The following is a 144,179-nucleotide window of genomic DNA, read 5'->3' on the forward strand; positions in this document are numbered from 1 at the left end:
AACATAATAAATGGCACATGTTTCATTTAAATAGAAAAGCAAAATTCTGAGCTTATACAAAGGAGGGATGTTCCTTTAGACCAACCGTCCCTCATAGAAATTCCCTCATGGGAATGTAAATCTCTCTTTGTTAAATTGGAGTACTACTTCAATGATGACTGGTAAGCAGGAAGTGGCAGGGCCTAATCTCAGTAAACAGCAATGTTGAAGGTGGCTGTGTTGATCAAGCAAGAAAGGGAAAGTTAGATAAATTATGTAGCTTTGAATTGAAGGCCTAGAGTGTCACGTTTGGAGCAAAAAAGACTTCCTAAACATTGCCTATACTGTGAATGTAGAGAATAAATACAACATCTATACATTATGTTAGCAGAATTCCATAAAATAACAGAAAAATGTTTTTTTAAAAGATATGTCTGCGGTCTCTCCTGCTTATGACATCACCCGTAGCTTGATATGCTAATTAACTAATTTTTTAATGGGAAATCTTTCATTTTTTTAAAGGAAGAGGACACACAGAAGCCAGCCAATCCAAGGTAAAAGAAGTCAGAGTGAATAAGAGAGTGGCCAGTAGGATGAAATGGCCAATAGGGTGAAACGCAAACTGGAGACATATTTAATGACCAATAGGGTGACAAGACAGATGGGAGACAGAGCTATTGGCCAATAGGGAGAAGGAGAACATAGTAATTGAGTGCTACTTTTCTACTTTAGTGTGTGGACTGTAGTGTGTGAACTTTATCATTAGAAAACAATGAACAATATTGCTTTCAGGGCCGGCCCCACAATGGAGCCGAGTGGGGCAACTGCTCCAGGCAGCACATTTGAAGGGGCCGCCCCAAGCCCTTTTTTTTGAAAGCGGAGGAGAGAGACAGGGGCGCCGAGTGGTTTTCGCTTACCAAGTTGTCAGTACCCGCTCGGCGCCCCTCTCTCTCTCCTCTGTGAGCCCTCTAGCTCGGTCTCGGTGCCGGCTTGTAATGCTGAGCGCCGGAAGATGACGTCATTTCTGGCGCTCAGCATTACAAGCCAGCACCGAGACAGAGCAGGGAGGGGGTAGGGTAGATAATAGGGAGGGAGAGTAAGGGTAGATAATAGGGAGGGAGGGAGAGGAAGGGTAGATAATGGGGGGGCAGGGAGGGAGGGAAAGGAAGGGTAGATAATAGGGGGGGGCATTTTAAACTTCGCCCCAGGCGGCATTTTGTCTTGGGCTGGCCCTCATTGCTTTATATTTAATTGCATGACATATGAATAAAATGTATTTACTTTTCAATCATTTAAACAATATACACACCATATGTGGGGAAGAGTGGATAATATTTTATTGAGTAATCCTCTACATCTGAAGAACCATCGCAAGAGGAGCTGAGCTCTACCTTATCTAGGAAGGACATGTACTCTTTGAGAATTTGTAAATAGATAAGGACGCACTACTACATTTATACTCTCACTACATACAATATTACTGTCATACTGCTGAGTGCTGCTTTCTTGCAGTCCTCTTACTCTGCCACTTCTGAGAGTGGGGCATATTCGCATACATAGTATAAAACTTTGGGTTACACATTGTACACTCATCGCTCTGCAGCATTCCTTGTACATTCCAAATGTCCCTTCTTTTTCTGATGTTCATTTTTAGGAGCCCAAAATGTTTTGGAGAATGGACAGTGTTCTGCAAAAATCACAATAATGTACACATAAAAATATGCACATATGTACACAGTATTTATAAAATAGATCAGGTAACTGACATTTCTCCTATACATCTTAAACAGTTGCATAAAAAACATCAACAAATCACACTCACAAAAAACAATGACAGCAAATGTTGACCATTTAATCATATCTCTAACCACTCTACTACTTTAAAAACAAGTATACCTTTTTCTGCCATTTGAAATGTTGGGAGTTATGCATTTTCCCAGACATTTGAAACATTTCAAATTAGGTATTAAAATTGGAAAAACATGCAGAAAAACCACATACAGTTGTTAGTCTAGATAGTCATTTGCTTGAATGATCAGAGTGCCATTAAATGTTATTTAACAACGATTTTCATCTAGAGACTTTCCTGATCCTTTCAATTGCATATGCTAATCTATTATTTCCTTGTAACTACTGTATTGTGGACAATGATTAAAGGCATAATTATAATACTTGGCCAGGGAGAATTATGCTGTTTAGGCAGATCTTTAAAAATAGAGAAGATTGCAATTGAACATAAACAATGACTAAGCTATAGATTGTTCTGTAGAGTAAAACATAATATAGAGTGTACAAGGATAATATATATTTTTTTTTTAGCTGTAGTTTTGCAGGCACAATACCAAGTCTCCTTCCCACATCTCCTATGGTGTACTGAGTACAATAGTCTTCTAACTCAGGACCTACAATTTTGTGTTATGTATGATATCCACTGAAGTACCATTATCCCCATTTTTCAAGTAATTGCTCATTGTATCAGTCTTTTAGTTTACAATGGACATGACCTCCTCATAAGCCTTCTTTCAGAGCTTAACTGAGCTAAACTATTTAAAAATGTCACATGCCTCAGCCACGTGCCAGGGTTACTTCTACATTGAAGAAAATACATTAATTACTGAAGAAAATACATTAATGACTGAAAAATGTTATACACAGTGAGGTCTGGTAATGTCTTCTAGAACTACACATGCATTGCTGATTAGTCTGTATTGTTGTATGCTTCTTTAGACCTTAATTAGTCTTTCCTTCCCAGAGTAGGTCTTAGTACCAGATGTAACAGACAGCTGCCTTGACCGCCTGAATCAGAGAGGCCATGGCAATGTCTGAATGGGCTTCTAGACATCTCACTCATGCAGAAGTTGCAGTGTCCCTTCCTTCTCTTTAAAACACGTTACCTCTCAACCCAGCAAGTAGCTTGACCTCACATCTTGAAGACACGAGAAGTGGTGTGTGATGACAGTGGAAGCAGAGAAATGAGCCTGTGAGGTTTGGAGCTAGTGAAAGATTATTTTACTCTCTAGCCTCTATGAACTTTTAACATAGCATACACCAGCAGTTTTTGTTTCCTTTTTAGTATAATACAATACTGTTCATTTGTACAAGACCCTGGCTCTCCTCTCTTTTTGTCTGCTGGCTTATTTGCAATTAGGTTTTTACGGTTTGTAAAACGGCATGTATATGTGCATGCACTCATTTGCTGCTCCAAATTTTGGTAACAAGCCCCACTACAATTATGGTTATTTATTTTCTAGTCAGTTAACCCCTTCCTACCAACAAGACAGAATAGGAAAGGCAAAAAATGGGCTCTGTGCTTCTCCGAAGTATCAATTTTACTCTAATGCCCCTTCCCAGTGTTCAAGGGATAGGGGGCATGGATGGGCTCTATGCCCCGAAGGTATTTTATTAATTACCCCCTCATTTCAATGGACACAGGATCAGGCATGGGGGAGGTACATGATGGGCTCCATATATCCCATAGGATTGTTTAATCCATTTTAACCACCATTCTTCTAAGTATGGGATAGGGTTAAGAAGGGTATAGGAGGGCTTAACTCATCCCCAGGATATTATTTAATTTCCATCCACTCCACTAAATGACAGGGTAGGGAAAGGGGCAACAGTACGTTTATTTAACATCTGTAAACAGGAGGGAGAGCATTAGCATTTTTAACTCACATTCCCCTGAGGATGCACGGTAAAATTTGTTTTGTAACTAAGCGGGTTATTTAATCTGCGAGTTGTGACTGAAGTGTATGCAAGTTGAGTGTTAAATTATCTGAGTAGCAAATGTATGCTGAGATGTACACAACATTAACTTTTGATTGCTTTTTAAAAATGTAAAGATTGTAACTTAACAATAGAAGAAAACAGAAAATAAAATGATTGTGATGGGAACGACCTGTACCCCGACTTTGTACACCTGCCAGATGATTCTTCCTTCTCCCCATGGCCACCGGGAACATAAAACTTCAATCGTCAGGCAGGACTAGCATCATAGACAGCAGGAAACATAGCTCTTTGGGACCCTCGGCGGCACTGTAGTATAGAGAAGCATAGCAATACAGTGCTTTACCACCCTGACAAGAGCAGCATGGAGGCTTACCCTAATAACAAGACAGGACTCGTATTGAGGTAAAACAGGAATTGACTTTATTGAGCAAACAATCACCACCAGCCTCCAAGAGCCTTTCAATAAGCTGGCAGTGAGTTACGACCATATGTAAAACACAATATGCAGATCATATGCAAATTAGTTATAACAGAAAACCAAACCAACAATCCTGCCATCAGAACCAATAATATTGATCAGACAGGCAGGGGGAAACTGGGAACATAAATCCAAGCAAAGGAGCCAGATATTGCACTGTAATTAGTGTCCACTGTCGCCGGATGGAAGTATATAATGCAAACCGGGGGTCCACCGTCTATAGTGGGAAGTACAGCCTCCAGGCGTCCCCAAGTCCCAAGTCACGGAGGCTCCCATGACAATGATATTTTAAGCTTTCACAAAAGGTAAGCCACTTAAAGATGAAATACAAACTATGAACAATATGTTTTATCTTTTTTTCTTTCCAAAAATGATCATATATTCAAAATGAGTGTTGACTGCAGAGCATTAGACATGAAGTTATTACCAAAAAATAAGATGACTCATTTTGAAAGATTTCTATTAGCTTCACATAAATTACCTGAAGGATCCCTCACAGTATGTTAATTATTTGAAGGCAGACAGTAAAATGTATGTGTTGCACATACTACTACTATTAACATGAATAATGGAAAATATTTTTTTTTCTGCAAAATTATTCACCTAATCTCTCCTATAGCTGTTTTTTAATGGACTAAAAAGCATTTCATTCTAGCATTAAATTTACTTAAATCAATATTTCTGACCTTAAGAAAATTCCACTGCGGGTGAGTATAAACCATTATACGATGTAGGATCAATATTCCACTCAATTCGCATAGCATGACAATTTGGATGGTGCCTTCATTATGGGCTGAATCATTGCTAAATTTATGTAGACTTTAGAAGGGTCACTGCCAAAGCAGACTGTCAATAAATTTCAACTCATGTGTTACTGTGGACCTGGCAGCACGGCCTTTCTGGAAATGGGCAGATGCCTGAAAAACTAAACAATGCTTGTTTGATTAAAATACAAGCATCGGTGAGATCTTATTTATGAGGGCTTGTACATTTCTTTTTTTAATTTAATTTTCATTATTTTCCAAACATAATAACTATTCAACGGAAGTTCTCTATGCCAATTTAAAACATAGTATGTATGATTTTTAGTGTATACAGTTGTAAGAAAAAGTATGTGAACCCTTTTAAATCAGCAGGATTTTTGAATATATTGGTTATTAAATTTGGTCTTCAGCTAAATCACAACAAAAGACAAACTCAGCTTGCTTCAACTAATAACACTTCTATGTTTTCATGCCCTTATTGAACATTCACAGTCCAAGGTGGAATAATATGTGAACCCTTGGACCCTTGACCCTCTTTTGGTGGCAAAAAACTCAACCAAACATTTCCTATAGTACATGTATAATGTCAGAAGGAATTTTTAGAGGTATTTAATTTCAGCAATATCCCTGGGAATGACCTACCTTAAATTTGGAAAATCACCCTACTTGTGATTTTAACAAAGAATTGGTTAACTTACTTGATGTAGGCCTCGTAGAAGGTTTTTTTTTATTATGCCCTGATTATGATGTTTTAGTGGTTGAATATCCAAAGATACCAGCTTTTTGCTACAAAGTTTACATAACCCACCTGTAAGACCCATTATATCTTCATATACTGATCAATTCCTCCAACTGCTGGTTAAACAACTGAATATATCTATATATCTTATATAGAGGTACTATGCATATTTTATCTATAGTTTCAATTCTAGTATGAGGTTACCATTTAGTAACACTGGATGTTAAATCCTTATATATTGTAACTGATGAGCCTTCTGATCAGCGTTTTAACCTCCATGTGTAATCTGTTGCCCAGAAAGAGCTAATTTTTTCCCAAGGCAGTACACTGGTTTAACTTCTTAGTCATATCCCTGAATGGCTTCAGAACCCCCACCACCTGCCCCGTTAATGCCCATTTCCATCTATCCAATTGGCTGGACACCCCAATGTGCTGCTCAAAGGACATAGATGGGGGAGGTAGACCTGCCTTCTTATGTTCCTCCCTCACCTGCTGGCTTGCCTTCACGCTGCAGTGGAAGTGGCCAGCAACTGCTTTTACCATGTTTGCTGCACCATCAGTCACCACCACTCCCATTTTCTACTGCTTTTCATGCCTGTGATCCAATCCACTGCGCAAGCAACATCCTATAATATACCAAAAAGTGAGCTGGTGTGTGCTGCTCATGCATAACCTCAGCATGGTAACTCCATCAATCACAGAGAAGAAGGTACCAACAACGATAAGTTAACCAAGTAGTTGTGTCAGTGTATTTGACTGCTGCTTTGACATGCCCCTTGAATAGAAAGCCTCAAAGTGTTCTAAGGTAGGTTGTTGTAGTGGATGTTCCTGTCCCACCTTTCTCTGGGAACCAGTCACACTCTTAAAGAAGGCTGAGGTCTCATACGCTTTTTGCTCTGGCTGCTGCTGGCGGCTGTTTGCCCATGAAGCGCGTGTACGTGGTACGTACGTAGGTGTTGGTTCATACTTGAATTGGTGAGATGTCCTAACACCTTACCCCAGCTCACTTTTTTACGACACAACTTGCACCTTGCTGTGTGTCCATCTTCCACACTCCCAAAATGATCCGAGACTTTACTAGAGTCTTGCCAACCAGGCGAGGCAACAGAGATACTAGTGTTTTTTTTCATGATAGTGATGGTGGTGGTAGTCCTGCAAGTGCATTTGGAGAACTTGTGGCATAATTACACTGCCGCTGATGGAAGAGAAATTACTGCAAGGTCTCGCTTGACTTGTCCTCCTCTGGCTCATAATCTAAATCCAGGTCATCATCGTCATCAACAACATTGTTGGTACAAAGCGGAGTAAGACCCACAAAGTTAGTGTGCTTTTACAGGACAGGGCGGCTCTGACCAATACCTGCAATCTCATGTCATTGATTATACTCCAGGTTAGCAATCAGCACCAATTAGGCTTTGGAAAAGTCATTAGCCTAGGGATTCACATTCAATTTAGATCCTGCACCTTGAACATTGCTAGGTTCCTAAATCATTTGGTGCAAGTGTCAGTTAAACCGGTATACCATAGAATACCAGATGCAAGTCCTGACACTGCCGGAAACAACACTGAAAATAAAAAGGGTCTATCCAGACCCTCCTAAGACCTCTGATGAGGTTTTGTTGACAATTCATAATAAATGACATACTCTACAAAAATGGTAAAAGGAGAAAGCCCTATCTGTCCTTGAAAAAACAATATTAATTTTTGTGGGTATACTAAACATTAAAAAGAATGATGGTTCAACCAAAATAAGCTAAAATGGCAAACAAAAAAGCTCCAGTCACTTAGGGCCCTAAAACCTTTAGTCACAAAGTGGTTAATGACCAAAATATACAGAAATCCAGTTAATTCCAAAGGGTTCATGCCATCTACCTTCTCCTGCAACTGTAGATAAAGCAAACTTAGAGAACATTTAATCTTGGCCAAATTAATTGAGAATGGTTCAGTGACTTTACATCACAAACAAGAGAGCAGGTGCTACGTTCAGTTTCAAGATTTAGCCTCAAAGGTTCAGTGCTAGCAAGCAAGAAATACAATCTGTCGTTTCTTCCACATGTGGCCCAAATGAGCAGACTGACTACCAGGCTCTTCCTCAGGCCCACTTTCTGTTATTCGCTCTTTAATATAATGTGACTGGTACGGTTACTAACCATACTCTGTTATTTTGATTGAATATCACACATTGATGTTTGTTGACAATTTTATTGATAAAACACTCTCATAAACATTGATTGTTAAAAAAAAAGAACTTAAATGTAAAATTAATCTTTGATAAGGAAGGGTTGTGTGAAACCTAATATAATTGTATATATTACATTGTGAGGTAGCTGAGTGGCAGTCGCGATTGAAATCAGTGCTGCAAAACCTTAGATGTTAAATTTCACAGCTCAATGAGAAAAATGCTATGATATCTAATTTATGTTATATTCTGAAAGCATTTTCCTTTTCCCTATATTCTAGATGAAATTTGCATATAGGATATAAAATGAGGTTACTAATGTTCACAATATGCATAACTGTAACTCTGGGTCACCTTGACAAGGCCTATGCCATATTAAAGCTGCATTAACAATACCCGATAATTCAAACATTAAAATTTCTTATGTCCAATTGAAATTTATCTTACATTTTAAAATTGTGTTAACAAGACATAGAAATGTTATGGAAAACATTATCATCATGGATATTAATTTAGCTAGTCTAGTCAGTGTCTCTTCCATTGTCATTAAATATTTTGCCAAGAAGAGACTGTCATCATGAATGAGAATTTATCAAGATAAATCATACTCATAATTAATACTGTAATTTGGTAGTTACATTCAAAGTAATGGACTCCCCTATTTAATATCCCATTAAGTCCACCTTTTCTCATCTGCTAAGAACTGACACACAGATTTTCTTCAATTACTAAGTGACAATTCTCCTGAGGAAGCCATAGAAAATTGGCGAAACGCGTAGAGAAGGACACTAGACTTGAAGACCTTGCTTTTTTACCGGATGGTCATTGGACTTTTTAAAGATTTGAAACTTTGATGCACAGCCTTTTATGTTGTGCCACTACCAACTGTAAGTGCATCCTGATTTCTTAAAGCATTTTATCCAAAGATACTACACCATTGTAGTCTACTTTTTTGCAGATTTTAAGAAGCCATTAAACAGAAATTTTATCTGAATTCTCTGATGGGTCCGATTCACCAAGTTTGTTTGTGGGTGAATTTGGTTTTAACCTATTGCACTATTATTGTTTTTTATTTTTTTCCTTATGTACATGCGCTCCAATGGTTTGGTGAAGAACTGACTCACAGCTGTTATCTGCCCTTGGCAAGTTTTGCTTTAGTTGGATTTATTTTTCAACCATTTACCGTGTTTCTTTATGGCTACTTTCCTGGTTACTTTGCTTGTATTCAACTGTATGCATATTCAACTCATAATGGGTTTACTTAAAAAAATATGATTAAAAACGTCCGCTTCGGGGCGCTCTTAATGATAATGGAAAAAAGGAAAAAATATATAATGGTGTAGCTAGTAATGACACTTGTGATTTCTCAAGTAGTGGTAAGTATTGCACTCTGATATTCAGGCTTTTCTCAGTATCTTTACTTCTAAAGTGGTAGATGAAGAGAGAAACAAAGAGATGATTGCGCAGTATCTTGCCCAAGTATATAAGGATAGTGTTAAATTGCACTTACCAGATGTTGAGCACATTCACATATGTGCTATAAGGCCATATATCTGTGTTATTCCGCAATCACGATTGGTCCTGTTTGGAGTGATGATCTTCAGATATTCTCAAGTGCTTAAATTGCTGCTGTGCTGTAGTTTTAAGTCTAACCCCAGTTCTCAATCTGTGTGTATATTATATGGAACAGAAAAGGGAGGGGGGAGGTGCTAGGTGTTTCTGAGGTGCATTTAGTGCAAATAAACAGATAATACTAGTATATCCCTTTGGGATATATGGAGTGTGGTATAAAAGTAACTAATTGGTAAATCACATGAATAAATTTATTAGGGCCAAACTGCCCATCAAAAACTATTATTAGGGAATATGTATAAAAATTATTTAAAAGTAGAACGGTCCCAGAGAAGAAAAAAGTCTCTATGTATATGAATAAAAAAATAAATAAAGTCCAGAAAATAAATAATAATAAGTCTCTTCCGACCATAAAAAGAGGATAAATGCCTCAACCTAAACACGTTTCCCCCAGATCAGCAAGTCTGTAGTGGCTACATCAGGAGGTATCAAACATGAGTCCCTTCGTTATCCATCTTTTATTTGGTTTTCGTGAGTGACTTCCGCGTAGGTCACTGGTTCCAGCCTACCGCTTGTGTTATGACGTTTTCTTATGTATGTACGTCTCCTCTTAGATGCCAGGTAGTGTATCTTGTTACTCCCATAGCTTACATGACAAAAGTTGTGAACTAGGGAGAGATGTATAACATATAATGTTTCTGCATATTTAAATAAATCTTTACATGCATCATTTTTTAGGAATGGGGGGGGAGTATAATGGGGATAGTGTTTATATAGAGCCCCATACCGGAACTGACTCACAGCTGTTATCTACCCTTGGCAAAATTGGCCTGCTTGTTATTTAATGATGCCTGTTTAGGGACAATGGATGGCAAAAAAACAAGCCACTAGGAGCATACAGAAAATGCATTATCAGACCAACCTAGTGGTATGCTATGTATTAACAACTTTAAAATGATATATTATCACAGTTTCTTCAGATCAATACAACCTAAGTCCACAATCACCAAGCCACTAGAATAAAAGGCTCAGGTGAAGGTAAGGCTAGGATGACAATGTGATTTGTGTGATAGCATAAGTGTGTGTGAGTGTGTGTTAGCATGATTACACATGTGTAAGTGTGTGTGTGTGTGTGTGTGTTGTATTAGCATGAGTGTGTGTTAGCATGATTATATATATGTGTAAACGTGTGTGTATCTGTATAAATCTGTGTTATAGTGTATGTGTTAGTGTTAGATTGAGTATGTGATCTACTTAAAATACTGTTTTGGGAACAAATGGGAAAAAAAAGAAAGTTTAATGCTTGGCATTCATAATAGATGATATATATAGTTTCTAAAGAAAAAAAAAAAACAAAATATAATTTGTGTGGGTAAACTAAATGAGAGAGGAGGAAAATCTGATTGAGAACAAAACAGCAAAAGTGTAAAATTATTGTAAAAATAGAAAAAAAACAACCTTAGCCCTTAAGGGGCTAAAATACATTGTCAGAATGTTCAATGAACAGTGTGACCTTTCATCTCCATGCTTCTGTGTCTTTATTTTAGTATAGTTTCATGACCAGATTAACATTACACATATTGTAAATGATATTCAGCAATGTTTTTGTCTCCTTATTTTTTTTTCTAAACAGTCATCTGGTGAGAGGTGCCAAAGGTACAAACTTTTCATAGGTAATAGGATCTGACTCTAAGGTGTTGCTTTTATGTGTCTTTCGGTAAACAAAGGTAATTGTAGCCTAAAAGCATTTTCTTACTCATGCCTTAAGAACACTTTTTGGAAAAATATAGGAAAGGAACAGGTCTCATTCTTTTGAGATAATTTCAAACAATGTTCCCATATCCATCAAATCACACTTGATAGCGCCTGAAATTTAAGTAAACAGGAACATGTTATGTATGCTTAATGAACATATAGACATCTGGTTCATGAAAACTTGACTACAAGTTACTGCAGATCATATAGTTGGCACAGGACTGGCAGGGATAGATAGCTCTAACACCGCAAACATTATTGACTACTGGTAACAAGGCAGCATTTATACCCTAACTCGAATCTTTCTGTGCTCCTTTTTTGTTAACTTTCAGGGCAAACATGTACTGAACAGCATCCCTCATTTTAGCATCTCTATGTTACTAGAATATTTGCCTAAGGTCGGCCAATGGCCATAGTATACCTAGATGGGATTGAAGCCATGGAGGAATATGTGTCAGGATTTTGGATGCCCAGCAGTAGTTCATTTGCTTTCTGTTTAAGACTTTTTGTTTATGAAACTCACCACTGCTGATGCAGAATCGTGTAACCTTAGCGTTGGGAACGAGGCTTTATTGCATTTAGTGAGTACATTTGAGATAGCAAGGGTGGGAATTGGAGACCAATACTTTTTATTATTATTATAATTGTTTTATATAGCACCGCTATATATTCCACACCACTGTACAATGGATAACTAGGACAAGTAATATATCACAATTTAACTACAGAGCTTACAATCTAGAGGGAGTTAGGATATATTACACAAGAGATAAAAGTGCAACTATTATAGAGGGACCAGCCACACTAGTATAAACATTTCAGGAGCGGTACTAGAAAAGGTAAGCTAAAGAATATGTAAGTTCCTAGGTGTCCTTAAAGAAGTGTGTCTTGAGTGATTTTTTTGGACTGAATCAGGGGGAAAGGTGAATAAGCCAGGGTGGGCATTCCAGAAGATAGAGGCAGCCTTTGATAAATCTTGCAAGCATGCATGGGAACTAGAAATCAGAGGAGATGACAAACAGAGATCACTGGATGAGCGATGAAACTGGTTAGGAGTGTATGTAGAGATGTTTTGAATACCTTGGTGCTGTTGTACTCAGAACTTTAACTACATTCTCTAGTATGCTAACCACATACACTTTAGCAGATATCCTCTTTTCGCTGAAGACTTTATCACATAAAAACACCACAGGCTATTTTAAGATGCATAGGCAAGATCAGTGGCTACTCTTTCGTCACATGAAACTAAGTGTCCACATCAAAAATGTTGAATGAGGGAAATCTTTACACGATTAAAGAATTATTTCTGGGAAAGGTTCAACAATACTAAGAATGATGTTTCTAATGGTGTACTTAGTTACAAAGGTGTGAAATTCAGCAGTGTAACTGGAAAGGAACCTTTAGATAAGGAAAACTACATTTAAAGCCAGTTATTAAAGCATGTTTAGCATTAGCAATTGTTTGTTGTGGTAATACCCAAGCTTGGGGAGTATGGAAAGTTAATATTGTTTTTCTACACTGTCAGTTGTGACCCAGTCGAGTAGCTTGGTCTGACACTAAGATTGTTTTCAGAATCATTTGGTGGGTCACTACAGAATTTTCCAGTACAAATTTACAATTCACACGTTGCTGACAAGCAAATGTAAAGTTAGCCCTGTAGTATGTGTGATGTATAAACACATATAAGGGAATCAGGTAAAAAGATATACAGGTATCTTTTATAGGTAAAGCCCAGGGGAGCTCTCAGCCAAAATACACCGCTGTGGTCAAGCCATGTGAAATGTACTGCATATGTGTCCTGGAAAAAATGACAGATGAGCATACCTGGGAACTTCTTGGCTCCGGCTACCTGGAGCCCCCCTTGCGGGATTGCGAGCAGGAAGTCCCGCTGACATCTGCAGGCAGTCCTGCTGATGACCCGAGAAGTATAGCTTCTCTCTGGGTCTCGGGTGAAATCCCAGGTATACAGGTCACTTAATGTGAAAGTTGAATTAATTATGCCTTGTCTGTGTACTTACCGCTTGTATTTCATCTTAAATATTGTACAATAGTTATTATGAGTGTATTTATATTTTGAAATCTGTAAAAAAAAAACCTACTAAACCATTAAATATAAAAAAAACACAACATTGTGTGGTGTATTCCAGACATATGGCTGACCTCATGAGCTCATAATGCTTAGATTATGCCAGCTGCAAAATGTCCTAGAATCCCAATTACACTTTTTTTAAAGACACACAATTATTTTAATGAGTACTTTTCAAAACTAGGACCTATTTCAGCTGCAAGACGCAAACACAGTTTACTTAACCTATAACAAATTGTTATACCATTTATTTCAACTATTTTCTGCATGAATTTAAGATGGTCACACTTTTAAGTTTTTCTATGCAACAATGGTTGCAACACACAATATACCCCATTATCACAACCCAAAGTCCAGTAAAGTGTGTATTACATAAATATGAACAATAAACCTCCTAGACTGATTCCTAGTAATTTTTGTAGACTGAATCCCCATAGTCAGTAACGTACCTAGTGGGAGGCAGGGGGGGCAGTCTGCCCCGGGTGCTACATATCAGGTCGGTGCCAGCAGGCCGGCATTGGGTGTGCATCTTTTCAAGCAGGTTAATACAGACCTCAGATCCTGCTCCTTAACGATGCGCACCGGCAACTGATGCTGTATGTAGGAATTTGATGCCATATGGCGCTGAGCACTGAAGCTACGCCACCTCCTGCGTAATTCTGTACCAGAAAGCGTTCCCACAGACAAAGAAGACAGAATTGGAAGAGCCTGGAAGAAGAACAAAGAGGAAGAGTTGGAGGTGGAGGAAAAAGAGCTGCAGCAGGAAAAGATACAGTGACAGAGGACATTGAGAGAGAGTGTGAGTCTGAGTTATTCTGTACCATTGTCAATGTCTGGTTCAGTGTATAGTGATGGAAGTTACTCTAGAGTGCCAGATTTGATGAAGTGAACATGTGCGAGGGCCGACCATTTTGCCTGACATTTTCTGAACCATTAAAATTAAATGCAAATTAACTATTTTATGCAAAGTTTATTGAAAACGGCATACCACATCTATCCCTTTCTCACTATCTCCCCTCCCTACCCCCCTTCTCACAATCTCCCCTCTCCCTCCCTACCCCCCTTCTCACAATCTCCCCTCTCCCTCCCTGCCCCCCTTCTCACAATCTCCCCTCTCCCTCCCTACCCCCTTCTCACAATCTCCCCTCTTCCTCCCTACCCCTCCTTCTCACAATCTCCCCTCTTCCTCCCTACCCCCCTTCTCACAATTTCCCCTCTCCCTCCCTACCCTTCTCACGATCTACCCTCTCCCTCCCTACCCCCCTTCTCACAATCTGCCACTGCCTACAATTTCTTCATCAGATGCCCTTGTGGCTGTGTGTGCCGGCGCAGGGAGAAGGAAAGCCCAAATCTAGCGACGTCCGAGATCGCAAGATTTGGGCTTTCCTTCTCCCTGCGCCGGCACACACAGCCACATGGGCATCTGATGAAGAAATTGTGTAGGGGAGGGCAGGGGCGTACCTAGAGTATTTGGCACCCGGGGCGGATCCTGTATGTGCCACCCCCCCACACACACACTTTAAAACTACCTGGCCGAAACTGAATATGACCCCCCCCACACCCCATAAAAAAATCTAACACTTTTATTTAAAGTAAGTAACACACCAAAATAGGACAAAACAGTTAAATAATATATATATATATATATATATATATATATATATATATTTGTTAACAGCAATCACATTCCTATCATGCCCAGGCATACCCAGATTCCAGGAGGCACTCGCAGACTTGGCATGATAGGAGTATGATTGCCCTATCTACCCCTTCTCGCTCCCTTCTGCCCTATCTACCCCTTCTCACTCCCTTCTCCCTATCTACCCCTCCTAACTATCTACCCTCTCCCTCTTTGAAGTTCGCTTACCTTTCAGGAGTCCTGCGGTGGGGGTGCAAGGCCTCTGTCTCCCAGCTCTGCCACTGTATGGAACAGTATAGAGTGATGGGAGTTATGATGTACTTTAGAGCATAATTATATAATGAAAAATACATTGGAAATGGTACAGCATAACACCCATCACTCTCACACACTTACCAATCCACACGCATACCAATCCACACGCATACCAATCCACACACGCATACCAATCCACACACACATACCAATCCACACACACATACCAATCCACACACACACCAATCCACACACACACACCAATCCACACACACATACCAATCCACACACACATACCAATCCACACACACATACCAATCCACACACACATACCAATCCACACACACACCAATCCACACACATACACCAATCCACACACATACACCAATCCACACACATACACCAATCCACACACATACCAATCCACTCTCACTGTATGCTTTCCTACCTTTCCTCTTTTCTCGTTACAGCTCCTTTTCCTGCTCTTCTCTCCTCTTCTTCTTCAGTTCTTCTGTCTTCTTCCGAGGGCACGGGGTTCAGAGGGCACGGACAGCGGTGGGCGCGGCTTCAGTTGTTGCCGCGCGGATCGCAAGGGAGCGGTATCGGAGGTCTTTAACAGACCTCCGGCTCCCTTGAGTGATTTTAAGCCGGGTTCAAGGGAGATCCTTGAACCGGCTTAAAATCACTCAAGGGAGCCGGTGGTCTGTTAAAGACCTCCGATACCGCTCCCTTGCGTGCCTGCTCCTCCAGCGGCGGACATTACTGTCCGTCTCTGGAGGGGTGCCGGCAAGTTGGCACCCCTCTGATGAGCGGCACCCGGTGCGGACCGCCCCCCGCTCGGTACGCTACTGAGGGGTGTGTGCCGGCGCAGGGAGAAGGAAAGCCCAAATCTCGCGCTTTCCTTCTCCCTGCGCCGGCTGATGACGCCAAGTCCCGTGGCTCACTTGGGGGCCGTATCAGTCCGGAACGCGGGCCGCAATTGGCCCGCGGGCCGGACTTTGGACATGCCTGCTCTAGAGCATAACTCCCATCCCTATATGCAGAGCCAGACATTACAATAATTTATTTAGTGCTAGCTGATTACATAGTGCTGTTACAACTAGTCAGTAAAATTAAAAATGTAAAATTCACATAATAACAAACCGACAAAAAAGGAGAAGGGGGCCCTGCTCTTGCAAGCTTACAATCTAGTTGGTGGTGGTACAGCATCACTATATAGGGAGTCAGACATTGATGGTGGTACAGCATAACTCCTGGTACAGCATCACTATATACTGAGTCTGACCTTGACAGTGGTACAGCATAACTCCTATCGCTATATATTGAGCCAGACATTGACAGTGAGTGATTGTTGTCTGTCTTAGTATCCAAAAGCTCACATCTGCCCAAGTCAACTATAAACTCTATTATTGTGAAGTAGAAGCATCTCAGCCACTACAGAGTTACAACGTGCCTGTGAAAGCAACATCAGCATAAGCACTGTGCTTTAAGAGCTTCATGAAATGGGTTTACATGGCCGAGTAGCTGCATGCAAGCTGAAAATCCCTATGCGCAATGCTAAGCTTTGGCTGCAGTGGTGTGAGCAGTGCAAACCCATTCTCTGGGGTGATAAATCACACTTTACAACTATTCTGGAAGTCTCACGAATGAACCTGGATTTGGTGGATGTGAGGATAACACTACCTACCAGAGTGCATGGTGCCTACTATAAAGTTTGGTGAAGGAGAAATACTTTTCTAAGACTACTTTTCATGCTTTGGCTGTGGCGTCTTAGTTTCAGTGAAAGGCAATATTTATGCAAGATACAAAGACATTTGTGGACAATTGTATGCTTCCAACTTTGTGGCATCAGTTTGGGAAAGACCCTTTCCTATTCCAGCCTGACTCTGCTTCTGTGCACAAAGCAAGGTCTATAAAACTTGAGTGACCTGCAGAGAGCTCTGACCTTAACCCCACTGAAAACTTTTGAAAATAACTGGAAAGCCCAATGTGAGCCAGGCCTTCTTGCCCAACATCTGTGCTTGACCTCAAAAATGCTCTTTTGGCTGAATGGGCACAAATTCCAACAGCCAACCCAGGAGTGTGGAGGCTTTTATAGCTGCAGAAAAGAGGCAACTCTGTATTAATGCCTATGGTTTCAGAATGAGATTTCAAACAAGCTCAAATGGGTGTAATGGTCAGTTGTCCACATACTGTAACCCTTTCATGTGTCTTTTTTAATGGATTAATTTTTTTTAATAAACAGACATATAGGTACAATAGCCACAGTCTGTATTGGTAGTTAAGCACTAAAATTAAACAACATATTTATCAGACAGTGCTTGGGTAAAAGGAGGTGTGCTAGTTGCATCTGGGTATGCTGATGAGTCAAATCAATATATTCTCAGCTGAGTTTACCTAGTACTTGCAGTAAAAGTACTAACCTCTGTGATTGTTGGAACCATATTACTCAAATTATTAATTAGTGCTTGTTGGACTGGTGAGTGTGTTCCATGGAATAAATATTTATTGCATATTTAACAGCCAACAGATCGATTGGAAAGCATTGTAACAAATTTAATTGCTACATTTCAATATAATATTTCCTCATTCCAGCCTCTCTACCTTTTCCTCTTTTGATCACATAAATGTCTCTCTACCTTCCCTGCATCCCAAGGAAGGACTCTGGGTAGCTGGAGCCTGGATGTTCTCAAGGATGTACATACCATGCATCAATTATCTTACTCATAGGCAAAACTTTTAAATTGAAACCAGTTTTGCTATAGAGAAATTTAAAGCTGGCAGCATGCTGTACAATTTCTCCAGCTGCTTAGTCACAGTGGCTTTAACACCACTAGTCACTGGTTCATCTTTGTGATAATCAACACCATCGATCCCTATTGTTCTCCTAATTATGTTCAAATGCAAAAGCAAGTCTTGACTATTTTATTAATTTTGTGTGCTCCCCATGTACTCAAGTAAAACATGCACTTTCTGTACTGTTCTATATTAAAATTTTCATTCTCCGTGTATACTTTTTGCGTGTGTATGATTTGAAAAATACAATGTTTGATTGTTAGGTGTAGTAGTGAATGTACTCATTTATATCAGGATACACCAAATGACATCAGAACGCCATGTGCAATATCTAGTATAGTGAGTTGCAAGTATAGTATGGTGTTTTTTGGCAGGTTTCGACAAACCTGGGCCCCAGGTAACATGGCAACAAGAAATCACTTCCTGGCGCCTAGGAGGTATACCCAGTACTGATGTGCCAGGGGCCCCCATTTATTGACCCTGAGTGATCCTGAGAGGCAGTGGTAGTTTGTGTACACTGCAGGCATATTTGATGACGTTTAAGGTAGAGGGGGAGTCTATGTACTGTAGTGTAAGAGTCTGTGAGTATGTATATGTATAATGCTGGAGTTAGCGTGTGTGTGTTATAGTGTCAGAGTGTGTGTGTGTATACTGAGAGTGTGTATATAGTGCCAAAGTCAGTGTGTATATGTGAATGTGGGTTTATAAGTATATTGCCAGAGTCAATTTATATATGGGGGCGTGTGTATATATGTATAGTGCTAAAGTTAGTGTGTGCTGTATGGTCAGAGTGTATGTGTGTATGTATATGTATAATGCTAGAGTTAGTGTGTGTGTACTGTAGTGTCAGAGTGTGTGTGTCTATAATAAGAGTGTGTATGTAGTGCCAGAGTCAGTGTGTATATGTAAATGTGTGTATATATGTATAGTGCCAGAGTTGGCTTTGCATATGGCTGTTCAAAGTATGGGATCACTTAGATGTTTTAACAGAAAACAAGGAAATGTCTAGCTATGCTAACATAATTCCTAAATAGTTTTCTAATGATTAATGATGAGCCTTTTAAACGTAAACATGGATTAGCTAACACAATGTCACATTGGAACACAGGATTGATGGTTGCTGATAAAGGGCTTCTGTACACCTATGAAGATATTCCATTAAAAACCAGTTGTTTCAAGCTACAATAGTCATTAAAAACAGTTACAATATCTACACTGCATTTCTGATCCATTGATGTTATTTTAATGGAGAAAAAGTTGTTTATTTGAAAAACAAGGACATTTCTAAGTGATTTTTGAAAGTTATTGTATGTATAGTGCTAGAGTCAGTGTGTGTTTGTATAGTGTAAGAACAAGTGTGTATATGTGTATACAGTATGTACAGTGATAGGACCAATGTACTTATAAACCTAAAAAAAGAAAGAAAAAGAAGCTAAATTATATGGCTATACTATATTATTACAAGAACAATCATCCAATACTGTAAACTTGACTAATGTAAAACCACCATCTGAAAATATACTTTCTTTTTGCCAAATCTCCCAATGTGGATTTATTTGTTCATTTAATCACAGATACCATAAGAAATATCAATCCAACTTCTATTAGGATTCCATTCAATTTGACAATAGCCAGAAACACAGACTCTAAGAACTAAGAACCAATAAATCCATGTGCATCAGAGAATCTGACAAAGGTGGTAATTGTCTTTTTACATAAGCATCAATATGAAAATATGTGTGGAAAATCTGACAATTTGGGTTACAGAATTCTAAATAAAGATCACACAAAGGAATACCTTAAATCCTTAAGGGACCTTTTGATTCAACATCACGAAAATTTGTTTTTGAGTTTGGAGGAGTTCCATTATATTCTTCCTAATAATCCAACCATTTCCACTTTTTATTGTATACCTAAAATTCATAAAAAAACAGATAAACCAGCCGGGCGATCAATAGTGCCTGGAAATAATAATCTTACCCAAAATAGACATATTGTTAAGACCTTTTGTGGAACCACTGCCTTTGCCATCCATCTGTTCCTTTGCCAGCCTTGATTTTGAATTCATTACACAGTGCAAAATATTTTTTTAATAAATCAAAATTATTTACTGCATAACACATTCAGTTTAATCTTTCTTTACTTGAATTTGTCCTTACTCGCATTTTTTCTATTCAAAGGACAACCATATGAGCAAACTAAGGGCACAGCTGTGGGCAACGGCTGTGTACCTAGTTACGCTAATTTATATTTAGGCTGGTGGGAGGCTATCATCCCTCCCTCTATACTTACTGAATTTAAAGCTGGATGAGAAATACATATGTTTTGTTTTGCTGTGTTTATATAGACAGATTTGAAATATTAGTCTCACAGCGGAACATAAATAATATTAATCTTAAATTGACATCTGTATTTCAGGAGGAAAATATGTTTTATTTAGACTTTACAAAAAAACCTGGGCCACATAATATGGTAATTATTTCTTAGTACTATATACCTACATCAACAAATGAAAAGCTTCAAAAAACTAACAAATCCCCAGGTCCAGACGGCTTTTCGTCTGATTTTTATAAATGATTACTGCTGCATATAAAATCCCATCTTCCTAGTTTATATAATGAGATAATCACGGGGGACACACCGCTGGGATCAATTACACAATCCAGGACAATCCAGATATTAAAACCTAATAAAGACTCAACTTCTATAAAGTCCTATAAGCCTAGAACTTTCATTAATCAAAATATCACAATTCACCAAATATAATAGCACAATATTTTATAGGAAAGATCCCTACACTGGCCCAGCGGTGGGTAAGATCTATGCAGAACTCATAGGGAGTCATTTCACCTAGCATAATCGTGTAGGACTGCCCTGATTAGGCTTATTAACGTCAACAGACTGTTCTACCCATTGCAAATCCTGCCTATTTCTCATGCAAGCTGATATCAAAAATAATAAAAAGGGGCCCCGATAAGGCACACTCCATTAAAACTTTATATGCTATACTTAGGAATCAAGTGGATACTGATCTGCTGCCTATGTGGATGGCTTCAAGGTCTAAACACATACAGGGCATTGATCAATGGAACTTTTACCGGTGGCCACGTATAGGGATATGCACCCTAGTTGGACAATTTCATCTAGGCATTAGAGAAAATGGTGCTCCACCATTGGATACACGTAGAGCCGCCAACCATTCCGTTATTCCAAACTAAACTCTGCTTTGTTTTCCAAATTGACTCGTTGCATTAAAAAAAATGGTTTAAATATGGCAACCAATATATTAACACCCTAGACCTGCGACTTTGGCAACAAATTAAGTAAACTTTTGAACGCACCTCATGTGATTGCCCCTAAACTCATCACACAGGATGTCCTGATTATAATACCATAACTTGCTACTCTTTGCTTAATGAAGGACATTTTTTATATATAGCTCTTGACAATGACAGCGATGTTGACCTTTATCCCTTCAGACAAATGAAATCGTTATTGTTTTCAGGCATGGAGAAAGTGGTAATAGAAACACCCTGTTTTTGTTTTAAGTTGACAGGCTACTAGGGACTCTGTGCTAGAAACTGTACGTTCACACCTTATACTAGCTGATGATCAGGAAGGAAAACAAGAAGACGGGCGATAGCAATCTGTATCAGGGAAAAATCTTTATAAATAAAAGGTGAATTCTTGAATGTATCTCGTATTGAGATGCTTGGGATTGTCTTTCTTTTCCAGAAATGTGACTCATCACCAGTGGGATGTCTGTTTAAATGTATTTTATAAATTAATTTAATATAAAACAACAAATTAAAAAAAAACATTTTAGTAACAGAGTTTACATTACGTATTTTACACTCTCTAGTTTCTTCTTAATAAACATGATTGAATTTGATGTACATGAATATTCATGACCATAAATAGCCTCCCGTTTCCCCTGATGAAGGCACGCCCAGTGGCAAAATGTATGTCGGTAGGGAAGTGATTAGCAAGCACAGACCTCCTCCGTAATACAGCCTAGTTTAGCTGACATTTACCTCATTCCCATTGGCGCAAAGGAATTAAGATTGAAGCAGTTTATTTTCAAGTTGCTGAGATGGCTACCGTTTCAACAGGGTGCTCCATTCCCATTAGGCTCAAGATCAGACGTAGCGGTAGCATCTTGATCCTTCCACTAACAAAGAGGATGTGAGCAATGATAAGTTAAAATTAATTAACAGTGAACACATCATCATACTTGGAAAATCACATATGGTATTATAATGGAAAACAATTTGTACTTCCAGGTAGAAGTATTTCCAGGCAGAAGTAGTGAAGAAAAATCATCTTAATCACTTTCACTATCATCATCACTTTTCACTATTTTTAAATCAATTATGTCAATAGTTTGGGTATACCTGAGAGCAGGTATTTATATGTGGAGTCTGTAACATCTATCATTCAAAATGAAGATAGACCCCTGGTGAGTGGCATGTCTAGAATGGGTTAATGAAGTTATTTGGCTGGTGTTCTTTACACTTTTTTTTTAAGAAAGGGACATTGGTGGTAATGAAATGTAAAACATGGCATTACATATTGCCAATAATGACATAAATGCGCCTTTCAAGAATGCTCATTTTTTTTACCAAACACGTAGCCCAATTACGTAAAACAGACGTGATTTTAGAGAATAAAGGGAGGTAGCTGTTTTGATTTAACCTTTGGAGGTCAGAGGATTGGTTAATCCTTAAGTATTTAATGGCATTAGGCATTAAAGGAAGCTTTTTTTGCCGGAATGTGTGCCATGCTCAAGGAAACATTTAAAATTGAGATTAATCTAAATTATGGGGGAAGCCTTTTCTAGAGCCATTCATCACTGTTCAGGGGATTTATAATCCTTACACAAGCAGTTGGGTTGAACGTTAGGCGCTGTAATCCGCTTTAATGTGTTCAGATCACATTGCACTTAAAGGGACACTCCAGTGACCCGTAAAGCCTCTCCAATGAAGAAAGCAAATTTATGTACTTTGTAAGTATCTTATTATGCAACCTCAGAGAACAGGACCAGTCAAGACTGCCAAATGCCTTCTCTGCATTGGTGTAAAGGAGAATAGTTTGCATGTGGAGAAAAGGTGTAAATTGCTGAGCCATCTAGGAACAATCCTCGTTTACAATGTATAAGTATGAGCAGGACATTTTGGATGTATAATGCAAGGATTTTAGCAAATTTGTGTTAAGTAAAGACATTTTCCTGCAGTTATACCTTTATATATCTTTGTCATTTGCTGGGAAATTAAAGGGTATCCAGATACAACAACAAAAAAATATGTTATATGTACACAGAATAAACGTTACTTTAAAAGGCAGGAAATATACACATCAATACACTTTTACAATGGATGTGGTGGACAATAGTCCATAAATAGCAGGTGAAATCATACTGGGAAGATAATGGTTTGCTAGATGAATGTAATAGAACTATAGGGAAACAATGTAAGCTTCATGTTCCATATGTAATTATAGGAGAAGAAAGAACCAAAAGTATCTTTTAATATGTATTATAATCTATCTGCTCATAGAATGAATCTGCCTAGTGGCATGAAACAGAATAGAAGTATCAGGGTGATATGGAAAGACACATACCATTTGCAGGCTGGTACTGTAAGTGATGAAAATTATCAATAAAAATATGAGTGGTGGAATTAGTTCTAGGAATAACAAAAATAAGTAATGAAGAGAAATATAATATAAGTGGTAATGATCAAGTAGACAAGGTTAGATTCATCATTTGCACTTACAGTCCAATATACTGTATTTAAGAATGGCCCAAGAGTTGAAAAAGGGCCTTAATAATATTATTTTATTATATTACCCAATTTTGTTACTTCTTCCTCCCATTTAAGAAAACGCACCAGCAAATTTGTGATAATTTGCTTATCACTTCCAGGTTGTATCTAGAAAATGTATTACCGTATTTTACTTTCAAAAGTTTAAACTTTATACAGTCAGACTTCCACCTAAATTGATGTGCCCAAGTGTATGTAAAGAGCATAATTAAAATTAAAATAGTAACATTTATGCAACAATGTATGCAATAAATTCTGGGCCAAAAAAAGGAAAAATCACAATGGAAAATGTGAAAGTTGTATGAAAAGCAAATCCATAAAAATGGATCTCAATCAAAAACACATAAAAGTTTAATGAAATAAAATGATGTACTTCCCCGCTCCAAGAGTTAAAGGTCCGTACAAGTGACTCTATTGGTCGCCGGCCACGAGCTCCTCTGGCAGAGGAGCTCCCTGCAGGTGACCAATAGATTTGCTCGTACAGACCTTTAACTCCTAACAGTGAAACTCCGCCTGGGGAGACCATTGTACAGACTTTTACAACCAATGGTGTCCCCGCTCCAGGAGATAAATCACTTGTACGGACCTTTAACTCCTGGAGCGGGGAGACCAATGGGTTCCCCAGGCGGAGTTTCGCCATTAGAAGTTAAAGGTCCATAAGAGCGACTCTATTGGTCGCTGGCAGGCGAACAATAGAATAGCTCGCACGGACCTTTAACTCCTCGTGCAAACCTACGGTTTTCCGCTCCCGTTAACCCCTGCAATGCTGTGTAGATAAGGTAGGCCAGTTGGAGAAGGGACCAGGGAGATGAGTAAACAAAGCCGAACACGAAGATTCTTCGTGTTGTGTGTCTTCGTGTACGTTTTGCCACCGCCATGTTCGTTTCTTCAGTATTCAGGCTGAACAATGAAAACGCACCCTTCTTGTTCGTTTTCATGTTTGCCCGAATACGAATGCAAACAAGGTTATAATTGTTCAAGTTTTTTATATTTGCCTACCCAGAATCCCTTGTGTTCAAGGAAGCTGTAAGTTATTGGTTGCATCAATAATGCCTGACCAATCAGCATACACCTAGTGTAATAAATACTCTCTTTCAATGCTGCTCCTGCAGATAAGTACACATTTGTATATGGATATCTCTCAGTATTATTGTTGTGGCTATATTAATTTTTATTTTTTATATCTGTCATTTACATTTCTCCTCTGTGGGCTTTCTTTGTCTACTTTGCTTTGGCTGCCTCTGTTTTACCCCTTTTTCATACTCTTTGGTAGCCATTTTGAGCTGTTATTTATCTCTCTATCCACAGTGATTAGAGTGCATGGGGATTACATCCCCATACACAATGTACGCCGCTCATCTTCTTCCCTTCCCTTCTTCACAATCAACACTTTAACGAAGGAGGGAATAGCAAACCCCCTTCTCTGGCACTTGCCATAGCAACCGACACTTTTCCACTGATATGCCTTCTGGCTGGAAAATAAAATCCTCTTTCTTCTATGGACGCCACATTTAACCCTAAAGCATCCCATCACCAGGACTCCATCATTATGGAGGATGTCCAGATAGACTCTCCTCTCGGCATAGGGAAACTCTCTGAGCCTCATATTCAGACCCTCCTGGATACGTCCATGACTGCTGTCTTTGACTTACTCCTCATGTCAATTATTCAGGCACTGTCCCAAGCTAAAACCCCCTCTTCTTTGAATACAGAGAACACCCTACCTCTGCCAATAGAGCCAAGGGTGGGAAGTGCACCTGTAAGACTAAACACTGTAAGCCTGAGCCCTCAAGTGATGATGACTATGTTAGTTGGACTCTCATATGTCTCATTCTGACCTAGTGTAGATTTAGAGAGCAAGACATCTATGTCTCACCATAAAGGGGACTCCTTTTCGATTTACAGGGTCAACCCCTCTTTGACCCAGGTCACATTAAACACTCCAGATCATTCCCCCACAAGAGATCAAGTTTTGGTAAACTGAGACCTCTCTCAGTTTACCAGGCAAAAAGCTGATGACTGTCTCATCGCCAGCTTGCAAGAATCGTAGGCCTTCTTAGAACTCCTCACAGGTTTGTTCGCCCTTAAAAGCCTCTTGCGTTTTACCGAAGAAGGACAACATATCAGCGTTATAGTACATCAATCACCTTGGTGGTACCAAGTCCAAACTGCTAGCAGATCTTGCCAAAGACCTGGCATTTCTGCTTGCATCACGGAATCACAGGCCCTCCCCACAGATACTTTTTTACGTCCGGTTGAACTGCCATGTCCCAACCTTCTTCAATTGGCGACTGGACCTAGAAGCAGCGGCAGTAGATATCTTTCCACAGAAATGGACACCTGGCGGGGAGGACGCGTTTCCGACTTTTGCTATAATTGACAAGATTTTGATAACCCCATTCGGCTCAACATAACCTTGGTATCTGACTCTGCTGGTGGTGTGGTTAGTGTTGGGTATTCCTGAGTCAGAATTGGTCTTTTGAAATCAGCTCTCACAGGGAGTGGGCTTCAGGGACCCGGAAAGGTTACAGATCTGCCTTGGGTTGGGTTGGGTTGGCTGGTGCTTGGAATGGAATCTTGATACTGCTTCAACCACTATTGAACTTTATCGGTCTGCTATATCGGCAATCCCTGCCTTGGTGGAACAGGTGCCTGTAGGTCAACACCTTCTCACACGTTGACTTATGCAGGGTATCCGGTTGCAGCAATACCCTAGACCTCGATACTCTTATTCTTGGGACGTGGCTGTCATGCTCTCATTCCTCCAGGACTTGCCAGACAATGACGAACTTTCTCTTAGACCTTTATCAGTCAAATTCACTATGTTATTATGTTTGATTTCAGTCAAGCGAGTCTTCGATGTCTAGACCTTGACGGTCACTGGAAAATCTTCCTCCCCTGAAGCAGCGTGCTTTACAATTGCACCAAACTGATACCAGGGATCCCTTATCCATGCTTCCCTCTCAATTCCAAATTTCGTGTGCTACAATGTCTCAAGAACAATGAAACATGAACGGCAGGGCTGAGATCTAAAAATCATACACACCTCTTAGTCTCCTTTAGGAAACCTCATCTGTTTCCTCAACAACTTTGGCCGATGGATTTGTTGGTTCACGCAACTTGTTAGCAGTTTTCAGGGCCCACTCTTCCAGAGGAGCTATGGCAACTATGGGGTTCCTAGCAGGAGGCCACCTTTCCAACAAATCCACCTTTAAAACCTTATTTTTCTGTTCATCGCCTCACATCGCTTTGACTGTGCTTTAGATACCCTTTTCACCGATAAGTGGTGTCACAGGCTAGAAAAATTTCACAATTAATGTCTCTAATTATAATTCATTGTCATTTTAAATGTTAAGATAAGAATTTTTACAATGCTGGTTTATTTCTTAAATCCCATTATGGAAATATATATTATCAAAAGACCCTAAACAAGTTCTACAATATTTTACAACACACCTTTCGAATTGCATTAAGTATAATCAAATCTGTTATATCCAATAATGTAATATAGTCCCAGATGAATGATGGGGATAAGTTATTGTAAAACAAGCAAAATAAATGTATCACAGTGTAAACAAGGTTGGGGGTGTCGGGCACCTACCCTGACGCTGCAGCGAGTCTCCTGGGGTGCCCGTCGTGGGGAGCAGGGAGGCATGGCGGAATGGAGGCGCTGATGTCGCAGAGGGGGGTGGGGCCTTCCTCCAGGCAGTCTTTTGACCTCCTGCTTACAGCAGGGTGGAGGGTGTGCTTAGAGGAGGGGGTTTACATTTTTTGAGCCTATGATCATGTCTTACCATTGTTTGCCATACTTCAGCCCCCTTTCTTGCCTAAGGGAGGGCCGAAATCTGAACCTCAACTAAACAGAACCTGTCTTGCAAAGTGAAGTAGGCTAAAAGATCAAAAAAGCAGCACATGCCACAATTTAAAGAAATTCAAGAACAGATGAGAAACAAAGTCATTGACATTTATCAATGGCACAAAGCCATTTTTTTAGAGCCTGGGACTCCAGCAAACTAGGATGAGAGCCATTATCTACAAATGGAGAAAACAGTGGTGGTTGGCCAACCAAAATTCCTCTAAGAGCACATTGACAACTTATATAAGAAGTCACAAAAGAAACCAGCCTAACATGCAAAGAACTACAGGCCTTGTTTGCCTCAATTAAGACAGCGTTAATGATTCCAGAATAAGAAAGGACTGTGCAAAAATGGAATCCATGGGAGAGTTTCAAGGTGAAAACCACTGTTGACTGGTGAACACCAAGGCTTGTTTCAAATTTGCTATAAAACATCTTGATGACCCCAAGACATTTGGGATAATTTTCTGTGGACTGGTGAGTCAAAAGTGTAAGTTTTTGGAAGACAAGGTCTTGTTACATCTGGTGTAAAGCTAACACAACATTCCACAATAAGAATATCATACCACAGTCAAACACAGTGGTGGTAGTGTGATGGTCGGGCTGCTTTGCTGCTTCAGAACTGGGCAACTTGCTATAATTGATGGAAACATGAATTCTGCTCTCTATCATCGGTTTGTGATGTATAGCTCATGGGAAGTTCGGCTTTACAGCAGGACAATGATCCAAAGCACACAAGAAAGTCTACATCTGAATAGCACAAAATAAAGGTATTGAAGTAACCTAGTCAAAGTCCTGTCTTGAATCTGATATAGATGCTGTGGCCACACCTTAAAAAATGAGGCTGAATTAAAAAAAATTCTCCCAAGAAGAGCTGCATTGTGTGTCATTGTCTTTGTTGACATGAAATTAGCTTGGTGATCTGAGAGATTTAAGTGCGACAAATACACAAAAGTAGATGAAATTGAGAAGGGGCAAATACAAATACACAATTATACAAAAAATGGCATCTGAAGAAAAGTCTGATATAGGTGTTCCATGGCACCAAGCTCAATGTCTTCATGAAACCATTGATCACTGGTTCAGCATATTGTCTCATTTGTTGCTTTAATATTAATATGTGGTAAGCTTGGATAAAAAATCAATTAAATAAAATTATTAATAAATTTACCACTAGAAATCTACAAAACAATTAATTTCCCATTCACACATAACACGTTGTGGGGCCCTATTGCCCATTTTAAATATACCCTCTTGTGTTGTAGGGTTAAGTTACCACCTCTTGTCCTTGATTTTCAATGTTCTATTCCTATACATTTTGACTTTTAATAAACAATTAAATTAATAATTAATTTGGCGTTCATAATAGACTTATTTAATGTATATATTTTGTATTACATAAACTACATTTAATTGACTGGTATAATAATTTGGTTTATAAATTTATTCATCTTAATTTATTTATGTAATTGATTTAATAAACTAATCTATTAAATGATTCATATAAAGGATATTATTCCAGTATATTTCTCTAATATCTACATTATATAATTATGTCATCTACTTAGTTGTCATTTGCTATAGCATGTTGTCCATATACAGTAACATTGTTGATTACTAATATAATGCCGTCTGAACTTGGAAAGAGTCTAATAATTGTTTTTATTATATATAGAAACTATTTGTGTCTTAATTGTGCCAGCAATTGGTTTAGCGTCCAACTACCACACCTTTGTCTGATTCTTTTGATAATTTATATGGTTATTGGATACTATCAGAATTGGTTGAAGAGGTTTTGATTGGTCTATTATGGTTTTAAAATGATGGTAGAGGCTGTGGGTGATTGTCTATGATTAGGGCGTTCAGGCACAGTGCATGAGACCTTTACCTCCATTTATGCTGTATTTTATGGATTTTTACGAAGACCAGCAAAGATTGTATTTTTACACTTAACAGGACTCTGAATATTTTCGACATGACGGTCAAGTGAATGCTCCATTCTTTCTGCTTGCTTTTTATGTTATATTCAAGTCCTATGGATGCAATCTGGGTGCTGGGCAAGTCCTGTGGGTGCAATCTAGGTAATGGGCAATTTCTATGTGTGCAATCTAGGTGCCAGGGCTGGTCTTTGAGATGTGTAACCTGTGATTGATGCAATCAGTTAAGGATTTCCTTAGTCTATACCTTCAATTTTTAATGTATACCTTCAAAGCTGAGTTTACATGTAATCTTCAGTTGATTCACACCAGCAAGGCCGGGGTTGTGTCTCATTCAGTTGAGCTATACCTGCAATGCTATAAATGTGTTCCATTTATCCATTTCCATTTATTTACTCTGCAGGGTTTTTATGTGTTATTTGGTTGATCTGTACCTGCAAACCTGTGTTTCCACATGCCGTTTATTTGATCTATACCTGAATTACATGAGGGAGAAAAAGAGATGTGTAGCACAATGAAGGAGGGGATGAAGGGACTCTGGGGGTCCATCAGAGAGAGGTTGTGTCAAAGTTCTCTTGAAACAATTTCAGGTTTACATTTGCACAAGCATTCGGTGCACACATGTTATTGTAAGTGGTAGGTGGCAGGGGAACTGATTATTTGGTAGGCTTCTTGGAAGAAGTGGACCTTAAGAGCAGTGGCGGAACTACCGGGGTCGCAGGGGTCGCGACTGCGACCGGGCCCTGGAGTGTTGGGAGCAGTGTTGGGAGCGTGAGGCGTTTGTCTCGGGTGCTCGGGATGACGTCATATGCCGGCGCTCAGCAGTGAAGCGCTGGCACCCGAGACAAACCCCTCACACTCCCAACACAGGAGTTGACGGTAAGTGACCTACAAAGGGGGGGTAGGGAGGGAGAGGGTAGATCATGAGAAGGGGGGGTAGGGAGGGAGAGGGTAGATCGTGTGAGAAGGGGGGGTAGGGAGGGAGAGGGTAGATCGTGAGAAGGGGGGGTAGGGAGGGAGAGGGTAGATCGTGAGAAGGGGGAGGGAGAGGGTAGATCGTGAGAAGGGGGTGGGAGAGGGTAGATCGTGAGAAAGGGGGGGGGTAGGGAGGGAGAGGGTAGATCATGAGAAAGGGGGGATAGGGAGGGAGAGGGTAGATCGTGAGAAGGGGGGGTAGGGAGGGAGAGGGTAGATCGTGAGAAGGGGGTAGGGAGGGAGAGGGGAGATAGTGAGAAAGGGATAGATGGGTTGGGGGTGGGGGGCCCTTAACAGATTCTCGCACTGGGGCCCTGAGGTTTCTAGTTACGCCCCTGTTTAAGAGATTAACAGAAGAGGGGAGAGTCTGACAAGCTAGGGTAAAGCCAGGCGCGGGATTGGGCAATTGACCCCCAGGCCAGTCCAAAATTGCTTACAAAGGTCTGGTCCGACTTGGAATGTGAGTTATGGATATGGGGAGGGCATTCAAGATCATAGGGAATTAAGAGGTTGAGTTTAGAGCAGATAACAGTAGGTGTTAAAATATTAAATTGAATACTATAGTGGACAGACAGCCTGTGAAGAGAATGATAGAGGGAAGAGGCGTAGTAGATTAATGTGTTAAAAAGTTAAGCCTGGCAACAACATATTTGATTTACTTGAAGCAAGAGTGGTATGTCGAGAACAAGCTAATTTGGATATAATACAGTCAGGAAAGGAGATGATAAGTGTATGAACAAGTGCTTTCTTTAAAGGTTTAAATTAAATTAGCCTGGTAAACATAAAATGAGAGATTAGGGATGGATGGTAGGTTAGAGTAGAGTCCAGAAGGGTTTACGATGGCATGCTTGAAAAGATTGGAAAGGGTCCAGTGGAGAGACTGAATCTGTTAGTTTGGGTTTGTACAAGAGTGGATGAGAGTGGCCGGGTATGATTATTTATTTATTAAGTTTAACCAGGAAGAATATGTTGCGATTTCTCTGTATGTATGTCCTGGGGAAAGATGAGAGTTGGGAAGAATATAAACTTCCTCTGAAGTAACTAGAGAGAACTGGGTTAGGGTAAAGGTGGCGGGAAAGATGTGGGTATGTGAAAAACAAGAGTCACTGTAAGGGTGAGTGAAGAATGCAAAGATTTAATAGTTAATTGTGCAATACAAAAAAAATGTTACTCAAAGGCACTGCAGTGGGTGCTATTGGACAAATCTGTCCCCTTAAACAAATAAACTAAAAATACAAAAATGAGCCAACAGCACTGGCAAGGGCCTCCAAAGCATTGCTGGTGCCATCGTGCAGCCCGTGGAGGTTGCTTCTGCACCGGAACCTGTTATCTTACACCGGCATTCACAAATGCTCCATTATCTGACCCAGGATTATGGTATGAATGTTTGGGGGTATAGAAGTGTTAAGAAGGATTGTGATTTATCTGATGATTTACAAATATTTATTTTCTACAAGTATTGAAGAAGGATTTCTGTGAGGCTGAGGTGTAGATCCTTCTGATTTTCCTATATATCCTATATTATTTCCTACATTAAGAGGCTGATATATTTATATTTTTGGGCACATTTTATGCGTTTCTTTTGTTGCTAGATACCTTGCAACTGTTACTATAGTTACTATACCATCACTGACAGTGTAGTGCATAGGAGGATCTACTCTATCCTACTTTTTTATTTCTTTTGCTGTTTTCTTTGTGTCTGGGTATTTTGTATTTATATATGGAGATAGATGTAGAATGAACTCTCTTGGTGTTTATATAATGGATCTATTATTATACTATACTTGCATTTCACTAAAAAAGACGACTATGACTGTGCTGTTGACCGCATACGTTTTTTGATATAAACTGTCGATTTTTGTCTTTTATAGCTTAGTAAAGAACTCAAGTAAACGTGCCAGCAGTAGGCTCGTAGCCACATAGTATGGGAATGTTCCATTGGATAGAAAATCATATTGAGGAAAGAATAATGTGACAGAATAACGACGTCATTCTCCCAGCCCGAGGCTTTGACGTTCAGCACAAAAACTTTGCTAGAACAGAGCACAACACCAATAGACATTAAGGATCAGGTGACCGTAACACGCCGTCCACTCGCGCATGCGCATTGCCTAGCTTCGCATGCCCGTGATGTGTTTTTTTTTCTTCCTGTAGACAGGAACCCTGGAGCATGCGCACTGTCCCGGCAGGAACTCACGCTTGGTCCCCTTAGTGCTACGCACCCCCGAACCCGTGAATAGGTTGTGACACCGGCTTCCATGTCCCCGGCTGCGAGCTCGGGTTCTCCAGTGTGGTTCGGCCGGTGATGGTGAGAAACCGAGTGCAGCGGCTGCTGACTGCAATCAATAGGAAGACGATGAAGCTGCTTATTGCACTCGCTCTGATCGCCTATGTAGCCTGTGAGTGCCAACTTGCCCATTCATTCCCTTTAGCGAGGTTTCTGGCGTGTGGTGTTGGGTTTGGGGCGGGTGTCTGTGTGGTGCCTGTCGCTACAAGACTGGTAGTTTGTTGCTATCGCAGTACCACACGCTGTGCTTCCTGCTAACCATAGCTTGGTTGCTGTTTATGTCTCCATCGCCACATCCTAGCATGGCACACTCCTTGGTACTTATAAGCAGCACAGTCACCGCCGCCCTTTACGGCGATGTGGTGTGCTTTTGCCATGTTGTTACCACAGGTGCCATACATAATGTGCATAAACTAAGAGCCGGGAGCACAGCGGGTTAAATTATATATTGGGACCCTTCATTAATCTGTAATAACGGGCAGCATTGCGTTGCAGTGCATGGCAGCAAGGCCTGCATTGTTGGTAGGTGCCATGAAGGCATCACGTAAGTGTGTAAGCAGTTTCCAAGTCATGCGTAGGGAGCTGAGACTGTGCCTGGATTTACGCACAGAAGGAGTGTATCCCTTTAACTGTATAGGGCCCGCGCGCTCTCCTGCTCTACGCAAACTTATGACGTGCTGGAGCGGTGCACAAAGCATCCCTTTTCTTCACAGAGCCCGCAAGCATAACCTCCCCGTGTAACCTGAGTTTAAAGCACTGCTCTTGTTCAAACTGTAGGACTCTATAGAAACCTTACATTAACTTCCAACATGTTTAGTGCAAAACAGGGACATGTTATTGGAACTTTTTTTTTTTTTTACTTAAAAAAAAAAAACTCTGCTGTCATTACTCCCCCCCTCTCTCTCCTCTCTCTCTCCTCTCTACCCTCTCTTTTCCAAATATTTAAAATTGTGGGAACAGAGCATGTCTTGTGAAGGACAGTAAACACAGGCTGCTAGATGCAGTAATACTGATAGTGTGATCTCATTTTTTTGTGTGTGTTTGATGCGTAATCTACCAGATATGCTGTATACATAGGTGAAAAACATGTATAGGGAACCAGTCATTCTGAAACGAATTGTGATACCCTCCAGGACCTGAGTGGTCCTTTCTACAGATATAGTAAGAGCGTTTGTTACTTGGACATTCCTCTTACTCAATGGATCCAATCAATACTTTAATGGCTATTTAGCAGCTGGGAATACACGTGAAGGAACATCTCCGATCGTGATTGTAACTATATAGCTTTGCCCAAGATTAGTGATACTGTGATTAAACCATATGGGTAAAGTCATTTAACTTTTATATCAGGGGATCGGTTTGGAAAGTTGATAGATCCTTGAGTAGCCACCTCTCATCTTTTCATTTGCAGGCATTAAAAGATAAATTGTCTATCTTTTTATGTTTCCTTAATTAAGGACGGTAGATTGTCAGTTCCTGTTGAACATAATATCCTATAGCAAGATCCCTACTAGCTAATAATAATAATTAAAAAAAAAAAAAAAGTTTACTGTTTTTGTTTGGATCCATAAAACAAGCTTGCACGCCTATAAAGTATATATTAAATGTAATGCAGTAAAAAAAAGCGTGGTACATACTATCAAAATCAAGACATGATAATCAAGGCATGGATGTGCAATACGCTAGAGACCCACGTGCTTTGTGATAAAATCCTTTTATGAGGGGAATTTGTAGTCCAGCTTTATTTTACTGATATTGACTAGTATAGTTTGTGGGTTCTGAAGTGGCATGTAAACATTTGTGACAATAATAAATGAAACCCAGCTATGCTCTGTAGCGATAAAAAAAAAAAATCCTTATAAAGCCTTGGAAATGCTGACATACTATCTAGTTTTCCCCTATTTAAATTTCAGACACATCAGGGGATGTTACAATGCTCTTGGTAATAGAAGTGTATTTGTTGCTAATAAACCCAAAGTTGGAGCTGCGTTAATGTGTCACTTTTCCATTTCGGCTATCACAATCTTCTCTAAATGAAACATCAGACTCCTCAGAATGACTTGGACTGTCTGCTTTCTAAACCGGAGTGGACTACTTATATCTAGAATATGTGTTTCTCTTGTCCTTAGCTTATGTTAAGAAATTAAGCATCATTGTTGCCTGGCAACAGACACGTGAAACACGAAGCTGTGGGTTTGTGACTTTACCTTGTTTCTGTCTCCTTACTTTGTTAAAGGGAGGGTCTTCACATTCAGTCTTCAGAATCAGATAAAAACCTATTAAATTATTTTAATTTTTTTGCCATTAGTGACTTTGGCTGCGATAGTTGTCTAACGTTATCAAATTTGTTGGGTCGCTGCAAAAACAAAGGCTTAAAAAAACAATTCAATCTTCAATTGCTTGGATGAAATTATTTGTAAACCTGATTCCCCCCCCCCCAAAAAAAAATGTCGAAACTAAATGTTTCCAGTGGGAACTGGTTTGGAAATACTGCCCACTGTTTAGAGTAAGCAAACATTAATAGCGGTGGACGCTGAATCTGTATAGTGTGTGTAGTGTCCATAAAACCACAGGCGTGATGGATACCAGCCATATGATTGGTTTGTTATTTGGTAAAAATCTTTTGAACGTTTTGCTATCGTGTCCTCCATTTCCTGGTTAAAACAACTTAAAAAAATAGTTTGAAAACTTTTAGGAAGCTATTTCTGCCTCATGATTCTAGGAAATAATCTTTTGACAGGGTGCATCTGCGCCTATAGAAAGGTTTGTTATTGAGTTCTATTTGCATCATATTGGCTTTATAAGGAACTGTAAATTGTCGCACCTTCTCATGATGTTTGTACCATGCTTACTATGAGAAATGTTCTTTACGCGTAACTGAAATCACGGCGGTCATTCAAATTGAGTATATTTTCTATTAATAATTTAATAAAATGTGAAGTAATGTTATATTGAAAGATGTATGTTTCAAAAATATATATACAAGCAGGCAAAACTTAATCAGTCCCTTGACATCTGAACCATGTTTAACAAAGCAGTCTATTGCATTTATTTTAAAAATAAACGAAACCAAAAGAAAAATGCAACTATTTATGAACTTATACAAATGAAAAAATACACTTTCTTAACCCCATCAGAAGGTAATATTTTTGTAGAGTTCTCCCTTTAATGAGACATGATACTATTTTATCTCTTACTCTTAAATGCTCCAAACATAATATATGTCTTTAGCTTGTGCTTTAATGTATTTTCTTTTTTTCTTCTCAGCTGTTTGGGGGAACTTTGTTAATATGAGGTAAGCATTTTTTGATGTATATTACCAGTTTATCCGTATCTAGTAAAATGTTTTGAGTACATTAGCACGCTTCAAAAACACAAACACAAACACAAACACACACACACACACACACACACACACACACATATTAGTGTGTGTGAATTGCTATAAACATATGTAATAGTTGCTCCTGGGGTTTTCACTGGACAGTCATGTCCCATGTTTTGGAGTTGCTAAGACATATACAGTGTTGTGAAAAGGCATATGCCTCTTCCTGATTTCTTCTAATTGTACATATTTGTAACATTTTAATGTTTCAGATCATCCAACTAATTTTAATATACGTAAAACAGAGGAAACACAAAATGCAGTTTTTAAATGATCGTTTCATTGATTGAAGGTAAAGAGTTTATATCACTCATGTGAATGAGTGTGAACTATACCTAATAACTGGCTATGATTGTTTTACATTGCTGCGTAGGGATTTTGGCCCATTCTTCTTGGCAGAATTGTTTTAATTCAGCCACATTGGAGGACTTCAGAAAACTGCCTTTTTAAGATCATTCTATTGGATTCATAACAGTGCTTTGATTAGGCCACCTTAAAACCTTCATTATGTTTCTGTTAAGTCATTCGAAGATGGACTTCTTTGTGTGCTTTGGATCAGTCTTGCTGCATAACCTGGCCGCCCTTGAGCTTTAGGTTGCGAACCGATGGCCGGACATTCTCCTTCAGGATTTTCTGGTAGAGAGCAGCATTCATGGTTGCATGAATTATGGCAAGTTGCCCAGGTCCTGAAGCAGCAAGACAGCCCCAGAACATCACACTACCTCCAGCGTGTTTCACTGTTGGTATGATCTTATTGTGGAATGCTGTTAGTTTTTATGCCAGGTGTAAAAAGAGCCATGTCTTCCAAAAAGTCCACTTTTTACTTATCAGTTCACAGAATATTATCCCTTAAAGTCTTGGGGGGTCATCAAGATGTTTTTTGACTTGTTTCAGTGGTCTTCGCCTTGCAACACTCCCTTGGATGCTATTTTTGCACAGTCTCTTTCTTATTATGTTTTCATGAACACTGACCTTAACTGAGGCAAGTGAGGCCTGCTGTTCTTTACCATTTGGAGGAATTTTGGTAGGCCGGACACTTCTGGAAAGGTTTATCGCTTTTCCAGGTTTTCTTCGTTTGTAGATAATGGCTCTCGATATGATTTGCCGTCCCAGAGCCTTAGAAATGGGTAATATTAAAATAAATTTGGTTGGCAACATTTAAGTGTATATGCAAAAATAGAAGAAATCGGGAAGTGGGAAATACTTTTTCACAGCACTGTATACATTGGATCTGTATAATAATGCATCCTACCTATAATGTTGTACATCTGACATGTAGTGGAAATTTGCTTTTACTTACATTACTTTTCCAGATCAAGGCTCACTCAGCATATTAGTAGCAATCTTATTTCGTAATTTCTTTTTCTAATTTATACTGACCTGTAGAGATTATGCATATCTTTATATTATATGGATATCTTTTATATGTCTACAGAAATGTGAGGTCTGGCCATTTAATAGTATGTTAAAAATTAAAAAATTAGGGTCTCTAAAAGAAATTCAGGTTTTTATTAATAAGTTTAATAAGGATGACATCTATACTATACTCAAAAAAATTATAAAAACAAAACACTAAATCCACATATTTTAAAATACTCTGGATAGTTTCAACATATGGCACGTAATTCAATAATTCTGCTTCTTGTTCATAATGTAGGGGCATCACCTTACAATTAGCTACTTTCTATTCCTAGATGATGTACATGCACAGTTAATCCTCGCTTACATGGCTACAAATTCTTGTACACTATGAATATGACACATACAGCTGTATCAGAATTGCTGAACATTTACAGTTGGGAGCATGTAAGAAGTAGTTCATTAAAATCATTCAAATGCTTTGTAATACCAAAATAAGAGAAACATATTTCTTTGTAATTATGAGAGCTGGGCAAAGAAAATTAATCTCATCTCCAAAAATTGACTGCAAGTGTCTTACTTGTTACCGCATTTAAATCAGCTAACATAAGTCACGAGACTTTTTGTGTTGTGATGTCAGTGGAAAGAGACTGGCGGTTTGTGCTCATCATCACTTCTGCAGGAGTTAACTTGAAAGCTGGCAAAATCGTTTTTTTTGTGATTTTCAGTATTATGCCCAGCTCCAGTAAAGATACCACTGCATATGCATGGGTGCAAATTCACTATACTATACATTATACAGAGCTAAGCAAGCTCTTCTGTAGCAAGAACTCACTGGAATTGACTCTTGGTTCCTATAATAAGACCGACTTGGGTAACTATGTGAGTAGCGCAGTATGTCATTGCATTTTGAAACACCAAATTAACTGCAAAACACTCGCTTACCTTCAAAGTAAAATACACTGTTCAATATAATTACCTTATTTGCTCGACTATAATATGACCCTGATTATAAGACGACCCCCCCAAAATCTGAATATTAACTTATGAAAAAAAGAGCCTGAATACAAGATGACCCTATAGGAAAAAAGTTTTACCAGTAAATGTTAATTCATGTAAACTATGTGAACTATTGTTTGTTAATAAAAGCTATGATTGAGAAAAATATTTTGTTTTTATTTCCTTTTTTCAACCTGCCCCCCTCAGTTATGCACATCTGCCCCCTGACTTACCACTCTGCCCCAGAAATGCCTTATACCCCCTTTATGCCACTGTGCCCCATGAAATGCCTTTTAACCCTCTAAATGCTACTGTGCCCCATGATAAGCCTTTTAACCCCCTATATGCCAACTGTGCCCCATGATATGCCTTTTGACCCCCTATGTGCCACTCTGCCTCCAGAATTGCCTTATACCCCTATATGCCACTCTGGCATTTAGGGGGTTAGAGGGCATATTATGGGGCAGGGTGGCATATAGGGAGGTATAAGGCATTTCAGGAGGCAGAGTGGTGTATAGAGGGTTAAAAGGCATTTCTGGAGGCAGAGTGGCATTAAGGGGGTTAAAAGGCATTTCACAGAGCACTCTGCCTCCAGAAATGCCTTAACAGTTGCTCAGGAGTGATCTGATTATCATCAGCCCACTTGCTAAACTCACAGCATTTGACCTGGAAGCACCCTGGACTTTCAGGTCAGTGCTATTTTTTTATTATTTTTTTTTTATTATTTTTTTTTTTCTCTTTCAATGCTGATGTTCCATTGGAGCACAGCATTGCCTGATATTTAGTCCCCATAAGCTTGTGGGGACAAATGTTAACCCCTGCAATGCCACAAATGTGTCATACACAATTGTGGCATTGAAGGGGTCAACGCTGCACTGTCGCTCTCATGGAGCGATCGGGCAGCAGGGGAGGGTTGGGGCTGGTCTCCACACTCGTGGAGACCGAAGAACCCTCTCCCCCTGTCCCTGAAGCTGCCTCTGGCAGCTGGGACGCAATTGCTGGTCTATAGACCAGCCATTGCAGGGGGGAGTCTCTGATGACTGCTGTAGGCTTCCATGGTTACAGGAATCATCAAAGGGCTTGTGGGGGCTCGTTTTTGCTTTTGCTGGCCTGCCTGGGCTTCCAGGCAGACCACCAGCAGCAGAGCCCCTTACAAAATGGGAATTAACCCCTAAATGCCACGATCGCCGCATTGAAGGGGTTAAGGCTGCACTGTCGCTCTCATGAAGCGATCAGGCAGCTGGGGGGTGTTGTGTCAGGTCCCCACACTTGTGTGGGGACCCAATCAACACTCAACCCCCATCCCTGAAGCTGCCTGTGGCAGCTGAAGACGCGATTGCTGGTTTTCCTGCAACCGCGTTTTCAGCCTACAGGATCACTCCGTGGGAGTGATCTTAGGCTCGGGGGCGGGCTCGGAGTGGCTGTGCTGGTCTGCTCAGACTCCTGCAATTTTTTGTGCATGTAACAGGCTGACAAACACCCAGGCACCAGGGATTTGTCGAGCCCTGCTCTACACGATTTGCGTACACAACTTCCCCGGTGCTTAGTCCGGGCAGCTTGTAGAGCTGTCCGCTGCAGCGGAAGTTGTCTACGCGAATCGCGTAGAGCTCTACTCGCTGCCCGGACTAAGCACCGGGGACTCAGAAGCGCCGGTAAGTTGGGGGAACGGGGGGAGACAGGAGGATCCAGGTCCCCTGCATCGCTGCGGGGGATCTGGATCTTAGTCTCATAGTCAGACCTATTTGAGGCCTGATTTTAAGACGAGGGGTATTTTTCAGAACATTTGCTCTGAAAAAAACCTTGTCTTATAATCGAGCAAATACGGTACTAGTGTCACGCCATAGAGGCGATTTTTTTACTAACATTTTGCCCTTATGTCCTTAAGCCGATTTGTCTTGCATTATACTGCAATTAGTCCTTTAGGTTTTAAGTATATACCATGCATTGTTGCAAATGGCAGGTTAAGTAAGGTTGTAATATATTTGTCTCAACCCATATTTAGTCTGGGACAATTTTTATGTTAGTTTTTCTTGAACTGCAGCTGAATAGTCAGTCAAGGTGAAAAGTCTTAAGTCACGCACTGAGTTGCTTGGTATCCTCAAGTAAAACCATTTATACCCTAGTTTATTTCCTTTTAGTGAATAAACCCCAATGAGTTGGAACCACAATTCAACAAAAGCCTTCCTGACGACTCTCCCTTTAATAAGTAAAACCTTTTCAACACATTGATGTAAATCCCTAAGCAAAATCTGTGATTACAGATCAGAAACTGGTGCACCCAGTGATTATTTTGAATTTATTATGTTCTACATTGACTGGCATGTTCTCAATCAGCAGGTCGATTCAGGATAATGGGGAACAGAAAATGGAGAAGAAAATTGAAGAGGTTGGTGGCTCTTTGTTTATTATGCCTTATTTATACTGGTAGTGGAACATTTTATCTGCTGGGATGACTAGGAACTAAATAAATAACAGGTGTTACTTTTTCTGTATCCTTCAATTTATGGACTAAAAATATATACCAGCCGTCGGACTTAACGTTATCTGATAAACAAGCTGTTAGTGATTTCATTATGTATATATATTTAAAACTAAGCTAAGGAAAGTATAAGTTTCAGTGTTTCTACTAAATGTAGCACTGAAAGGATTAAAACATATTGTTTAACCTACATGCATTCAGAGACTGAAAGTGTAATACACTGAAGTGTAGTAGTTTTTCTTTGTTTGTTAAATGTTGGGCAGGGCGATGTTTCTGATGTTTGCATTTTTTTATTGTGGATAAGTCACTACAGGATCAGTACTCTTATAAAGCATAATATATCTCTGAGTTGGTTTTAAAGACCTTTAGTAACGTATGTTTTCCATTTTAAACTAATAATCTACTAGATTGCTACAGAGGCACTATGATGTAACTTTGTAACATTGTAACTCAGGAGATGAAGCAGCTATAAAGAAACAAAACTTTGGTACTGCAGTAGTCTATGGTATCAAGAACACTGAGGCAAACTTTTCTATAGTTCCGTTCTGATCACTCTTTACTTAGAGTAACCATCTCAAACTGAGCTACTTTTAAAATGAACTCCTTAATTCTTCAATCATATCATAAAATTAAATAAATTTTCTATCATGTGTTTAGGTCATTGCTCCTTTGAGAGAGAAGATACGAGATCTAGAAAAGAGGTATGTTGATCAGTAATCAAACTGAAGTGGACCTGTAAATTTAGAAAATGTAGTGGATTGGTGTAGTTGTTTGGCAGTGACACATACAGGGAGCTGTAACCCTATACCTGAAGTACAATGTGCATGAGAAAAAAAAAAACTACCACAAAGTTTGGCATGGGCTGGTGGTAGAATTAGTGTATGGAAAGTACCAGCATCTGAAACGCTTTGGGGTTTTCAAAAATACATGTTTTGATTGGTGTAAATTGAAATGGCCAGTTTGAAGATGTCCTTAATAGGACATGGGCACAGGATGACCAGATATGGGAAAAATGGTTTTGAAATTGCAATATGCTACTTGTTCTTTTTGCCCTATAATTTGCATAAAAACATTGAATATTTATAAACTCAGGACAAATATTAGAATCTAGCAGGTTTTTGCATTAGCTTTTGTACATGAGGGAAATATTTTTCAAATAAAGGTCAGAAAAGGTTCTTGTTTTCCTCAAATTTTCATCATATTTTATTTTTAGATAGTAAATTAGATGATATGATCATATAAGCGTTTCTAAAACAATTACATTGGTTGTACGTAAAGCTATTTAAATTTAGTTTTTTTAGGGAATTTGGGGAAAACGAATGAACTATTTAATCAAGGAGCAAAATACCCTTAAATTTGTCTTCCTTTGTAGAATGTGAGATGTATTTTGTGAGGGATATAGGTAATATACCTCCAGAAGCAAGTGTTTATATAGCTTTTGAAGGTTGAATCTCCTCCATAAAAAAATAATCTGTTTTTGATTAGTCCTGTGCTGCATAAAGCCTACTGAGGTATACTGTGTGATCCATTTATGAATGGGTCACAGAATATATTGTGCCATTGCAAGACCCATATGACCCATATGAAATGACTATAAATCAAATTGCCTTGCACAACCTGCGTGTGACACCAACACCATCAACTAATTGTGTGATTATATTAAAAAGCACATAAAACAACGAGAGTTTTATTGGAATGATACTATTAACCAAAGCAGGAAGCTGTAACACTGTGGCAGTCTTTAGCAGACTGCCCATGAGAACCTAGACACAGAGATTGTACAGGTGTCACAAATATATCATATATATGGATATGGAATGTAGCAATCAGCAGCTCTCAAGTACTGCACCACAAGTTTTTTTATGTTAATACTTAAATGGAAGCAACACAAACATACCTGTACTTAACTAGGTTGAGCAGAGGGTAAGAACTGGAGTCTGGTGTAATCTGGAATGCTATAGTTTACCCTGTTTAGTGAATAACCCCCACCTGCTGAGACATCACCCTGGTCCCAGGCCCATACTCTTTTGAGATCCAGTAGGTAATGATGTTCCTTAATTTACCATTTAGAGGATAAAAATTTCAGCCTTGGGTCTCAAATGGACACATTTTCTTCATGTGAACAAAATTACAAATGTAAATGAACAGTCTAGTCCAAAAACGGTTGCATTTGTACACGGTAAAATGAACTGTTCTTGAGTACAAGAAAAATGGACTCCAGTATGCATTAATTGTGAAAATGAGCACCCATATTATTCAGACACTGTATGAGCCAAAAAACGCATTGATGTTGCTACCAGAAGACAAACTGTACTAGTGTATTATACGCAGGCTTATCTCCACTAAATATCAAATCTTGTGTCTTGATGACATTCCCTGCTATTTTTGGACCTCAGGTCACATGTGCTTTCTTCGATTGGAAAAAAAAAATATCTTCTAATCTGTTGCAGGACCAATAAACCAAGTTGAATTAAAATGATGTTATATTTCTAAACAAATTTAAATCTAATTCTTGATATTTTTTGTGTCTAGTGTCATTAGGCACCTTTCCTTCCTTTCTGCATTTTAGCCTGACGTGATGCTTTAGATTAATTTCAGGGTATTTTGTGTTAGTTAATGTAGACCTGAGCATGTACGTATCAAAAATGTTATACGTGCCTTATATCCGGAGTGGTGCGCTGCTCACACCCTCACCTATTGACCATATTGTCTGACATAGAAATAAGGAGTAGAAAGTTCAAGGTAAGGTAATTTCACCCTCTGTAAAGTGAAGCCTTGTAATGTCTGTGATGACAGGTAGACTTTAACTCTCATCTGTGCATTTTCTGCTCCGTGACATTTAAGTTTGACCTGTGTCCTTAGAGGCAGAACGTACCAAACATTGATTTCCAATGTCAGATTTTATTTTCCTTCTGTGCTTTTCTGCGGTTATTCTTTTTCCAGCAATAAAAGCAAGATTTGTGAAGTCTCTATTTAAATGTCTTAGTGTGGTGTTTTATATGGATCCGTATATTTCAAGGCATTACTGACCCTGAAAGTCCATAATCATTTTGTAGAAGCCGTTTTTATTATGGGTATGTTTAATGCGAGTATCCGAGGTCCAGTTAGAACCTGATATCAAGCTGATCTTTGAAGGGGCCTCCTCTGGTTAATTGGTGTTTAGGTGAGAAGCATGTGTCAAAAACTTAAACAATGTGTGATTAATAACCAGGTTTTGTGTAAGGCTATAAATATTAATACCTGTTTACCAGGATTTTCCTAGTGAGGGATTTCATATAGGCTTATTTGTTGTCTTCACATTTTTATGAGGAGCTTAATTTATCATTTTTTAGTGCACCTGTCCAGTTTAATTAAAAGAATAATTAAAAATGGAATACTGAAGTTTTACAAAGAGCAAGGTTCTATATATGATATCATACATTGGTATATACAATATTATACTGATGGTTTTTTTGAGAATGACAGTGGCTGTTTTTTTGTGGCTGTCTTGAGACAGATGATGCATTGGGATGATGATCCATGCACTTGGGAGATCTTGGCCGGCTGATGTTTAAGCAATCTGTGCATAAATGTATCAAGCATGAACTTCTTATTGCTCAGGTTTTGTGTCATAAAGACAATTTATGCTACCGAAAAATGCCAGATTTTCTTTGGTATCGGAACCTTCTTCAGGCCAGAGCACCTTTTGGTGGGGCTTGTAGTGCACAGGTGGCTGCGAATGGCTGTGGATATAACACATTGTGCAGCGCTACGGAATTTGATGGTGCTATATAAAACAATAAAGTTATGTTCATTTTCAGATGTTTTTGCTTGTCAGGCTTTTTTGTACATGTAATTCTACACTTACAAAATGAATTTATTTTTCCCCCAGTTTTACTCAGAAATATCCACCTGTGAAATTTTTGTCTGAAAAGGATAGAAAACGGATTCTGGTAAGTCATTTATTTTTAATGTAATATTTTTAATATTCGTTGTGAATGTGCTGTACCTTCCTTGACATCTGCCAATAGACTATCCGTGTCTATTGTTTCTTGTATTTGTTTAAAAGATTTGCAATCTTCCAGTGGTTGGGATATGTTTACTAAGACTGTAGTTTGCACATTAAAAAATAGGGCAAATATAAGAATAAAGCCATTTTACTCCCACATCAAATTCACCACGGGAAAAGTAATTGTGATTTACACATAAGAGATCACACAGTATAACAGCATGATTTCGCCCTCCCCATCCCAGGTTATGTCAACTAGATTATTGGTAGGAAAAATAATATATGGAACACCAATGGACGTATAGACAGCCCAAAATGGGAAAAAGCTACCTTTATTTATTTTTTCTTCAAGGAGCACAACATTTTTTAAAAAAAGGAATACAATTGAATTAAAAAAAAAAAAAAAAAAAAACACAAGTCCTGTTCTCTTCCTTGACTTCCTGGGATAAATGGCGTTGGGTTTCTATATCCTTGTTATTGCTTGTTACCTAGCCTTTTCTTGTTTAGTTGAGGTTTTTCCCTTTTCATGTTTCACCCTTGGCTTTTGCTGAATCCACAGCAATACTTTCCGGCTCTGAGATCTAGATCCTTGTTATTGCTTGTTACCTAGCCTTTTCTTGTTTAGTTGAGGTTTTTCTTTTTTATGTTTCACCCTTGCCTTTTGCTGAATCCACAGCAATACTTTCCGGCTCTGAGATGTAACCAGTAATGCTAGTGCCCTAGGCGGTGTCTTCACTGCATTAAAAGATGGGCCACATCTATAAGACATGGAAAGCCTCCATAGTGTAAATGATTGGGAAGATCAATGATCTCCCCCGTAACCTTAACGTTGAAAGACAGTTGGACCCCTGCTGCAGGCCTAGGCCAGGATGCGTCACGGAGTGTGTTGTACGTTGATGTTGCTTATGTTCACAGTACACAATGCGTACGTGCAGTATGACTGAAGGCTGAAGCACATTTATTTTTACTTATTAGAACCTCTATTGGTGATGGTGTCTTAGAAGTATAAGGTGGTGTCACATCTCATAAAGCACTGTAGAACACAGTGTCAGCGAGGTTGTTACAGCTGCTCTGGGACTTAAATGTAAAGCTGTTTTTCTTCCTATTATCCAATATTAAGTCTACATTTTCTCAATACTTTCTTAAAATACATCCACTGACTTTCAGTATGTGTAACTATGTCAATGCGGTAGTTTCAACACACCAAACACTGTTTTAGTCTGCTTATTTAAATGTTTTAGAAGAGAACAAGAGCATGATATTACCGGTATGTGCCTTCGCTTCTATAACATTGCAGTTTTGGGAAAGGTTTACAAATCACGGTTTGGGAACTCTTATGATTTTAGCCTTAGGACTGAAAACACGTTCAACAACTTAAATTCTTTCATGATGGCATTATATTGCAGTGGTATATTCTTTACAACAGTTTTGCATAAATACCATACATCTTAATACGCTATAGTTAATAAGAGTAGGCTGGGGGGGAATTACACAGAATGTCGGCTTTCCATGCATACTGTATATATTGGTAATGATTACTAGAAAAAAAGTCCTTGATGTAGGGTGAAGGTTTATTTTTCTTAGTAACAAAAAAAATAAAACTTTAGAATTAGAGGCCCTTGTAATTAGATGACCTCGCCTTTGCAACTTCGGCCAGACTCTTCAGGATACTGTATCTTCTAGCCCGTACCCCTCTCTGTGTCCTATTCGAATTACATTTGGAGTTCAGTGACCTTCTGGTAATTTTATTTTCCAAGCATAATATAAGATAAAGAGGCATATTTGTTTGCATTTAGCTCTTGGCAACAAATTAGTTTGGATGTGGATAGCGATGCACCCAGTGCTGCATTCCCCATAAATCTTTGTAATAGAGAAACAATTATTGGGTCCTTAAAAGTTTTTATCCGGTTCCCCACGTATCCCCCTCCCCCCGCATACAGGTAAGGAAATACAACCTGTAGGTTTAAGCTAAATTTAATCTGGGCTGAGAAATAATTAAATTATTTCACTAGACATTTCCTAAAATGTGTTACAGAGACTTTTTAAGGACTAGTTCCTCTTGTAGACAATAAGGAAATGCATATGTGACCTTAAGGTATCGTGGCACAAGTAGTGTTCTGTCGAAGGTTTCCCATGTTGCCTTTCTTAATGCAGATAACCGGAGGAGCGGGGTTTGTTGGCTCTCATCTTACGGATAAACTTATGATGGACGGGCATGAAGTCACTGTTGTGGACAACTTCTTTACTGGCCGGAAAAGAAATGTGGAGCACTGGATTGGTCATGAGAACTTTGAGCTTATTAACCATGATGTTGTTGAGCCTCTGTATATTGAAGGTAAGTTTGCAACAATTTCACTTTTGATCATTCTAAGGAAGAGAAAAAGAAACCAGATCTAAAAATGAATTAACTTACTGTCTGATATGTCCTGTCTGTAACTCAATTTCCTCAACATCTCATTGCATAGCCTATGCAGGTTTTCCTATGCACTCTTTTTTAGATTATTATAATTGACTTTAACTGTATATTTGCCAGTGTGGCTATATACCCTTTGAGAGATGCAAGTTTTAATAAAGAGTTCTAAAATTTATATATAAATATATGCCATTCCTGGAGTATGCCCACTCCTGAGTTACAATTCATAGAACAAGTAGCTCTGTTGTCTCCAAAAAAATAAATAAAATAATCTGAAAGGCTTGAAATATTCCCTTTGCTTAGCTCTGCCCAGTTCTTCTTGCCCAGGAGACAGAAGCTTAGCCTGAGGGGCTTTAGACACGAACTGCATTGTATATTTAAAAGGCAAAGCTGTGTTTGCTATCTCAAGTGGAAGCTGTTCCATGGGGCTTGCAGTCAGATCTATGGTACCACATATTCTATGTGGTTTGTAACCATTAAACATAAAGATAAACAAGAGGATTTTTTTTCCAGCCATTGCCTTATAAAATACCATTACGCAACACATCTGTTTTTCACTTTCCCCAAGGGAAACAGTGACCATTTTTTTTTGTTTTATGTGGAATGCATTAAATGGTTTTGTATTCATACTACAAGGTGCAGCTTTATATTTTTCCATATACCTTAAAAGTGCCTTAAATACGTCTCATACAAAAGTGCAATATAAAAGAATACTGACTTTTGTATAGATTTTTCTTCGTATTCAACCCCGTTTTTTTATTATTATTATACAATTCGCTTAGCCTTCCCTTTTTATATATGTGTGTGTGTGTGTGTGTGTATATATATCTATATATATATATATATATATATATATATATAGATATATATATATATAGATATATATAGATATATATATATAGATATATATATATATAGATATATATATATATATATATATATAGAGAGAGAGAGAGATAGATATATACCTCCTCTCTCAGTTTGTGTGGGTGTATGTAGAATCTCACTAGACTAATGTAATACAACTTATTCAGTTTAATTAAGGCAAGTTTGCCGTGTGACTGAGTGGCCAAGGTTGGTGTACCATGTTGCTTAATCGATAGTAAGCCACCACCAGGTTTAGAGCGCCTGATGAAAGGGCTTTGGAAGTTAAAATGGCCTGCAGGCTCCATGACGGGACACCCTTGCGCAACACTGTCATAAATGTTTATCAATGTTTGCGTTACTGAACTGCTTAGATATGTCTGTTTTACTGAAGGTTCCTGCTGGGTGCTCTGAAATTGCTACTAGGTCACATTAAGTGAGAAGCCAAGTTGATAAATAACAGACTACCATCTTTGTGTTTGTGTTTGAGCAGGGAAAGTCATCGCGTGATAAATAATGCCTGCATATAATAGCCGCCTTACAGTCCGCAGAATGAAATAAAATTACTTTCTCTAACACTAACCTTCATTATTGTAAACGGCACTGTACAGTTATGGTGAAGATTATTGGCACTTTTTGAATACCGTATTTATCGGCGTATAACACGCACTGGTGTATAACACGCACCCCCATTTTTGAACAAAAAAAACTGAACAAAAAAAACTTCATCAGAATCACTGCTATCTGGGAAACCACACACACACAGTAAGACACACACACAGTAAGACACACTCACACTCAGACACACACACCCTAACCCCCCTTCTCAGGATCTCCCCTCTCTCTCCCTAACCCCATCCCGGTCACTTACCTTCAACTCCTGTGTTGGAAGCGTGAGGCGTTTGTCTCGGGTGCCGGCGCTTCACTGCTGAGCGCCGGCACCCGAGACAAACGCCTCACGCTTCCAACACAAGAGTTGAAGCGCTGAGGCAGGCGGCGGAGGCGGAGGCAGGCGGCGGAGGCTGAGGCAGGCGGCGGGCGGCGGCGGCTGAGGCTGAGGCTGAGGCAGGCGACTGAGGCTGAGGCAGGCGGCGGCGGCCGCCGCCAGCAGAGGAGTCCTGGATTTCTGTCAGTCAGGGGGGCCCGAGAGTTGCCGAGCGGTCGTCTTCAGCAACCGCTCGGCACCCCTTGGGCCCCCCCTGACTGGCAGAACTCCAGGGCCCGGTCGCAGTTGCGACCCCGGTAGTTCCGCCACTGGCTCTAGGATTTATCGGCGTATAACACGCAGGTAGGATTTCAGCTTCAAATTTTAGTTAAAAAAGTGCGTGTTATACGCCGATAAATACGGTATATTGTACATCATTAAAAAAATTGTGTGGTGAAACAGCTTAGGTCTAATGCACTCATACATTTGATATAGAACAGCACAGGATACATCAATAATAATAATAAAAACAGAAACAGAAGGAAAAAGTATAAACATGGAAACATTACCAAAGCATTATAATTGGCACAATTTTTAAGAATTCAGATAAGTTTGTAAAAATATTTTTTTTTTAAAAATGACTAGAATTTCATTAGAATGAAATTAGACTTGCCTGTGATAAATAGTGCTCACGTGGCTTGAATTAACCAATTAATGATGGCTGTATGGTTTAAAAAGATCACATCTATTCTCTTGGGGGTTTTTTTCTTCTCTCTACAATGATGAAGATGAGAGCTGTCTGAGAACTTTATAAATACTATTATCACCAGACGTAGGCACAGCACATCTAAACAGCACAGGGCCATCTCCAAAGATCTTGGGATCTTTTAATGATTTTCAATGTTAATAATTTTGCTGCTCATGGACATGTCTGGAACCTCCTGGGACATGGTAGCAAGACAAAAAAATCATCAAAGCCTTCAAAGGTTAGTGTGAACTGTGGGGGGAAAAACAAACGGTAAAACAGCCATGCATTTTAAGGCTGATCTGGAACAATCTCCGGTGATTGTTTCAGACTGTACCATATGTCACACACTAAACTAACAAGGGCTTTATGGGCGAAGGACAAGGAGGACACCACTGCTGAAAGCAAAACATATGAAGACACAACTGATCTTTGCCAAAACCTACCTAGTAAAACCACAATTGTTGTGGGAAAATGTTCTATGTTTTGCAATGCAGACAGGCGATATGGTTATAGGTGACAAAATTAAGCTTATAAGGAAAAAGAACCCCCTACCTACACCCTACCCTTTTAAATCCAAAAAAGTAATAGTGAAATCACAGGATTACCAAGAGATTTTACAAATTGTGCTACCCAGTATCAAATAGATATGGGTCAAAGATAACGGGTCCTCTAACAGGACAGTGATTGAAACCACACATTCAAAAGCACAAAACAACGGACTGTTTTAGACTTGCCATTGATGAATCCTGATCTCAGTCCAATTGAAAACCTTTGGAAGGAGCTTATGTCCCACTGGGAAGCGGGATCGTGTAAACTTACTTTCGAGAACTTTAGCGTATTGCAATTGAAGTGTAGAACAAACTGCCAGCAGATAGATATGTTGCCAAGGGTTGTAGAACCAAATATTAGGGAAGGGTGCCTTTTAATGCTGGCCAGGACATATGTTATTTTTCTTCTGTGAAATCAGTATATACCAGTTGAATAGACATCTTTTGTTGAATACCTTTGGATATCCCGTTAAAATATTCTAATACATAACGGGTACATTTCCGCTTATTTCTGATGATATTGTACATGATGTACAAAATATTCAAGGGGTGTCGATAATATTGACCATAACTATATTTAATGCTTGATATATTTCAGTGACCTAATGCCTGTTAGAATTTAAAATGGATAGTGGAACATAGAAAAAAAAAGAAAAAGCATATTCTTCTTTGTTTGTTACCAAATATTGAAACTTTTTTTTTTTCTCGTGCTTTCATAAAGTGGACCAGATATACCATTTGGCGTCTCCTGCTTCTCCTCCAAATTATATGTATAATCCCATCAAGACTCTGAAGACTAACACAATTGGGACATTGAACATGTTGGGTGAGTCCATGCCATAAAATACTATTGATTATCTCCAGTTACAATGCATGTTATAAATGTTTGCCCATGCTATCTCTGTTAAATAGCCCTCCAATTAAAGACCACATTTATCAAGGTTGTAACATCACGCTAAATGAAATATTGGTTTGCCGAATGGAGGTGATTAGCTCCTCCACTCACAGGCTGATCTATGTGAGAGGAACTGCAGGAATGCGCAACAATGGATGGAGATCCCTTAAGAACAAAACCATAAATACAACGAGTTGGTTGCATTTTAGCTAGTTTTCCCACATGCTGACTTATACTAGCAAAATGGAGCATTTAGAAGAAGAACTGGACGTTAGGGTGTGGATTAGATTTCTTCTGATGTAAGGAACCTTTATTCCATTCAAGCATGGTGACTGCTCACTGTTAACAATGTCTCATACATGTTTTAGCATAGTCACCCAATCGTAATGTTTGTGTTTTGCGAGTGCTTCTGGTTTTGTAAAATCTTTACCATATTATATACTTCTTTAAATGTTTTTGTCACATAGCTTCTGATTTTGCTTTTTCATCCCCTTAGGCTTAGCAAAACGTGTTGGTGCTAGACTCCTCTTGGCTTCAACCTCAGAAGTATATGGAGGTGAGGGCATATTTTTATTTGATCCTTCAATGAGATTATTTATGTTCCATGTGCTTTATCACAACTATCCTGTATATTTTGAAACAGATCCTGAAGTACACCCTCAAAGCGAAGATTACTGGGGTCATGTCAATCCCATTGGTCCCAGGGCCTGCTACGATGAGGGCAAGAGAGTGGCCGAGACCATGTGCTATGCTTACATGAAACAGGTTGGTTGTGTATTATGTGAACGCTTGGAACGCCCAAGTGCAGGCCGAAGTGTTTAATCGTGTTTTTAGTTATTGATTCACTGTGCATACATACTTTAGAGGCAATATTACCGTATTTCCCCATGTGTATACAGTGGCTGTAGATTTAGTTTTTTTTCCCCACTTACCTTTGTGTTGCTCAGCAGCGTCTCTTGTTCCGTTGAGGAGACACAGGAATGCAGCGGAGTCACGTGAATGTACATCACTTCACATGACTCCACTCCGTTCCTGCTTCCCTGGGCAGGTCAAGAGAAGTTCACTCAGAGTTCGAGCAACGAGAGGGAAGCAAAGTCTGCGAGCGGCACCGGAAGATCTGCAGTTCAGGTAAGGGTGGGGGAGGGCGTTCCCCCGTGAATGGGGGAATGTGTGTGTGTGTGTGTGTGTGTGTGTGTGTGTGTGAGATAGCATGGATGTGAAAGTGGGGGGAGGCAGGGCACATGGAGGCTGAAAGTTATGTGCATGTGTTGGCTGCTTGTGCATGATAGGAGTGTGATTGCTATATTAAATATACATGATTGCTAACACTAATAACACTCCTATCATGCCCAGGCATACCCAAATTCCAGCACAGCTAACATCACACTCATCCTGGAACCTGGGCATGATAGAAGTGTAATTTTCGGGCCCCAAAATGAAGGTGCGTCTTATACATGGGGAAATACTGTATATTTATGTTACTAATAAACTATATTAGCTACAGCAGGACAGGATGTTACATTTTACAAAGAGGCTGCAACTTTAAGACTGGTAACGCTGGTTTCAAGGCAATTGCGACATTTTGTTTTACGTTGTAGCAGAATGCTAAGAATAATCAGTAATGGAATGATGCAGCCTTGGGCTAGGTGACTGGGTTAGTCGGTGTTTATGAACAGCCGCTTGTACACGGATTATACCTCCTCTTGCCACTTAACAGGCACCATAAGCACCTGTTACTTAACCTTTATTCTGACGCACAGCCTTACTGGTAGCGTGATGATATGACAGGCATAAGTGCTGAATGCCAAAGAGCTAAACATTTCTAAAAGTATTTCCATGGTGTTAGGTTCCACAGAACTGAAAATATGTTGGTGGTCATGGCAGAACCCCTTTAGCTTGTTTTAGGAGAGCAACAGTTTTTTGCATTTCATAGTAAACATTTGTTGTCAGTTCCACTATAGGGTGTAAGTGGCTCATTCTTCTTGGTTATTGCATAATTTTGTGTTTTTTTTCTCCTCACTAATTGATTTTTTTTTATTTTTATTTTTTTTAGACCCCCTGGCTATATATTTCTATCTAAAATATCAGCTATCTGTAATACCAGCTGTCTTAACCCCATTTCCTTTTCTTCTCGCAATTACATCTGAATAAATGTATGAAATACACAGATTTATTTCTTAGCTTGCTTTTCAAACCCCTCTGGCATCTGGATTTAAATAATGCGGACGTGCGTAGCATATCTCTTTCTGTCTCATCTTGGTTTAAAACCTAATTCAACTTTTTCCACCATCGCACTTTGAAACCAGGTAGCTTTAGCAAAAAAGCATCTGTCAAATTCAATTCAAAATTTTTAGTAAATTTTAATGCTGAAATAAGTATTTATTCCTGCGGCATTGTTGTATTTTGCTGACTTTCTCTCTTACTATCGTCTTTAATCTTCTGTCCTAGCCATTGTTACCTATTTAGTACTTTAATATTAACTATAGTATTAGATAAATCATCCTGTGTACTAAATGCATAAGCATAATTTTCTGGGGCTGTGTCAAATGTCACCTCACGTTTTACATGCACTGTTTAATTGTAACCTGCAGTCAGATTATATAAATAGGGCTAATGTTTTGTTGCCATGGTAGCAGAGAATGCTTCATACAGTTTCATGTTTCTATTCTGCATTCTATAAGAAATTAGAAAAATAGTGATGTGCATCAAATGGCTTTATCACTCATCAAAAAGTATCTAAAATCTGCCATTGTATTATCTTAAAAATACCTTATGATCTTTCGGTAATTTGTAATAATACATTTGTATTTAGATTTGGTATGTCAGTAAATTTTTATATATGATGAGTATATTGTTAAGGTTGCCCCGTGAAGAGAACTTGGATGTGTAATTTTTCCGGCTCAAAAAACATTTCATTGTTGAGTATCAAATTATTTTTATTATTTTGTTTAAATTTGTTATTTTTCCATTACTTGCCATGGCAGAGAAGCAGTCGGACACCCAAAAGGACAAAAGCTGTTATATAACATTGCTAACGGAAGAATCCCACACTATAGCATGGAAACATTTCCTTAATTCAGTAGTGGCACATCCAATAACTCCTGGTTTTGGCAGAATTGTCCACCTTACGTGGCTACCAGACGTCTTCATAGTTAGCAGAGTGTTTGAAAGTGCTAAGATCTTATGGCATAGATGTTATGTAAGGAAGTTTTACTTTACTGAGAAGGTGATAGCTAAGTGGAACAGCCTACCAGAAGAAGTCTACCCTAGCATAAGGCTATCCTGAATTAAAGATCAAGACCAAAGACTGTATAAGATCTGAGTCTTTACAACAGGAAAAATGTTTAGATTAGATGGGCCAAATGTTTCTTATCTACCATCAAATTCTGTGTTCCTATAAGTTCCTTGGCAAGCCTTGATATCCTTTTGTATAGCTCAGCATATGTGCTTCGCGGAACAGCAAGGAATTATAGTATTCTGTCTCATTTGCAAAATCTTGTTCCTTTTAAATCCCCACAGTTGGGCTCCATGTGGTTACTAACTGATCTGCTTTCAGAATATCTTTTTAGACTCGCCCTCCAATGTCCCTAGCTAAAGTATTTTAGAATTCTCTGAAGTTTCCTTTAAAAAAAAATAAAATAAAAAAAAAGTGAACCCATAGGGGGAAAATCTTTTGTAATATAATTAAATCCATAGGGAACCTCTTTATGTAGGCCTGTGGCTCCCCCTACTTTTGATAAGGACGGGACCTCGCATACTGCCCTTTACCATGGTATATAATCAAAGAAAGGGAACGCTAGATTTCTTTGAAGTTTCCTTTGTGATATCATACAACGCTTGAGAGGGAAAATCTTTTTATATAAGCATGTAATTCCCATTACTACTTGAAGACTGGAACTATCATCTTCTACCATAGGAAATAATTTGTGGGAAGACAGATGTCTCCTATTCCTGTATTCATCCTAAAGTGGTAGAGCTGCTTGTTGCAAAAGGTGTCAGTGAACGTCGACTAGGCGCAAATAAAATGAAACCAGTGCACCATTTGCAATTCATACGATTTAAACTTTGAAAGTATGGCATTTTGCTGTGTTCTTTTGTATACCTGACCTACGTTCTTTCTGTTGACAGGAAGGAGTAGAGGTTAGAGTGGCTCGGATATTCAACACCTTTGGCCCACGCATGCACATGAATGATGGCAGAGTTGTTAGTAACTTTGTTCTGCAGGCTCTACAGGGAGAATCACTAACAGTAAGTATTACACATTTCACTGGTACCTGCCTACAAAAACCTTTGGTTTCACCAACACTTAGCGGCATGTTCCATAATACTATATGTGTTGTTATAAATAGTCCTTCCTCTAAAATCTGAAGTAAAGCAGTGAAAACATCTGAGGCAGTATCTTGCAATCTTATATTATTATACTTTATTTATAAAGCGCCAACAGATTCCGCAGCGCTGTACAAGGTAAACATTTTACAGATAACGACAAGTACAAGATGACAAGCAATTGACATACACATACAAGAGGAATGGAGGGCCCTGTTCCCGCTGGAATTTACATTCTAGGTGTCATTTAGATGTTCACTGAGAGCAATGTGGAACAACATTGTTGCCCACCAATTAATCCGTATGATAATCCATAGCTCCATCGGTCTACACACGAGTATTGGAATGTTCGCTTTTCTGGTGTTATGAACTGATGATGGTAGTCATGGATGGATTTAATATAATTTATCATTTAATCTGGTGAAGCTGTCTCAAAAGTGCAGACTTCTCCCTAGTGCATGCAATCCTGGCAGCTTGCCCATTATGGGTAACTTAACATTGCAGACAGATCTCTGTGGAATTTGCATAATTTATGGGTTGAGATAAAATTTCAATAAAACTGAACTATGCATTATGCAGAGTATTTTTTGCATCTGATACTCTTTGGGGTGCTCATTTAATAATAGTAATGTTTTTGTCATATGAATTGTTTTTTGTCCTCAACCACTAATGTCTATTTTGGGAATACATCTCATCCTTGCAGCCTCCCCCCATCCTTTATGCTTTATTTAATATAGTTTAAACCCCCTTATGTTTTATATTTTTAAAACTGCACAACCTCCGTTTTTCTTCTGTGCCGGTTCCCTAGCTCGTACTCTATTCACACTTCTGCATTCAATGGACAGCAAGCCAATATGCTTTTTAAAGCAGCTTCCAGATGTCATCCATAAGTAATTACATGGCTAAGAAAGCTTCAAAGCCTCAGGATCTGAGTGACTTTGACAAGGGTCAAATTGCGATAGCTAGATGGGTCAGAGCATCTCTAAAACTGCAGCTCTTGTGGGATGTTCCTGGTCTGCAGTGGTCATGGGCAGCCAAGGCTTGCTGATGCACATGGGGGGCAAAGGCTGGCCCGTGTCATCAAATCTAACAGATGAGCTACTATAGCTCAAATTGCTGAAAAAGTTAATGTGGGTTCTGATAGAAAGGTGTCAGAACACATTGCAGTTTATGTATGGGGCTGCATAGCCTCTGACCAGTCAGGGTGCCCATGGTGACCCCTGTCCATTGCCGAAAGCGCCTACAATGGGCATGTGAGGATAAGAACTGGACCACGGAGCAATGGAAGAAGATGGCCTGATCTCATGGATCACATTTTCTTTTACATCAAGTGGATGGTCTGTGTGCATTTCTTACCTGGAGAACACATGATATGGGAAGAAGGCAAGACGGTCGATGCAGTGTGATGCTCTTCTGCTGGAAAACCTTGGGTCCTTCCATCCATGTGGATGTTACCTTGACATGTACCACCTACCTAAGCATTGTTGCAGACCAGGCACACCTTTTCATGGACTCTGTATTCCCTTAAGAGGACACTTAAATAAAGTGGTTGAAGCTGTTGTCCATTTTCTCTTTTGACAACCCCCCCCCACACACACACACATTTAATTCAGCGCATTTGATTGTAGAACTCCAGGTCTTTCATAGTTTTACTTTAATTGAATTGCCTGTGCTCAAGATCTAATAACCAAAAAATACCCTGTTTGCTGCCCTTGAGAACTGGAGCTGGGCATCATGAACCTAGGGCATCAGAACATTTTTCTTGCAGTTTCACATGTAGCCACCAGAGTGTCCGAAGAAACAATGTCTCTAGGCAGAATTTGCTGACCCTTTTTATACTTTTACATGGGATTACTACACAGACCTTATGGCGAATGTACTTTTGACTGGACTGGGTAGTATGCAAGAGCTGATTAATTACTGGGATTTTTGACCAATCTTGTTTCTCACAACTGCCAGCCATGGCCACCCTGTCACTGACAAATATCAGGTGTATGTTTTCTCGTTGTCTGACTTGGGTCAGTTAAATCCAACCTTCAAAAGAATATGTCCTAACAGATGTGATTATGTGTGATCATGTAGATATGTACATCAACTCTCTAAGTTCTCCAAACAGTGGATTTATATATCTTCTAATTTTAAATTCTTTTGCAGGTATATGGATCAGGCTCACAAACCAGGGCTTTCCAATACGTTAGGTAGGTTGTATTTATGTTTTTGGTTTTTCTCCTCTATTCCTCTTACATATATAATTTCTGCATGCACCGTTAGGTGATCTCTTCTTGTAATTACATTCCATTCTCAGATGTGAATGATATGTTTAATAACTTATTATCTCAAAACTCGGTTAAAGATTGATGAAAAATATTTAAAATCTCAATATTGTATAGTTTATTTTGGGATCCTCCAGTTTGGGCTGACAAAGTTTTGGGTTTGGGATTTTAAGTTTACAACATTATAATCCTTGTGTCAGCAGGAAATCCTTCCAGCAGGAAATTCATTAGCGAATACTAGTCTGAAGTTTCAAGTATCACTTGAAAACAGGGATGTCAAAGTACCTGCAAAAGTAGTGATTGTGTTGCCCTCTAGTGGCTCATTTTGGGAAATGCTGTCTACAATGTGAACTAAATTATATATATATATATATATATATATATTAGTGTGTGTGTATAAATATACATATACATATATAAAATGTATGTAAAATTTGGGTAATGGGGGTTCATATGAATCCTCTTGTATCTTCCTTTTATTCTCACAATGTATTCATAAGTTGACCATGCACTTTATGAATTTTTTATCTGCTCACACTGGAGTCCTAAATGTTTTATTTTACAGTGACTTGGTAAATGGACTTGTGGCGTTAATGAACAGCAATGTAAGCAGCCCTGTGAACTTGGTACGTTTATTTTGATTGTTTTCCTTATTCGTGTGTTTTTTTTGTTTAGAAAGCATTACTTTAATAGACATAGTTTGTAAGCTTGTTTGCACCTCCCCTTACCTTTTGTTTCTCTTATGTGATACCGTAGACTACTTGCTATAATAATTGAGCAAACAAATCATATTATTGGACCCCATATTCTAATCGTACGTCAGCACATCCCTCCCATCTGCTGTGGCAGAGTGGTTATGGCTAAGTGTGCTTGAAGTGTGATGTTCAAAAGAATTATTGTTACTGGCTTTGCATTCAAGGCAACTATAACACTGCAGGTTTTAAACAAAATGTAATAATAAATCACGTTTAAGACCTGGTTTACTTTGTTGGGAAATATGGTTCTCCCTTTCATTATTTCCAGCTGCAGAAATGGGTCTGCCAGAAGCAATGGAAATACTGATGGGGATGCCCATGTACCCATGGGAGAACTGAAAGACACCCTTCTTTGCTGCTATTCTTTATAAAGGCTTGCAAATATTACCTTTTTAGTGAGCAAACACCCCAATTGGAGCAGAGGCTATTAGGACTTTTCTTTTTTTGCTACACGTAAAAAGAAAAAAAATTCCAAGAACTTTGCTTGAGTTTCATGGAGTTCATGACGTTGTCCCACTTGAGTGAGTCCCCCTTCCCTTATCTCTTGCTGTTGTATCAATGGCCATATAAAGTAGAAAGATCCTAGGCTTAGTCCTTGAACCTTTTTTTTAGTCTAGGACCCAGTGTACAGAATAAAACAAGTTGTATAATATAACCTTTTGTATAATATAAGGCTGTCATTGTGGCTCTGAATGGCGTCCTGCATAAAATGAACATTGATGAAATCTGCATGTTGTATTTTAGAATTGGTTGTGATACTTGTCTGGAAAAGGAACTGTAATCTACTTTTCTCATTTCTCAGGGGAACCCTGAAGAACACACCATCCTGGAGTTTGCCCGTTTAATTAAACACCTTGTTGGTGAGTGTTCAGTGCTCTTGCAGGGTGCTGCCAATGTTCATTTAAATGTCTAATTAAAAAGTGGTTAATTGAATTGGGGTCTCAGGACTCTAAATGAGTTTCTCTGCTTGTGGAGATAACTTGAAATGTTAACTCCACTGAAAAAAAGTTATCATCTAAAAGGCATGTTATCTGATGAACATTGTTTGCATAATTGACAAACCGGTAAGAATATACCTTTGTCTTTCATTTTATTTGTTATCTAGATATCCTGATTTCTGTTGCATCTGTGTATGTGTGTAGATTCCCCTGAAGCCTATGTGAGGCTCTACAAATATCTCTCAAGTGTAGTGCAGAAGACAATAAATACAAATAAAGAACCTGCAATCATAATCTGTTTGTTTTTTTTTAAAGTTTTTCTCATACATGTGCTGTAGCTCATGAATTCACATTTTATCTGTACAAATGATAACTTATTGCTATTCACTAGTTAACTAATCCTCTATTATCCGTTTTGCATGTTGATACCCAGTAATACACACTTTGTTTTCTGCCCTGTTTTATTGTGCATGGTAAAAATTAATGTCTGCGCCCCAACAGGCAGTGGAGGTGAGATCACTTTTCTATCTGAAGCACAAGATGACCCCCAAAGGCGAAAACCAGATATAAGGAAAGCTAAACTCTTGCTTGGTTGGGAGCCTGTGGTATGTAAATCTTTAGTATTTCATTTTACTATTACTAGTTGTTGTTGTTGGGTTTTTTACATAGGAAGCATCACAATCATGTTTTTTAGATACCACCCATGAGTTCAAGTAAATATATAACAAAAAATGTGTTCAAATTTTTAATATATATATGATCGCAATACTGACACTAGCTGCAACCATCTTTCTTATATAGCAGAGGAATGGGCTATTATTGCGATAGGGCACTTTTATAATATACAAGGACATTTTTGCCAATTTTTATTGCTCTCTTAAGATTCCTGCTATATTCTGCTGCCAATATTTTTTTCTAATCCAGAGTGTGAACGTACATGTGAAAAGTACTACTTCACACCACGCCTTTTTGCATATGTAGACGTATAGTTTTTATTGATTTTTAAAACTGCCATGGTCCCCAACATTATTATTAATAATGATTAATATTAAACGCAAGTTTGAGGCATTTTTTGTGGCATTGGTCTACTTCTGGTTCAGAGGAGTTTCAGCATTTTGCTCATGCATCTTTAATCATTTTTCTGGAGGGTTGCTTGGACATATGAGTTTCTAGAGAAGAAAATGTTGCCTTGACTCTCCCACAATTGCTGTAGTCACTTTCACTAGGTATTTTTCAGATCTGTAGTCTTATGCACACTAGTGGGACTAAGTTAACCACTAGCTAGGTCATGTCAGCCATGGCCGGCCCAAGGCAAAATGCCGCCTGGGGCGAAGTTTATCTACCCTTCCTCTCCCTCCCTATTATCTGATTTCAGCCAGACACTTTTCATCATGAACAAGGAAGGAACATAATGTCCTTCGGCTGCTTCTTGGTCAGCCATAACCTGGTCGTTGACCTAGTGTCACTGTGCTGAGATTTAGCACGCTATTTTCTATAAGTTCGTAGATTATAATAATATTGTGCAGCAACAGCTAAATGACCATTCCATCCAGAATCCTATAATTATAATTATGGCGTTATCAGTAATGTCAAGTTCTGTTGGCAGAAAGGTTACTGTGTCGTGAAGAAAGATGAATATTGAGGTACTTGAAAAACACAAGAGAAATGGAATGGAGAAATGTTTTTTTGTCTTTGCAGGTCCCATTAGAAGAGGGCCTAAACAAGACCATCCACTACTTTAGCAAAGAACTTGAATATCAAGCAAACAACCAGTATATTCCCAAACCGAAGCCAGCAAGAATTAAAAAAGGTAGAACACGACATAACTGAACACTCCATTAAGAGGGGCGACTATCTTGAAGGTTTACAGGATGTAATTTTTTTTGTTTTCCACCCCTTTTCCCCCTTTCTTTGTTTTGCAAGAAGAAAGAGACTTTTAAGAGCTATCGTGAAGAATACAACTGGAATTTTCCCCCCTGAAGCTTGCTTTAAAGGAATGGATGTGCCTAAACAAACCATGAGAACTGCAAACCTTGCCTTGCACTTTTTTCAGTCTGTCTTTCTATGTACAGTAGTGTAGGATGTACCTGGAAGTCTCCACGTTTTATAAACCTCTCTGCGACGTTGTTTTGCCGCGGTGTCTGGACAGTTTCCAACCCAATTGCTGAGGGCAGGGGGTTGGCAGAGCATTGGCTTTTTGAACTTTTTTTTTTTTTTTTCCATCCCTTGCGTAGCACAAAGGGATTTAAATTACTGTTATTTTTTTCCTCAAACTGAAGATACAATTTGAAAGTGGGACAAGTAAAATGCCAATTTTATTTATATATGTTAAAAAGAAATTATGGGTACTTTTAAATAAGATGTTCTTCTATGCATACAGAGGTAGCAGTATGGTCAGCAGTGTTGCACTGACATATCGATATGTTTTAGTTTAACCCCTTAAGTGGTATTAAGGGGGTGAAAGGCCTGAATATTTCTGTTGAAAAGCTTTATACTCTGTTTTTTTTTTGTTCTTTAAATGTTTTTCTTCCTCAGAGTTTCAAGTAACTGTACATTTGAATTTTAAAGCAGCTGTTAAAAAATAAGACTATTTTGAATCACTATTGTATTGTCGTGTAATCTTGGATAAAAAAAAATAAAGTATTATCAATTTATGGTGGTTGAATATGCTATTTTAATAAAATATTGTAAAACTACCTTGCAGGTTATTTTCTTAGTTTTTTTTTCTTTTCAGAAATCAGTGGGTGATCCTCATAAAAAAAAAAAAAAATCAAACATATAATACAAAAACTCTGTACAGTTATGTGGATTGCCACTAAAGGATACATGGCTTGTTTCAGTAACCTTCCTAAAGGCTAAAGGCTGCCGTTGTCAGTTATGACTTTCCTTGTTGATCAATGCTAAAGTAGGCCTTCTTGTCCACTAAAATGCTTTCCTCCATAGGCTTTCATTAATGAGAGTGTCAAGGTCTGGATAATGAAGACATTCACGTGCCATGTGGTAGTATGATAAGGAATTATGTTTTTTTTTTAGTATATTGGACTAAGAAAACAGAGCTAGATCTTGGACACATTGCTAGTTAGTATGCAACTGCTCGAAACATATTCAAAAACTAAATATTTTTAAAAAAAAGGAAACTGCACATTATTTTGTGCATACCAGTAATAAAAACGTGTTTCCCTGTAACTTAAAAATAAAAATGCAGCATATGAAGTCCACACGGACGCATGCTTTTTACATTGTTAAATCTTTCTACACAAGAGGGCCGGTTAAGGTATTTGGTCAATTTAATGTCAAAAACAAAACACAATTTGAATAGTAATCCTTGCTTAGGTTAATATGGATAAAAAAATAGAAACACATAGATTGGCTCATCAACTAAGATGTAGTAAAACGGTATCACTGTTTGTATGACATTTCTTCTATTCCATTCTGTGGAAGAGTACAGTTCCATTGTTGGGACAGATTTATCTCCAGGCTGTAGAACACTGCTGACACGAAAATGTAAAAATTATAATATGATTTATTTCCTTCCTAATACCATTACGGTAGCTTCTAAAATTAGGTGCCTTATGGTTTACAAGTAGTGTAGGTTAAAAAACAGTGGCCACCTGTAGTTTTTAGGTGTGTGTGTGTGTGTGTGTGTGTGTGTGTGTATATGTATATGTATGTACATGTATATGTATAGATGTATATGTGTATATATATATAAATACACACACACACACACACACACTTTTGCTTATTTGCAGCATTCATGATAAATTACATATGCTTGTGTAAGTAAATGCATACATTCTGGTTTTAACTAAGCTTATTTTATTATTTTGGGGGAAAAAGTCCTCAAAAGGACTACTCCATTTCTAGTGCTGAATGCTTAGTACATAGCACTGCTTTATACTGGGGCAAACACCTTTAGTGATAGTCAAACATCTTTTTTTTTTCTTCAAGGCAGTTCTTACTGGCATCTTAGCTAAGATTCAAATCTGACCAGAAAATGCACTGTTGAATACAAACTGCCCCTCATTAAAAAAACAAACAAACAAACAAAAAAAAAACCCCACGGCACTTTGTATTTACATACATTTTTTAGGGTCTCTAAATGACATCCTACTTTAAACTAAAATTTATATAAGGCGTTTACATCGGTTTCTGGCAAAATATAAAAGAGCATAATAGTGTATTTATTATTTCGCTATTGTATAGCAACTAATCATACTAAACGTGTGGAAGCTCAACTGCTCCTTGTAATCTAAATATGGTGTACAGCACTGAATTTCTGGCTCTAATAATCATCATAGTTGACCCCAGCTCCGTGTCTGAAGGTATAGGGATTGCGGGGTCCAATGGCTGAATCCTCGTCATAATGATGCTGATGGAAACCACCATAGTATTCACTCCCGCCACGGCCTTGGTTCTTCCAGTATGACATGTCATCTTCATATTTCTGGAAAAGATTGTCAGTGTTATCAGAATGCTAAAAAAGTATTTTCATATACGTAGGAAAATAGAAGTCCAAGCTGTAGGGTAGATGTTCTTATTGATGAATTTTGTCGTTAATTCTCTGTACTTACTGCTTCATCGAAGCCCATATAGAGAAATTGCTGGTACCATTGTTGGACTTCTGGACGAGTCCTGTCCCAGAGTTGTCGCTTTGGTCTCTTTAGTGTATTTAAGAACTCATTGGCTTTATTTCCTTCTACAGCCACCACCGTTTTAGCAGGTGCAGAAGCTACAATACAAACGGACAAAACCAACGTATCGAATTAACAATACATGTACACGTGGTAGCTTTACTTGAAGCTTTTATTAGCTCTCCATGGTTAATGCCAGACAGCGGTATATATGATGATTAAACTGGATATCTGCTGCTGTAGAACACTGCAGGCACGATTTATTTTCTTCCCAATACCATTAGCTTCTTAAATTAGGTGCCTTATGGTGTACAAGAAGTGTGGCCTTCAGTAGTTTTTGGTGAATTGTGTTAGTTGTGGTGTTAAGGGTAACATTGTTTGTTTATTATTTGTGGATCTGTCATTAAGGAAAATATACAGGACTTCAGAGAAAAGTGTGTCTGGGAAGTGTCCCTCTGTATTGAAATCCCAATTGGGGTCCTCTGTCCACAGGTAGTTTAAGTTGAAAATGTTCCCAGCTAACTGTTGAATAACTCTTAAAATAACTATTAAATCAATCTCTTTTATTAGCGTTTTGCTGTCCTGTTCCCATGACCAGCTTTCTTTCTATGTGTCTGGCTATAAGAAACGTAGGTGTTTATTAAAAGGAGAGTTTGGATGACAATTGTGTTTTTTGCCTTCACTTATACTTTTATAAAGTGAGGGTGTTAAAACACAACTCTCCCTTGAGTGAATAAACCCCATTGAGTAATTGATTGTTGACTGCTGCGGCTATTTAGATTGTTAATTGAAGGAAAGGGGATAATGGCCACCTCCTTATGTTTTCTTTCATGTCTTTGTACGCACATCTGCAAGGTATAAAATCCAGGGCAAATAAGGAGTTTTATTAGGACGCGCTGAACTGACCTTCTCTTTTCTGTAGCATCATACGAAGTTTATTCCCACTTGACAATTCTAGAAACAGAAAAAATGCTCGTCAATGTAAACCATGTAATTTAGCACAATTGGGCTTATAACTGACATACATTTTGATGTACTGAGGTTACGGTATAATTAAAAGGGAAGGGGGAACGTAGAATCGCCATAGCGAGTTCGTTGCTTTTTAGTAGGACACACAAATCTCTGTGTGAACATTTAAACTAAAAACCTCCAAAACAAGTACACTGCACACAAAAGCACAAGCTAACCTTAAGACGTTAATTAAGTTACACTAAAGCATACATCAAAATATGTCAGATGGACAAAGCGATATTTTAGTTTTTGGGGTGTAGGCAGATAGAGGCATGGCTAGAAGGCAAGGCTTTATCAAGGCGTTTAAGTGCCGTTGTGACCTATTGAGGCATTTCTAAAAGTAATAATGTATTTTAATTACGCAATTTGATATATAAAATTTTTCTGTCGTTTTATGCACGTTATTGTGAGTTTTCCAGCTGTAGAACACCATGACACACTCATATGGTTAGGTGTCATTAGTAGAACTACCATGAAGATATTCTTTGTCCTGACAGTGTACTCTCCAGAATGATAGTGGAGATAGCCCTGTCTACCCATTGTACAGCACTATGGAATATGATGGCACTAAATAGAAAAATAATATTATAGCCAACAGGTAGAGTATGTTTGTCCCCTTTATCCAGGCTCAGACTGACCATCTGGCACACCGGGCAAATGCCCTGTGGCCCCTGGACAAAAGTGCCATATACACGCCCAATCTGCAGATCCATAGGGAGATTGGGTGCTGCATTCTGCGGCCACTGGCCGGATATGCTCAGCCGCATGCTACATGAGGGTAAAAACATAAAATGTGGCCATGCAAATCCAGTCGTCATCGGGCAGCCTCCAGCCTTAAAGTGCCAGGGCCCCCTCATCATCACAAGTCTGGCCCTGCCTATATGTTGTTAATAACATGGACAACATGATTAACCCAGAGTTATTACTGTACAAGCAGGGCCGGCCGAAGACTTAACGCCGCCTGGGGCGAGTTTAAAATGCCGCCCCCGCCGACGCGGGGCGGGGGGGCATCATTTTAAACTTCGACGACGGCATTATTTAGCCCCCCCGGTACTTACCTTTAAAGAGTCCCTGCTCTGCCACGGTGCCGGCTTGTAATGCTGAGCGCCGGAAATTGACGTCACTTCCGGCGCCCGGCATTACAAGCCGGCACCGAGACCGAACAGGGAAACTCGCCGCAGAGGAGATAGAGAGAGGGGCGCCGAGCGGGTAAGCGAAAAACCACTCGGCGCCCCTCTCTCTCTCTCCTCCGCTTCAAAACGAAATAAAACAAAAAAAAAAAAAAAAAAAACACTTGGGGCAGCAAAGTGCCGCCCCTTCTAAAGTGCCGCCTGGGGCAATTGCCCCAGTCGGCTCCATTGTAGGGCCGGCCCTGTGTACAAGGTACCGTAACAACCAAATATAACATTTTAAAATATCAGAGTTTTCGTTCAGGTTTTACTGGCTATCCCGTTATGAGTGTCATAAGCTGTTTGGGCTAAACACTCCCCTCCCAGGTAACACCAAAGAAGATGATCCCTGTAAAAATGGGCATCTGAGAGACACTTGGAATTTCCTGGACTTTCTTGAATTTCATTTTGGCAAGGAACATCTACATAATTCCATGGATTATTTTACTTTTGTGTAGTGTTTTTTTTTTTCTATCTTTAACTCTTGTTTATTTTACTGTTTTGTATTTACGTTTTGTATGTCTTCTTTTTACCATTAGTTTTGTATAAGCAGTGTGACCATTTTATTCTGATTAATATAGTCAATTATTTAAATTTGTTTAATTCATATATGTATTTTATCCAAACATTAAACATAGACCTGATCTCTCTCTTATGTGGGGGAGGGGGTCTATATTGAACACTTATAATAAAATTTAATAATATGAATTAAATGTTTAAAATAAAAAATTCTATCTAGATGGATGAAAATCTTAAATATGGACAATCACGTTACAGAATTTCCTGTAAAACATATTAATCACTTTTATTTTCATTTACATTAAATATCAATAAAATGCTAATTCTGTTATTTTGCTGTACTGTATGTGAAAATTTCCAAGAATTTATATTGCTTCTTTTTCCTCTGATGGACAAGAGAATATATTAACAGAGGCACAGCGAGCATCTAAGCAATCTTTAGCACCCAGAGCGCATGTATAACGTGTATGATGTAGTTAGTGCACAGGGAGATTGTTCCTGTTTAAAATGGCAATAGGATTCCAATATAAGAAATACTTAATGCTCATGGGAAATGGAAAAATACACCAGCTACTTCTTTAATGCGGGAAGATATGATGTGTAAACTAGAATAATTTAAAACCAGTAATAATAATACAATAAACAATAGTTGGTTTACAGTGCCCGGTTAATTTATGATTCTATCTCAAATGTGAGATAGATGTAAAAAAATTATTTGATTTCTGCTGGCTCAGTACACCTTTTTTATGCATAATGCAAGTGGATTTGAGTAAGTATCTTTTTAATTATCAATGCATATATCAGAATGGAATTGTTTGTTTTTTTACTATTTTCATTGAAAAAAAGCATTACACTTAACAAAATAAAACATTACTCAATATTTTTCTCATAAACACTGTATATCATTTGTATTTTTTTTTACTTAAAGGTCAGCATATCCATGTGCATGTTGAAGGTTTTTGGTGATAATGTGTTTTTGTGTATATATTTAGATACGCAATCTTGGTGCATGGAAGAAAGTAATTTTGACATCATACAGTAAATCAATGCAATACTTGTTACTCACCTGGACTTATAAATATAACTAGTAGAAATACCAGAACTACTGAAGTAAGTCCAAAACGTCTTATAGTATACTGTGGCAAGAGCCCTCTTTTCTCCCTGGATGTTGACATCTTCTTTGCACAGATCCTGTTCCCCCGATACCTAAAACAGTGTGCAGAGAGAATGTCGTAAAGTGTATAAAGTAGGTGGGAATGGAGAGGGGACAGAGCATTGAATAGTCTTTTCAGCAGCTTCCTCTAGTAGAGGGTTACTCTAGGTCATTCCAATGAATACTGGCAGTAATTACCACACAAAGCTCAGTTTATAAACATGCTACCATCTTGGATGTGTTGCTTTTGGAAAAGCAGCGGGTTGAGTACATATTGACCAAGTTTCCGTCAGTCTTTAAATGCTTGAACTGTGCCACTGGATGTGGTAGCTTAACTTAGAGGATTCAGAAAAATAGGATATAGGGATAGTTGTATTTTTTTTTTTTGTCTTTTAAAGACGAAAACATATGAGCCCAAAGGACACTTTTCTATAGTCTTGTGTAGCCTAGGCTATAACTTCCTTGTATTTGGAATACGTTCACTGCTTTTCAATAATATTTTCAAGGACATTTTATTTGCAAGACATTAAGAACTCAAAACATGGGGACCTGCACTGTTTACTGTTTTGACACAGTCTAGGAGCAAGTAAAAGTGTATGGGAAAGTGTCCATACAATAATACTAATGTATGGGACACGACTTGTGTATGTCATTGGCTACCTCCCTGGGTCTCCAGGTCACTCTCATTTTTCTCTGGATAGGGGAGCAGCGTTTGACCATGTTCACTCCCTGTTTACCTCCCCTCCTACTCTCTAAATTCTCACGAAGTCACTCCTTCAGAGCAAGGAGAGATCCAGGTAGCTTAGCCATGGTGGTTTCCAGGTATGGTCATTGTTTTCAATAGGGTTTATTCACAAAGTGTTAATTTGTTGGAGAGTCCACTCTCTGATTTCACTATCCAATATAAATTTAATTTGCGAAAAAAGAGAGATGGTCCACGAGTAATTTTAAGAAGAAGACATGGTTGAGCCAGGGTCACATTGTGGCGTGTCTGGGTATGTTATTGTATGTATGTGAGTGGGTCTGGATATGGTAATGTTTCCATTTAGTGATTGTCTCCCTCTGCATGTGTATTAGTGTGTACAGTTATGTTAATGTGAGTGTATGGCAGTGTTGGTGTGGTAGTATTACATGTCTAGTTGTGTTATTATGAGTGTCTGGGTGTGTAGCTGAGTATGTTAGTATGTGTGTGTCTGAGTTTGTGTATTAGTGTGTTTGCATTGTGCTAGTGTTGAGTGTCTTGGTGTGTAAGTGTTAGCGTGAGTGTCTGGATGTGTTAATGTGAATGTACCTTCTGTGGTCTGGTTCTGGATCCACCCCTGATTTAACATATCTTTTATGTGACGGCACCATTGTGGACACTTAATTATTAAACTTTAGAAATTATTAGCATACAGAAAACGTATACAAAACATTCTGAGTAATAAATGTTTAAACACATTGAAATATATTAACGAACCAGAACCTAATAGCTTAATAACCTATATTTTTTTTACTTCTCTTTGGCATTTAAAAAGTAGTATTCACCATCATGCACCTGACCTCCCTTGACTGCTCACTTTAACTTTTTGGGGTTTTTTTTACATTGTTTTAACTTACAACTTACAATTTGCTATTTTCCCCCTGAGTACTTTCAGTCAGTCATGATCTATACGAGACATTTCTGCTCTGCATTCCAAAGTGATGTTAGCCAACAGCCTTAGGACTTTTTGAGTCCTTTGCTTATGTGGCAGTTACCTCAGTGAACTCCAATTCCATAGTACAATGAGACACAATAAGACGTTGGGTATAATCATAGTTCATATATAATTCTGAGAACTCAAGTGAATATTACAAATTAAAAAGCATCACTTTTTTATGAAACTAAATATTGCCCTGTAATTTACAGGTCAAGGGATATTGGTAATTTTGAAAATATTTATTTTGGAAATGTGTCCATTGTGCATTATTCTTACTTCCGGTAAACACATTTTTAAAGTTATTCTAAACTGAGTAAAAGCAAATTATATATATTAGATGAGAAAATTGCTTTTCTGAAGACTATGATCATATATAGTAACAAGATTATAAAGGTTTTTTTAAAGTTAGTGTGACATTCTGCAGATTGTATGAAAATTCATCTAAATACAATATTGAACTAAATGGGGACTATTTCTAACATTTTTTGAGGGGTAAACATAAAAATTAGTAATATATAAAAATTATAAACCGTTCCTCAATGAAAAAGTAAAACTGAAAATGTATTTTTTTTTGCAGAAAGTATCTTAATACTAAGTAAAAAAAAACAATAACTAAATATCATAAAAAACACAACATAAAAAAACAGATGAATAAAACTGAGCTGTTAGCTTAAATGTAATTATAACGTTCGTTATAAGATGCTGATCACTTCCAAACTCTCTTAGCCGATTAGAATGATGGTGTTCCTGTCCTGAGCCAAGAGCAAATATTTACACCTCAGGAGCTCTAAAGTAATTAAAAGGAAATGCTAGGCAAACTTTCCTGGAACAAGCAGTGATTTGTTATAAATCCAATGTGCCTTGCATTCCTGTATTATAAAAAACAAAACATAAATTTAGTGTTACTTTACCTCAGAAACAAAAAGTTACTTATGTCCTTTCCAAGCGGTCCTTCAAAAATGTCCTATGTGCATCTGGACAAGGTGAGCCTTATTTATGCGTATCCTGCAAGCAGCACATATGAAGGAAGGGGATTTGGTGGAATAGGAGGTAAACTCATTCGAAAGGCACTTTCATAAGAAAAAAACACCCATGAATTCCAAATTCTTCTAAAAAAAAAAAACTGGCTAGGAATCCTAAGGGTAAGGAATCAAGTTTCTTCATAGTCGCAGATACCAGATGCCAATGTACTGCTGCATGCAGATGTTGCATGGAGAAATGATTTATCTCCTAGTTAAATCATAAAATACATTTGCCTTTTTTTATTTTGGCATTACTTTTTAATTCATGATTCATTAAACATATTTAGAATTAAACTTTACTGTGGGATGTGTTTAATTACCGTATATTGTCCTTCATTGTAATCATCAGTTGAAATAATAAGTATAAGAGCAATTCAGCTTTCTGCAGATATGACCTTCACAAATACAACAAACATTCTAACATTACTTCTGGGCACAGGGAAATCAGACATTTAGTAATATTGACAAGAATATGTAACGTTTTCGTGTCTTGACAGCGGGATAAAAGGATTAATGGGCCTGGAGCCCCATGAGTTGCGATCAGAACGGCACTGTGGCATTTCCCTCTCTTTCATTTGTGATCGTGATCACATCACAGACCTGATTAAGAGAAAAATCCTAACATATCTCTTAGCTATGTGCCAGACAAAGTTGTAATTTAAAGTAATTAGAATGGGTTAAAATGCTTGTCTTGTTGTCATATAATACTACAATGAGAATTTAGGTAACATCATATTGTTTTGCAGTGGTCCTTGTGGACCCCTAGCAGCAGCTCCCCCCAGACTTCCAGTTTTGCACCCGCAGCCCCCTAGCACTTGCTCCCCCCAGACTTAGCGCTCAGCTGGTGCTGCCATCTGCACTTCCTCAGGCACAGCACATTGAGTCTGAGCACCAGAATATGATGTATTTTCCTGTTGGTCAGATTTAGGGTATGAGCGCCTTGAGGGGGGAGAAGAGCTGGCGTAGGCCTACCCCCCTCCTGACCCAACAAAGGTAGTGCACGTGTAATTAAAAATAAATTTGTTAGTATGTGTAAGCATGTTGTTGTATGTGTGTATGTTAGTATGTGGGTGTGAGAATGGTACTGTGTGTGTAGGTATGTTATTGAATGTGTGTTTGAAGTATGCTAGTATGCTACTTTGTGTGCTAGTACATTTGTTAATTTGTGTGTGTAAGTATGTTAGTGGTGTGTGTAAGTATGTTAGTGGTGTGTGTATAAGTGTGTTACTGTGTGTATAGAAATAGCTTATTATTTTTTATTATTATTTTGTGTTATTTCACTGAGTAGAACTGTAGTGGTGTGGGTGTATATGTTTATGTATGTGCACTGTAGAATATGTGTATGTATTTTATATATATATACACAAGAAAACACGCACACATACTAACACCACAAACTTATATAAATGCACACACAACATACACACACAATATATATAGTGTTAGAGTCAGCGGGTGTGAGTTTGCTGTTTAATAGTGTGTGCATTGATATAAGTGTGCGTGTGTATATTTTGCTTTGTGTGTTACTGTATAGCAGTAACATTAGTGTGTATATCTGCAGGCAGTGTTAGAGCACGTATGTACTGGTGTATAGTGTTAGCATGTGTGTGTTACTGTAAGGTGTTAATGTTTGTAAACACATGATGTTAGCATGTGTGTGTCTGTTACGATATGGTGTTAGAGTGTGTAAGCGTATGGTGTTTGCATGAGTGTATGTGTATTAGTATTTTCTGTTGAAATGTTTGTATGGGTCCAAGAAAAGTGGACCTTAATTCCTTAGACCTTAACTTACACAAGCAAGCGATAAGGAGGGCCCTGCTCAAATGAGTTATAACAAACATTTTATTGTTGTAGTTGCCTCCAAGGGTGCCACAACCGGTTATTAGGTTTAGGGTGGGCAATCACTTAAACGGTGAGGAGCAGAAAGTATCACTAATTTTTTTCTCCAGATGTGGCAGCCCTACATGGCATCTACTTGGCTATGAGAGGCGCTGAATGGATGCTTAACTGCCTTTATTTTTCCTATACCTCCATGTTACATGGGCTTGTGTGCCTAGTCACAGGCTGTGCAGGAGCTTGTACCCTGCTTGAAGTTCGATGGCTGATAGCAGCTTTAGGGTAGTTTACAGGAGCTTAAATGCCTCGGGTTTTCACCTGTGTGTTGTGTGGTAATATTATGTTGGGCCCACAATTGCTCCAGGTGCCCCAAGCACCTTAATATGGCCTTGCCAACCTATCGGATTCAGGGGATCTGAATTCTTTATGTAAGAAAATGAGTGGTTAAGCGGTAATCTGGTGGAACAGCACAACTGAAAATTGAACATGACCACAAGATCAAACCAGTTGGAACCAGAACACGTGTATGGGACGGGAAACAATTTAAAGAATGTTGAGTACCTGACAAGAAAGGTCGTGCACAAAATGGCCTGTCTAGAATGAGAGGATGTTACTTTTAACTAGGCATTTGGACGGCTAATTGCTATCATGTTCTTTTTTCTAGTTGACCATTTTTGAGCATCCCTCTGTAAGCAGAGTATGTTCATCTTATAATTAGTAGCTTTCAGGGTGGGATGTTTTTTGGGGTTTTTTTGGCACACAAACCCAAAATAATATGCAACTTTTGTATCATATACCTTTATATTCACTGGAAATAACTGGTTTGCCAAATTGTGCTTCGGTAGGAGGCTCATTGGACCAAAAGTTTAAAGTGATGTAAGAGTACTTTAAGAAAATATTTTCCTCAAAAAAAAACGTAGGCTAATGCTTTTTGACATGTAATCATGCCGTTTTCCAGGTATATTACACTTTTTTTTCTTTATAGTACAGGAATTCTAATTTCAACTTTATCCATACACTACCCTAAAACGTTCTTAGTAATTTCTGATTACTAACTGTTAGTAATGGTGACAGTCCAACGTCCAGCTCTTAGATCTTTCTATTCATGCTTTTTATTAGCATATCCCTAAATCTCGCCACTAAATGCGAATCCAGATGATTTCATAGATTAAAATAATTATAGCTTTTTTCTGACATTTGGTGAATTAAACTGTACTGCCAGCTATGGCTTAAAAACTGACACATTTAATTATAAACATATTTGAGGTTAAATATCCCTTTGGTGCAGTAGATATTTTTTTTTACAGCTTGCACAATTTTACTGCTCTTAGAAAAGCTGAGAAAATGGAATCTTATTTGGCAGCTGACATTTTAACAGAACTTGAAATGTCAGCAAAAAAGGTTGGCATCATCAGACTGAGGTCATACGCAGTGAATAATGTACTGGAAGTGGGTCAGCTGAGCTGCCTCCTTGCTGGCAGATTAAAAAATCTGATGTGTTGACAAAAAAAAGGGCCTCTGGAAAAAAAATTGGAGATTGTTAGTTGAATGGTTGATTGTTTTCCCATATGGCACTGAAAAGTTAACCATTACAGTGTACAGTATAGTAGGAAAGATTTACATGCAAATAACTAAATAATGGAATGTTACCTTAATCAATTTCATTTAATTAAGTTGTCTAGCTTGTAGCATTCTGACATTGATTTGTAAAAATATAAGCATATATTTTTTTATTTTTTTTTTTGGCAGACAGCTAAATAATTTGCATGGAAGTGGTTTGTAACTTAAAGGGGCACTGTAGCCATTATATGCATTTTACTGCATATGAGAAGTATGTGGCCCCCTTTAATGTTACATGGTCCTGTTTTTGTCAGGACCCGGACAAGCAGGTCAGGTAGGAGCCCAGTTGCAGGGGATACCAAGAGGTCTGTCTGTACCCCACGATGCATCATGACTGGTAGGTGGGTACAGGCAAATAAAGACACAAGAGTATATCTAAATAACAGTCTATATTGGAGTGTGCTGGCAGAACAGGAGAAACAGGACTGGTCAATAAGCGTGATAAAGCCACAAATGCAGATGCACCACAGCAGGACACAGACTTCGCATAGCGGACTTCCGATAAGGGAACTGCAGAGTGGAACTCCTCAGACAAGAAACACGGCTGGCACATGGCAGGCAGCCCTCAGGCAGGGCACGCGGCAGGCAGCCCTCAGGCAGGGCACGCGGCAGGCAGCCCTCAGGCAGGGCACGCGGCAGGCAGCCCTCAGGCAGGGCACGTAGCCCTCAGGGCACATGTAATCAGGCAAGCCAGGTCAATAGCAGGAGATCACAGAAACAAAAGCCAAATTGGAAGCCAACAGCAAGGTCTGGACAAGCCAGGTCAGCACCAGGAGATCACAAGAGCCAAATCAGAAGCCAAGATCAAGGTCAGGACACGTCAAGTCAAAACAGGCAGAATCCAACAGAGAACAAACAGCATAGGACCAGGCAGCAGAGAACCAGCAACATGGAAAACACTTCAATGCCAAGCCCCAGACTGAACGCCAGAGCAGGTATATAAGGGCAGAACTACACTCAGGTAACGTGGCTCAGCTGTCACAAGTAATTCCCTGAGAGGGAAGGTTGGCCACTAGTGGCTGCCGGTAGACACAACTATGTATAGTTCTCGCATACTCCAGGCTTGTAGGGTGGAACCCTGACAGTTTTGCAGTTGAAAGGGGGGATTCTGCAGCTTGTGATGAGTTCATTTATGAGTTATGTATGAGTTTGACTTGGTCAGCCAGTTCTAGCTTTGTCATTATTTTTAAATGTATAGATTGGAAGAAGCGTCAGTATGCATATGTCCCTTTCCACACCCACCAGCTAAATGCCTTGTAGGAGATGTGTCTCTGCACGCGATATACTCACCTCCAGTCAACTGCATCGCTGGCAGGTGAACTCTGCATCCAGGAACGTGTTCTGACTTACCTGCCACTGATTGACAGCTTCAAGTTGCCAATCAGTGGCAAGAACAGTCAGATCATGGAGGGAGAGGGCTGTTGCAGTACATAGTCTTCTGTGTCAGGTAAGAGCTTTAATTGTTTTTATTTATTTAGAGTAATAGAGTATATTAATATTCACTCTTCTTTATAGGAGGAGCACTATACTTTAAAAAAGAACTTTGTCTTCCATGATAATGTCAGTGTTAAGTCTCAGCCGATCAGATGAGACTGGACCTTGTATCTTAGTGTTCTGTGCGATATCAAACAACAATTGTTTCAGCTACCAAACAAAAGAAGTGGTCAAGTTATGACCCCAATTATTATTGGTGGCCGCTCAGTGGGGTCGTCTAACTTGACATCATGTGACCCTGTGGTAGCAGATGGCAGCTTGCACCAAGTGTAAGTAGAAGGGAAGCTATGCACAAGATTTTATTGCATTGTCGGGGGTAAGATCATATAGAGGAAGATGGGCCACTTGGCTAGACCAAAAGGTACCAGCGTTTCTCTTTTTATTTCTCAGTGGGGACTAGAGTTATACCCCATAAATGTGGACTTGGATGACATCTTCTGACAGGCATCATACCTCAGAACTTCACAAAGTCCCTGATCTTGTGTTTCTTCAAATACTAAGCCTTTAACTGTCCATCACAATGTTTCTGTTGTGACTTGCTGATTGTGCTATCTAAATAGGATGGTCAATGGTCCATATGAAAACCATGACTTGTCAGACTTTAAATGAAGGCATCTATATTTAAGCATAGATTTTAACTGTGAGATACCAGTGAGAAAGCCACCCATCGGGATGCTCATACACCATGGAGCAGACTATAAAAGCGTAAACTCCAGATTGCCCGACAAGGAGAAAAGGTGCAATGCATTTCTTATGCAGTACTGTGCACATGTACCACCTAATAACTTTTTTATTATTATATTCATTTTTCAGAAATTCCATCACAAAGACTTTGCAAGGAAGGGTTACATACACTGCCACTTTTAATTAACCTAACGTGTAAAATGAACAAAGCTTTTATACCAAAACGGTGCTGTTCAATGAGGAGTATTTGTTAAGATGAATTCTCCACGGTGTGGGTTGGGAAGAAGGAATTATCTGCACAGTCCTGACATTGGCCCATTTTCATACACTGGAATACGTTTGAAGCTTTTTAATTAGGCGAATATCCTGACTGTCATCTGGTTCTGCTTCCTAACTGCGCTTTTATCTTTGCAGAATTTCAAATCAGGAAGATACGTTGCTGAGAAATACAGATGTAGCCCTTTCATATTGTCTTTGGCCAGACATGCTTCACTCAAAATGAAAAAGAGCAATGACATGGTTACATAGTTACATAGTTATATAGTTATATAGGCTGAAAAAAGACATGCGTCCATCAAGTTCAGCCTTTCCTATATCTGTTAATTTGTTGCTGTTGATCCAAAAGAAGGCAAAACACCCCAGTTTGGCTCTTTCTAGTTTTGAAGGGAAAAAAATCCTTCTTGCCAGAACTGTATCATATTGTAAAGGGTTTGATTGTATGTACCCATCAGCCTTTTTTCCAGCCTTGGCTTTCAGTCTTTCAAGATCTTGCATGCTATGAATATTTTGGCAAAGTCAGAGAGAACAAAGCAGGATAATGTATTTTCATGCTCAGTAGACTCCAGGCTTAACACGTCGTTCAGTGCCGAGATTCAGCAATGACCATATTGCAAATAAATTCTCTGAAGTTAAATAAATATATTTATAAATATCTGTGCATAACAGATGTCGTTCTTTTATTGCAGGGCAACATTGCCAAATAATTTACCATTTTGATTTAAATAACATTGCTTTTTGGCTTATAACTGGATGCCTCTTTCCAAGTCTTGTATTTTACTAGTTATTACATTCAGATGAATTCTTTCAAGCATTGCAGTTCTTGCAAAGACTAACCTAATGAATAATAATTCAAATGAATTAGTCTTTTATATTAGTCTACAAAATCATAAGACAACACAGACCTTTGGGGTAGCAATTTGTTTTAAAGGTGGGAGGTAGATATGTTTGACCTGCTTACCAACAGGTTTGTCCACTTACCACTCCTATGTTATGTAGCAAACATAAAGGCCTAGCAAAGCTACACTGTATGGACAAAGGTGTTGGGACAGCTGACCATTAAATCAACAGGGACTTTTATAGCATTGCATTCTAAATACATAGACATATATATATATACTGTGAGATAGGTCTGGGGTCGCCCCTCGCTGAGGTCAAGGGACAAGTGCCCGTCTTCATTCAAACCAGGCAAACAGCAATAAGTTTGTGCGATCTGACACAGGGTCGGGTTTATTAGAAAGGTTGCAAAGACAAAAGAAATATAACAACACAGCAACAAAAGAAATACCTTGCCTGTCCGGCACTTACTCACTACCAGCTGGACAGCTTCTCTCTGCCAACTTAACACGTATTGTCCAGCAACCTTTACTCACTTTACTCACATGTCTCTCCCACAGACAGGCTTTCTGTGTCCTCAGCCAGAGAGCTACCTGCCCTCCTGGCTTCCCTTTTATATCCGCCCTCTCATTCACCTACATTAATCACCTAGCAGGTGGAAGACTCTGGTGTTACTTCACATAGGAAAGGAATCTAGGAGAAACATACCTCCCTTCCACCACCAATCCTACATGAATGCCACAACACATAGACAATATGTAGTTGGCCCTTCGTTTGCAGTTATAACAGCTTCCACTCGTCTAGGAAGGATTTCCACAAGGTTTTGGAATGTTTCTACTGAAATTTTTGCCCATTCATGCAGAAGAGCATTTGTGAGGTCAGGCACTGATGTTGGATGAGAAGGCCTGGCTCGCAATCTCCGTTCCAGTTCATCCCAAAGGTGTCCTATGGGGTCAAGTTCTTCCACACTAAACTCATCCAACCATGTCTTTATGGACCTTGTTGGAATAGAAAAAGGCCTTCCCCAAACTGTTCCCAAATAGCATTATACAAAATATCTTGGTATGCTGAAGGAGGAAAAGAAACCCTCAGAAACTATAGTGGAAAGCCTTCCCAGAAGAGTGGAATTTGTTATAGCTGCAAAGGGGGGGACACATGTGAATGTCTATGTATTTAGAATGCAATGTCATAAAAGTCCCTGTTGGTGTAATGGTCAGGTGTCCATATAGTGTATCTCACTCTGCTTACACCTCCTCCCAGATCCCATAAGGTGAAGGAAAGGTAGAGCCCAGGTATGCTCATAATCTATCAGCTAGAATGCTCAGGCACATAGTAAATGTTATCAAAAAACACTTAAATTAATTACAATTAAACTAGATGAATAAAGTTAATGGTACAGGCTAATGCACATTTTAAGATTAATATTTGATCAGTGAAGCAATATGCCATGATCTCACGAGGCAATCACTGCTTAAATAGGAATGGATGTTTTTTTATATATATATAACCGTCCCTTAAAAGAGCTTGTATCATTAATATGTGCATACCTAAGAACATTCTATCCCTAACCCTATTGATCTATTTAATAACCCATTGTGAAGAGTATACGTAGTAATTCTCCAAATGTGTTAAGCAAACGGCTATGATAGTGATCATGATGGAAATCTTGACTTGTCAAAGACGCACTTAATTGAGTCACCTGCATCCAAATAGGTATAAGAACCATTACGCACTGGCAGTAAAGGCACTAATTGTGAGGCTCCTGTATCATCAGCAGATGGGCTGCCGCTCCCTTGGACTTGCCACCCTAGGCCTAGTCAGCGTAGCTGAGTAGTATGGATAAAAACTGTAGAAGTAGGCAGGGGAAGGTTGGACTGTGGGAAGAGAGGCAATTGCCCCCCCCCGGGCGAGTCCAAAACACAGGGCCACTTAGACTTTGACTGGCCCAACCGCGAAACAACAACATTATTTTCTATGAATAAAATTTGTTTCAGAGATTGTTCATTAAAAAGCAAAAGATTGTATGGAAATATCTATTATATTTCTGGACTCAAAATGTAAGCCTTAGCCAATGTTTCCAGAAGAGCATGTCCAATAGGAATATCAAAGTATGGATTAATGTGTTCTACTTTCAGGCATTATTAAGTTTTACATTGTTTTACATTGCTGGGCAACGCTTCAGATAAATGAGCATCCATGTATGTTTTACAATAAATGAATTTAATATCTTTTCCACTATTTCTTAATGTGTAAAATAAAAATTTATATATATGTATATATTTAAAAATGGATGGGTTTTTTTGTCAAAATATATGCATTATAAATTTACGAAAACCAACAATTAAAGACATGATTTATACACAGTAAAACTTATTTTCAAGTTATATATATAAAACACTCGTAATAATATATATAAAATACTCGTAATTATAATAATTAGTCCATTGCAGCTTTAATATGCAGAAGATTTATTGCCCATAATATGAAAACAAACGATTACAACTGAGAATATAAAATAGTGTTAATTTTCTAGCAAAGCTTAATTAAATTAATGTAATAATGTGATAGCATGACTAGTGAACAATATAACCACTCCTGAAAAATATCTAACATATACTGTATTTTTTTTTTCAGGAATAACATTTGCTGTGACCATCATAGAGAATGATCAGTATGATAATATATAGAATATTAGTTTATTGAACTATTAAAATATTTAATAAAGTACCCCATTAGGAATTTCTTAGCTAAAAGTAAAAAACAGATTGTATTAATAATCTATGCTCTGTAACATATTAAGATCCACATCTAAGCAGCAGGTTCTTTGTCTGGAATAGTAAAAGTGCTATAACTAATCTATCTTCTCTGTAAGCAGGTCAACTAGAAACATGACATTGTTAGTGACTAGTTGGGGCAAGGTGGTTTCTTTCTCTCTTGAAACAGATGTTACTAGTCTCTGAAAGTACTGTTAATGCAAGTGAATGAGTACGTTTATCTGTCTCTCTATATAACTTGACCTCAACTCTGGAGACATCAGGGAATGCCACTGCTTTTAAGAAAGATGGTCCACAGCAGAATGCTCTTCACTACATGACTATACATGAAAAATGCAGCTATGACCAAAAAGGTTGACCTTTTTTTCCAGATTCACATGTATCTTCATATTCTAACTGTGATTTAGATTGATGGTTGCCGATAACCTTTGCTGTTCTACTTTCCAGACGACAGGGTAATGTGATACACTCAAAGCATTCGGTGTCATATAAAGGTGAGTGTGATTATTCAGAATTGTGAAGCAATAGATACAATTTTGGCAATGAAACCTAATTGGAAATTCTCCAGCATTGCTAAATCCATGTTAGAGGGGGATATTTTCTTTTAGATCTACAATTATATTTGTAATAGTTATATTGTGCTGTGTCTCTATGTTTGTTTGCCCTACGTAATGTAACCCTAATTCCATTGTCCGAAATGTGCCCAGGCTGGACTCAGTTTTGATGGCACATGGATGCTGATTTGTTACTATATGATGCTGCCCATTTGTTCGTACTGATTAATAAGGACACAACATTTAGGTTTGTTTACCTCTGTGCACAGCCTTTGTTTGCATATTTAGCTTTATTTCCATATGTGATCTGTGTCCTAGTTGTAAGTCAGTACGCTCTGACTCATGTCAGTTTAAGAAAAACACACACTTTATCCACCATCCAATAAAGGATCCCAACATATAAATCTGTCAATGGGCTTGGCTAGGCCAAGACTATTAGATGTTTTTGTTTTAATCATTATTAATTTCATTTATTATTTATGTTGCAAGATGAGGTTGCCGTTACACCACCTAATAAACTAAATATTAATGCGGATATCATTTTATGTGCACAGCTCCAAAGCCACAAAACACTATATCAGTTGCTGGGAATTATAGGACTGCTCACCTGCCAAGACAGTATCAACACTTGTAACCTTGACACATATAGATTATGTAATTATTCACATTATGGGGTGTTTTATACTATAAAAAGTGCAGGACATTTCTGATTGGTGAAGTCCACCCCCCTGTTTACTATGTAAACCTCATCAAAAGCTCCACTGAACAAATATAATCATACATATTATTAGTATCACAAACGTAAAGACTATATGCACCATTTTTACTAGAAATAAAAGGATTGTTTCATGTTAGACAACAGAAAAGAAAGCTTTGAGGACTCTGAGGTGCCATCTTCAGACATAGCTATGCTTAACAATCATAAGACCCCTTTATGATGTCATAATTATAAGACAATTAAAGCATTAAACACCTCTATGATCTCATTACGATAAAACAATTAAAGCATTATATCACAATCAAAACACCCATTAATTATATCATAATGTTAAGATGATAGCATAATGACATCACAATCATAAGACCCGATGTCATGATCATAAGACCATTAAAACATTATGTCGTCACAATCAAAACACCACCCAAGGAACGGACATCAGCGACCTAAAAGTGTTTACTCTCTACTCTCTCTTTCAGGTAGTGATTAAAGGCATCATTTTTACACCACTTTTGTGGTTTCTTTTTTTCCCCTTAAAAAAATGTCTCATTTCTTTGTGAATAGCATAACAGATCACATGTTAAAAGGAACACATTACAATAAATCATATTCTGGACATAATCAAATACCTTACAAAGCCAATAACACAGTACTTCCAAGGAATATTTTAATTACCAGAGGATCAACAAAAGTCATTTTGAATGTGTAATAAGTTCCGCTTACACGGTAGTGTTTATTAAAAAAAAAGAATGTTAGGAAATAATATGCCAGATTACCTCATTAGGTTGAGGTAATTAAAGTTAAGGAGTTAACGTCTCTAAGATTCTTCTTCAGCATCAGGTACATCATAACCCAGCTGGGAAGCAATTGGGAAGTGAGCCCAGTAAATTCTGGCCATTTCATCAGTTTTATCATAAGCACCCAATCTGCGAAGTTCTTCCACCCAGCCGTAGAAATCAGAGGCAGACATGCTCCAGTTGGGAATCGCTCTCTTCTCTCTAGCATCAGCTGGGATAAATGTAAAAACAGGTAACAATTTATATAATATATATATATACATATATATATGAAACTATACATGACCAAAACTTCAACATTTCAGTACATTACAGTGATAACCTAGAAACTTTGATGTCATCACTTCCCAGCTAGTTGTGTTTAAGCAATTCTGCAGCAGCACTTTTAGAAATGTTTTTATGTTGTTCTTATCCTGGTTCAGTTCTGATCTCAATTATATTCATGGTTCTTGTACTTATCCAACCATTCGAACCATTCTGTTTCTTCTGAAAATTGTCCCTGTAACTGGTCTCTTAACTTTCTACCATGGAATATATCACGGTAATTGTCACACACAGTGTCTCAAAGCTGTCTACATTATGATAGACATTGTGTTATGTAGTATTTAGACAGTAACTAGATCCCTAGTGTACTTCCACTATGTCTGCACAAAGACAGTAGAATGCATGAACATTGAAAAGAACGAGATATATCCCAAACTCATTGGATCGGTGCCAAACACTTTTACGGAGCTATATCACTGAGCCATGCTTTTAATGTATATTTGCTATTACAGGTTATTACATTTTAATACATTTTGTCATAAAGTTTCAGAATTTTTGTTGAGCTCTTCCCCTTTTCTACATTTTCACAACTTTCACTACTAACACCTGTAATATCTGTATGTCATTCATTTACATATACATATATTGGATCCATACAGTTCACATTAATATTTCATTTATAACATTATGTGTAATGTAATAATATTTACACATATATATCTGTGTATGTTTAGATCAAACTGGATTACTTTACTTGGTTATTTATCAATCGCCTTTATTTCATAGATTTTTCAAACTCCACCTAGTGGAAGAAACTTTAACTGAATGGTAAGAAAGTTATATGTAGTATGGCATAAAATAGCATTCACTGTGTAGGAAAATGGAAGAAATGTGAAGTTAGTGAATTATTCACTGTTTGGCAAATGTACCACTAAAATATATATATATATATATATATATATATATACACATATATATATATATATACACACACACATACATACATAGACACAGATACTCATTCTTTGTTGAATTCGGAATCATTTTGTAATCATCTTATATTTCATTATTTAATGAAGCAAATTATAAACTGCTTTTCTCCATTAGTGTACAATGCTATATCAGTATACATACCTTTTCCTTTTATGACAGCTGATAAGCCTGATGAGAACGAGAAACATAAAATACATCAATTATACATTATAAGGTAAGGTAAAGAAAAAAAAATACAAATGAGTATTACAAAGTGTTGCTAAATAACATTGTGTTGTTGAAAAATGTTTCGTTTTAATAATAACATCCCCCTTCTTTAAATATTCAGTTCTGTTAAAGACTATTTATTTAAGGGCAGTTTTAATGGAGAAAAAAAAGGAAAAATACCAAGTGTGGGACTTGTAGGGTGTACCATAGGCTAAACACAAAACCCCGGTCATGGCTGGCAACTTCTGCCCCAGGGGCATATAAAACCAAGTGCCCCCCCCAACATAATTAACACAGACACACACACTATAACACAGACTGACACACATTATCCCCGGATTGCTCTGATTTGAGGGCTCCGCTTGAAACTTAAAAGGTGTTCTACTTGCAATTCTACATGTATTCATGTGGCACCTTGCATAACAATAACTTAAATCCCAACTGGATCCATTCTGTGCTCATTTTACCGGTTTTCTACTCTTTTTCTTTTCAATAATGTGTTTTTATGGAAGGGAAAATGTGCAGCTTAGTTGGGCTTTCCCATCAAATTCCATGGTTATAGATTTTAAGCAGGAGCAGGTAGTAAGCATTTCAACATTGCGTGTGGTACATATGTCTTGTGTTTATTGCGTGGTCCCCTGGTTTTACCACATCCAGCCTATTTTGGGATTTTTTTAATGATTTGTCCAGGTTACAAGAAGGCACCTTAATGCCTCATTGGACCTGTGGAGGGACCTTTATTCCTTTATGTTTTTGGGTGCTAGAGCTAACATTTAGCCCGCCATGCTATACACAACGCGCCATTATTGGCCTTCTATCAATTTTATTTGTAACATTCTGTGTTGTCAATGAATTGTTGCCCTGAATCATTAATTACAGCACTGTATACAGTCGTTTCAGTGATTGCAATAGGCTTCCTTTATCTACAGACCTGGAGACTGCCATTGTTGAGTCATGTGATACTTTGAGCTGAAGCACACTAAACGGACTGTTTATGGCAACGCTAAATCCTGCTTATCTCATTAAATCCTTTCGTACTTGGGTGATTAAGACTGTGTATTCCATTATTTACCACAAGGCGTCAGAGTGGTTTGTCTAGTAGACTGGTCTAAGATAACACAGCATACAGGTGGTTTAAAACCAATATATTTGAATAATTATTTATAATGCTTAGTAACAGTAATAAAACATTTTCGGGAAAGTTTGTCTTATATGTATTATATACTTCTTGTAAAAAATAAACAAAAAAAACCCACTCTCTTCTCTTCTAGCAGTTTCATGACAGCTCTAGCAGCTTTAAGCAGCCAATCGCAAGAAAGTGCTCCATTCAAAATCAATATTTGCGCATGCACACCGGGGTTCTCATTGGGTTCCTTGTAAATCCTGCATGGCTCGGCGCTGAAGCTCGTTGGTAAGCAGCAGAAGCCTTCTGGCTCTGGCTTGTGGGTTATTCATTCAGCCACACGCAAGGAAATTGTACAAATGCACGAAGAGGTATTAATCCTCCCAGCATTTCCATCGTGAACAAAGGTGACATCTTGCTATCATACGCAGATGGTGGAACATCTACTTTAAACTAAAAGTCACATCTGACTGTCCTTGCAAAAGCTAATTAAATGGCTAATTTCCATATGTTAGGGGAATCATATCATCATTTCACGGCTGAAAGTCACATTTGGTGTTGTTTTAATTTGCAAGCTCCGCATATGTGGCAAGTCAAAAAAAAAATATTTGTGAAACAGAGTCTAGGCGTGGGTGTACAATTTGTGCCTTAGTTCTATTCCGACACATTATAGTAATGTAGTATCAGAATTAATATATATTTAACTTTCAAAGTCCCTGATCTGCACCAGAAAACCATAGAATATTTTTTTTTGTATAGTAAAACCATCTATTGGATTTGTGTGTTTATTGGTCATTGCCAAACCAGCAGCAAACCGGGAATCTGAATATAAGCCTTTTTATGCTTTTTATGTTGTGCTCAATTCCACTTTTACAGCCAAATTGAGACCATTAACCCTCTCTAAGAAGGACACCAGGAAATGCTGCAAGCTACTGTAGCAGCTAACATTCTGTGTATCATCTCCTAATAAAAGTTTTTTAGCTCATGAAAAATTCACCACTATTAACGGAAAATAATTTCCCTTTTCAGTGCAAAGTTAAAGTACCGAAAAAGTAATTTCCATAACAATTTGGAAGTTGTTACAGTTCTTCCAGTTCTTACATATCCTGAGAATATGCTATTAACTATGAAAGTTTCTTTTTTTTTTTTACTCACAGGTACTTGGCAAGGAACAAATGAGGCATTTCTAGTTATGACAGATCTCAACGTTATTGGAATAATTACACTGAAAGCACTATAGCTGCTGTTTTGCATTTAATCCATTTTACTTTAAGTTCGTCGCATGTACTGTTTTTGCACAGCATGATGTACATTGTATTCTTATATAATTACCGTATCAGTACCTTTATCCATTAAGGCACCATTAAAGATGAATGGAACCAACCTTTGGCTCACAAAGTGAGTTCTAATTAGCTATCTATATGTCACATCAGTATGTACATACACACACACACACACACACACATATATATATATAATATATATTATAAAATATACTAGTCATGCAAAAAATGGTGTACATGTCTTTTTTTAGTTTATTAAAACATTTCTTACCATTTTGAGTTTACATACATTTCTCTTTCTTCTGCAGACTAGGTCAGTTACCTGTAAACATGTTTGAAGGGGCACTTCAGCCATCCTATAGCCCCTTTTGTAAATGCACACAAATTTGCCCTTGTACCCACCCTCCGGCTAAAGGCCCTGCAGGAGATGCAGTTGGCTGAATGCATCTCCCTGCCTGTGATGTATTCGTCTCCAGTATGATCCAGCTAGCTTAAGTAACCAATCAGTGGCAAGAACATTCGCTACGAAATATGATGTAAAACAATAATAATAAATAATAGTAATCATGGAGGAAGAGGGCAGCTGCTGCCCCAAAATAGTCTCCCTTGTGTCAGGTAAAAGCTTTTATTTGATATTTATTAATTTTGGAAGAATGCGTATTAAAGTACCAATAAAGGTTAACATCACTTCTTTAAACCATTCCTCAAGATGGAAGCAGAAAACGGCTTAGGAACACTTAGGCTCCAGGGGAGATGAGTAAGCCAAACAATAATTGCCCTATAGAGCACTTTAAGCATATGAAAAAAGCCAAATAATAGTGATAAAAATACAGCACCCTATAAGGATAGCATAGAAATGTAGATTAACCAATAAATGGTACATACTGTGTATTAGAGTTTAGGCAAGTCAGTCTCTGGTAAGGCAGACAGACTTAGAGAAGCTTTTGATCTGGACCTGATGTGGTTATCAAGAACCACGTAATAATAGGAGACGCTGGAATAACGACCAAGCAAATAAGTCTACTTACTGGATGATGCTAAGTACACAGCGAAGAGAGCAAGAACCAGCAGCTTGCGATTCATGGTTCCGCTTTGGTATTTCTTTGAAAGGCTGTCCCGCTGTGCAGGATTATATACTGGAGGATAAGCCCTCTTCTTCGTATGTCCTCCTTGAAGGACAAGAGACGCTTTATCGCTGGGCCTAGGCTGGAGTTTTTACTATTTACTATGTAGCATAGCGCTGTTAGATTTGTGTTGGGAGAGTGACATATGGCAAGACCATGTTAAAGCTGACTTCACACAATCGTTTATTTTTTTTTTTTCCATTGGGTGATGATTTTCCATAGTTACAAAAATGCAGGAAAAACATTTCTTATGAATATCTTTAAAAAGAATCTCTAAAAAGAATGACGGTACTTTACACTAGGAAACTTACAGGATAATCACCCTTCCTGGACAAGCATGGTAGTGTTCTTATTAGAAATGATATACATTATTCATATACACCCCCCCCCCCCCCGATTTGCTGGCTTTGGCACCTTAGCGTTTCCCTGCCGATGGCCCAGATGTCTGCCACCTGATCGAACCCAGCAAGTGTGTATGTTCTTCCATGCATGCACACTTATTATTATTCAACCTGTGACACCAACAGACAGCTTATGGTAAACAGTTGTCTCTTAGACTGCCAACTTTAGTTCAGGGGACAAGCCCAGCTGATTCCTGGAAGAACAGTTAGCCAAACCTGGTTTGGTGGGCTACACATTCAGTGCATGCTACCCACTCCTGTCCAAACACACATCCACCAAGAGACTGTATGAAAGGAGCGCCAAACAGTATGTGCTACTCGACATATACCAGTGGCCTACAAAGTAACGAGTAAACAATTACATAGATTTATTTCGAGTGCAGTACTGTGACATGTGGAATTTGGGAATTAAAGATGCAGTACCACCTGCTCTGTTGAATCGAATTTTTTTGACACTAAATGCAACATTGGAAACATAATTCCCAGTACGGTTAAAGGACCAAACTTTTCATAGAAAAACCATTTACTGTATTTAAGTGACTAGACCTTCAGAGGAAAATAATCAATTGATCGGCTAAAGTTTATTTGCCTACCAAAAGAGTGCAATCGGTGATTTGCCCAGGTGGAACAGCACCTTCATCAGAGACTTGTACTTGATTTCTTTACATTGCAGCTTCCCCTGCACTCAGTGAGTTAATAATTACAATCAATACCAATCAGTACCATAAAAATCGCAAGCATAGTTCAATATAATATGCACAACTACTCTCCAACCAAATGTATAATTGAACCTCAAAGTCCCCCACCATTAAATGGCACAAATGGACGTGGAGAACATTTACCTTATAGTACTATTTGTACGTTCACTTTTTTGTAAATCCATTTCCTTCACAACGATTCCTCCGATGCATTTACAGCTTGGTTATCAGCTGGTTTGATGGCAGCCAATGTAAAAAAAAACAATTAGTTCACACAAACAAGGGGAGCGCACAACCTAAACTGCATAAAAGGCATACACATTTAGATTCCTGGGTTCAATAATAATAATAATAATGAATGACCAATAAGTACACAAACCAAAGCAATAATTCAGCTCATACCCAGTGAAAACACATAAAAAGCATAAATATTGGGGATTCATTCACACTATATGACAGGGGCATCCAACCGGCGGCCCTCCAGCTGCTGCAGGACTACATCTCCCGTAATGCTCTTTCAGCTAAGGGGCTGGCTGTGGAGGATGGGAGATGTAGTCCTGCAGCAGCTGGAGGGCCGCAGGTTGGACGCCCCTGCTATATGGTCATATATTAGTTCACTCCTCTTAATTTAGCGGCTGCACACGTTTTTTGTTGTTTTTCTTTTTTAATACTTTTGTTGATGTTTACTAACAACAACTCGGGTTAGGGGTATTTTCATCACATCTCACCGCTGCACAAGGACCGGGAAAGAGAACCACACACAGCCCCTGCCAGCATTCCAAAGAAGCCTTTGTAGAAGTACTTCTCACTATACCGAACAAAACCCCCAAAAAAAGAACAAATCTAATTCATACCACTAGGTGGCATATCTGAGCAGCCTTTAGATGACTGCAGGGTTTTCAAATTGAAATGTATTTGTTCCTCTGAGAGGAGAAAAAAGAAAATGAAAGGGAAAAAAATTGTTAATTTAAAAGATTGTTAATTTATTAGATAACGATCACTGGTATTTGGTTTACCACTTTTAAAATTCGCTTGTTCATGCATACAATGAATATGAAAAATAATCCAAATGCTGAGCTGCCATTTGATTTAAAAAAAAAAAAATATGGCAACAGTACAATCAAAATCACGCCTGGGAGAGATTTGGGCACTCAAAAGTATTCGCAATAATGATTCTAATGCATCATTTAGTTACCAAAGTGTTAAGTTCAGCAACCCTAAGCAGAATGGCTGCATATGAGGCCCAGATGTGCGTGGTTTTGGGCAAACATTGAACATGAATTACGTGCAAATTAAACATTCTACTCCCTCTAAATATATTTGTAAGAGTGCAGCACAAATGTCTTATTTATATAACTACTACAAGAGACAGTCAATGTTTCATCAGTCATGTTCAAAAGTGGACCTGCTACTTTTAGAGCTTTCAGCTTAACTTAATATATTAAAGAGACCCGTAGTCTGTACTTTTTGCTTTCTAAGTATGATTTAATTTTTTGGACATATTAGTTTCACCAATTGCATGGTAAACCGTGTCCAAAATAGCATACCATGTATGACCTGTCCTCAAGCCTTCTACTTATCCAACCCTACAAATTAAGCCACAACTAGAGAGGTTTAACCAAAGGGGAAGAATAATCCTGGCTGATTCCATGAGCTTGCTTTTTATACGGTACATACTGCTTATTTTAATCCGTAGACACCACTAGATTGGATTTAGTTGCACACGTAAGATCTGAAAGGTATCATCCACTTTAAGCACTGTGCAGAAAAATAAAGTAAATTACATGTAGAGACAGAGGAATTTACCAGAGAAAGTAATCCAGAAATCATAGCCAAAGCTTGAGGGATATGTTACGGCTCAAATTGCATCTTATAGTTTTAGTCTTGTTTCATGTACCTATCCGATGGTTGTACAAAAAAGGCTAATAAAAACAGTTGCTTCTACCTCGTAAAGGCGTTATGTGTATACCTGACCAAGCAAGAGTACTGAGCCTAGAAGCACAAATAATCGTATTTCCCCATGTACAAGATGCAGCTTTTTTTCAAAAAATTTGGGGTGTAAGAACAGGGTGCGTCTTATACAGTGGTTGTAGATTTTTTTTTCTGCTTACCTCTGTGTTGCTAAGCAGTGTCTCTTGTTCGAGCAACGCAGAGGGAAACAAAGTCTGCGAGCGGCACTGGAAGATCTGCAGTTCAGGTAAGGGTGGGGGAGGGTGTATGAGTCTGCGTGAATGAGGGAATGAATGAATATGTGTGTGTGATAGCATGGATGTGTAAGTGGGGGGGGCAGGGCACAGGGAGGCTGAAAGTGATGTGCATGTGTTGGCTGCTTGCACATGATAGGAGTGTGATTGCTATATTAAATATTCATGATTGCTAACAGCAATAACACTCCTATCGTGCCCAGGCATACCCAGATTCCAGCACAGCTAACATCACACTCATCCTGGAAGTGATAGAAGTGTAATTTTCGGGCCCAAAAATTAAGGCGCGTCTTATACATGAGAAAATACGGTAATCCATGCTTGGGCAGACAGGGGCAGCTGAATGATGAAGGAAACTAAGTGAGAAAAGTATTGATCTCTGCCGAGTGAAAGATTTACAGAGCGCAGATTCAGTGATGGCTGGTTGACAGCTCTCTGAATCAGCGCCTAATGAAATTAGTAGCTAATGTAGTAATGAGTCTAAAGGGTAAAAAAAGTGACTTCAAGGTAAAGGAGTTAAGTCTCTAGACTTCGGTACACAAACAAACAATGAGATATAGACAATACAATGACTGAAAATGCCTTCAATATCTAACAGACCTCCTGAAGAGCTGAACTGGCAGCTTAGGATATAGGAAGTATTAACAGCTTAACATACACACCCAAAAATAATGTCTTTACAAGGCAGACCACAAAATATTGGCAAACTTGATATAGAAATCAAGATCCACAAAAAGGCTAATATCGACCGCCTCCTCGTTGATTTTTCATTTATTTTGAGGTGTGTATTTTAATACTAATTCCTCATAGGATCTTAGAATACTACTGTAGTATTAACCAATATCAGTAATCATTTTAAACCTTTTTCTGTAAGCTGTTAGAGGAAGGAGCATTGCTTTTAAAGTAAAAAGCCAAAATTAGCACCTGCATTATGTGAAGCCTGGTTGTGTAAAAAAGAAAGTACACACTCTTTGAATTCTAGGAACATAATATTATTTATTATTTTATATAGCGCCATCAAATTCCATAGCGGTGCACTATATGTTGCTAAGCAGGTCGACAAATGAGGTAAACACAAGACATTTTACACACGTCATGATTTATTCACCAAAATAAAAAAAAAAAAGCCAAAATAGAGAAGCCATCCGTAAGAAACTCAGTACACTCTTACCGCTTCCATGCCAAGTAGCAGACAGGTGCTGCTAAGTTTTATCAGTTTGCTGGTCTGGAAGATTTAGGTGTGTATGAACACTATGCTAAGGATGAAAGACATCACCACTGATCTTACAGAAGCAATTGTTGCTGCCCATCAATCTGAGAAGAGTTATAAGGCCATTTCCAAACATTTAAAGGCCATCATTCTACAGTGAGAAACATTATTCAAAAGTGGAAAACATTCAAGACCCCAAGGTCAGACAGTGGAATGTTCAGAGAAATTGCTAAAGACTCAGGAGTTACATTGCAGACTCTTCAGGCCTCAGCATTTTAACAATTAGTACAATTAGAAAGACTAAACAAGTATGGATTTGTTTGGAAGGGTTGCCAGAAGAAAGCCTCTTCCCTCATGGCAGCACGGCTTAGGTTTGCAAATTTGCATCTGAACAAACAACAAGACTTCTGGAACAATGTCCACTGGACAGACGACGAGACCAATGTGAAGATATTTGGCCATAACGCAAAGAGACACCTTCGGCGAAAGCTAGCACAGAACATCAGCACAAACACCTCATACCAACTGTCAAGCACAGATCTGGGCTTCTTTTGCAGCCACAGGACCTTAGAACCTTGCAGTCAATGAGTCGACCATGAAGCATTCTAGACAACGATGCGATAGACTGATAAAGTCATACATACAAGGATTACTTCAAGTTATTGTTGCTAAAGGTGGTTCTACAAGCGACTGAATCATAAGGTCTACTTAGTTTTTCATACATGGCTTCTCCATTTTGGATTTATTTTTGTTGAATAAATCATGACATGGTGTAATATGTCACGTGTTCATCTGACATATTTACCAAATTTTTAGACCTGCTAAGGAACAGATAATTGTTGTTGCGTCCCGATATGTAAAACCAAAGAATTTAAAGAGGGTGTACTTGTTTTTCACACAACTATATATTATATAAACATACATCCATTTAAATGTAAAGGATGAAATCTTAAGAAATATATATTACACATGTAAGTACAGTACATTACAGTACCTTACAATAACATATGTCCATAACAAATGTGACATCCATTGTAGTTCTCGCTTAGCCAGGGAATAACTTTTCACCTACACACGTGCCTGCAAGTTTGTATGCCTTTAAAAATCAATCAAGGATTCGCCACACCTAGTTACTCATTATCTTAAGCTACAAATAACACATTTGATTCAAAACTGATTATTACATAATAAAGCACAGAGAGGGGATGTGTACTATACACAGAGAAAAATATGAAGCTGAACTTTTAAATGAAACATACATATAGCACACATTATACCTGTGAGTAAAAAAAAAAAAAACAACCAAACTCTGGCTGCTTCCGAGCCATCAACAATACAATAAAAACAAGAAAAGGACAGTTTCAAAAAGATTACTTTTATTTGTCTGTATTAGCATGGACAATCTGCTACACATACATATTACTTTCAGAATTAAATACATATTTCTTTTTTTTTTCTTTTTTTATTATAACAAGCAGGAGGGCAAGAGAAAAAATGTGGATGGCACATTTGGTTAACTTTCATTTAAAACTTGGAATCAAATAATTTTCTCAAGAACTATTTTTTGTAGTAATTACATACCAAATACACTATATGTACTACAATCAAATTTTACCAAAGTAGTTTATGGAGCACTGCTACAATACTTTGCAGACTCTGCCGAGAAATTGAGAGGTAATGTGGCAGCAGAGTACAGTACAGAGTAAAAGTGGTTCTATAGTGAGGATGACATTTTGTGTACACTACTTGGTAAGCAACAAGGCTACAGAATTCACAGCCACAACTGATACAGCATGTCTACAATATTAATTGCTGCAGCTTCAGTGCATATCAACTGTGCCCCTAATGTATTTCAATAAATTCTTACATTATAAAAATTTAGAGTATATTAACACTGTTTCAAGTTGACTCCTACTGCTCTCGCTAGCTATGTACTGTAAACATATGCAGAATAGGAGACTTCAAACCAAGGCATGACAGTGAGTGCTTACAATGGTCACTTGAGTGAGGTTTTATTTAACCTGAGGGCAAGATGACTTACAACAGAAAAGACAAGACAAACAAAGATAAAAGTACTATTTAAAGAGTGTCTGTGGTATAAGAGGAGCCATGAACATTTAAGACTGCGTTGTGTGTAATGATGGCTCTGTTCCATGGAAGTATATGTTTTTTTTTTCGGAACTAAGGCTTGAAGTTTGAGAGGCCATCACCAAGTCCGATGTCACGGTAGTGCTTTAACAAGATATAGTTTCTCCCCATGTTCACTAGTGAAGATGGGTGCCTTTTTGTAATGTTCCACCAGCTCATCCATGCTATTAAATCGACGCTGCCCAATGCAATACACATCGTCCACCAGCTGCACTTTAAAGTGTTTGTTCTTTCCTGACGCCTTCAGAGATATAGAAAAGTCACTCGGCTGTGAAAAGTAACATGATATATTAAAAGGAGGATTGAACACAGGTTAAACATGTATATTAACAGGAATATAACACGCCCACATCATGATGTAATAAAAGATAACGCAAAGTATTTTCTATTACGATATTTATATTTGACAGTTGTAGTTGATGGGAAAACATTATGATGTGAAGCTTGCAAATCTTACCTAATTCACCACGTTTCCCTTCCCCAACTGATTGTGAGAATTAATTAATCTGAACAACAGAAACCTGTTTTGGCAGTTTTGTATTTTCAGAGTATTATATTGCCGTGGAATCCAGGAGATGTAAATCACACAAATACATCAATGAATAGTTTTTTTCATTAGATAAAAGTTGCCGGGGAAACCCAACACAGACATTGCAAACACCAGCCCTTGGACTTATGGACATGTCAATGGCACACTTTACTGTGGACATAATTTGTTGGCATCTGCTGATTTAACAAAACCTATTTTAGATATGGGGATTTTGAAATCATTAATCAGTTAAACAGATATATAAAAATAAGTGCATTTCATTACAATACTTTTGAAAAAAACATTTCTAATGTGTAATACAAATACAACTCTTAAATGGCAGCTACCCTCTTGCCAAGCAAACAATTGTGCGTGTCAAATCAATGAAGGCAACGTTCAGAAGTCTTGACGGTTTCACTTTTTCTTTATTACTCTTTACACTTTCTTTGAAGTAGGTTTGAGGTTCAGTTTCCGGCCTCATTGTACATTTGTTTGGCTCTGGAGACGGAAATAAAGCTTGACAAGAGGGGGGTGAAAAGGAGAACCAGTTTGCTGTTGTGAGGCACCAGGTTCCAGCCCTATGGCAGGCATGACCGTGACAGGCGGTTCGCAGGCCTGGGACCCATTCTGGGGCATAATCCTGACATACATATGCTTTACAACCATAAATGATATAAAAATCTGGTTCCTTTTTAAATACAAAAATAAAAAAAAAAATCTTGACTGTATGTAAGGAAGATTTAATTTACTGACAAGGCGGCAGAGGTTAATACCGTGAGGAAATGTAAACATGCATGGGGCAGGCATATGGCTATCCTGGAGACCAAGGACTGATTAAAGTTTTGGTCTTTACAGCAGGAAAAATGGATAGACTAGATGGGCGGAAATGTTCTTATCTGGCCACAAATTCTATGTTTCTAATCCACATACCAAGAGCTGCAAGGCCTCTTGGACATAACATCCTACACAGATTGAAAAGAAACTCCATTTGGGATTCTACTCAATAGTCTATACTAAAACCTCCAAGAATTAATTATAGAACACACACTACGTATACAATTATATATACCAATACATCACGGCTTTACAAATTTGTTATAAATCTAGGAGCCAGGACTTTTTTTTTTGCCCCTGCACCCGCACTTTGCCCCTGCACCCACACTTTGCCCCAGCACTTTGCCCTGCACCCAGTCTCACACTTTGTCCTGCACCCACACTTTGCCCCAGCACTTTGCCCTGCACTGTCTCACACTTTGCCCTGCACCCACACTTTGCCCCAGCACTTTGCCCTGCACTGTCTCACACTTTGCCCTGCACCCACACTTTGCTCTAGCACTTTCCCCTGCACCCACACTTTGCCCAGCACTCAGTCTCACACTTTGCCCCAGCACTCACACTTTGCCCTAGCACTTTGCCCTGCACCCACACTGTGCCCCAGCACTCATACTTTGCCCCAGCACTCATACTTTGCCCTGCACCCACTTTGCCCCAGTACTCAGTCTCACACTTTGCACACTTTGCCCCAGCACTCACACTTTGCCCCAGCACTCAGTCTCACACTTTGCACCCACACTTTGCCCCAGCACTCAGTCTCACACTTTGCACCCACACTTTGCCCCAGCACTCAGTCTCACACTTTGCCCCAGCACTCAGTCTCACACTTTGCCCCAGCACTCAATCTCGAATTATTGATTGTTAACACCAATCACAGTCCTGCCCAGACATACCCAGGTTCCAGCATGTACTGGCTGACTTGGCATGACAGGAGTACATGCTGAAACCTGGCTTGCTGCCGCCCCCCCCTTGTGTATTGATGCTACACATCACTTAGAGCCCCATGTGCTATGCTCCTCCCCCCACTTACACAACCATGCTATCACACACACACTCATTCATATACTCATGCACCCTCCTTCACCCCCTTACCTGCACTGCAGATCTCTCACACGCAGACTTCCATAGGGGCCCTGTTGCTTCTATCTCTGTCTCTCTGCACGAACTTCTCTTGTCCTGCCCACTGGGAGGAGGAACAGAGCAGTCATGTGACTCCTCTGGTTTCCTGCTTCCTGTGGCCACTCCAGCACAAGAGACGCTGCTTGCACATTAAGAGCAACGCACAGCTAAGCAGTGCAGCCCCTGCGGGGATTATTTTCGGCCGTTTTTTTGTTTTTTTTTTAATTTCGGCATTTTGCCTAATCTGTGTTTCGGCTACCGGTTTGGATAACTTATCTATTGTGTTTGTTTGGATTTTTGTAATAGTCAGTAGAAACCTTATGGTTTATTTAGGGTAAAAGTAAAAAAGATGGAATTTTTAATGTGATTTACATTTACTTTAATGTAGGGCTGAAACAACTAAATCGATAAAATTGATAATAATCGATAATGAAAATCGTTGTCAACGATTTTCATTATCGATTAGTCTAATCGATTTTTATCGATTTTATCCTTATATAATCAGACCTCAAACAGAGATCGGATTATAACACTAGAATCCAGATCCCCCGCAACTCTGCAGGGGACCTGGATTCCCCTCACTGTCGGCCGGTCTCTCACTTCCGTTTCTCTCCCCCTCCCATACACCCCTCTGACTCCTCCCCCCTCCCATACACTGCTCTGTCTCTCTCCCGACTCCCTGTGAACCTCCGTTGCTGACAGGCACTTTCACAGCAGCTTCATAGAAGCCTTAGCGTAAGTGAAGGTGAGTAACGGAGGCTGTCTGTGCAGGTCTCCTGCAGAGGATCATCCTCTCTGTCAGCTGGTGGGGGTCTGAATCGCACAGACAGCCTCCGTTACTGCCCTTCACTTACGCTGAGGCTTCTATGAAGCTGCCGTGTAAGTGCCTGTCAGCAACGGAGGTTCACAAAACACCAGGGAGCCGGGTAGAGAGGCAGAGCAGTGTATGGGAGGGGGGAGGAGTCAGAGGGGTGTATGGGAGCGACCCTCCCATACACCACTCTGGCTCCTCCCCCCTCCCATACGCCACTCTGCCTCTCTACCCGGCTCCCTTGTGTCTTGTGAACCTCCGTTGCTGACAGGAGGCAGAGTGGAGTATGGGAGGGGGGAGGAGGCAGAGTGGTGTATGGGAGGGGGGAGGAGGCAGAGTGGTGTATGGGTGAGTTATAGTGGTGTATGGGGGGTATAAAGAATTTCAGGGAGGCAGAATGGCATTTCTGGGGGAGTTAGAGTGGTGTATGGGGGTATAATGAATTTCAGAGTGGCATATCTGGGGGAGGCAGAGTGGTGAATCAGGGAGAATTTCAGGGTGGTGCAGGGCAATTATGGGGAGCGGAGTGGCATATCAGGGTGCACAGTGGCATATAGGGAGGTATAAGGCATAAATGGGGGCGAGTGGCATATTGGAAGTTATAAGGCATATCAGGGGGGCATAAGACATATCTGTGGGTAAAAGGTATATCAGGGGGCTCAGTTGCATATCACTGGCATATAAGGAGTATAAGGCATATCGGGGGCACAGTGCAATCTCTGGCATATAAGAGGTATAAGGCATATATGGGGCAGAGTGGCAAGCTAGGGGTCAGATGTGCATAACTGGGGGCAGTTTGGTAAATAAAAGAAAATAGAAACAAGGCTTTTTTCTCAGTTTTTATTAAATATGAAAAATAGTTAACATGAATTCATATTTACTAATAACTTTGTATTAAAACCTAGTTTGAGAAACACTGTTTGGGTTCTTGTAGCTTTTATTATTATGTCAGTAAAATAAGAAGGTGAATAGCGAGAGGCCATTGCAATAAAGAGATGAAAGTGTAAATTGTACGTTTTTATTACATTATTTTAAATTAAAAAAATTGCATTTTTTATCCGATTAATCGAAAAAAGAATCGGCCAACTAATCGATTATTAAAATAATCGTTAGTTGCAGCCCTACTTTAATGTATTCTACAACTGTTTAAATGAAAATTGTACACTGTTACAGATACCATACATGCCTATCTAGTACGCATTTTTGCACGGGCAATAGATAAAATGTGTACAGAATACTAGGCATGCTTTGCAGCTTTTGTCCTGGGGGATCCACGGGGGATCATTAGCAGATATTTATCTGTAGAATCCACAAAGTTTAAATCGCCAACTCTTATCCTAACCATTTTTTTTCTTGTAGGATTACCAGTACTTTAAGAAGCACAAAGCACTTTAAAGAACTTGTGAGAACAAGAGGAACATCTGAAAGACTTGTAAATGCCGTTTTTTTTGCACATCATATTCATGCGCGTGCTCCATAGTGAATGGTGAGAATGTCTTTTTCTCTTCTTTTGTATGAGCACCCCACTGTATATGTGTGTGGAATTGCCAAGACATAGGAGAGCGTCGCTCTGGGTGGTGCTGCACTCTAGGAAAGCTTTATCATTTTTATTCCATAAATAAATACATTTTTATTTTATTACCGTATCGACTCGGATATAGGCCGTCCCCGTATATAGGCCGCACCCTAAAAGTTTGGTGCTTTTTTTAAAGAAAAAGTTTTTTTCTTTAAAAAAGCACCAAAAAAAACATGCTGCCACTCTGCCCCCCCCCGAGATATGCTGCCACTGCCCCCCCCGAGATATGCTGCCACTGTCCCCCCCCGAGATATCCTGCCACTGTCCTTCTCCCCCCCCGAGATAGGCTGCCACTGTCCTCCCCTCCCCCCGAGATATGCTGCCACTGTCCCCCCCCCGAGATATCCTGCCACTGTCCTTCTCCCCCCCCCCCGAGATATGCTGCCACTGTCCTCCTCTGCCCCCCTCTGCAATACGCGTATACAACTTCCGGTGCTGGCACATCCAGTGGATGTGCCGGCACCGGAAGTTGTATACGTAATACGCGTAGATGCCCCCCGCTGGCCCCGCAAGACACCCGGGATTCTGCTCCGGTAAGTCGGGGGTGGGCAGAGGTAAAATGCATCGTGCGGATGGTCCGCACGATGCGCTTAGACAACCTCCCGTGCCGGCACCCACCCCCCCCGTGGGAAGTGCTGGCAGGGGAGGCTGTCTGAGTGTATCGGGGAGTAGGATGCAGGTCCCCTGCACCGCTGCGGGGGATCTGTATCCTAACCCCGCTGCCTGCCCGGCGCTGCATGTCCCGGGCATCGGGCACTAGACCCCAAATATAGGCCGCACCCCCACTTTAAAGACTTAAAGTGGGGGAAAAAAGTGCGGCCTATATTCGAGCCAATACGGTATATATTGTGGTCTCCACTACACTGATATTAATTTTGCTATAAACTTGCCAGAGGTTCTCTTTCATTAGAAGTAGTGAAGTGAGGGAGTCAAAACCACAAATCTCAGGCATCACTAAGATATAAGGTCTGCAACCTTTCCAAAAAAGACCCTCAAAATATTCAAAAGTCACTATTAAACAAAATAAGATATCGTATTCATACTTTACTTATGTATACCCATTGATAAAAACCAAGAAATGAAGGTTGCACACTGTAATGAAAGGAATGAAAAGGCTACTTACGGAGGACTCGCTGTCTCTAATAAGAAAGTCTCCTTCCACCCCTCTTTCATTTAGAGCACATTCCGCTTGATGTCTGGTAATACCCCCATAGTACCATCCTTTCCCAGCAAAGAGCCCTGTGCAAGCAGGCCCGGTGTAGCTTATATGATTAACATGTGAACTGTCCATGGAAGGCCCATCATTTAAAACAACAACATAGTTTTTGGGAACAAGGCCAATTTGACCACTAGAGCTTTTACATTTCCACCATTCAGGGTCATTTTCCGGTTTCTCAATGACTTCCATTATATCTCCTTTCTCAAAGTTCAGCTCCTCTTCAGTTACGGAACTAAAAGGGTAAAGTGTCTGAACAAGATGGAGTACTTTAGTGCTTTGGCCGTTGTTCATAGAAGCCCCTTTCCGCAAACTAAGGAAACTGGGAGAATCTGCTGTGGCTTCGTCAACTTCTTCTACTACGTAGTTTGACGGAAACCATCCAACTTGTCCACCGAATGCACCACGCCACCAACCATCGCTACACTTTTCCATAACAATCACTCGAGATCCCTTCACAAGAGACAGCTCATCCTCTCTTTCTGCCACATATGCAAATTTTACATATGCTGGGATGTTAAGATCATAGATGCGGTCAGCGCTGCTACCGTTTGATGGATACTCTGCATCAGTGCTAGGAGTTGGGGATGCATCCCGGTTACTGGTCTTCCTCTTTGTCTTACCAAGGCCTATGGAAAGGAATATTTGTGTTATTTCCTGATGTAAATTCCAAGAACCCATATTTAACTTCCAGAAACGAGCTCCCATTACATAGATACAATCACTAAACATAGGTATCTATGGGTCAATTTACAAAGAAGGCATGTGCAAACTGGCCAGTTATTGATGAACGTTTTGGTTTCAACAAAGGCAGAACGCAGGTAAAAACATTGAAAGCACAAGGCGACCTCGTGAGGTAGCATCCAAATACAAAGACACTGTAATGAGTATGGGAAAAGTCAGATCATTTGTAAAGTGTGAAATTCCTCTTAGGGTAAACACAATGGTGTAATTACTAACTACTACTCAGTGATGGACACTGCAATAAAACCTCTGAAAATTAGTTCTTGCACGTCTCCAAATCTGTGAGAATAATGTTCTTTTTATAATACATTCTAACAGAGTTTGTGAGTGAGTGATAGTTTTGGACAACAAATTGTCCCAGCTGAAACTGAAAAAGCCTGCATGAATATCAGAGTATTTTAAAAAATCTGTGTCTAAAACTGTTCTTGCTGTAGTGACTTATTACTAGGAACTGCAGAGAAACAATTAAAACAAACGTTATATAATGATGTCTATTTCCTGTAAAAGAATTAGATAACCTCCATTTACTGCAAAAACAAGCAATCTTACCCAGAGTATCCTTCAAATTTTTAACAATGGATCCCTTCTTTAAGCTATTCTTTCGTTCCACGTAGTTTGATGGCACATATCCAGTTTTGTTGGCACCATTCCTTACTCTCCACCATGTTTTGGAGTCGTCAATTAACCACAGGCGCTCGTTTTTCTTAATATCAAGTTCTTGATCCTGTTGTGCCATGTAATCCCACTTGGCAATAAGAATGACCTCCTCTGACATCTTTCATCGAGTCGATCTGTCATAAAAACACTCATTATTACAGAAAATACAGCAATCACCAAGACATCCCTTTTTTAGATTTATTATTTTAGATATAGTCAAGCCTGCTAAAGGTCTTTATTAATAACAAGCTATTTTCTTTTGTCTTTCACGCTATGTTTAACAGAATTTAAAACCAGAAACATAGAACTTGATTCCAGATACAAACAATTCTCAATTTCTTCTGGCTGTAGAGACCCTGGCTGTAGGGTCTTATATTGAGGATAGCCTTATGCCGATCCCATGCATGTTTAAACGCCATCATAGTGTTAAGCTCTAGCAATTCTGCTGACAGGCAATTCACTCTCCCAGTGAGGAAAACATCCTTGTATCACACGTAAACCTCCGACGCTCTTAGAGTTGGACCATGCCCTCTGGTTCTAACATTTCTCTGTCTATGAAATTAAACTTCCTGTTCAATTACATGCATCAAGTTACTTCTAGATTGCATTGTATGAATATAAATCACTGATGACAACGCGGGACAATGAGTATTAAGTAAAAACTTAATACTACTTCTAATCCGTAATCCTCGTTTAACAAACACATTTTCCATTCATTTAACTATTCTGTGTTTTAAATCCTCCGTTTATGTTAAAGTGAAAAAGAACACCCAAATTGCACAGTTAATAAATCAAGCACGGCACAAAATGCCTGAAAAACGCATAGAACACTGATCGTGAAAGCCAAGCTGACCTTGAAATCTTAAAATTAAACTTTTCTATCTCGGGATATTCACTAATATCCGAACAACCACCACAGGCCTTTCTCATCACCAAGTCCCCATGGAGGTCAGAGAGAATTTTCATGGTGGTTTTGGGTTCTACTGGGCCAGGGGTGTCCAACCTGCGGCCCTACAGCTGCTGCAGGACTACATCTCCCATAATGCTCTGTCAGCTAAGGAGCATGGGAGATGTAGTCCTACAGCAGCTGGAGGGTCGCAGGTTGCCATATAATACTGACTCCATAACTTCTAAACAAAGACGGGGATAATACATGATTGAACTTTAGGTTTTGAAGGTTTTAGGGGGTATTTTTCTTCATCTGCACACCTTGCATATAAATAACATTTCAAGTTTAATTCTTATAAAATGGTGATAAGAAAAACAGAAAGTATGTTTTACCAAAGCTATAAAGTGCATTCACTAAATACATGATGGGCGTATTGGTCTGCATGCAAGACGTTTGACTTTTCTAAACAAAAACAAAAATTAAAAAATGCTATTTTAGCAAATATACCCTCAATACAGAAGATAATATAAAATTAGTTAACATCGGTTTAATCAATACCTTTTTGAGAAAAGTCTTCCATTTCAGCAAGCTCATTTAATCTACGTTTTTTTTTGCTATAATTAACAGTCCTGGTGCTCATAAAAAGAGCAATTCATTCCAACCTGAAATTAGGACAGCTATGGGTTTAGACACGCAGAGTTATTTAAAATCATTGTAAACAGACATCAAATGACTGCAGGTGTTCCAATGCAACTGACAAAAAAAAAAAGGATACTTGAGTTGCCCAAAAGGAAAACCACAACTCTGAAGCTCAATTGTCACTTGTGTATGATAAAGTATCAAGAACTATTTACAAAATTGCTTTACGTAATGCATCAACCGTCACATTGGAGGAGAACTCGATTATTTAACCACGCGGATGATTCACAGACTATGCCTGATTTTCTCATGACTTCCCATAAGTAGTGAGATATTATGGAACGTTTTTGCTACAGAAGATCCTGTATTCCAAGACAATTTAATGGCGTAGAGTCCAGTGCCATCGTGTCACTTGACCCAGCAAAGCACCTACCCGTCTGGGTATGGGTAGGGGAGCCAAGAGTTCACTTCACCTGGAAATACATCCAGACCTGCTATAGCCTGCCTTTATTCTGTGAACGGGATTCCTATCACAGCCATAGTTAAATGAGAAAATGTGTTAGGAATAATAAAAACTATTCAAATACCTGAACCAGAAAAGTACTTAGTGTAAATAATCATAAAAATTTAAATAAAAACGAGCATATTTTACTAGAGAGCATAAAAATACAGAAAAAAAAACAAAAAAAACTTACAAGTGTGGTTATGGCGATATATATATATATATAAAAAATAATCACAAAATAAAAAGTAAAAGAAACAAAAGCGAGCAAGGCCAGAGACCCGGATATTTGCACAATGTTTCTGCTAATGAACAGTAAACAGTCATCAACAGACTGTCTGAAATGTCATGGAATCATCAACATATGATTTACTCTGGTCTAGACTAATGTTCTTTTTAATAATGGCCTTGAGCGGTATTATGAAGCCATGCATACCCAGGTAGAATTAAGCTGTAACCAAAAACAAAACAAAAAGCTTCAATTATATCCAAAAATAGTGGTGTCAGCCTATTATAACTCATTAAACAATTCATTTTGAATGTTTTCTGACTGTGAAAGACAATCACTCAGCATTTTCAAAATTCTAGTTTTCAATTAAAAGTGTGCTGTTTAAGAAAGCAGGGCATGCATACTATTTGTGACTATCACCTGTACGTTTGACATGACAAGTATTCATTCTGAATCTGAATTGTATAAAGCGTCTCAAAGATTACTTCAGGATATGAAATCTTCCAATTGGTCATTATCATAGTCTAAACTATCACTCCTTTTAGTGTTACTAAGTGAAGTTTACTAAATTGTATTTTGCAATTAGTGTAGTTTTGGGGGTATTTAGTTAAAATGACTATTCTACATTAAATAAGGTGGTATTTGAAGCCAAACGTGGAAGTATGTTAAGTACTTGGTCCTCAAATGATCTCTCCACCTCCTTCCCTTAAAAAAGGAGGAAGAATATCTTAGAGGGAGAAAGAACACAAATCCTATAAATAAATAAAATGTTATGATGGAGGCTCTCAGTGGCATACACGGCTTTTTTAACTTGTATTATTAAACCATTATATAGGTTTAGTGCATTGACAGGCAACATCTAATATCCGGGGGGAAAGGGCAGAATCACTTAAACCCCTTCACAAAGCAGAACAGAAAGGTACATTCCAACAAATGTCCCTTAATGACATGGCGCATACTATTACGGCCTCCACTATTTTGTTTTTTTATGATTTCCAAAGCACTACGTGGGACATGAGTTAGTACTATATAGTCCCTGACGTCTCTGATGTCAGTATCCCAGTACACAATATAACAGCTTGAAGTAGACATTACCAGCAGCATGCTGAGGGATTTCTGTCTTGAAGATTGGCTTGTACTCAATTGTGACAGACCCAAAAAGGGAAATAATAACCATTGCATACAACACTAACAGCACTATTGATTTTTCAGTTTACTAGCAGCACAAAGCTAGCACTGCTCACTAGATAACATGATTAATAAAGAGCTTATAGAAAGTGTGAAATGGATCTTTAATGTCAAAAGTTCACCCGTTTCAATACTTCAGGAGTATGGTGGATTTGTGGTCGGTGTTGCCGGGACAGCCTACCATTATTAGGACAATGAATTTGCAAGTTTAATGCCAGGGTGGCTGTCTGCCAGTCAATACTTAAACCATTAGAGATGCTGTGGAATTACCTCAAGAGATCTGTTCACACCCAAAATCCTTAGAATATGGCTGAGCTTAAACCTCAAACAGACTACATCCATGAAGCATGTGGCCATGCTACAGAAAACATAGCGGAACATTCTACCTAAGTTTCCCTTAATAATAAAAACAACTCAATTTTTATATATATATATATATATATATATATATATATATATATATATATATATATATATATATATATATATATAGTTTGTAGCCAGAGATCTACAACTTACAATGTCCATAGAAAGGATTCACAATTTGTTTCTGCTGAAAAATGAGTCCATGATTTCAATACTATGATTAAAGTCATTTATGTCAGAAATAAAATAATCAGTTGCACTAAAATAAAAAAATGAACAGCTCCTACAGGCCCAAATTAAGAAATTACATAAAATAATAAAAATTAATAAAAATGCTTTTCTATAATATAGCAGGACTTCTAAGCAGACAGGCTCCCTTCCCTTAGATCCCCTGGTAGAAGTCTTGTGTGTTTAAGATATGTACTTTAAAGACAGATTCTAGGCTCTTTCTGGAAAGAGGAGAAGCGGTTGATCAGTCTGGAAGGGTGGACATCACACAATATTTGAAGGGACCACACATCTACCATATCCATTAAAGAAGACTGTAGTGTAACTTTAATGTTTTTTTTATCTGTTATGTTTCACAATAAGGTTGTGGGAGGTATAGGCATCGGGAATCCTTTATCAGGATTCTTGGGTCATCTCCCGTTCAGAGTAGCGGATGATGACGGGGGTGCCTACTCACAGACCACTTTCACACATTTGCAATACCCAGCAATAAGGAGTGCAAATCAATAGGGACTCTGTCTCAGTCACAGACTCCTGATAACCATAGCTGCCAGATGCTTTATTGATTCTATAAGTTGTCATAATGATGCACAGCTTACATGTGTTTTCTTTATTATACCTGTTCATCATAGTGATGATGGAAGTGTTTCAACATAAAAGGGCCACTCAGTTATTATATACGCCTTGAAGTGCATACGATCGCTAATATGTCCTCTTAAATTTAGCAGAGAATGTGGAACAGCACCTATAAGCCAATTATAAACAATTACAGGTAATTAAAACCAAAACAAGCACAAGCTATAGCTAGTTTTTGCCAATGAATAAATCAATGAATGTGTGAAAATGAGATCTCCCTTTAACCCCTTCACACCCATCTTGAAGGATGAATCTTTTTGCAACGTTAACCAGGTACACACCAAGACCTGGCATCAGCAGTTATTTTACAGGACACGTCTTAACTTGCTGCTGTGATTTGTCTCTGCAAATTACGTAAACATATGTATTTACTTATTTGATTCACTAGAACAAGACAGTATGCGTGATGGTCTCTGAGATAATATAATTTTGTGTTGGGTATAGAGCATGATCATAAAAGCTACTCATTTTATTACTATGATGATGTCACATGTATTAATATTAATCTGTATGTGACCAATTCCAAAAGAATTCAAGGTATGTCAAAGAGCACAATAACTGTATTCTTTACCAAGTTAAGCTGCATGTCAATGCTACACACAACTGGAACAGTACTGCCATTAATAAAACTAAAACATTCAAAGTATGGAAGCTATAAACACAACCATCACACTCAAAGAGATGATACCACTCGCTCAATGCTGCTGTTAAACCCTGCCCAAAGCAAGCGGAGGAACGATTATGGAACAGCAAGGCACCAGAATCTCTAAGCAACATCCCAACCGCCATCTCTTGTGAAGTCTTTTAGTGGATCCATGTTATCCCACAATTATTTTGTACATCTCTGTGTCTGACTGATATACCAGAGGTCATTCTGTACCAATGTTATCGGACATTCTACGATGGTACACACTATCTTGCCGTTTCTCCATACCTTATGGTTTTCTACACCTCATCCCCTCTAGATTGTAAATTACCTAATGTATTGGTTTATCTTAGTCTGTCAATTCTGGGTTTGTTATACAATACATACATTCAAAGGGTAACAAGGGCTGTGTAAATTGTTGGCACTATATGAATAAAATATAATATACAACATTAGGGCTTAATATGGTCCAAATCCCTGACATACAGTCTGCAAGGCACCACTAATATTAATGTTCAACTGTCACTTAAAAATGACAACAGATTACTAAAAAGACAAGATGCATCTTAGTCTATAAAGTTTAACCCGCTTGCTACGCTATTGACACACAGATACATCCATAAAAGATACGGGAAGATGCCGTACTCACATTCTCTATTGACAGCCTGAACTTCTCTAGTCAGCAGAAGCCAGATCAGGTGTCTGGTCAGACATTCCCTTCCGGAAGGTGCAAATGGTGATAAACCCGCCGGAAGGTCACTGGTGGAGAAAAGAGATTCTAGCACTAAAACCTAAAAATTATACATTCAGTCAGTAGTATTAAAAATAAAGTTTGGGGTAATTTGTAAGGAATGGGTGTGGCCCTCTAGAACATTAACAATATGCATGCGGGGTCTGTAATCATTCGATGTTGCCGAACGCAAATTTGGTGAGTGTTCATAAGTGGCACCTATTGTGTAGAAGAAATCCTAAGCAGATATGAGAAAAAACAATTTTGTGTGTTCTATCTTAGCGTAGTTTATATATTTATGGTTTACGTGTTTCTATGGTTCCAAAGCCCTACCTGAAAAACGAGGGATCTTGATTAAGCCAACACATGGTAAAAATGGCAGAACAATACGTTCTTTAGGGTACTACATTCCATTGGTACTGAATGGGTTGATGTTCTGAACACCAGGGCCCAATTTTTTTTTTTCTTTTAAGGGTAATACCTCATGACCTTTTTCCCCAAAGGAGTAACAAAAGAAAGAGAGAGAGAGAGAGGCTTAAAGGGTATATTATAGACATAGCATATTATATATATATATGTATATACTATGTCTGTGTGATTATATATATCACACAGACATAGCAGCACACCTAATATTGTGTAGGTCCCCCTTTTGCCACAAAAATAACCCTGACCTGCCAAGGCATGGACCCCACTAGACCACTGAAGGTGTACTGTGGTATCTGGCACCAAGACATTAGCAGCAGATCCTTTAAGTCCTGTAAGTCCTCCATGGACGCATCCTGGTGACATGTATTCTCCAGGTAATCGACGCACCCGGCCATTCACATGATTCATCAGATCAGGCCTCCTTCTTCAATTGCTCTGTGATCCAGTTCTTATGCTCACATGCCCATTGTAGGCTCTTTCGGCAGTGGACAGGGGTCAGAGCGGGAACCATGACTGGTCTGCCCCATATGCAACAAACTACAATGCACTGTGTGTTCTGACACCTTTCTATCTGAACCATCATTAACCTTTTCAGCAATTTGAGCTACAGTAGCTCTTCTGTTGGATTTGACCACACAGGCCAGCCTTCACTCCCCACGTGCATCAATGAGCCTTGGCTGCCCATGATCCTGTCGCAGGTTCACCTCTTTTCCTTCACTGGACCACTTTTGATAGACGCTGACCACCGTACCCCGAGAACACCCCACGAGAGCTGCAGTGCTGGAGATGCTCTGACCCAGTCCTCTAGCCATCACAATGCGACCTTTGTCAGAGTCGCTCAGATCCTTACGCTTGCCCATTTTTCCTGCTTCTAACACATCGACTTTGAGGATGAAATGTTCACTTGGTGCCTAATATATCCCACCCACTGACAGGTGCCATAATAACAAGATTTTCGGTGTTTTTCACTTCACCTGTCAGTGGCCGTAATGTTACGGCTGATCAGTGTGTGTATACATATTAACATATATTATATTTACATTACATAAACATTTCTAGGACAAAACTCTGCAATTACGTGTAAAAAATAAATAAAAACCATGGGCCTGGCTTGGCTTAACGTGTGGGGAGGAGCTGAGTTAGAGCAGAATTAGGAACATTTGGCAGCCTCCTTCATGTGACATGCAAAGACCTCAATTACTTCAAGGGGAACTGCCGCCCCATCCAAGCTGCAAGAAGTACGATGATACAACAAAACATAGGAAAGCATTCGAAGGAGGCTTTTGTATAAAAATGTGTGCCAAATCCTTAAGCCTAAATAATATACTCTTATTATGGCACACAAAAAAATATATATTTTAGCCACTATAGTAAATATTGTCAACACAGCAAAATGCATTTTTTGTGTAGCCACAGTAATGACCTATTGAATCAGGAAAATAAAAAAAGATAAAAGGTAGCTTGTGGATAAGTAGGCTTTACAGAAGACTGCTTAAAGAGATAGTAAAGTCTAAAGACCATTGCTGTAAAAGAACCTGGCTGCCCCGTTTCTAAGTAAGATTCCTCAAGAGTTCCAAACAGTTACGATAGAATAAGAGCTCTTGAGCTACAAGACTTTCCGACACACACTAAAGGCATATTGTGATACTAACCATAAAAAAAATACCAACCTTAATAAGTTCGGCCCTTACAGGTACTATGCAAATCAGTGATGTAGCCTTGGCCTTCCCCCAACACAACTTTTCTTGTGTAAAAAATATCATGAGGATTTGCAATCACTCCATCATTTTAATTGCACAATTACTTAAAACTTAGATATATGTTAAGCATGCAACGTGATGAGCAAAAAACACTACTTTTGACAAATAAATCCAAATAATAAAAGGTTTATAAATTAATGGACAGTAGATTTCTGTCAAATGTCACATGGGTGTAGCCACAGGCAGCATGAACTCTCCTCACACAGTTTCCCCATTGCTGTAACCTCTTCTGTATTATACCCATCAGCCTATACAACATGTCTTATTGGCACGCACCTCTAAACCCATGGAAAAAAAGAATCTCGCTTGTGAAAAGCGCTAACCTTTTGCAGTCATAACAATGGACCTCATGTGACCCAAGGAAACACCAGAGATTAGGATGTAAAGAACAAAGCAAATGCAGAAGACAAACATATGCGATCAGGGGGGACTACAGATGCGCAAAGCATCTGCTGTAGATCAGACCGTTTCTTCTTCTTCACGAATTGTATTTGCTCTCTAATAAATCAATACACTGCAGGTTAGCGAAGTTACGTAATTGCGATGCTCACTGGCGATTAACACTGCTTTATACGTTCAGAGGGGAGTTCTGCCAAGAGCCTGGCATTATCCTCAGTATTTCACTGAGCTGCTGGACAGTCAGGCCTTTTCAATACCAAGCTTTATTGTTTTACTGCCTGATCACACCCCAGTGCAAAGCAAGCCCAAAGGTCATCGCTGGGATGGGATGCTTTTTTTTTTCCTTCTTTATATTAACCAGGACTGTTTTGGCCACCAGTGGGAAACCAATTAACACGTTATATATATATATATATATATATATATATATATATATATATATATATATATATATACACACACACACACATAAATAATCAAGAGTTTAGATATACCGGTATTAATTCGAAACGAAAATAAACTCAGCAGAAAACAAATAGCGAACATGAGTTGCTTGAAGTAACGATATAAAAATATTACAGCTAACTTGTAACGTTCAGCTAACAGGCATGTGCTAAATCTCTATCTACCCCATTGTGGGTCATTAAAACTCGTCCACTTACCTGGCATCGGCGAAAACTTTATATGGAGAAAACATCGATATAATAATCCACACCGAGGGAGCTACGGACATGTCACACACGAGAGCAGTGTATGAAGCAGCTGCCCCCAAGACCCTGACAGGAAGAGACATATCCCACAGGAGAGGGAATGTGGGAGGAAGGGGTCCGCACCAGAGGAAGGGGGACAACACACACAAACAAAGGGCACGCTTTATAAACGGCTCCGGAATGCTATGTCTTTGCAACACAAGGGTAAGGACCCAGGGATGCGACAGCGGGTACCGAGATTCTACCGGGAGGAGGCAAAGGAAGGCGAGCCGGGCACTCTCAGCCACCACCTCCATCATACAGCGTGACTCACCTTCTTCCACCGCCCGTTCACACGCACACAATACTTCTCCACTTGGCGCTTTTCTTAACCTTGCCGGTTTCTCGTCTTTTGTTTCTTTTTTTCTCCTCTCACAGGTCTGGGAATTTTGCCCCTCCACCTTTCTCGGTATGCCTCCTCTTCCTCGCTTGTTCCCTACCCACTTCTTCCCTTTCTCTTTCTCCTCCTCCCCTGATCTCGGTCCGACCGACACAGCGCGCGCGCGCGCAAGAGACTCAAACGTCACCTCCCGCCTGCGCGCGCCGGCTCGCTCCTTCGCTGGGGGCGCGCATCACCGCTGTGTTCCTAACCCATCGCGGGGCAGCGGAACTCCCTTGGGACCTTTTCGTCCCATGTCAACTGCACATAGCACCGAGGGTTCGCCTTACGCCTCTGTGTCGCAATTCCTGGTGTATGAGGTGATGTGACCCGCTATACGGGTATATTGGCAAAGCCGAAGCATCCCGCTGTCAATAAAATGTATAACATGCATTCTGTTTGTGCCACTACATATACGTGCGGAGACAGCATTACCAAATATGCATTTAAGGTACATCGTAATTACCTTAACATGTACTTTTTAATTTAAAAAGAAAAAACTCATTTGCTGGAGCCCCCCCCCCCTCTGCTCTCCATATTTGCCATCAGTTTGGCTGTCATTGGCGGGAATTTTCACGTATTGAAATGATATGAGCATGATTGGGGGTTCTCGTTAGACCCCGGGCTGGAAGTCTGGTATAATAAGCTGGAACTGACTGTTGGTAAGTAGCTTGGGCTTGTGCTGGTCTGCCAATCCTGCAATGTAAATGAGCTGGAAGGGGGCAGCTCCTTGCAGTGGATTGAAAAACATATTTAAGGTATCGCTCAGTCATCATATGTGCTAAAGTGGATCACAGTGTGCTTGTGTGTATTGTTTTATGCAAACAGGGTGGCAGGCTCAGGGTACGTTTTGCTTGAAGGATATAATGTAAGCAGTGCTCATGTGTGGAGTCTTAGTCTGCTGTGTATTTGAAAGAAATAAGTTTCCATTCTTATATACAAGTCACTTTTTCTAGATATTTTGAGAAAATCAGTGCAACCGTATAGCTTCAATTTGTACCTCCTGTGGCAAAGAGGCCCTGGAAGAAATGCGTCTAATGGTCAGTTGTTGCACCGACTTTAGTCCTGAAGAGGTTCATTATTTCTGTTACATAGCAGGTGCTGGTTGGAAGGTGGAAGTATGCGTTGCCATAGGAACTCCAAAGTTTCTACCCTGCAAAGTTTTGTTGGAATGCTTTAGTGAGATGTGCAACCGGATGAGGCCCATGCATCTTGCGTTAATGCTTTTATTTGCGGAGGTTAACATGTAATTAAGTGTTCCGTGGCCATTAGTGCTGCTGTGCATGTTAAACACAAGAGTGGAAAGGGTGACTAGTCTAGTTCTGAATTCATGTGTGCCTATATACAGGAAAATACTGTGCGCTCGCAATGTTTGAGAGCTGATGTTGGCACAATCGTAGGTGCAGGTTGCATAGCTTCCAGCAGTAGATCACCAGTTCATGTACCTCTACAAAATACTTACATGAAGAGGGAAAAGGGTTTTTTGTCTTATCTTTATAATAAAACAGACTTGGGTAACTAAGTAATGTGAGGCTGAGCCAAGGAGGGGGTGGGGACAGTATGTCATTGCATTGTTTTCCAACGAAGAGCTCAGTAATAGCGTACAGTTAAATTTACGGCAACTTATCTTTGAAGTAAAATACAGTGTTTGAATATAATTGATAACCAGCGTAACCACTCCCTAGAGGCAATATTACCGGCATTTTGCCCTTTACGTCCTTTAGCTAATTTTACTGGCAATGTACCATGATTAGCCCTTTAGGTAAAAAAAAAAAAATAATAAAAAAAAATGTTTGGTTGTAAGTACATTGATTGCATTGTTGTAAGTGTCAGGGAATCTAAATTATACAGAACCTGTGTTTACAGTAGCATGGATAACATGACATTTTGTCACCTCAGTGATTTTCCTTTCTTTTTGAATTTACAGCAATTTCCAGCACATTTAAGTTTTGCAATGAGCAGAAACAAAAGTCAAGGTCAGACGTTAAGTAAGGTTGGAACTCGTATTTAGTCCGGGACAATTGTATGCCAGTTTTTCTAGAGCTACAGCAGAAAAGGCAGTCAAGGTAAAAAATTCCTCATACTCTCACTCAGGGTTGCTTGGTACCCCAAATGTTGTTTACAAAGAGATTTTTGTCCTCTGTGCGGTACCGCTGGCTTTATTATTTAACCAATTAAAATTAGCACTTGTGCCAAAAAAAGCTGTGTTTAGTTACAAATGACATAGATGCTATGTGCTTGCGCATTTATATAACTTAAAAAATTATCACTGTTACTGGTAATGCTGGGCTCATTGGTAACCCTCCATCTCAAACATATACAATGCTTTGTATTTCAACAATGAAGCACTTCATTAGCCCAGTCAGTGAAATAGAAATAGCCATTGCCTGCGGTGACATCACAAGAGATGGTAGGAAGTCAAAATTTTGTTTTTACAGGAATTTTCTAATATTTGAAAGCAGCAGCATTTTGTTGAAAGATAAATCTCATAAGAGAGAGTTTCATATTATAGTTTTTAAATGACAGATTTGGAAGTTTAACCCCTTAAGGACCAGGCTGTTTTTTATTTTTTTGTACCCTTTGTGACTAAGGCTGTTTTAACACTTTTGCTTTCTTCAGATACTATTTCTTGATCATACCATCCAATTTCCTATAACAAATAAAATATGATGAAAAATCTTAAAAAAAAATACTTCCTCACTTTTATTTGAAAAATATTTTACTCATCTGAAAAAAAAAGCTAATGAATAAACCTGCTAAGTAGAGGTTAAAAATACCCTATGTTTTTATGTTTTGGGTTTTTTTTTTGCTTTTTTCTTAAAGTTATTGGGCAGTATGAACAAGTAGCATTTTGCTATTACAAAACCATTTTCCAGATGTGGTAAAACCAGATCTGGTAACTCTGCCCCATGTTCTATTTCGGGTATATTTGAAGCCGGCCAATGCAATGTACCTCATCAAACCATATATTTTTGAAAACTAGTGTCACGCCTGAAGGATAACCTTGAGGTGTTTGGTTATGGAACCCAATGGCAAGGACCTAGTAGAGATTCAGGTTATTTTGAAACGTCACAACAGGAGGTGTAGACAAGCCGTAGTCAAGGACAGAACCGAGGTCGAGGCGGGCAGCAGGTAGCAAGGTCAAAAAGGATAGCCGAGTCCAGGTACCGAGGAAGCCGTATAGAGGAATAGGGATCAGGAGAGGACTGGTAACCGGAGCAGGAACCAAGAACTTAAACAGGTGTAATAACGCTGGGGTATCTTCTGCACAAAGGCTCAATAACCTAGCACTGAAGGCATGGCGCCGAGGGTTCTTATACTTCCTGGCATCCAGGCATGCCTTTGTTGCCAGGGGAATGGGAGGAGGAACAGCAGTATGTAGAATCCCATAGGATATGTTGATACCTATACAGAGGTGTCAGTTCCCCTTTAATTGGATTCTTGCCCCGTCGGTGGAACGCATGCCATCTTGGATGGTGGAAGGCATGCGTCTGCCATACTGGCTGCTGGAATGCACGCGTGTGCTGTTCCAGCGAGCCCGGGGACCAGCATCGATGAGAGGACAACCGCATGGGACCTCAGAGTACCAGGTAGGACCAGGTCGTGGGGGTAGCGCACCAAAGACCGCGACAAATAGACACATGCTGGTATTTTAACACTATCCATGCACTAATTCTACTACCACCCTTTGCCAAACTTTGTGGTAGTAATTTATTTTGTGTTATTTATCACACAAATTGTACTTCAGGTATGGATTTACAGCTCCTGGTATATGTCACTGCCAAACACCCCAAGATGTGTTCATCAACATCTCCTGAGTACAGTGATACCACCCATGCAAGGGTTTGTTGGGTTGTTTGGGAGGTAAAATTCCACATTTAGGAAGTGCGTATTTTTTTAAACTTGGAATGTTGACATATGGTCCTTCTGCCACCCTGTCCAATTTGGGACATCTTTGAAGCCGGTCAGTTCAATTTACCCCATCACATTATATAATTTTTAAAACTAGACACCCCGGGGTATTTCAAATGCCGGTATTCCTAAGCAGAATGCTTGTGCTAGGCGCAAGCTGTGTGATGTGAACAAACATCTTTTCACTAGTTGGTTAAGTGATCCCTTTCTTTACAACAAATTATGTTTGCAGTAGACTTGTGCATTTGTATTCGGGCGAACATGAAAACGAACACAAAGGGTGCGTTTTCGTTGATCAGCCCGAATACCGAACTTACAAACATGGCAGCGGCAAAACGTATATGAAGACACACAACACAAAGAATCTTCGACTTCGTTTACCAATCTCCCTGGTACCTTCCCCATCTAGCCTATCTTATCTACGCAGCATTGCAGGGGTTAACTGGAGCGGAAATCCGTAGGTTTGCCATCAGGAGTTAAGGGGACGTGCGAACAACTATTGATCGACTAAGAGACTCACTCGCACGGACCTTTAACTCTTGGAGCAGGGAGACCAGTGGTCTCTCCTGGCCAAGTTGTGGCACCAGGATTTTAAAAGTCTGTACAAGCGACTCTATTGGTCACCAGCAGGGCTCGTCTGCCATCAACCAGTCAAGTACAGCTGTGCTTCATCAGTTGATGGCAGAGGAGGCCCCTGCCGGCGACCAATAGACTTGCTCTTACGGACATTTAAAATCCTGGCGCCAAAGCTGCTGCGTAGTGCGTACCGCGTTAACCCCATATTAACTCCATCTACAAAAAATGGCAAAAAAGAACATGAAGAATGTACACGAATATTCGCCCGAACCGAACACAGGAATGGGCAAAGTGTTTTTGAAACTTCCATCTCAGTGCTCTCCACCAGTCCTCAATGTCCTATGACACTCTTAATATGGTCTCTCTGAATATTAGAGGCCTCAATAAGCCTCAACAACGTTCTAAACTTTTGGCGTTCTTACATTCCTTTAAGACACATATTGCCATCGTCCAGGAAACCCATTACTCTGCCAACAGGAAATTCCTACTTTTGAATATACACTTTACGCAGTCGTTTTAGTCTAGCTCCCCCTCCCCTAAAACCAAGGGGGTAGCTATTAGGGCTGCAACTAACGATTATTTTAATAATCGATTAGTTGGCCGATTATTTTTTCGATTAATCGATTAATCGGATAAAAAAAATGAATGTAAATTTTTCATTTATTTAAAATAATTTAATAAACAAATGATGTTAAATACAAACAGCAGAATAACTTTGATAATACATTTCTTGTCTTTATTTCCCAACCAGCCCCCCAATATATGCACATTTGAGCCCAGGCTTGCTACGCTGCCTCCCAGACATGCCATGCTGCCCCCCCACATATGCCACGCTGCCTACCACAGCACTCCACGCTGCCTCCCACATATGCCACTCCACGCTGCCTCCCACATATGCCACTCCACGCTGCCTCCCACATATGCCACTCCACGCTGCCTCCCACATCTGCCACGCCACGCTGCCTCCCACATCTGCCACGCCACGCTGCCTCCCACATGCCACTGTCCCTGATACGCCTTATACCCCCTGAAACACCACTCCATCCTCCCCAGACATGCCACCCTGCCCTCCCCACATATGCCACGCCATGCTGCCTCCCACATCTGATACTCCACAATGCCTCCCACATATGCCACGCTGCCTCCCACATCTGCCACTCCACGCTGCCTCCCACATCTGCCACTGTGCCTGATGCGCCTTATATCCCCTAATACCCCACTCCATCCTCCCCAGACATGCCACCCTGCCTCCCAGACATGCCACTTCTCTACCCCCAGATATGCCACTCTACCCCCAGATATGCCTTATACACCCTGATACACCACTCCGTCCTCCCCAGACATGCCACACTGCCCTCCCCACATATGCCTTATATACTGCATATGCCTTATACCCCCAGATATGTCACTTCACTGCCCCCAGGATTTAGATTCCCCTAAATTAACCCTAAACTCCCCATTAACCATAACTGCCCCTAAATTAACCCTTAACACCCCCTTAACCACAGCATCCCCTAAATTAACCCTAAAGACCCCATCAACCACAGCATCCCCTAAATTAACCCTAAACACACCATTAACCAGAACTGCCTCAAATTAACCCCAAACACCCCATTAACCACAGCTGCTCCTAAATTAACCCTAAAAACCCTATTAACATAACTGCCCCTAAATTAACCCTAAACACCCAATTAACCATAACTGCCCCTAAATTAACCCTAAACACCCCACTAACTATAACTGCCCCTAAATTAACCCCCACCTCCCCTAACTTTCAGTAGCCCAAATATATATATATATATATATACACATATACACATATACTTACAGTTAGATGAGTGTCACAGCCATGTGGTTCTGGCCTGGAGAAGGAAGGGGCGGGGCCAGTTGTCACAGTGATTACAAGGAGGGGGAGTAAGTAGGAGCTGCTGCTGTGAGACGGTGAGTCAGACTAAACGGATTATATAATGAGGGGGATTTTTCAGAGCGTTTGCTCTGAAAAAACCCTCATTTTATAATCGATAATAATCGATTCAACTAATCGATAATGAAATTCGTTGCCAACGAATTTCATTATCGATTATTATCGATTTTATCGATTAGTTGTTGCAGCCCTAGTAGCTATCATGCATAAACTAATACGCTTCCAGCCTTTGGAGGTTTGGAAGGATAAGGAAGGCCGTGCTATATTCGTTAAAGGTTATGTGGGCTCCCAGAAAATCACATTAGCCAACGTGTATGCACCCAATAACAACCAAGCTCGTTTTCTCACTACGATCCTAAATAAGTTGGCCGATTTCCAGGAGGGTATTGTCATCTTGGGTGGCGACCTTAACATGGTGCTGGACCTTAAAATTGATTTGTCCGCTGGGAGCTCTCACATTCCGTTCTCAATGATACACAAAGTAATTAAACATTTGAGGCTGAACCAATTGATGGACGCATGGAGAACCCTCCACCCAAACGAGAAAGATTTTACCTACTTCTCCCCAAGTCACAATAAATACTCCTGTATAGACACTTTTTTTTATCTCACACTTCCACTTGTCGGTCCTGCATTTGGCTAGAATTGGCATAGCTTCCCTTAGTGACCACGCCCCGGTCTTTTTGAAACTTAATCTAACAGATCTGCCTAAAACCAAGTGGCACTGGAGGCTCAATGAAAATCTACTGAGCAACCCTCATCATGTATCCCAATTGTCCTCCCATATTAAACAATATTTCGAGGATAATATTACCCCTGATGTCCCGCTCCCGATAATCTGGGAGGCACATAAGGCAGTCATGAGAGGACACCTAATAAAGCTGGGCGCTTCCATTAAGAGAATGAACTCGGCCACTATATTAGCGCTGTCACAACAAATAGCGCATCTGGAGACTCGACAGACGTCCCTGACCCTTCCATTGAGCTAGAACTAACGGCTCTTCGAGCCCGGTTGGCATCCCTCCTTGATACTAGAACTAAGCGTAATTACTTGCTGGTGAGGCGCCAGTTCAATGAGTATGGGGACAAACCTGGCGGGCTCCTGGCACGGGTGCTGAGAGCAAAGAGGGCACAGAACTACATTGGCTTCATTTCCAATCAGATAAGATAGCGGAATGCTTCAGACAATATCATACCTCCTTATATAATCTGCCTCGCCCGGGGGACCCTCACTGGCCAAGGTTGATGCGGCCGTAAAAAATTTCCCCGCTGGCAAAAGCCCTGGCCCAGATGGATTTACAATCCTGTACTATAAAAAAAAAATTCCTCATTCTGGGCCCACAGTTAATCTCATTCTTTAATGTTATTTCACAGGGCGCTACCTTTGCCCCACAATCTTTGACTGCGCATATTGTGGTTCTCCCTAAACCGGACAAGAACCTAGATCTGTGTAGTAGTTTCACCCTATTTCCTTGATCAACGTAGACCTGAAGCAATTCTGGCAAACCGAATGCAACCCTTCATACCTTTCCTAATACATTCTGATCTGGTGGGGTTCGTCCCCGGGCGCAAAGCTAGGGACAATACCGTCAAAGTTATCAACATAATCACGCATGCCCAAAAACATAAAATCCCGATGGTCATGGCCTCTATGGACAACGAAAAGGCATTTGACCGTGTGACGTGGTCCTTTCTCTTTAGGGTACTGTCGAGAATTGGCATAGGTCATACATTCTTGACCTGTATCAAAGCACTGTGCGACGCCCCGACTGCACGGGTCGCTCTTAACGTAATTTTCTCCGACACGTTTACACTATCCAATGGCATGAGGCAGGGCTGCCCTCTTTTCCCCCCTTTTGTTTCTTCTGGTTCTCGAGCCCTTTGCCAACGCCGTCCGGGCTCACCCGGACATTGCAGGGGTTAAGATAAGACCCCGCCCCTACGAATAATCGATGTTTGTGGACGACATACTCTTAACTCTTGCCAACCCTGTCCAGTCTCTCTCGACCGTCTTGTTGGAGCTCGCCAGGTTCCAGGCTCTCTCTAACTATAAAATTAACCTTTCCAAATCAGAAATTATGGGCTTCCACCTCTTTCTGCCAATGACCCAGCAAATACGCGCTAGGTTCCCTTTTAAATGGAAGGAAGACTTTATTAAGTATCTTGGTCTGCTTATTCCCTCTGACCTATCCAAGCTACACACTCTGAACTATGATCCATTACTGAAAACATTAGAGTCAGACTTGGGTAAATGGGCTTATCCCCATTTATGTTGGTTTGGAAGAGTGGAGGTTATAAAGATGAACCTCTTCCCCGCTTCCTATACTTGTTCCAAACCCTACCCATAAACCTCCCAAGGCCCTTTTTCCGTCGCTGCCAGAGAGAGCCTTCCTACGTTACGTATGGAGGGGTAGGCCATCGCGCCTAGCATATTCATATTTGACTAGGCAGAAGCAACAGGGGGGCGTGGGCCTTCCGAGTTTGGACCTTTACTGGAGGGCGGCTCATTTGCGCCGCATCGTAGAATGGTCTGTTAACTCTGATTAACAATGGATAGCGTTAGAGGCCTCATTCCTGACATGCCCTATTAGTGTACTGCCTTGGACTCGCAACCCGATGAGATGCATCACATTCTCTGCACACCCGTTCATTGGTCCTACCTTGAGGGTCTTTCATAAGATCTTACTGGAGGGCTATCTCTCCAGGCTCCCTTGCCCAATGACCCCCCTGGAGGGGAACCCGGACTTTCCTCTGGGTCACTCCATGGGTAGTTTAAAAGCCTTCCTTGCCCCCAGGGTACACCTCTGCCATGTAGTTAGTGGCAGTGTGTTGAAACCCCTGGGGACGCTGCTGGGCATGGGTCCCCAAACCTTCTCGCTCCAATTTGTCTACCACCAGCTTAGACACTTTGTCATGTCTTTGGCGGCATTGCCGCAGGGGGACAGGCTGCTTACGCAATTGGAGAGATAGTGTCTCGAACAGAAAGAACCATCCCCCACTTGTTATCTAAATTATACGCCTTACTGTTGGCCCCGGAACCGTTGGCCAAACCGTATTACTTTAGCCTTTGGGAAAGGGAATTGAATTGTTCGTTCTCCTCAGAAGACTGGTCAAAAATTCTCTATATTACCCATAAGGGCTCGGTCTCTAGCCGGATGCAGGAAACGACCTTTAAAATACTCACAATATGGTATAGGGTCCCTCTGGACATCCACAGGTTTTCGCCCCAGGTTCCACCTATCTGTTGGAGATTCTGCATATTTGGTGGTCTTGCACTGATATCAGACCCTTCTGGGATGCCGTCGTGTCGGCCATCCGTGAAGTTGCCAACCCAGACTTTCAGGCCTCTCTTGAATCTATCTTACTGCCACCCCACTCACCAGTTACCAACATTCCTTTACGTTCCATCTGATCAATGTGGCTAACGCCATTCTCCCTAGACACTGGAAATCGGCCACCCCTCCCTCTTTTAGAGCTTGGGTTAATCAGGTTGAATTTGTATACCAGATGGAAGTTTTGGTGTGGTCTGCCAAGGGAGCTGGACACAACATCGAGCTCAAATGGTTCCACTGGTGGGCGTATGTAGCAAACTTGGAAAAGCACCCTTCATCTATCCCTTTATAGGCTCTATTTGCCACCCTTCTACTGGAACACTAGTTATCGATGAGGGCCATCTTTCATGAACTCCTCTTTGCACTCACTCGTTAGTGTCTAATGTCTACCCCTAGCCGGGAGAGCTTTCCACTGGACCCTGGGACGATATCGTTTTGTTTCGTTGTATTTTTATTTACTTTTCATATGTTTTCAATGGTTTTGTATACTGGGTACCCAGTATGATTACTGGCTTACACTTGCCCTCCCCCTGCGGTGGGTATCTCTACACACACGATGTACCTGGTCTTGATGGTTATATGTTCTCAATGTCTCGTACATTCCGTACCGCGCTGTTCTGTAGCTCCACGCGCACTTGGTACCATTGCAGATTGTATACCGATGTTTCACCGCTTGTGATGGCCGTGCTGTAGGTCGGGCCGTGTCGGCATACCCTAGGGTACTTTAATCGGCTCGGGACGCTGAGCAACTTAGGCCTGTTCACTCGGAAGCCAACATGCGGCCTCATCTGTTTTCCACGTGGTGTCTCTATGTGAACCAACATCATCATCTATTGTGTTCCTTTGAATTTACATTATTTATATTAGATGGGAAAAAGTGGAAAGACGATCGCCATGATCAATAGATACTGATTTCTACACCTAAATACAACTCAGTGCAAAGCAATACATTATTGCACAAACATATATATTTTTTTATATTTCTTTCACAATTTTTCTACTTTCAATTTGTGAATGTATATATATTTGATATTTGTGTTTTAAATAAAGGAATATACATTTATATAGATAATTCTCAATAAGGATTACCAACAAGTGATTAAAGGAATGTCATAAAACACCTACAACTTTAAATGAAGAAATATGGTTTTGAAATGACCTTTGTCTTTATACATTTTATTGCTAGTACTTTGTTCCAAATACTGTCCTTCATTTATCACAAGGGAAAAATCTGACTAATCTTGAGCTGCAGGTTCGTTTCCTCATGGTTTAGAAAGCATTTGCCTCTCAAATGTTTGTACTGGTTAAGGCCACGTAAACTGGACAAAGAAAATATATTAAAATGTTTAACATAATTACTGAAAGAATTGTTACACAAGTGTTTAAAAATATAGTATATTATCCATGGGTATTGTCTTTTGTTTGAAGTCCACACCCCCAGTAAGAGCTGTTGCCAACATTAAAATGGTTCTGTTATTTGCTATGTATAAGCCTTTTCCCTTGAACGCGTACAAATTACTAACCTAACAATAGAAAGTACAATTCCAAGATAAGCAGGTTGATTATTGCGCACAATTTTAGTTTCAGTTGAGAGTGTTCTAAATCCTCAATGCTACTAACTGCTCTAACAGTTGATCATTGCATAAAAGTTTCTGTCACGTTGGTTTTAGCAAACTTTGGTTTCCAAATCAAATTTCATCCATATATACTATACAAATGAAAAAACACAGTTTTTAGGACACATATTTTCAAGCACAGAGGTGGCTAGAGCTGCCTGGAACCCATACTAGCTAAGAAGTCCTAGTTCTAGCCTAAACTATGTGTTCTATATTTATTTCTCACATTCTGTCCCCCAATTGTCAGGGTACCTGTATCATTATGAAGGTTATGAAGACTATGATCCAGTGGAATTTTCCAGTTTTTCTATTTTGTGGGCTGCTCATTTTTATGTTAAGTGTAAATTGTCTAGGGTTTCTAAAAAAAAAACCAGCCTGATCAGTGTGTCAGGTATAGCTTATGTTTGCCAGGCTGTTAACTTAACAAGTCCATGCCTGCAACAGATGTTTTCTGTACTGGTTTCCTCATCCCTAAAAGGTAGCTTTGAGTACATTATAATGATGTTGGCACACTCTTTAAAAAGAAATGTCATTGTTTGCCTCAATTTAATTTTTTATCATTTAGTATACCTACAATGATGAAAGATTTGCAGAATAGAACTTTAGTCTTACATTGTAGCTTGTGTCTATGTACAAGTGTGATATGTTTGCTAAAGTTTGTTTTTCCTTTGTTCTACATTTGTTAAACAGTCCTGTAATGGAATATAATCACAGATCTAGTTGTGAATGCTGTTGAAGAAACTGAATAAGAAAGAGAGCACACAATGCAATACAAAATATAAACACTAAGTAGATGAGTACACATGCTCAAATGCTGTGTTCCCAATAGCCCAAACAAATAGTAATACTATCCCCTTGAGGACAATTGAAGTGCCTCGACATTGAGGCATCCTGCAACTCAAAAAAAAAAAAATGCCCTGTATGATACCATCTGGGAGCGGACATGTTCACCATAATGAAAGGCTATATGCCTTTCAATGATGGTGGCACCCAGCAGCTAAAAAAAGTACTTGGGAGGCAATCATTGCCTCCTAAGCTTAGCCAGTGTTGCTGAAGTGCCTCTGTATAGAGGGGTCCTAGGAGCATTTCAAACAGCCACCTGATAGACATGTTGCCTCTAACAAGATGGCTGCACGCTTTAAAATAAGAGTTCCCTGAGGATTTTTCCAGACCCTCCTGAGAACTTTGAGCTCTCCCTGCTGGTTGCCTACAAGTACTCGGGCAGAATTACCAGGTTTTTTTTTTTTTTTTTTTAAAAATGGCTTTGAAATAGTTACTTGTACTTATTACCGTATAACTTGCAAATAACATGAAAACATTAGGTATTTCTAAACTCAGAACAAATGGTAGAATCTATTTATCAGGTATTTTCATTAGCGTTTTTAGGTGAGTAAAAGATTTTTCAAATAAAAGTAATTTTCCAATTTTTCACCATATTTTCTTTTTATAGTAAATTAGGTGATATGCTAAAAATGGTATCTAAAGAAAGCCCTTCTTGTACTGAAAAAATATAACTTGTGTGTTATTTGTACACTAAATGAGAAAGAAAAAAATTACAGCTAAAAACAAGCACTACACAAAATGTGAAAAAAGCCATTTTCATGAAGGGTACAAAAAATAAAATCAGCCATTGTCACAAAGGGGCTATATAAGTATTAGTGTATGCCATGTTTTATATTTATTACCATTCGCTGAGGAAACACAAGCAAACAATTTTCCTCACTAATCTGTGTTTTCTTGCAATTATAAATACTTCTTATCTATAACCTCCGTCCTAGTTTCAGTCAAGTCCCTTCTTAGAAAAATAATAATCATGGATACAACAGTGTTATTTATATAGAACAAGCCTGATGCAAATTCTTAAAAGTTGTCTTATCAATATATGAGGCAAAAGAAGATGAAACTGTAAATAAGAGCATTGGCTGGTGACCCACCATGGTTCAGTTGGGGTTACATATGTAGGAAAAAGCAAGAGCAGCCTGGGACCTACATTTAGGACAGTACCAGTCCCAGTACAAGGAGAGCAAGTTGCAACAGTTTATAATAACACATAGGTTTTACCTAACCAATTAATTTCACACAATGCAGGTGCCAGGGCAGCTACCTAGGATTTCTGGTGCTAAGACCAGACCTGTGTATAGCTTCGTAAAATCTTCCTGATTTCCTCACTACAACACATCTGAACACATCTTGAGAATCACATGAAAATGCTGCATGTCTACATATGCAAAATCTGGAAACAACCACTAGATGAAAATAAAAAAATCGGACACTTATGAGTGTCTTTCGCAATAAGAATAGACAGTTATAGTTTGCCTTTTTGTGTGGAACACCCTTTATAATTGAGAATGAGGAAGTTAGAGATTTACCAAACCCAATTAAGGTTAAATTGAAATTACCTGTTAAACAGCTGAGTTAATATATAACAGACAAAATAATCAGGTTGATTTGTCTTCGCAAGAAGGACTCTGCCCCATTATATAATAGGATATGCTTTCATGTGCTTTCTTGCTAAAATCATACTGTAATGATATACAGCCTCCTTGAAAACCCTATGAGATGATTTCATATTGACCAAAAGATAAGACGACCCCCCCAAAATTTGAATATTAATTTAGGGTAAAAAAACTGAATATAAGATTACCCTATAGGAAAAAAGTTTTACTAGCAAATATTAATTCACATGTAAACTACTTTTTCATATTTAATAAAACCTATGATTGAGAACAATGCATTTCTTGTTTTTATTTGCCAACCTGCCCCCCAGTTTTGCACATCTGCCCCCAGGCTTGTCACTCTGCCCCCAAGACTTACTAATGCATCCCCAGATTTGCTCCCCCTGCCCCAGACTCCATGGTGACTTCTGCCATAGCTTCTCTGACTGAGCGCCGAAAGGTCATGTCAAGCCGGCACCCTGCAGTGCTGCGGGGGATCTGGATCTTAGTATTATAGTCAGACCTCTATTTGAGGCCAGATTTATAAGATGATCCTGAATATAAGACGAGGGATATTTTTCTGAGCAAAAAAAAAACCTGTCTTATATTCGAGCAAATACGGTTAGTAAAACCAACTATATTACTATAGATATAGCTCATATTGACATACAAGTGAATTTTGTAATGCTAAAAGTCACAACTGTGTCACTATGTGTCATAATTATCTGGAATTACACATGTTCCTTTTTTAAAATATCATGTCCTATTTCTGATATTTGTCTTTCTTATGGATTCATGTCCAACTAGATCATAAATGATACAGACAAGGAAACAGTACATGTTATAGGGCATACCATATAACTATATATCAAGAGTGGGTTGATATATTCCTGCTTTGTGGGGTATTGTACATAGAACAATGGTCAATAACTCACAGTTTACTTTTGAAACAGGAACAAGTACTTAAAAAAGGCAGAGCTCTCTGTCTCATTTCATCATCCTCTATACTTTGGATGCCCATGCCCTCTGCTAACATAAAACTATTACTGGACATGGGGGAGCTTTTGTTGTCTGCTACTACGAAAGTGCTGTTTAAAATGACTTTAATGGAAAGCCTACAATGAGCCTACATGATGTGGATTTGTAATTTCTTTCGCTGCAATTTGGATGGAATTATAAACATTAACTTAAATATTGCGTTTTCATTCGTTTTCTTATTTGTTGTAAAAAAAAACATGCAGCAATCATAAATGTTGATGAGCTTGTAAAATATTGTTCCAGCATCTCTATATCATTAGGTCAAAAAATAATGACCGAGATCATCTGTGATGCATAGATGAAAATTATGTGTATTCTCAATATCATGAGGACAAAAACAATCCACCATAATCACAAGGGACTTCCAGAATAGTACTATCTGTGGGGTTGAGTTGAGGTGAGGGGCTGTCCCTTGTCTTTGTATTGTCATATTGGCTTCCCACATGTATTCATTAGTTCCCTGCTATAAACACAATCTGGGTTTCTGGTTTTGAATGCCAGTGAGTCCTACTCTAATAAAAATGCCACACCCATTATTGAGGGTTATCCAACAAACGTTTTGTTTCTTTGTCGACGTTCGGGGAATGTCTCGTGTTGCAAGAGGGACTTTGACTTTTCCGAGATTGTGGGTGGGCTGGGTGTGCTTCAAATAGAATTGTATTACTGGGCCACAGGTTTATTCCTTGCCATTCAGAGCCACCCACCACCTGGTAGTCTGTTTTAGCTGAACTGAGAATGGGCACCTGTACCCCCACACTTTAGACCAATCACTGTGGGTAAAAGGAACGCAATGCCCCACTTGGAGCAATGCTCTCACTACTATCCTGCTTAGAATTAAAGATATTAACACTAACTCGAGCCACCCTCACCTCTTAATTAGAGATTTCAATCCCAAATTTAGATTTATCTGACTGGAGAGCTAAAGGGAAAGGGAGAGTAGTGGACTTCCAGATGGCTAGCCAGTTCTAAAAAGCTAAGAGAGCTTAAACAAGTACACCAATCAGCCATAACATTATGACCACTGACAGGTGAGGTGAATAACACTGATAATCTTGTTATCATGGTGGGTGGGATATATTAGGCATCACTTGAACATTTTTTGTCCTTAAAGTTGATGTGATAGAAGCAGGAAAAATAGGCAAGCTTAAGGTTCTGAGCGACTTTGACGAGGGCTAGACGACTGGGTCAGAGCATTAACAAAACTGCAGGTCTTGTGGGGTGTTCCTGGTCTGCAGTGGTCAGTACCTATCAAAAGTAGTCCAAGAAATGAAAAGCGGTAAACTGGCAACAGGGTCATGGGCGGCCATGGCCCATTGATGTACGTGTTGAGTGAAGGCTAGCTTTTGTGGTCAAATTAAACAGACGAGCTGTAACTCAAATTGCTGAAAAAAATAATGCAGGTTTTGATAGAAGGGCATCAGAAAACACAGTGCATCGCAGTCTGTTGCGTATGGGGCTGAGTAGCCACAGAAGAATTGGGGTACCCATGCTGACCCCTGTCCACTGCTGAAAGCTCCTACAATGGGCATGTGAGGATAAGAACTGGACCACAGAGCAATGGGAGAAGGTGGTCTGGTCTAATGAATCACGCTTTTGTGTGCGTCGCTTACCTGGAGAACACATGGCACCAGGATGCACTATGGAAAGAAGGGAAGCCAGCGGAGGCAGTGTGATGCTTGGGCAATGTTCTGATGGGAAACCTTGGGTCCTGCCATTCGTATGGATGTTACTTTGACATGTACCACCTACCTAAGCATTGTTGCAGATAGGGCTGCAACAACTAATCGATAAAATCGATAATAATCGATAATGAAATTCGTTGGCAACTAATTTCATTATCGATTAGTTGAATCGATTATTATCGATTATAAAATGAGGGTTTTTTCAGAGCAAACGCTCTGAAAAATCCCCCTCATTATATAATCCGTTTAGTCTGACTCACCGTCTCACAGCAGCAGCTCCTACTTACTCCCCCTCCCTGTAATCACTGTGACAACTGGCCCCGCCCCTTCCTTCTCCAGGCCAGAACCACATGGCTGTGACACTCATCTAACTGTAAGTATATATATATATAATATATATAATGTGTATATATATATATATATATATATATATATATAATGTGTGTGTGTGTGTGTGTGTGTATATATATATATATATATATATATATGTATATATGTATGATATATATATATATATATTTGGGCTACTGAAAGTTAGGGGAGGTGGGGGTTAATTTAGGGGCAGTTATGGTTAGTGGGGTGTTTAGGGTTAATTTAGGGGCAGTTATGGTTAATTGGGTGTTTAGGGTTAATTTAGGGGCAGTTATGTTAATAGGGTGTTTAGGGTTAATTTAGGAGCAGCTGTGGTTAATGGGGTGTTTGGGGTTAATTTGAGGCAGTTGTGGTTAATGGTGTGTTTAGGGTTAATTTAGGGGATGCTGTGGTTGATGGGGTCTTTAGGGTTAATTTAGGGGATGCTGTGGTTAAGGGGGTGTTAAGGGTTAATTTAGGGGCAGTTATGGTTAATGGGGAGTTTAGGGTTAATTTAGGGGAATCTAAATCCTGGGGGCAGTGAAGTGACATATCTGGGGGTATAAGGCATATACAGTATATAAGGCATATGTGGGGAGGGCAGTGTGGCATGTCTGGGGAGGACGGAGTGGTGTATCAGGGTGTATAAGGCATATCTGGGGGTAAAGTGGCATATCTGGGGGTAGAGAAGTGGCATGTCTGGGAGGCAGGGTGGCATGTCTGGGGAGGATGGAGTGGGGTATCAGGGGATATAATGCGTATCAGGCACAGTGGCAGATGTGGGAGGCAGCGTGGAGTGGCAGATGTGGGAGGCAGCATGGCGTGGCATATGTGGGGAGGGCAGGGTGGCATGTCTGGGGAGGATGGAGTGGTGTTTCAGGGGGTATAAGGCGTATCAGGCACAGTGGCATGTGGGGGGTAGAGTGGAGTGGCAGATGTGGGAGGCAGCGTGGAGTGGTATATGTGGGAGGCAGCGTGGAGTGGTATATGTGGGAGGCAGCGTGGAGTGGCAGATGTGGGAGGCAGCGTGGAGTGGCAGATGTGGGAGGCAGCGTGGAGTGGCATATGTGGGAGGCAGCGTGGAGTGGCAGATGTGGGAGGCAGCGTGGTGTGGTATATGTGGGAGGCAGCGTGGAGTGCTGTGGTAGGCAGCGTGGCATATGTGGGGGGGCAGCATGGCATGTCTGGGAGGCAGCGTAGCAAGCCTGGGCTCAAATGTGCATATGTTGGGGGGGGCTGGTTGGGAAATAAAGACAAGAAATTTATTATCAAAGTTTTTTTATTCTGCTGTTTGTATTTAACATCATTTGTTTAGTAAATTATTTTAAATAAATGAAAAATTTACATTCATTTTTTTTATCCGATTAATCGATTAATCGAAAAAATAATCGGCCAACTAATCGATTATTAAAATAATCGTTAGTTGCAGCCCTAGTTGCAGACCATGTACACCTTTTCATGGACACAGAATTCCCTGATGGCATTGGTCCCTTTCAGCAGGATAATGTGCCCTGCCACAAAGCATAAATGGTTCAAGAATGGTTTGAGGAACACAACAACGAGTTCAGGGTGTTGACTTGGCCTCCAAATTCCCCAGATCTCAATCCAATCGAGCATCTGTGGGATGTGCTGATCCATAGAGGCCCCAACTGGCAACTTACAGAACTTAAAGGATCTGCTGCTAATGTCTTGGTGCCAGATACCACAGTACACCTATAGCAGTCTAGTGGAGTCTATGCCTCGGCGGGTCTGGGCTGCTTTGGCAGCAAAAGGGGGACCTACACAATATTAGACAGGTGGTCATGATGTTATCGTTAATCAGTCCTTCAAGTCCATCATCGCCTTCAATCTAGTACTGACATTCTCAAACCTGCAAATCCCAAGAGCTACCCCATGGGCATGCTTTGTCAGGAAGTACCCATTTTTGTGTGTTACACAAGCTTAATCATCCCTAATGATTTTCAGAAACAGAGATACATGTCAGTTTGGAAAGAGAACTTGGCTGCACCTTTTAGCCACAGCAATGGAAGAAAGCAGAAGAAAAGATGAGTGGGATGTCTCACTGTACCAATCACATAAAACTACAAAAGAAAATAGTGTGACGGTGGTACCTCATGCCGGCCCTTCTGTCAACAATCTTTCCTAATAAGTCTCCCTTGTGGTGAAGAGGCTGTTCTGGTAGAGGAGACATGTTTCATATATGGTGGTTGCTCGCCAGGTCTGCTTAAGGAAGTCACAATGGTAGACCGGGGGACCACAAAGCATCCTTTACATACTTTTATTTACAGTTGCTCTATACCCACCACACTCTCTTCATATAGAGTCATAGCATATATTCACTACCATAAGCGGGCATGTGTATTATATTAACATCACAAAAGACTCGCACAGCCTGATAATTTATTCATTGTTCATTTTATTGTTGAATGTTGACAGTTACAGGTCCAAACACCAACCACAATATGGGCAATTTTACGCACAGCTAGTGTAGCAAAATCTTTCAAACAAGATTTCTGTTATACTAAAAGAATACCTGTTACAGAGGAAACATGATTGTTGTAAGATTTTTTTGTACATTATCTTCTTTACCTAAAATGGTAGATGGAACAATTGGCGTCCTCTTCATACCATGTTGATTTGTGTGAATCTGTACCTTATGTGACAAAATACAGTATACATACCATTCTCTTTGGTTAAAAAAGTCCTTCTACTAGGCTCCCTGTGCTGCCATACTTAAAGGAATATACAAATACCACTACTAAATACTCCTTATATATATATATATATATATATATGTATGTATTATGTAACTTACTTGAATTTATATAAAATGGAAAGAATGAATAAACAAGTCAATTCCCTGTACAAGAACCAAGAGAACTGGTCTACAGACGTGTCTGACAAAAGCATTCACTGGATATATGAAAGAACATGCTTGAACAATCAAGCTTGTCTCAATGTATGTCTCACCCACCATTTTTTTTCATAGCTGAATAGGACATAATTTAGTTTTGCATAAATTTAAAATGATGAAAATATAGTTTACTGCTATATTTGTTTTTTTTTTTTTAAATAACGTTTACTTATGGTAATGCAGGAGGTGAGAATAAAAAATAATAAAAAATCAATGATATACAGAAGAACATGTACAAATATGAGACGTATTGATAGAGTGAGAAACGGGCCTGCATTTGTGAGCTTTATATTGGTTTTACACAAAGTAACAAATTGTATTCAGCGTTACTAGCAAATACTATGAAGTTCAATTTGGTTAAAATCTGTTGTAGTTAAGATTGAGATTTTGTTTAACACACATACAATTTCTACAAACTGAACCTCCAAGTATGTATTTTTTGTGCCCTCCTAATATATTTAAAATTACCAATACACAGCATTAGTATTACTTACGCATGTATGCTGTCAAAATTATGTCGTCTAGTAATACTCATGTCTAGAGAACAGGTCAAGATAAAAAGAACGATAATGCGAATTTGATTCCACTATTGACCATTGCCAATATCTGCTTCTGAAATATTGCTCCTCTGTATAATGACATGACTTGTATCTATGGTTTTGCGATTGATAGGGCAAAGAACCAAGAATTATTTGATGGATGCACTTTGGTGAAAACACTTATTTAAAATGCTTTTCTGAATAAATATTTTTTATTTTTACACTTGACTCTCGGTTATTGTTGGCAAGTGCCCAGATGTAATAAATCAACCAAATCGATGGGGTTTGTTTACTAAGGTAGGACTTGCCAGTAGAGCTGTGGTTTCAAATGTCCAGCCTCGGTGACCTACAAGAAGAGCTTGTCTGGACCTGTATAATGCATACTTATATGAATGAGAGTTCTTGTTACTCCACCAATTGAATCATGACCAGATCGGTACTTCCTAGGGAGAAACTTGTCAGGGTTGGTCCATCATAATGCATAATGAATTAAGTAAATTAAACTCTCCTATGAACTCCCTTTTTAGTAAATTAACATTAATGTGATGCACCACCATTAAATGAATAGTCATCTGTTGCTGCTAGTAAAAACTAGTTTATAATGAAGTGTCTCTCGGTCGGATGCTTTTCCAAACCAAAATTCACCCTGGTCACTTTCACCTGCAGCTACCACATAACTTGAATTGCTTTTAGAATAGTGGCAATTAGCATGCCTTGGCATTTAACCCAGATGTGGACTGTGTAGTGTCACCCGCTTGTAAGTTTAGGTAGAAGACTTTTAGGGTTTCCTCACATCAAGGGTACAACTGCTGACTGAGCTTCTTACACCTACATGGATCATCACCCAGGGGGTAGACCACCAGTGCCTAGATGTAGTCCTTCAATGGTGGTTAATATCAGACCCCTACGTCTTGCTTCTCAGTCACTCCCCCTAATGGTGGCATTGTTGGGTTTTGTCCTATGCCCTTATGCTCCTTAGGTGCCTTTTTGTGCAGGTGTGTGGACTTGATATCTTTTGTGGGACCTTTGGGCAACGTTTTGAGCACAGTTTCACAGTGTTACATATAAACATAGAATTTAACGACAGATAAGAACCATTTGGCCCATCTAGTCTGCACATTTTTCCTGATGTTAAGACTCAAACATTGATCACTGGCTAGTTTCATCTTATATTCAGGATAGCATTATACCTATGCCAAGCACGTTTAAATTCCCTCACAGTATTAGCCTCTATCGCTGCTGCTGAAAGGCTGTCCCACTTATCTACCATCCTCTCAGTGAAGTTAAAAATAAATCCTGCAAGGGGACCCCCAGATTTGAAACGGAGACCACTTCATCTACAGTCCAGTGCTCTACAACTTTGCTATACCCCCTACATCATTTGGGTACTCCTTCTCTAGTGAACTATTTAACCCCAATGGGGAACACATTGTTTTCTACATAGTGAGCCTTTAAAGTGATCTTTTGAGTGCGATTATATCTAGGATAGCGATACGCCTATGCTTAAACTCCACTGTATTAAGCTCTACCATTTCTGCTGGAAGGTTATATTCCGTGCATTCACTACCCTCTCAGTAAAGCAATATTTCCTGATGTTACCGTACTTTTAAACCTTTGCCCTCTAAATTACAATTGTTGTGGTAGTTTTTCTTCTTTTAACGTTGCTCTACTCTTTTATTGTGTTGATTCCTTTTATGTATTTAAATGTTTCTGTCAATCATACCCCCTCCCCCTTCTTGTCTTTCATCCAAGCTATACATGTTGAAAAGAATTTAACCCTTCCTGGTAAATTTTATCCTGCGATGCATGAACCAGTTTTGTAGCCCTTCTCTGAACTCTCTACACAGTACAATCCTTCTGGAGATACGGTCTCAAGTACTGTGTACACAATAACTCCAAGTGAGGTCTCACCAGTGAGAGAGAGATAGAGAAAAGGGATCGCTATCAATGTTGGACTGGAAAAAGTTTTTTGTATATTAAAAAAATTAAGAAATTATAAAACAATCTTTTTTAAAAAAAAAAATCGCTAAACCAAGCCCCTTAAGCAAGTACAATAAAAAATATAATATGGGATAGTATGTAAATGATTCATGTGGCCCTCTTGAACATAAGAAAAAAAAATCAGATTTCCAGGTTGCTAACAGAATAACCTGCAAATATGCACAATATGCTACATAAATGATAGATTACCTTCACATACAGGTAAATACTAAATATCTGTTATTTTTATCTGCAACTATAACAACCTTCCTGAAACTTCACCTCTTTTAATTTTTTGGAATAAATATTCTTGTGTTTACAATAGTAACAGTAAACTAGCCATTATATATATATATATATATATATATATATATATATATATATATACACACACACACAATTGTCCATGTGCGCTCAGTCCATTAAAGTGTGTTTTGTTTATTGCTAAGGTTAATTGTGTATTGTGGGGAATTTGCACACTGGTCCCGACAGCTGCTGGTGTTCTTCGTGGGGTGCTGGGTTCTATCTCTATTTCTATCTTAGCAGGCATGTTCCTAGTTCTTTTTTACCATCTAGATAATATGCCTGGTATTCTTTAAAATTCTTGACATGAAGTCTTATATCATTAGGGAATCTGCATCAAACATGAGGATCCAGCCTCATCTAAGCCCACGCAACTGCTTCTCGAAATAGACGATTATTAAATAGATTTAATATTCAGTTTTATCCCATTTGTGTCTCTGAGGGGTAAACTAACCTGTTTTAAGAGAAGAAGAGCCTAGGCTCCCCTTGCAAAACATTACCATTTACCTACAGAAGTGTATCCATCCCTTTTTAATATACACCAAGATTGGTTTACTGCTTTCCACACCAAGCATAAGAACATGGGTATGACAATTTTCATGTATTCATCGTAATCTCACGGATTTAAGCATGAGACTGTTTATTTTTGCTTAATCTTCAATTGTGAAAGCCTTGTGCGTAGTGGAAAATCTGAGACTATGTCTTGTTTACTACAAGCCAAGGTAACCATCTTGATTACAAATGTTCCATTCATTGGTCATGTCGTACTGCATTGTTAGCCATTCTTATCACAGGTAGCAGTGGTGCAGTAAATCAAACATGCTACCTCTTTACACATGGATTAACACTACATGGGGCTAGTGTTGTGTCCTGTACTGCAAACATTATTGTTGTCTGTATCCATAAATAGTGAGTTTTAATGATGTGTCAAGCCTATTGATTCATAACAGCCCATAATTCATTATAACTAATCACTCCTTAACAAACAAGTTCCTAGACAAATTTTGTCACAGGAGGGTTGTAAGAGTCGCCTTTAATTTTTCTTGGTCCCTGGGCAAGCACTTGCTTGGGCCTCCCACACTTCCTGGCATACGATCACGTATGCTTTTCCAAACCAAAATTCACCCTGGTCACTTTAACCTGCAGCTACCACATAACAGCGAAGCCTAAAGGGGGCTACTCCCTTGCGGGAGTGCCCTGAAGGCAAAAGAGGTCTCACCCTTTGGGGTGAGACTCGAAGATCCGGCCCTCCCATGGGGTGGGGATTTGTCTGGGTTCCCCTTGAGGGAACCCAGTATCGTATACTGGGCTTCTGTTGTCTCTTCGGAGCACAGAACAGCACCCAAGGAGCACGCGCCTCGGGCTCCAAAAAAATAATAATAAAAAAAAAAATTACGAATTACTTTTTAGAATAGTGGCATATAGCATGCCTTGGCATTTAACCCAGATGTGGACTGTGTAGTGTCACCCGCTTGTAAATTTAGGTGGAAGACTTTTAGGGTTTCCGCACATCAAGGATGGAACTAGACCTGAAACAACGAATCGATAAAATCGATAATAATCGATAACGGGAATCGTTGTCGACGATTTCCGTTATCGATTAATCGAGTGATCGATTCGTCGTTGGAGCGCTCGGCTCCTTTCACTTACCTCCGCCAGCGTTCCCCCGTTTCTGCTGCAGAGCTCTGTAGTGTCCGTCTGCTTGAAGTTACGTAATGACGGATGTGACGCGCGTCAACGATGAAGATTTGAATAAAGTTTTGCGGTTGAACGTTGTAAGTGGAACGATTCGGTAGCGGAGGTACGTATGGAGAGGAGAGAGAGGGAGAGAGAGAGAGAGAGAGAGAGAGAGAGAGAGAGAGAGAATATGATTGCAGGGTGGGAAACTGATGGGGCAGAGTGTGGGTGGGGGCAGGGCAGGATGTGGGTGCAGGGCATTTCATTAAATTATTAAATAATTAAATATTGTTTTTTTATCCGATTAATCGATTAATCGAAAAAATAATCGGCCAACTAATCGATTATTAAAATAATCGTTAGTTGCAGCCCTAGATGGAACATATGAAGAATCTCAGCATAAGATCAGGCAGAATATTTCTGGGCATGTAAATCATAATGATTAGAATGCTTTGTCACGCTGAATGCACAGTATGTATAGAGTTAAAATCTGATGAAGTATTTGAACAAAATGTTAAATATATGAGACCAGCTTTGCTTCTAGTGCTACTCAAATATTACCCTTAAAAAAAAAAATCTCACTGATGCTAACACAGAAGAAGCACAAGTGTGAAAGTATATATTTTAAACCAGTCTGAATAATGAGATTTAACAGTGGTTTCAATCAATTCATACAGTGGAAATTAGTATACACAAAACTACCTCTAACTAGTCACCACATGGGCAATATAGCACTCAAGGTATTTTTTATCCCGCCTAAACAAAAAGTTATCAGATAGATAATTGCTATAGAACAACTGTTTGGCCTCTACAGAAATTATTTTAATAGTGACCTGTTCAGTAACTGCTATACAACTCTCACACCTCTATATAACTCACCTCTTGTAGCATAAGACTCTACTGGGTGCTAATTGGCTGAGATGTTCTATTACTTGAAATAGCAATGAATCACTGTTCTGAAAATAAATGTGGCTTCTTACTGGGTTTGTTGGAGACGTGATAATGACCACATTAACACTGAAACTTCAATTTGTAAAACTGAGATTTTATATCTGCAAGTTACTCCACTCTATCAATCAGGGAAATTAAAGCATTAAAGTCTCTATTCCCTAAGTGCTGTTAATTAGTGAGCGACTACTGTCTATGATTAAAATAATTAATGGATCTCATTAAAGTGGATCTGTCACTTTCTCTAATCCTTTATTTTACCGTTCCAATATACCTAATAAAACTATGTAATGGTGCTTACACATTAAAAGTGATATTAGAACCCCACTTTATGTATATACTATTGATGTACAGTAGCAATGTTAACTTCTTGCTTTCAAGGTATGTTAACATTTTGCTTGTTTTTTTTTTTTTTTGTTCTACTAGCCTTGGAAGAAAGTATAGGAAATGAATTACAAGGTGAGATTATGTCAGCGGAATGTAATGTGAGACAAATGGTTTGTATGGGATTGGCAAATGGTCCTAGATTTTCTAAAAACTTTGGGTTCTGTTTCCACCCACAACCTGTTGGAATTCAAAATTCACCACTGTCCCTCGAAAAGAAATTAAAGCACAATCTCGGCACTAATTTAATTTATATACTCAGCATTTAGTCATGCAAGACACTAATATCACAGGCAGGTTAGACTTTCTGTCAACCTTATGAGAATGAGTTGATATTGATTTAGGGTGCCCACATCAGCTTTGTTTCCCCGGACCCATATAATTTTAAAATATTGCTGACCAGCACAGGTAGTGTGTGTGTGAGAGTAAATCAAACTAAGTTCACTTTGCCGTCACACAATGCCATTCCTTTGCTCAAGGTGCCCTAAGACTATAGGCATATATCTGATGGCATTACAGTGGTATCATAAGCCTCTAGGTTAGGTCCACCTAGGCACTCACCTTGTGTGTTGTGATATGTGAGGGTTACACTTTTGATACACATCTTGGTATGACTGATAAGTGCATCATGGACACTTGGACCCTTCTACTGTGGCTTGTCAGAGGTAGTATATTTTTATGGGCCCTAATGCAGGGCTGGACTAGCCTACTGGGATACTGGAGTTTCCCAGGAGGCCACCTCCTATGGGGTTGGTCTTGAGGCTGTCTCAATCTAATGTATAATTACTCCCACTGCGCTTCTGCCAGTCAGCGCCACACCAAATATGACTGGCAGACCGCTGCGTTCCCGCTTCCATAAGTTATGTCCAAAACTGCTGCATTGACCGTGTGTTTTGGGTTCACAGCATCAGTTTCCAAATGTGAATGCCACACCTCAAATCAACTCTAGACCTTGTACCTGCTTAATTGATTGACTAACGAGAGAACAGCCCACATCTGTCCATGAAACAGCTTTTGAGTCAATTGTCCAACTACTTTGGGTCCCTTGAAAAAGAGGGGGCTACATATTAAATAGATGTAATTCCTAAACCCTTCCTCCTATTTGGATGCAAATATCCTCAAATTAAATCTGAGAGATTACACTTTAAGACCATATTGATTACTGAATTAATTTTGGTAAACAGTCGAAATAACAAAACTGGCAGTGTCCAAATATTTCCAGACTTAACTATACATACACACACAGCCCCTCCAACACTATACACTTATGAATAAATAGCCACTCTAAACATCCATGCATACACACACACACAGTTGAACACCTTACACTTAAATACACACGCACACTCAATCTAACATGATACACTTATATAGACACACAGAGAGTCTAATTTAGCCATGTATATACACATATTCATTCTCTCTGATAATCCATGCAGCTCACACACATCCCCTCCCTCAGTTTTTTTTTTTTTTTTAAGAGCTGCACATTTATTTGCAATGTTTATAACCTACTGTGAAATTAATTTCTCTGGTTTAAATACTCTTTGTTTTTAGTATTTTATTTAAATTAGTTTGAAAACTGTTAATTTTATACTCGAGATTTGTTTGCATTATATGAATTATACCAATGCTCTCTCAGTTGGTCCCAGCCCATTTCATGATGTCATGGGCCACAGTAGTGTTGGGGACTATGTGTTTTCATGTGTACCTTATTTAAGACTAATAGGTTTTTCAAATATAATGTATTGTCCTATATATAGATTGTACCCCTAAACTTTGATATTAATTTAAAGAAAATGTTATTAAAAAAAACACTACTAGGAAACTAAAACTTCTCACTGTCTTACTCATGCTCTCTCACATGCACTCCCTTTTACTGTCTCCTTACCTTATCCGCTGTCTTTCACTTGTCCCTGTGCATTCAGTTTTGACTCCCGGGGGACTTCCGCAAAAGGCTGGAGTTTCCCGGCACACCCGTTGCCTCAATTGGAGAAATGGGAGAGAGGCTGTCCCTGTGACTCTGCTCTTTTGCAGAACTACCCTAAGAAGCCCGAATATTGCAGACATATTTGCAGAGAAAGAGAGGTAAAGAAACGTGTTTCTTTCAGAGTCTGTCTGCAACATTATTCAGCTACATGAAAGGAAACGGGCATGGAAGTGGTATGCTTATAAAGTTAGGGGACATTGAAAATATCTAAACCTGTCCCTATTCTAAACAAACAATATTGAGGACAATAAAGGTATGGAATTCACTGCCAAAGATGGTGGTGTTATCAAATACATTAGATGCATTCAAAAGGAGTCTGGATATTTTTTTAGAAAGGCATGACATACAGGGCTATAAATAGAATAACATTAATATTTTAGAGCTTGATACAGGGAGAAATCTGATTGCCTCTTGGAGTCAAGAAGGATTTTTTTTCCCCGATGGCAGAATTCTAATTAGCTTAATTAGGGTTTTTTGCCTTCTTTTGGATCAAGAATAGGAAGGTTAGGTAGAAGGGTTGAACTTGATGGACTTAGTTCATTAGGTTGAAAAAAGACCTATAACCCGACAGAATGGCACCATAAAATACATGGCTGAAATTTAATTATTTCCAGAGCTGGTTTTAGTTCTCAGTCCTGCCCTGTCTTTATGGCAACTTTTTTCTCTTGTTTTTTTGCGAACAGCATCTCTTTTGTCTGACCTCAGCTACGAAGGGAAGGAAGGGGCTACATATCCCTTTTCAAAGAGTGTTCCCCCACAAGAAGATGATTGGGGACGTGGCATCCTTTGTGGCCTTACAGAGCACAGGCACTTCCCAATCTTTACCAATGCAGTGAAAGCATGACACCTTAGGATTTAATCATATCCTCCACACTTGGTAACTGCAATAAAACACAATATCAGATATTTTCTGAAATACTTACTTCAATGTATCATGAGACAATTAGGTTGCCAGAATTTGAAAGACTAGCAGCCCGAGTTACATCATTGCACATCATCATATTTGGGAACTCTCCAGATGAAGCCCTGCTCCCCATGCACTGCTAATCCTGCCCACTTGTGAACCCACTCTCCCAGAAGAAGGAGAGCTCAGGTAGTCTACTCTGGTGTTTGAATATATTTCTTCTGGTAGGCAAAACCAAATAAACTTTATTGACAGAAGTACAACATGGCTGCTCTGATCACATGTGCCCCAGTTTGCCACATCTTTCTGTGTCTGCAGTGTTTCAACAGTAACAAAGGGAAAATAATACCAAAGGAGTGCTATAGTAAATAAACATGCAGCATGAAAATAAGTACAATCGTTTGATGCGTTTCGCACCTTAGTGCTTAGTCATAAGCTAGTAACAATATAACAAACATTCCTTATGTACTAGTTTAATTAAATCCAAGATTTCACAAAGGTGAAAAAAAAATCCAACCCCTCCTCTCAACAAGTGAGAATATACATAAACACCTACTTCCAACTGATATGTGATAAATACATAGTTCCTTATATTTGGGAGTGAAAGAGAAGATAAGAGTAATTAATAGTATTAAGAATGCTCCCTCAAATTAATATATAGTAGAGATAGGGTGACCTGGTGCTACTGTAGATGTGGACTTGGAAAGTTAAAATAACTGATGCCCAATCAAGCTTGGCTTGAGATGGTAGTAAGCAGGCTATATGATATGATGCAGGGAAGCTACAAGATACAAAATAGAGAGATAATTGAGAGAGGAAGTTTACAGATGAAAGGGAAGAAGTTATGAATGTAGGAGACCAGAGAGGAAGGGGATCAGGACAAAGTAATGTGCAAAAAGGCACATATTGGGGCAGAATGGCAGTATTGCTTATTTAAACCCCTCCTTTCAGAATGAAGATGCTACACACCCTTACACTTCTTGGCAGGGTTGGGAATATGACATCTAGTACACTTGCAGACACAATCTTCCAGGTGTTCATATACCCTGGTTTGTGTTTCTCCAGGTTCAAAGTTTTATACGACAAGAAATTAAATGCTTCACATAGTCTGATTGGGAAAGCCTATTAGATGCCCCCTTAAAAACTAACACTTGTAAACTCCTCTGTACTAGCCATATCTATGATGTTATTAAACCTACCATACAACATGAAAGCCACAAAACACATTGGCTGACCCATTTCTCACAACTGTAATGACATAATTTGTATTGACATAATTCGAATCACACTAAAAACCTGCCAACAGCTGCCCCTTAGTACTTAGGTGGAAATGGAACTGAAAATAGTACATCAGGCATACCTTTCCCCACACAGACAATATAAAATTAGAATACCACAATTGAATTCCTGTCTGAAAAGGCAAACATAGTTACAACAAGTTCAGCCTTTCCTATATCTGTTAATTTGTTGCTGTTGATCCAAAAGAAGGCAAAAACCCCCAGTTGGCTCTTTCCAATTTTGCACTAACCAGGGAAAAAATCCTTCTTGACCTCAAAACGGCAGTCAGATTTCTCTTTGGATCAATAAGCTGTTTCCCCATAATTAAAGATTATATCCCCGAATATTATGTTTTTCCAAGTATCCATCCAGTTGCTGTTTAAACGTCTGTACAGACTCCGATAAAACTACCTCTGCAGGCATAGAATTCCACATCCTTGTTGTCCTTACTGTAAAAAACCCTTTCCTCTGCCTTAGACTAAATCTCCTTTCTTCCAGTCTAAACGCGTGACCATGTGTCCTATGCATAGTCCTGTTTATGAACAGATTTCCACACAATGGTTTGTGGCCCCGAATATATTTATATAACGTTATCATATCCCCTCTGAGGCGCCGTTTTTCTAAACCAAACAGATTTACATTTGTTAACCTTTCTTCATAATGTCACAAACAATCACCGGGAAGGATAAGTCACTAGGGAAATGGAGCTCAGTATGCAAGCAGAGGCGCTTAGTAGACAAGGCCCAGACGGAGTCAGGCTAAGCCACGGTACGGTACACGAGCGGGCAGCGAGGTACAAAAGGGTCAGGCAGAATCACAATCAGGACACGAGCCGAGGTATGGTACACGAGCAGGCAACGAGGTACAGAAGGGTCAGGCAGAATCGTAGTCAAAGGAGAGCCAGGTAGGTAACCAGAAAAATCACGAGCCGTTTAGTAGACAAGGGTCAGGCAGGGGCATGGTCAGAGGAAAGCCAGGTAGGTACACGGGAAATCACTAGGAAGACGCAGTCAGGATGAAGCAGGTAAGCACAATAACTGTTTTAAACTTGCCGCCCCCAAGTGGGAAGCTACAGCGGCGAGTTCCCGCGAACAGTGTTCGTGGAAGAATAAAGTCAGATTAGGGCGCACGCCTAGCAGAAGCCGGCCGGACGGGGAAGCCAGCAGAAGACGCGCTGGATCCGATGCCCGCGGGTAGCGGTCGTCCAACTAAGGTACCGTGGCGGGTCGCCGGACCCTGACACATAACTATAGCTATTGCACAGCATATTCAAGGTGCGGCCTTACCATTGATTTACACAGAGGTAAAATTATATTTTTATCCTTCTCATTTGTCATTACCCCTAATTCACTACCGTTTAGGGTGTAGGTTGCTTGTGCATTCCCTACCCCGCAGTGCATAACTTTACATTTATCCACATTGAATTTCATCTGCCATTTGTGTGCCCAGTCCCCCAGTCTATCTAGATCACTCTGCAGCACTGTAATATCCCATTCGCCCTGTATTACTTTGCCTAGTTTAGTGGCATCTGCAAACACCGAAACATGACTTTCAACGCCTACTGCCAGGTCATTTATAAATATGTTGAATAAAATTGGCCCCAGAACCCTGAAGGACACCACTTATCACTTTTGATCAGCTTGAAATTTTACCATTCATTTACCAATGTTCTACCCAAGAACAAGAATTTGCATCTAGACCAATTTCCTTCAGTTTGAATACTAAGCTATTGTGTGGAACCGTGTCAAACGCCTTGGCAAAATCCAAGTAGATTATATCCACTGCAACACCCTGATCTACACTTCTACTTACTTCTTCATAGAATGCAATTAAATTAGTTTGACAGGACCTATGTTTCATAAAACCATGCTGATTTTTGCTAATAATACTATTCTTCCCAATGAATTCTTGAATATTATCCCTCAACAGCCCGGGGAATATTTGCCTGCCGCAGGCAGATCTATACCATTGTTTTTGGAGCTGTCCGCCAATTTGTTCCTTCTGGACAGAGAGAGCCTGATATTTTACCTACATGGGTAAAAAGTCTTGCCCTGGAATTGGCCATCCTGGGAATTCTGTCTTGTGCACAACCAGAAGGACATAAACTCCATTTTACACCGATGGGTCCATCAAACACCACCTACACCATCTACTATATATAGACATTTTCTATACACTATCAAAACAAACTTGTCCACCTTTTTCACATGGACAGGATAGATAGAACAATTTACAAGGAACAGGACACCAAAAATTCTTTACTACGTTGGAACTTTACATAAACCCTCTAGAACACGTAACAACAATCAGACACCTCTTGGGTTGTGGACGAAAACAGGGAGACGGTCGCAAATACGCTTTTGACCTGATAATTGACTTGTGCAGAGGATGGATGGTACCGAAATAACGAATTATTACATGACCAATAATTTTAATTTTATTAGCTTTAATTTGTTTTATGGTTTGTTGAAGAGTGTAGGGATAGGGAATCAATGCTGCTTATATCACTACTTCACAGCTATGAAGTCTAATCAAAATAAGCAATTGTACAGAATTATTAAATTTCCTGTAATACAGTTTGTTCTTGTTTATTTGCTTTCTTTGCAAACTTCACCATTCACGAAAAGCCAGTCTGTATGCTATGTGAAGCATCCACTCCATCAATATTGATATGGATGTTTTTTTGTTTAAGAGTGTGTGTAAGGTAAGTGTCTTATAGCCCTATAACATTCCAAAACTCTAACATTCTATAATATACCAGATAGGATATAGATGTACAGGGCCGGACTGGGACTGAAAAGCAGCCCTGGAAAAATTTGGAGACCAGCCCCATATAGTTTATCTCACGGTCGCGCTCTTTAACCACACGCACCCCTTATACACACCCGACTCACACTATTCGCCATTCTTTTTATCTCATTATTTGTATTAAAATGCCAGAAAGCAAAAGTGTTAAAAGGCCCTAA

General features: G+C 39.3%; 4 protein-coding genes across 8 annotated transcripts; 1 reads left to right on the forward strand and 3 right to left on the reverse strand.

Annotated features, from left to right (window-relative positions):
• Positions 1-32,703: 32,703 nt before the first annotated feature.
• UXS1 (UDP-glucuronate decarboxylase 1) lies at positions 32,704-62,439 on the forward strand. Of its 4 annotated transcripts, none has more exons than XM_053455093.1 (16): positions 32,704-32,960; positions 36,116-36,143; positions 40,926-40,977; positions 41,728-41,771; positions 44,942-45,002; positions 47,213-47,393; positions 51,278-51,382; positions 51,948-52,007; positions 52,095-52,216; positions 55,580-55,699; positions 57,932-57,975; positions 58,616-58,676; positions 59,608-59,665; positions 60,245-60,348; positions 61,442-61,553; positions 61,667-62,439. In XM_053455093.1, the coding sequence occupies exons 1-16, from the start codon at positions 32,867-32,869 to the stop codon at positions 61,681-61,683; spliced, it is 1,263 nt and encodes a 420-aa protein (XP_053311068.1). In that variant the 5' UTR covers positions 32,704-32,866; the 3' UTR covers positions 61,684-62,439. The 4 variants fall into 4 exon arrangements, with proteins under 4 accessions (XP_053311068.1, XP_053311069.1, XP_053311067.1 ...); XM_053455094.1 differs by having other exon boundaries at positions 61,670-62,439; XM_053455092.1 differs by having other exon boundaries at positions 40,929-40,977; positions 61,442-62,439.
• A 1,100-nt stretch (positions 62,440-63,539) lies between these two features.
• Positions 63,540-70,939, reverse strand: ECRG4 (ECRG4 augurin precursor). 2 transcript variants are annotated; one of them, XM_053455096.1, is made up of 5 exons: positions 70,820-70,939; positions 68,143-68,282; positions 65,284-65,331; positions 64,318-64,475; positions 63,540-64,190 (listed from the first exon to the last, which is right to left on the reverse strand). In XM_053455096.1, the coding sequence occupies exons 2-5, from the start codon at positions 68,249-68,251 to the stop codon at positions 64,029-64,031; spliced, it is 477 nt and encodes a 158-aa protein (XP_053311071.1). In that variant the 5' UTR covers positions 68,252-68,282; positions 70,820-70,939; the 3' UTR covers positions 63,540-64,028. The 2 variants fall into 2 exon arrangements, with proteins under 2 accessions (XP_053311071.1, XP_053311070.1); XM_053455095.1 differs by lacking the exon at positions 70,820-70,939 and adding an exon at positions 69,209-69,225.
• Positions 70,940-82,418: 11,479 nt separating this feature from the next.
• On the reverse strand, positions 82,419-87,574 carry LOC128473055 (otospiralin-like). Its single transcript, XM_053455097.1, has 3 exons — positions 87,419-87,574; positions 83,919-83,945; positions 82,419-82,731 (listed from the first exon to the last, which is right to left on the reverse strand). Exons 1-3 carry the CDS (start codon positions 87,471-87,473, stop codon positions 82,541-82,543), a joined length of 273 nt encoding a protein of 90 aa, XP_053311072.1. The 5' UTR covers positions 87,474-87,574; the 3' UTR covers positions 82,419-82,540.
• Positions 87,575-93,466: 5,892 nt separating this feature from the next.
• On the reverse strand, positions 93,467-111,673 carry NCK2 (NCK adaptor protein 2). Its single transcript, XM_053455099.1, has 4 exons — positions 111,326-111,673; positions 101,554-101,795; positions 100,168-100,889; positions 93,467-94,443 (listed from the first exon to the last, which is right to left on the reverse strand). Exons 2-4 carry the CDS (start codon positions 101,777-101,779, stop codon positions 94,249-94,251), a joined length of 1,143 nt encoding a protein of 380 aa, XP_053311074.1. The 5' UTR covers positions 101,780-101,795; positions 111,326-111,673; the 3' UTR covers positions 93,467-94,248.
• Positions 111,674-144,179: the final 32,506 nt, after the last annotated feature.

This window comes from Spea bombifrons, chromosome 2 (assembly GCF_027358695.1).
Source record: "Spea bombifrons isolate aSpeBom1 chromosome 2, aSpeBom1.2.pri, whole genome shotgun sequence".
NCBI classification, from domain to species: Eukaryota; Metazoa; Chordata; class Amphibia; order Anura; family Pelobatidae; genus Spea; species Spea bombifrons.

Bases quoted from the DNA above. Each gene is read 5' to 3' on its own strand.
- UXS1 (XM_053455090.1), top strand. From the start codon at position 32,867: ATGGTGAGAAACCGAGTGCAGCGGCTGCTGACTGCAATCAATAGGAAG. The intron at 32,961-36,115 runs GTGAGTGCCAAC...TTTTCTTCTCAG, and splicing joins TCTGATCGCCTATGTAGCCT to CTGTTTGGGGGAACTTTGTT. The intron at 55,700-57,931 runs GTAAGTATTACA...ATTCTTTTGCAG, and splicing joins TACAGGGAGAATCACTAACA to GTATATGGATCAGGCTCACA.
- ECRG4 (XM_053455095.1), bottom strand. The intron at 64,476-65,283 runs GTCAGTTCAGCG...TTTGTATTGTAG, and splicing joins GATGCTACAGAAAAGAGAAG to CTTCTGCACCTGCTAAAACG. The intron at 64,191-64,317 runs GTAAGTACAGAG...AATCTTTTCCAG, and splicing joins ATATGGGCTTCGATGAAGCA to AAATATGAAGATGACATGTC.
- LOC128473055 (XM_053455097.1), bottom strand. From the start codon at position 87,473: ATGAATCGCAAGCTGCTGGTTCTTGCTCTCTTCGCTGTGTACTTAGCA. The intron at 83,946-87,418 runs GTAAGTAGACTT...CGTTCTCATCAG, and splicing joins TGTGTACTTAGCATCATCCA to GCTTATCAGCTGTCATAAAA. The intron at 82,732-83,918 runs GTATGTATACTG...CATTTATCCCAG, and splicing joins AGCTGTCATAAAAGGAAAAG to CTGATGCTAGAGAGAAGAGA.
- NCK2 (XM_053455099.1), bottom strand. From the start codon at position 101,779: ATGTCAGAGGAGGTCATTCTTATTGCCAAGTGGGATTACATGGCACAA. The intron at 100,890-101,553 runs GTAAGATTGCTT...TCCTTTCCATAG, and splicing joins AAATTTGAAGGATACTCTGG to GCCTTGGTAAGACAAAGAGG. The intron at 94,444-100,167 runs GTAAGTAGCCTT...TACTTTTCACAG, and splicing joins TTAGAGACAGCGAGTCCTCC to CCGAGTGACTTTTCTATATC.